General features: G+C 43.3%; 2 long non-coding RNA genes and 2 pseudogenes across 5 annotated transcripts; 2 read left to right on the plus strand and 2 right to left on the minus strand.

Moving 5' to 3' along the window:
* Positions 1–14,815: 14,815 nt before the first annotated feature.
* Positions 14,816–15,304, plus strand: Rps16-ps4 (ribosomal protein S16, pseudogene 4; annotated as a pseudogene).
* A 45,610-nt stretch (positions 15,305–60,914) lies between these two features.
* On the minus strand, positions 60,915–77,173 carry LOC108350928 (uncharacterized). The gene is made up of 3 exons (XR_001837887.3): positions 61,669–77,173; positions 61,455–61,508; positions 60,915–61,008 (listed from the first exon to the last, which is right to left on the minus strand). It is a non-coding gene; the product is annotated as an uncharacterized LOC108350928 (long non-coding RNA).
* A 4,925-nt stretch (positions 77,174–82,098) lies between these two features.
* LOC102551006 (uncharacterized) lies at positions 82,099–118,351 on the minus strand. Of its 4 annotated transcripts, none has more exons than XR_010066482.1 (4): positions 118,281–118,351; positions 116,112–116,334; positions 113,462–113,630; positions 82,099–83,105 (listed from the first exon to the last, which is right to left on the minus strand). It is a non-coding gene; the product is annotated as an uncharacterized LOC102551006 (long non-coding RNA). The 4 variants fall into 4 exon arrangements; XR_010066480.1 differs by having other exon boundaries at positions 118,008–118,336; XR_010066481.1 differs by lacking the exon at positions 118,281–118,351 and adding an exon at positions 118,037–118,268.
* LOC120103375 (U4 spliceosomal RNA) lies at positions 92,169–92,243 on the plus strand (annotated as a pseudogene).
* Positions 118,352–128,610: the final 10,259 nt, after the last annotated feature.

The raw sequence follows: 128,610 nt of genomic DNA on the forward strand, positions 1-128,610 counted from the left end.
TCCCTCCCTTCCTTCCTCCCTCACTCTGTCTCTCTTTCACTCTCTGTCTCTTTCCTGGCTGTCTGTGAATCAGTATGTAACATTCTCAGCTCCTGCTCCAGTACTGTGCCTGTCTGATTCTAGCCATAACGATTGGCTAACCTGAAACTGTAAGCAAGCCCCTAATTAAATGTTTTATTTCACACGAAGTTGCCTTAGTCCTGGTGTCTCTTCACAGCAATAGAACAGTAATTAAGACTATCACTTATTCCATGTCTGAACAAATAAAACTTTCAGAGAGGGCAGGCCACCGTTTTTTAATAGCTTTAAGTCTGATTTAACATACTCTAAGACATCATAGAGTATGATATGCCCAGACTTACACATCAGCATTCACTATATTCACAAATGCTTGCTATTTTAAAATCATACATACACCCAGTGTCTGATTTAGGAAATTCACTATAAATTCTATGTCTCTGGTCTCATAATAAAAAAAATTTATTAATTAGCTGTGATTTCTTTCCTCATATATGATTAGCTAATGACTATACTTGCCTTGAAATTGGGTTATTAAATACTTTTATGGCTAATACTTTTGTAAATTTTAGTGATAATAGAGCCAGATCATTATAAAACAAAGGATATAAGAACGTCATTGGGTACAGACCATGTCTTCTTAAGTTGCATAGTTTTGGTTTTGGTTTTATCACAAAGATGAAATGATCCGGAATTCTACCTCCTTCCTTCTGAAATTTGTTAGAACTGTCTTAGAAAGCCAATGTGGGGGAACATGACAGTATAGGAAATCATCCAATGAATAAGTGGGCTAAAGAATAGACAATTAGGGGTTGGGGATTTGGCTCAGTAGTAGAGCGCTTGGCCCTGGGTTCGGTCCCCAGCTCCGAAAAAAAAAATATAGACAATTAACAAAGTAGTACCAATAGCCAATAAACCCAATAGCCAATAAACATTTGAAGAGTGTTAGACATTCTTAGCCACCAGGAAAATACAAATGAAAACTGCATGCAGATTCCACATTACCCCAGGTAAAACACAAAGACAGTGATAATAAGTATGGCCTAAGAATACTATGTAGGTGTATGAAATTTTCCTAGTTAAGCCCATTATTTCATACAAATAGTATATGTTTATAAAAATGTTTGAATGAATAATATGAATCATATATATCAATCCTCTCCCAAAACAGTGAAGGTGTCACTCTGACAGGACAGACAGGATGTGTTTAAGGCAATGCTTAGTGAAGGTATACATTAAAACAGCGGCTAACCTGTCAGAGAACACAGCCCTGCGATCCCAGTCCTCTGACAGCAAGAGCACTGTGAGTCTGAAACAAGATTCATAGCAAGCTCAAGGCAGCTTGAGCGATGGTGTGACCCCCAATTTCATAAAAACGAGGGCTGGTGATACGGCTCCTGAAACGTTGCAAACAGACCCTGGTTTGAGCCTCAGAACAAGATAGGGATAAAGATCTCTTTTTTCTTTTTGTTTTTGTTTTCTTTTTAGAGCTTTATATACACCAGCACGCAGTTAGTTAGTTGGTTAGTTAGTTAGTTAGTCAGTCAGTCAGTTTGTTTTGAGATTATAATTTAATTACATTTCTCTCCTCCCTCTCCTTCCTCCAAAGTCTGCCATGTATACCTCCTCATTCTTTCTCAAATTCATGACCTCTTTTTTTTCACTAATTGTCATTACATACATGTAAGTGTGTGTGTGTGTGTGTGTGTGTTCCTAAATACAACCTGTTCCATCCATATAATGTTATCTGTACGTATGTTTCCGGAGTTGGCCATTTGGCACTGGACAACCAATTGGTGTGCTATTCCCTGGAGAGGGCCTCCTCTCCCATTCCCTGCTTTCCTTGGTTCTTTCTGTAGGATTGAAAACTCACGGGCTTTTTCAGGGAGAAAGAGCTTAACTCGATGATCTAACTTTCACATTAGCACATGAGAGTGGGTGCAATTAAAACACATAGCAGGAAAGTAAAGAAAGTGACAGAATATAAAACTAAGAATGTAAAAACACCAAAACAAAACAATAAGACCAAACACTGGTGGTTTGGGGAAAACATCAACCAAACTAGCAAACTTTGGACTGAACAAGAGAAAAGTCATGTTACTAAAAACAAAAGCAAAAGGTAGAAATTTTTGCCAATAGTCAAGAAATAAAATTAGCCACAAAAACTCTGAACGTGGTGTGGTGGCTTGAATAGACTCATAGACTCGTGTGTTTGAATGCTCGACCCACAGGGAATGGCATTATTAGGAGGTTCTGTATCACTGTGAGCGCAGGCTCTAAGGTTTTCTATGCTCAAGCTCTGCCTGGGATGGAACACAGTCTCCTCCCAGCTTCCTGCAGATGAAGAACTCTCTGCTCCTCCAGCACCATGTCTGCCTGGTCACTGCCATGCTTTCCACTGTGATGACAATAGACTGAACCTCTGAAACTGTAAGCCAATGACAGTTCAATGTTCTCCTTTGTAAGAGTTGCATGGGTCTGTGTACTTATGTGTAGCCAATGGGGAGTTCTTTGCCTGGCCAGCAGGAGTAAAAGGTCAGGCATGACCAGAATGACCTAAGTGTTACAGAAGACGAGGGGAAGCTACTGCAAGGCAGGCTGCTGGGCCCCTTCCTTAGCCACCGCTGCCCTGGAGTCTGCAGCAAGCATCAGGACATAGCAGACAGCTAGGGGCCAAGGTCAGGGCCACTGAGTATGAAGTGGCTGAGGTCAAGTTCACACACCTAGCTGGTTGAACCAGGTCAAGGTCCAGTGAGCAAAGCTTCAGGAGAGAAAACTCTTCACTGGAGTGTTATAGCTCAGAAAGATAGGTACTCACAGAAGGTCTTTGGTGAAATAACTCGTGCATTTCACTCCTTATGGACAGGGCCTTATAAACATTTGGGGGTGGGTTGGGATCTAGAGGCAGACGCTTTCTATTGGCTTGGTCTGAGATGTTAGGGATGCCTCATCTGCATGTAGAAGTACTTCAAGTGCTGTCCCTATGTGACTGATTGTCACAGTCCTTTCCATGAGGTGTCATAGGCCAGGAACCTGGTTGAGAGTACATTTAAATGCCTACCATTCTCAATTATTAGAATTGCCAGGGTTCCTGAATCTGCTCAAACTTACCATTGCCCCACAGTGTCTCTTGACAGCAGTGAAACCCTAAGATACATGCTATGTCCAGAAATCAGATGACTTAGACAGAATGGGCACACTGGAGGAAAGACAGCAAGTACAGACCCAAGAAATAAAAAGTCACAGTACATTTCCAGGATTGCATTAGTAATTAGAAATCATTCTCAGACTGAAATCCCAAGGCAGGCCGGCTATCCTATGAAAGTTCCAAAGGCTTAAAGGTTTATGACCCATTCTTCACAATCAAAAACATAAGGAGGGAACAAGAAGATACTTCCCAGCTCCTGCATCTATACCAGATACCTGACAAGGAACTTGTTTCCTGAATACATAAAAGCAAGTCTCATAACTCCAGAAATAAAAGACAACCCAGGGTCTGAAGAGCACATACCACTCTCTCAGAGGACCCGAATTCAGTCCCCAGCACCCACGTCAAGCAGCTTCTAACCATTTGCAATGCCAGCTGCAGGGCATCTAACACCCTCTTCTGACCTCCACAGGAACCTACAATCTTGTGTGCACACACGCGCATGTGTGCCACACACATAGATACATTAAAAACAATCCAGCACATGAAATTTAGTCATAAAATACACAACATTCACAACAACTGATAGAAACAGATGCAGAGACCCAAAGCCAAATATTAGGTAGCGCTCAGAGGATCCTTCAGAAGGGGGGGGGGAGGAAGAATTGTAGGAAACAGAGCGGTCAAGAGCATCACAAGCAAATTAACCTAGGCTCATAGATGTTCATAGAGACTGAACCACCAACCAGAGAGCCTGCATGGGACTGACCTGGGTCCCCTTGAACATATGTGACAGTTGTATAGCTTGGTCTTCTTTTGGGACTCCTAACAGTGGGAGCAGGGGCTGTCTCTGACTCTTTTGCCAGCTTCTAAAGTGAGAATTTTGGTTTCTTTGCAAAATATAGAATTATTATGGGAATGTTTTCATTTTAATCCCAGGTGTGGGATATGGGGATATTTCAGATTGTCCACAGCAGCTGGTTATGATTTATTTCTAGCCGATGTATAATTTTGCCAGCTACAGATAGTTTCCACAATTGTGTGACATTTGGAATTCTGAGGACTTTTCAGACAGTATATAAATGCTAGGTCCCCAAAGAGTAGGTTACTGTTTGATTATTGTTAGTCGCCGTCAGCTACAGTTTGTTAAGTAGTTGTGTGCAAAGAAGAAAGAATAAAATGAAGTTAGATATCCTAATGGCAAAGATCAAACTTTCCCCCAAGGAACTAGATATCCCTAATGATAACATCGCTCCCTTTCCTTTCTATCCTTTTTTCTCTCCTATCTAGGGTTAGGAGATTGAAGGGGTGGCAAAGGGGTGGAGAAGGGTGGAAGTAAAAATAAAACCGATCAAGTAGCAAACACTGGTTACAAACTTTTGGGACCCTTTTCCTCATTCTGGGTTGCCTTGCCCAGCCTTATCACAAGGGGAAGTGCCTAGTCTTACTGCAAATTGGTGTGCCATGTTTGATTGATACCCATGGGAGGCCTGCCCTTTTCTGGAAAGAAAACAGAGACAGGGTAGACAAGAAGAGGGGATAGAGATGAGTGGGGAGATTGACAGGAAAGGAGGGAGAAGAAACTATGGTTGGGATGTAAAAAGTGATGATGATGATGATGATGATGATGATGATGATGATGATGATGATGATAAAATAAATAAAAAGAACTTTCTACAGCACAGTTCTGAGGAGCAGTGAAAACTACTGTATTACCAAACTCCATACATTTCCTTCTACTATACCTTGCTGTTGTTTACACACATGTACACTCACTCTACAGAATGCACAGGCTGGCTGGGCTTCATGCCATGGGCTTGCAACTCGTGAGCTCAGAAGTCATGGAAAGGAGACAAGGGGAAAGGGGAGACAGTAAAAAGAGTGGAAAACAGAATTATGAAGCTAACGGGAACTCTGGGGCCAAACTGTATGTGAATAATACCTTTCTGTGTTTCAGTAAAGTGCTAACACAATGAGCCATAATCATGCTTTGCACACACACACACACACACACACACACACACACACACACACACACACAACCATATTGAAAGCTTAGTTGTTTCATTCACATATACCAGAGACTCCAGGAAGCTGATCGTTGTGGCTGGACTGAACATATGGCTACACAGACATTTTAGAGTACAGGTAATTCAACATATGTGAAATCTGCTTCTACACATTGAACTTCAATCGAGGGCATACCTATGACACTTGATGACTAACAAAATTTGATGACACAAACTGCCAGAATAATGCCAGGGTAATAGTTCTTATTCATCTTCATTCATGTGTTTATTTATTTATTTATTTATTTACTTACTTACTTATTTATTTTACTGTACCAAGGCCAAATTGGCTTAGGACCAGTGAGACAATATTTTCTTGTCTAATAATTTATTGAATTTTAATTTCATGTGCATTGGTGTTTTACCTGCATACATGTTTGTATGAGGGTGTTAGACCTGGAACTCACTGGAACTGGAGTTATAGGCAGTTGTGAACTGCTGCATGGTTGCTGGGAATTGAACCAAGCTCCGCTGGAAGAGCAGCCAGTACTCTAACCCGCTGAGTCATCTCTCCGGCCCCAACAATATTTTCAATGCAGAAAATAGAGCAGAAAAATAATAAGCAAAGCAACTTGCAGCCTGGCAGTGTGTTTGTGGCACGGTGGTTGGTGGTATGGGTGAGTCCCCCTAAAGAAAGTTAAGGCTGCTGGAAATGATGTCACATTCTGGGTGGAGCCATCGCTGAGCACAGCACAGGAGCTAATCATCCAACTTCCTCCAGAGCTGCTCCCCCTAGCATTCATCTCTGAACAAGCCATGTGACCCTTTTAAGAATGCCGGGGAACTTCTTAAAGGTCTAAGGAAGCAAAATAAAACAATGTAAAAACAGTTCTGAGGAAAGTAGCCGGCAAAGCACCTTCTTGGTGACCCCAGACATGGAAGAGGGTTTTGGGTTTCTTGTTTTGTTGATTGTTTAAATTTTTAATTTGTTCGTTTGTTTGTTTTTGTTTTAAGACAGGAATTGGAAGGCACGCTAGAGGTAGAGAGACAGATGTGGGAGGGGAGAATGTGGTAAAAGAAAGATTCTGCCAATCAATTCCATAAATGAGCACTCCACTTAGGAGTTCTCTTAAAGAAAGTATAACTTTCTATGCACTGAACTAGAAATAAATGTTTCATTTATTATAGAATCCATGCTGATCTTTCCATCTCTTATGACCATGTGCTGGACCATCTGTGAAAGGTCTTTTTCTGATTCCCCTACCACACACCTTAGCCCCAATCCTCACTTTTCGCACTCCTAAACCAGGCCTAGAAAGCCCACGCAGCACCTGTTACTGTTACCCAACCTCCTTTGTCATCCCAGTAGTCTATACAAGTTCCAAAATGACTTTAGTCACACTGAGGACACTAGACAACCACAGTGACTTTTCTTTATAAGTTTTCCTCATGGTTTGCTCAGTCTGTTTTCTTATACAACCAAGGACCACCTGACCAGAGATGGCCAGACCCTTCCACATCGATTTATCAATCAATAAAATGCACCGCAGGCTTGCCTACAAGCCAATCTGATGGAGATATTTTCCCAGCAGAAATTCCCCTAAAATAACCCTAACTTGTGTCAAGTTGACAAGAAAAAAAGATCAACCAGGACACTGTGTGTGTGTGTGTGTGTGTGTGTGTGTGTGTGTGTGTGTGTGTGTGTGTGTGTGTGTGTTTGCACATGCACTATGTAAGTGGAGGTCAGAGGAGAACTGACTAAGTCACTGTCTTCTTGCTTTGAAAAGACACCATGACCAAGGCAGCTCTCATAAAAGAAAGCATTTAACTTAGGCCTTGCTTACAGTTTCAACGGTTTAGTTCATTATCATCATGGTGTGTAGCATGGTGGCCTGAAGGTAATTGTTGGAGCAGTAGCTCAGAGCTACATCATGATCCATAGGTTAGAGAGAAAGACCCTGGTCTTGGCATTGGCTTTTTTGAAATCTCAAAGTCCATCCTCAATGATGCACTTCCTCCAAGGCAACACCTCCTAATTCTATTAATCCTTTCAATTTATGCTGCTCCCTGGTAACAACACATTCAAATACATAAGCCTATGGGGTCCATTCATATTCAAACCAAAACACTGTAAGAGATTCCGTTGTGACTTTCATGTTCCAATTTGGCAGCAGTGGCCTTTTCCTGCTATAATTCACCAGTTGAAATGTGAATACTTTTAAATCTCACATAATAATTACTATAGCTATAATGAATTTGTATTTTGCTAAACATTAAACGTATTTGTATTAATAACAACATTGTGACAGATGCCTATAAAGAAGATTCCTAGCAAATGACTATAAAATGTTTGCCAACTGTGTAGTTAAGAAATGAATTTCAAAGGCAGTATGTTACCAATTAACTTCCCATTGATGAACTTTGTCTTCAAATAAAGCTTGAACTTTATGTCACCTATATAATAATGGCGGACTATACACACTTCACTGTCAAAACCTAGAAGGCAGCGGAGTGCCCTGCAGGCAGGATGATACTTGAGTGGCCCAAACAGTAAGCTGATGCTTCCTCAGAACATGCTGATAATGAGATTCCAGGACTTTCCCCAGTGTCCTACAGAGCAGCTAGCACTCTCATTGATTGCATAAATTATCTAGTGGCCTCTTATGAAAGAAGTCTGGCTTCCTGCAGCTTCCAGCAATGTTGACAACAACCATCTTCAAATGTGGAAGCAGAGCATCCTAGTCTCTGACTGCTCTGAACTCCTTGTTGTAGTAATGATTGATAGCATAAGTCAAACTCACCAGAAATTATAAAAATAAAACCATTAATTAACAAAAATAAAACCATAAGCATCACTGCTATGAAACCCAAAGGTTCATGTATTGAAGGCTTGGTTCCCAAGGCAGCAGTGTTGAAGTGTTCAGTTTTGGTTCAGAGTAATCAGTCCAATCAGAAGGGCTCTGACTTCCCAGGCAGAGTCACTCACTTATGATTGATGGGTTCATAATTTGACCAAATCGTTGAGAGCTAATTAGAAGCATTAGAGTCTGGCTGAGTTGGGGCAAATAGATCACTGGAGGTGTCTTTTGAAATCTATACCCCTTCCTCTCCATGTCTCTGTTTCCTGGCTGCTAGGAAGGTGTATTCCACCACACCCTTCCACTACCCTGCTCACCATAATGAAAGACTAGGCAGGCAGGCATTTATAGTCTCAAGCTTTGAGCTAAACTATACCTTCTCTTCTCTTCAGTTGCTTCTCTCAGGACATTTGTTCCATCAGTAAACAACACACTAACACATGGTTGAGGCCTGAGTATTTATGTCTGTACCTCATATTCATAGGTTGAACTCCTAGCTTTTAAAGTGATGGAATTGTGGGAGAATCTGGGGACATAATTAAGTCATGAGGCTTAATCCGTGCAGATTAGAGCCCTTAAAAAGTAAGACAAATGAGCAGGTAGTTGTAGCCCATGCCTTTAATCCCAGCACTTGGGAGGCAGGGGCAGACAGATCTCTGTAGACTACGGACTGAGTTCTAGGTCAGCCAGGGCTAAGAATACAGTTTCTTCAGCCCGTCCACCACGTAAAGACACACTTAGAAGCCACTACTCTATGCACCAGAAACTAAGCCCAGCACCAAATCACCACCACTTTGAAGTTTCCACTTTTCCTTAATTGTTAAGAATAAATTTCTACATTTATAAGCGCCATGATTTATGATATCTTATTATATAAAGACCCAAACAGCCTAAGCCAAGCAATAAATGCTAATGTCCACTTAATTACTCTCTTTGCAATGGAAAAACTACATGAGACCATTAGAAAGCAAATGGGATGATAATTCGGGAAGAACTTTTATGATTTTTGGGGAAAGAAAAGAATATGTCGCAGATGCATTTACCTCGGCTGACTGTCCTCATTAATTAAAATGATAGTAATAGGCCAAAGCTCCTCACCTTTACAAGGGGTTACAAATAAACAGGTTCTTTTGCTAAAACCTGGACTTGTGACATTCCATGTAGAGCATCTCTACGACTCACTGACCCCTCTTTAACCACTTGCAGCTCAAATGTTACATTGGACATGAATTTGACATTATCAGTGTTTTCAAAGGAAAACCAAAAACAGTACTAACTGCATGCGTTTGTTAAGTTACTGTTGCTGCGTTAAAACACTATAACCTAGACGTCTTATAGAAGAAAAAGGCTATTTGGGTTTACACTTCTAGAAGGATAAAAGCCCATCATGCCAGGGTAGTACGCCAGCAAATAACAGGCATGGCTGGTAAATACTCAAATGCCCAAGACTATGGGGAGTGTCTCACTCAAACCACCACACATTAACAAGGAATTTGTACAGGACCACATGTAGACTTCATTCCCTTGTAGCCTGTGGAAGATACAGTTGCTGTGCTCTTGTTTGAGCTTCAACGGGTCCACAAAGATGGACTCTATACACAGCTAAGGCTTTGAGATGAAGCTGGCCTCCTTCCTAGGAGGACTGACTATTGTGGTCTTGGGATGGTATTTGAGAAAGAATCTGTGTGACACCAGTCCTGGGACAGGCTCCACGGAGTAGAATCTGAATCTGAGGACAAAGCTGGGAAGATAAAGGATAGAGTGCTTGTGTATCTCCATGAGCTGTGGGAGCCTGGGAAGACTCCTTCCGAGGTTCAGGGAAATGTGGAGCTAACAGTGAATTACATGGCCAAGCCAAGAAGGATGATGACCAAAGTTAAAAAATAAAAATAAAAAAATCAAGGGAACCCTGGAGGTTATGGGTGAGGAAGGTGTTGCCTTCTGTTCAATAGGTCCTGGAGTCTGAGGCTTGGGTTCCTAGGAAAGTGACTGATCACTGGGACACATTTGGGAAAAGTCATCCCTGCGGCCAGCGAAAACTCCAGCCTGTGAGCAGAACCTCTCAGAAGAGCTGTGACTGGTATTGATGGATGGCTCCCCCACTGAGAAAAGAAAGCATCCTTCTGCTGTGGCTGCAGCTACTTGTGGCTGCTGTGGCTTTGAGACCCAAAGGGAGTCATTGCCCCCTCTCTGCAAACAGGCCTTAGTCATGGTGTTTTGTCATAGCAACAGAAAGAATTAAAAGGAGGGAAGGGGTTTGCATATAGAGTTGAGGAGAAACCCTTGCCTGTAAATCAGGATGGGGCAACACTGGAGGTGATAGGGACTGAAGCTTCCTTTACCTGCCACAGAGCTTGTACAGCCCCCGTCCTGGGATTGTTGGGTTCGAGTTGGGAGATGTTGTCTCATTGTGCAGCTCCCTCGCCTGGATCTCACTACCCTCTAAGCCCCCTGAATGAGATTAGAGGTAGGGGCCTCCCAGGCTAGCGTATTTTTCTAATACAACAATAAAAATTCTGTCTTTTGATCATTTTTAATATATTATTCGTATGTGTGAGTGTGTGTGTATGTGTGTGTGTGTGTGTGTGTGTGTGTGTGTGCATACACCACATATGTGTGAGTACCTGCGGCAGCCAGAGAGACAATTGTGAGCTGCCCAATGTGAGTACTGGAAACTGAACTTCGGTTCTCTGGAAGAGCAGCAAGCTTGCTAGCAGCTGAGCCATCTCTCCTTCCCCAAAGCCCTGCCGTTGATGCTCATATTTCTCCCCTCCCCACAACCGCCACCACCTCCTCTGCCTCACTGGACTTTATGCCCCAAAGCAAAGAAGAGCCACATCCCCCTCTCTCTCTCTCTCTCTCTCTCTCTCTCTCTCTCTCTCTCTCTCTCTCTCTCACACACACACACACACACACACACACACACACGATTTCTAATGCAATTAATTCCGTGCCATTTATTTACCTTACCTACATCCAAAAGAATTTAGGTTGTTTTAAATGTAAAAATTGAAACAAGGAGAAACTGACTTTCTTGAAGGATAATGCTTAAAAAAACAAAACTTGAGGGGAAGTTGAAAGTGGAGCAGAGAACTCAGGCTGAGCGGCTGTGTGCAGCTTGCTGAGGCAGCCTGAATGGCCAGCAGCCACTACAACAAAGGAATTATGGGTAAAACCCATCCCCGCCTCATATAGGAAACCTGACAAGCACTTTTGCTTCACATGGATTATAAGGAAATTTGTCTTTTGTTCTTTTATTCCTCTTTTCTTACAGGAGAAACAAAATACACAGGGTATTTGGCATCTTCCATGGGAGAGAAATGTTAGCTGCTCATTTCTTTGTAAAAGTTTCTTTAGTTTAAAAAAGACTAGATAGATAGGTAGAGAGAGAGAGAGAGAGAGAGGATAGATAGATAGATAGATAGATAGATAGATAGATAGATAGATGATAGATAGATAGATAGATAGATAGATAGATAGATAGATAGATGATAGATAGGTAGACAGACAGACACATAGATAGATAGATAGATAGATAGATAGATAGATAGATAGATAGATAGATAGATAGATAGATGATAAAGAAAGAAAGTGAAAGAGAGAAAAGCAATTAGCCCACCCCTTCTCCAATTTCAACATATGGGTGAACCATAGAGACATGATGAGGATTCCACAGAGGCGGGCAGGGCTTTCGGCCTTCAATCTGTCCGTCTGCCAAATGATCCACAGACAAATTCTGTCAGCTTTCTACCACTTAGCCTCATTTCACCACTTGTCTGTCACTTCCCAGTCTATAGGAAGTCTGTTTATGTTTAAGATCTTTAACTCTGTACCTCAGAAGACATAGCTAGAAAAGGCAGAAAGTGATCCAATTGTGCTTCATACTTGTAGACCCATTCTTGTATCTGTTCTGGAGCCAAGTTCTCATTTACCTCAAATAGACCCACAGTTATACCAGTGACATTTATGATAGAACTAATGAGTCAGCCAGTCAGGATTATGAAACTATGCTCTTATAACAGATGACTTCAGCATCGTCTATGGCTTATGGCTTAGGAAAGGAAGTTGTGTCGTTTCATCCAAGCATGGAGATACGATCTCAATCTTTGTCCTACGTTGCTTTCGGTTGCTGGGATATAACACTGACAAAAACAACATGAAAGAAGGGGTTCTCTTCAGTGTATGCTTTGCAGTCCACCGTCATTGACGAACACCAAGAGAGCGGCTTGAAGCAGAGACTGTGGAAGAATGCTGCTTACTAGTTTGCTCCCGCTGGCTTGCTTACTTGGCTACCTTTCTTACACAGCTCAGACCCATTGCCCAAGAATAGTATTGCTCACATTAATCTGGGCCTTCTTACATCAATTAGCAATTAAGAAAATGTTCTCTGACCCTACCCACTCATAGAAGGGGAGGGGTGATGGGTGAAGGATTGTGGGAGGTGGTGAATGCGAGGGGGCTGTGAGCAGTATGTAAAATGAATAAGTTAGAAAATGATTGATTGATTGATTGATTGATTAAAGGAAAAAGAAAATATCCCCCATTGACATGCCACTGGCCACCCTGGGGAGGCAATTCATCTACTGAGATTTCCTCTTCCCTGATTTGTCTATGTTTCTGAAAAGCTGACAAAAACTATCATAGTCTTACTAGTAAAGACACTGAAGAGAGAGACATTGTTAAGCCTTTTCTCTACACCCCCAAACAAGAAAAACTAATCAACCTAAAACCACAAAACTCACTTCCAAAAACAGGGACGACATAATAACAAAGTGGGAAAGAGTGTATCATTCTTTAGAAAATCTAAACCCTGGAGCAGTGGACATCAACAGTTTAATGAGGCTCATCAACATTTACGTAACAAGAGGAAGTGATAACAAAGTATAGGCTGGATCTAGTAACATAATCCACACTTGATACTTTGTGGAGTCATTTAAAGACACTGGAGATTTACAACTTCCAATACACACTTTGTAGCCCAGAATCTCTGCCAGAAAGAGAGAGGCCCAAGTCAGCCATCACTGCAGCCCAGACTGGTGTGCAAATCCCCAGGCTTCCAGAGACTCCTCCTCTGGCATACCCCATGTTGAAGGGATAACTGTCGGGGGTTGGGAGGAAGCAGAGACCTTTCAACTCAGTTGAACACAGTGTTAGAATGAGATTTAAGGGAATTTGATTCAGACATGACCCCCATCAAATCCCAAACCTCATTTTGCTGATAGAGATCACAGAAAAATGCAAAAAGGTCAAATCTACGGTGTGCCAGGAAAAGTTCCATTGCAAGCTGTAGCGAGAGAAGAGCTGACATTTGGGGATGTATAGAGAACGTGACTAGAATGTCAAACAGGGATCTGTAAGGGTATGGTTACTTCTAGCAAGTATGAAGCAAAAAAAAAAAAAAAAAAAAACCCTCACTGTCGGAAAATCCTTTGTTTGGATCAACAACAGGTTCCCACTTGCCTTCCCCACTTGGTAAATGGGAAGGAGCATCAAAAAATCAGGGAGGTAAAGTCCTGCCCCAGAGGCTCAATGTTTCCATGAAGACCTGAGTTTAAGCCATTGTGCAAAGACAGTCTTCAAGCAGAGTTAATGTAGAGATAATGTCACAATGATCAGGAACCCCAAACATCCTTTTTAAAAATTAAATCAAATTCCTTTAAATAAGTTCTAAAGTCTGGTTTTTTAAATGTTACAAGAATGTTGAGGGCAGGAAGCTCCCGTTTTGCAGTACTCTGTACCTAAAGAAACATCAAATTTGATTTTATATAACCGCACACTAGATGTTTCTTTTGTTTGATTTGCAATGCTGGGTTTGAACCTGGGGTCTCATACATGCTAAGCAGCATGCATTCTACTGTAAAGCTGTACTCTCATCCCCCACAAGGACCTCCAGTTGTTCTGAGTCCTGAACACATGTAAGAGATGAGAACATAATACTGCAGGTAAAATCTATTGGGTTCAGTCATAATTAGCATCATTCCTAGGAATTAGCTAGAAATACTTGTTGTTCTCCCAACCTTCCTGTGCCATTGAACCAGGGCAAAACCCAGTGTTGAGCCCCAGCCCTCGATGCCTATGAGCTGCTTTGAAGACTGGTATTAATTGTGCTCAGTGACAATGACAAGACTGTGTCACCTGCTTTTCATACTCAACACAGTTCTGTCTCTTTGGAACAAGGGTCAGGGAATATAGGCAGCTAAATCAGGATGTCCCAGAAATGTAACACAAAAATAGACTTAACATGATTCCCATAAATAAAGCAGGACACTGAGAGCAAAATACTGTGTAGCATTTTTCCAGAAGAATGTGCTTAAGCCTTTCGGACGATCGATCGTGTTAAACTACTATCACACAAGATCCAACAACTGAGATAAAGAAGGGCAAGCATGTCAGGAGCCAAGAAGAAGTAAGGAGACTGAAAGAAAATGAAGGGTAAACCCATTTAAAATCCAATAACCAAGAAAGGCTTTACACAGAACCCCGATGCCTTCTTGGAACATAAAACAACTGAAGGTTCACTAATTGCTGTCCACATCTGATTCTCCAAAGAGGGAGCTTCCAAATACCCAGAATCGAGCCCCAGGGGAATGCGAGCTTATACTATCGACAAATAGTCCCTGTACTTGGGGATAGGAAGCCATCTGCTGCTTTCCATTTCTGTCAGGACAGAAAAACACAAAAACGCACATTCAGGCTCGCATGTTCCACCTTCTCTGAACACCGTGCTGGCCATGATGTTCACTTGTCCAGTATATAAGAAGCACCTCTGGGGCTTTCCTTTTGCGGTGGCAGCGCCTCGCGGTGAGGAGCTCGTGTTCATACTTGTAGCTATGCCATCCAAGGGTCCGCTGCAGTCCGTACAAGTCTTCGGACACAAGAAGACAGCCACAGCTGTGGCCCACTGCAAACGAGGAAATGGGCTTATCAAGGTGAATGGACGTTCCCTGGATATGATCGAGCCACACACGCTGCAGTACAAGTTACTTGAGCCTGTTTTGCTTCTGAGCAAGGAGATAGTTGCTGGTGTGGATATCCCGGTCCGTGTGAAGGGTGGTGATCATGTGGCCCAAATTTATGCTATTCGGCAGTCCATCTCAAAAGCCCTGGTGGCTTATTACCAAAAATATGTGGCTGAAGCCTCTAAGAAGGAGATCAAAGATATCCTCATCTAGTATGATCGGACCCTACTTGTAGCTGACCCCCGTCGCTGCGAATCCAAAAAGTTTGGTGGTCCTGGTGCCCATGCCCAGTACCAGAAATCCTACAGATAAGCCAGTCTCAAGGATCAAGGTTTACCTTTGTAATAAACATCCTAGGACTTAAAAGAAGAGGAGGAGGAGGAGGAGGGGGAGGAGGGGGAGGAGGAGGAGGAGGAGGAGGAGGAGGAGGAGGAGGAGGAGGAGGAGGAGGAGGAGGAGGAGGAGGAGGAGGAGGAGGAATAATCTCTGGGTATTCAGATCCCCTCCAAATACTTTGCTTAATCAAAATGATTTCGTTTTCTGTCTCTTTCTAGCAGTTTTACTGATGAAAAGCTGAATCTTCAACTCTAAGAATAAAGAACCAACTGACGCAGTTGATGATTTAAACCAGATCCTACTAACTGACCCCTAAGCCCACACTCTCCATCAATCACAAATTAAGAGAATACCTACAGTCAGATCTTATGGAGACATTTTCTTTCATTTGAGGCTCGCTCCTTAACTCTAGCTTGTGTCAAATTGGCATAAAACTAGTCAGGACAGTTTCCAATATACTTTTCTCTCTTGGCCTTCTTCCTAATTCAATGACCTCCTGTTTCCTCTCTCTTCTGCTCGGTTCATTTCCTCTAGCTGCTAACATTAGAGACTGTTCACATCTCAGCCTGCTTCCTCATTCCCTCTATAGCCTCACTCAGATAACTTGAGCCAGTCCCAGTATTGGCCACACCAAGCTGTTTTCCCCAGACCAAATGAACACATGGATTATTCAGTCATATACTAGACGTGTAGTTCTAGGATTCTGTATTAGATTTTCTGTTGCTAATGTAAAGACAATAACCAAAAGCAAGGTATAGAAGGAAGAGTTTATTTCACTTAACAGTTTCAGAGCGTTAAGAGCCGGTGATGGTGGGTAGGGATGGAAGCAAGGAGCAAGCATGGCAGCAGATGCAGGAAGTTAATAGCTTACATATTCAAAAGCAAACAGAGAGCAGGAACTGAGAATAGAGTAAGGCTATATAGTCTCAAATGCCATCCTTAGTGACTTTGCTCCTAAGCCTCCCTGGACATCACCAACAACTGAAGATCAAATGTCTAAATACCAGAGTCTATGGGGAATAAGGATTCAAACTACCACAGACCCCCAAGAATGCACAAAACCATAGATGCCATTGTGTGACACTGTTCCTAAGGAAGACATTAGCCCAGAGGGAGAAATGATGATAGACCAAGGGTACCACCAACGCCCAACTTGCTAAACTAATGAGTTTTTATTAGTATTATAGGAGTATGGGTAAAAGATTACTTACAGAAGCAGAAATAACTCAAAAATAGCTCATCATAAAAGCCTGTTGCACCATGGATGGTGGCTCACAAAAGTTGGAGCTCTAGAACACACTGCATAACTTGCCAGTAGCTCAGGAAGTTGTAAAATGTCTTTTTGGGATAGCTCACCTTATCTGAATGTCTTTCAGCAGTACTTACTATTTATATAAAGTAGGAGATGGAGGAAATTGTGAATTTGCTCAGTTTCAGGAACTTCCTGAAGCAATTGTTTGCTTTTTTGAGTTTTCTGTTTGTTTTCTGAGTTTTCAGGAGCTCCTTGCAGAATGAAATATTTTATTTCTGAGGAAATTGCTGCAAAATAAATCCCTAAGATCCCTTATACAAAAGATTATAGTATTTGTGTTCAACCTTTGAATCTCTTCTGTGGACTTTAAGTCATCTCCAGATTACTTGTGATACACATGACAATCTCAGTGCTGAATGCACAATAATTATTCTGAATGCTTAGGGAATAATGACAATGAGTAAGACTCTACCAATGAAATTGGTATCATCTAGCACCTCAGACATTTATCATTTAACTGAAGTAGGATCCTCTCTACTTACGGAAGTAGAAACTTAAGGGTCCTTTGGAAAGTCAGTTGTGTCAGATGGTGTTTTGTTGAGGCAAACACCTGAAGGAGTGTTTTTCTGAAGCAGACACAGGTAAAATTTTATCTTGCTAAAGAAAGTACGTAAAAGGATACATGATGAAGGGTTCTTCGCTAACTACGTGCATGTATTGGTTCACCTTACAATGCACAGCTGAGTTCTATTTATCAGGACCCCATAAAGAAAAACACACCAAAAAATTTCTGGTGGCTTCTTGCCACTTGTGCTGACTCAGACCTATTGGCAGAGTGATGTCAGCTGATCCAGACTCATGTGGAGTTTTGCTAAGACAGATTCACCGGCTGAGGCAAGACCCATGGTGAGGCAAGACCCATGGAGAACACATAATGTTTGAAAGGAGTATAAATAGAACCCAACAGACAAGTGACGAGGGCAGGGTTTGCCTGGCTTGCATAGCTAGCTTTGCATCCCTTCTTGGTCTCATGTCTTTACTGATCTTCACTTTGTTAAGAGAGCATGGCAAAAAAACTTCTCCTGTTGTCCCTGGTAGTCCTAGTCCCTCTTGCTTACTCATGCAGAGTCATCTGAGGCCTGGCTGTCTCTGCTAGATCATGCCACTGCTGGTGAATCCCGTTTGCTATCCCAGCACTACCAAAGTAGACTGCTGGTATATGTATGAAATGACTGTGATCTGATTGAGCTGCTGCTGCTGATTCTTGTGAACTGAGCTACTAATTTCTTGACAAAGCAGATGGGATTTGCTCCAAGGAACAATTTCTAAACAGATCTACTGTTCCTATATCCTCATAACCTTTCTTTTTTACTACAACTGCTAGGTGGTGGGCTGGATGGGTGGTAAAAGCATTTAAGAACTGGTATTGAAAGCAGGGTTGTTGACCCGCGGATCCCGGCCCACAGCAGCTCTCTGCTCCCAAACCCCGTGGGAGAGAGACCTCACCGCCTGATCAGGTGGGCACTCCTGAGGCTGCAGAGCGGAGGAGACCACCGGCGCTGCCCACCCCTGCCCACATCCCTGGCCCAAGAGGCAACTGTGTGGGGCTTCTGGGTTCCCGTGGGGGAGGGCCCAGGAGCGGCAGGACCCCTGCGCCTGAGACACCGCCAGAACCTGAAGGAAACAGACCGGATAAACAGTTTCTGCACCCAGATCCCGTGGGAGGGAGAGCTGAACCTTCAGAGAGGCAGACACGCCTGGGAGACCAGGGGAGGCTGCACTCTGTGCACGTCCAGACGCCAGAGGAGAACACCAGGCGTCATCTGGAGCCCTGGTGTGCGGAGGCTCCCGGAAAGACCGGCGCAGATCTTCCCGGTTGCTGCCACAGCGGAGAGGACTTAGGCAGTACCCCACGAGCAAACTTGAGCCTTGGAACCACAGGTGGGACCAACTTTTCCCCTGCAGGAAACCTGCCTGGTGAACTCAAGACACAGGCCCACAGGAACAGCTGAAGACCTGTAGAGAGGAAAAACTACACGCCCAAAAGCAGAACACTCTGTCCCCATAACTGGCTGAAAGAAAACAGGAAAACAGGTCTACAGCACTCCTGACACACAGGCTTATAGGACAGTCTAGCCACGGTCAGAAATAGCAGAACAAAGTAACACTAGAGATAATCTGATGGCGAGAGGCAAGCGCAGGAACCCAAGCAACAGAAACCAAGACTACTTGGCATCATCGGAGCCCAATTCTCCCACCAAAACAAACACAGAATATCCAAACACACCAGAAAAGCAAGATCTAGTTTCAAAATCATATTTGATCATGATGCTGGAGGACTTCAAGAAAGACATAAAGAGCTCCCTTAGAGAACAAGTAGAAGCCTACAGAGAGGAATCGCAAAAATCCCTGAAAGAATTCCAGGAAAACACAATCAAACAGTTGAAGGAATTAAAAATGGAAATAGAAGCAATCAAGAAAGAACACATGGAAACAACCCTGGACATAGAAAATCAGAAGAAAAGACAAGGAGCTGTAGATACAAGCTTCACCAACAGAATACAAGAGATGGAAGAGAGAATCTCGGGAGCAGAAGATTCCATAGAAATCATTGACTCAACTGTCAAAGATAATGTAAAGCAGAAAAAGCTACTGGTCCAAAACATACAGGAAATCCAGGACTCAATGAGAAGATCAAACCTAAGGATAATAGGTATAGAAGAGAGTGAAGACTCCCAGCTCAAAGGACCAGTAAATATCTTCAACAAAATCATAGAAGAAAACTTCCCTAACCTAAAAAAAGAGATACCCATAGGCATACAAGAAGCCTACAGAACTCCAAATAGATTGGACCAGAAAAGAAACACCTCCTGTCACATAATAGTCAAAACAGCAAACGCACAAAATAAAGAAAGAATATTAAAAGCAGTAAGGGAAAAGGGTCAAGTAACATATAAAGGCAGACCTATCAGAATCACACCAGACTTTTCGCCAGAAACTATGAAGGCCAGAAGATCCTGGACAGATGTCATACAGACCCTAAGAGAACACAAATGCCAGCCCAGGTTACTGTATCCTGCAAAACTCTCAATTAACATAGATGGAGAAACCAAGATATTCCATGACAAAACCAAATTTACACAATATCTTTCTACAAATCCAGCACTACAAAGGATAATAAAGGGTAAAGCCCAACATAAGGAGGCAAGCTATACCCTAGAAGAAGCAAGAAACTAATCATCTTGGCAACAAAACAAAGAGAAGAAAAGCACACAAACATAACCTCACATCCAAATATGAATATAACGGGAAGCAATAATCACTATTCCTTAATATCTCTCAACATCAATGGCCTCAACTCCCCAATAAAAAGACATAGATTAACAAACTGGATACGCAATGAGGACCCTGCATTCTGCTGCCTACAGGAAACACACCTCAGAGACAAAGACAGACACTACCTCAGAGTGAAAGGCTGGAAAACAACTTTCCAAGCAAATGGTCAGAAGAAGCAAGCTGGAGTAGCCATTCTAATATCAAATAAAATCAATTTTCAATTAAAAGTCATCAAAAAAGATAAGGAAGGACACTTCATATTCATCAAAGGAAAAATCCACCAAGATGAACTCTCAATCCTCATCTTTGGTTGGTTTATATACAAGTGTGCAATTTCTAGGCTTGAAAGTAAAATGATGCTATCTGGTGCTGGATAGAGGAGCCTTATTTTTTATTATGGCAGCTTGCTATTTTTGTAACATGGTGAGTTGGTTGAACACAATAAAGTACAGTAGTAACTGATCTCCCCTTCTTCCTGGATGAGTGAGGAGATGATTAAATGTTGATGTCAGCATCCTTGAGCATATTCAGATGAGCTTCTGCTTCTGTTGAAAAGGATGCTGTGTTTGATTGTGGTCCGAAGCTTTGAAGCACTACTTGGCATCTCCTTCCTTGGAGGTCTCACTGTTTAAACATAACAGATTTGATAGCTTGTTGGTAAGGTGAGGTCCAGCTTGTCTCCACTAGGTCATCTTCATGTGAATCCGGTGGTTATACGGTTTTGTTCTGGGGATATTTCATTTTTTTAATAACGGTTTTAGCTGACATTCATGGAGAGAATGAATCCTTAGAACTGTGCCACTAGTGAAAGGAAATCCTGTCTAGAGTATGTTTCTTTACAAAGCTGTGTCACACCATCCTTTGGGCCCTCTGCTGGAAAAGTAGAATCAAGTCTCAAATAATGCCTTTTAAATTGTATCCTCTAGTATTATAGATGTAGGACAGTACTGTATCATACCTCTGTGGATGTAAAATAACTTGTACCTGCTTTATGATACGTAGTAGTGACCGTGCTAGTAGTAGTGACAGAGCTGTTTTTAATGATGTTGCTCAGAATGTTTTCTTTCCAGATGATGTTTGAGAAGCTAATTTAAAAAAAATGGTGCCAGGTACCACAAGAGTAACAGAACTGTGCTGTTTTCTCGGGTTTTGTTTTTTTACTTTTTTTTTTTTTAATGGAGTGTGCTGGATGTCTCTACAGTTTTGTTCAGATGACTGCAGAACCTGGAAAAGCTGTTGCTGCTGTTGATGCATAACACACTGCTATTATTGGTCTTTTTATATAAATATAAATATATATATACAGATATATAATTTGAATTTTTTGAAACTTTAGCTGTGCTGTCAACTTTGGAAAAAAGTATCCCCGTTTACTGTGTTGAGTTGGCACTGTACAGAAATTAACAGCCATATTGGTCTAGAAATGTTGAACTTAAGTTTTTTCCATTTGTACAGGGGTAACACACTGTATTAAATATGTAAGGTCTTATCTACGTGGGTTTGATTACAAAAACTAATAAAGTATTCTCTAAATTTAAAAAAAGAAGCTATAAAAAAATAAAAAATAAAATAAAATAAAATAAAATAAAATAAAATAAAATAAAATAAAATAAAAAAACAATCCACAGTGGGGTTGGGGATTTAGCTCAGTGGTAGAGCGCTTGCCTAGCAAGCGCAAGGCCTTGGGTTCGGTCCCCAGCTCCGAAAAAAAAGAAAAAAGAAAACAAAACAAAAAAACAAAAAAAAAGAAAGAAAGCAGGGTTGAGAAAAAGTTAAGCCTACAACTTACCATTTTGAAATATTCAATTAATTTGTCATAAACCATATTTAATATTAGTGTTATAAAATTTAAAACTATTCTTACTGTCCAGTGCATCTCACTGTCGGTTAGTTCTCCTTTCTCTAGCCTCTCTCTCCTTACCCCATTTCTAGATTTTGGTAGCCATTACTATGCTCTCTGCCTTGGTTTAGTTTTTTTGCTTGTTTTTCAGGATTGAATTCAAAGCCTGTTTGTGCTAGGCAAGTACTCTGCCACTGAGCTATGACCCCGGGCTCTACTCTCTAGGTCTTTGAGATCCGTTTTTTAGCTTCTACAAATGAGAACATATGATTGTTATCTTTATGTGATTCGATTCTACTCCACAGAACACCCACTATACACAGGTTGTTACAAATAACGGAACTTTTTTTCTTTACTGTTAAGCAATATTCCATTGTGTATACACGCATTTTCTTTATCTGTAATCTGTTCACGGATATATAGCTTGATTCCATATCTTGGTTACCAGGAACACCGCTGCAATAAATGTGGGCATGCGGATGTCTCTTCGGTTTATCTTAAGATTTAAGTCCTTGGCTACTTCCCCCAGTGGGTTGCTGGGTTGTATGCTATTTCTTTCTCTAGATAAATTCTATTCCTATTTTCCATAACAGCTACAGTGATTTATAGTCTCATCAATAGTATATGAGAGTTCTTTCTCCAAACTCTCACTAGCATTTGTTAAACTGGCTGTTATTGTTTTATTGCCAATAGCCATTCAGACTGAGAAAACATGATGCTTTACCTCGATTCTGATTTGTATTTCCTCAATGATTAGTAATATTGACCATCTTTTCACATTCACTTGTTTAATTTTTTTAATTTTGATTGATTGATCATGGGGCAAGAGTTTATATATGCATGTATGTTCCGGCACCAGGGTGTGTGTGTGTGTGTGTATGTGTGTGTGTGTGTGTGTGTGTGTCTGTGTGTGTGTGCATTCAACCATGTGTATGTGTGCCTGTGTGTGCCCGAGTGCACTTACATGTGTGCATGTGTGTACCTGGAAGTCAGAGGACAACTTACAGGAGTTGGTCCTCTCCTTCCACTTTGTGAGGCATAGCCTCTTTTTTATGTTTCTGTCACACTGTGTATCCCAGGCTGGGTGGCCTATGAACCTTTGAGTCATTCTTCTGCCTCAACCTCCCACCTCATGGCAGGAGTGCTAGAATACCACTCCTAACTTTTCTACCTGGGTTCCCAGATTGCCTAGCAACCATGTTCACTCTGTATGTTACTAGACAGCAGCATCTCAGACTCTGGAGTCAGATAAAGCAAACAAGTTCAAGTCCATGGATCAGCCATATGACCTCAAGCAAGCAACTTGACCTTCTGAACCACTTGCCACTCCCCTCCTTTGCTTATCCTCTGGGTACCTGGAAAAGTTGGTTTAGAATGGAGGTTGCCAAAGTGAGTTTCTCAACAGTAATCTTCAATTCATTTTTGCAAATATTTTCCAAGTCATGTCAGCTATGACTGCTTTTCTACTTCAGTGCTAGCTGTCATTTTAAATAATTCCGTGATCTATAGCAAACCAGAGATATTTAGAGAAAAGCACTTTGTGTCTCTCGCAGTTACTGCTCTCAATCGTTCTGATCTGGTAAATACACATATCAAGGCTTCAAGACCTAGACAAGTAGTATCCCTGTAATAACCTCATGGTTTTCCCACAGTCATTACTCTCGGCAGAGCTCATCTAGTATTCCCTTAATGAAATTTTATTAAGTATCACTGTGTAGCTGCAATTTTTTTTTGGGCAGAGTAGACAAGACAGTGAGGAAAACAATGCTTTTCCCCAGACAGCATAGATAAGCATAAAAACACATTATCATAATGCCAGGGGGAGAGAAGATGATGTGAGTAAACAATAGGAGCTGCTTCTGGTACCAGGCAGGGCTCACTCTTATTGAGCCAGCCTGAAGTCCAATTAGAGAACTGTTTTTTTGTTTTTTTGTTTTGTTTTTGGGTTTTTTTTTTTTAAGGAAATCCCAACAGTTCAATTTTACCAATGAAGATGTGGGAGCGTAGGATGAATGCCTACAAGCTCAGAGAGGCAGAAAAGGTGCCCAGCTGACTTTCCTCCACAGCCGCCTTCTCACCATTAATCTCTCCTCTCACAAAACCTCCTTCCAATCGAATGTCCCTCCCTTCTACTTCCTGTGCGTCTCTCTATTCATCCTTCTGAGTTCCTCTTATTCTCTATGGTTTTTCCTTAATAATCCTACATTCACTTCCTGTCAACTGGTCGCATGTTCTGCCTCTTGGCCTTTGGTTGACATTATTTAATAAAGACACGCTTCTCCAGTGTGATCACATGTCCTACAACAGTTGCTGGTTGCCACCAAAGATTTGTGTCACCATCATACCTCATAGTTATCTTCCCATGCTGGTCTTTATTATGCTTCATCAACATCATAGCTGGGTAAGACTATTGCTTGCTTCCTGCCTTTCCAAAGCTTGAATGGCACCTTCAGGCACCATAAAAGCTAGTCCTCAGGAAGAAGATGTTCAGGTTAGATCCAGCTCTGGGTGCTCTGAGCTCTGAGTCTGAAGTGCATGGTGTCTTCAGCATAAGGATTTGCCTTCCACCTCTGGGAGGCAGCCAAGGGCAAGAATAGACTATAGTGTTTGCAGGACTCTTGGACAACCCTGATGAACACCTCAAAGGACAGTTTCTTGTGCCTGATGTTGGAGTTTTTGACACATAGCTAATGGCTTTTAGAGGAAGCATTGTCAGACCAGACAGGTGTATATTTATACACAGTTAAGTGCACCACAGATATTTTAGGTAGATAGTTAATAGTATGACCTTATGACCTTTTCTGACATTCCTACTGTTATCTTATTCTCCTCTCTCCTTCTGGTTTTATCTTCCACCCCTCCCTAATCAAAGCCACTTGTTTTTCTCATTTCTCCCCTCAGACCAGTTGGGGCTAGTGAAGTCATCAATATAGATAGAGTAGACCCACAACCATCACTTTACCAAACCAGCAGAGTCCTGAACTACATTTTAAATACTTGTCCTTATAACCATAGATCAGTGCAGTCCCCACTCTTTATCAAGAAAACGTCTTCAACAGATGAAGACAATTGCAGAAAAACACAACCAAATCAAGATGCAGAGTTGTGGAACTTGGTCCCAACTGCTACATCTACAGGGACCATTGTGGAAGACAGGTCAGGAAGATCGTAGGAGCCAGAGGAACGGAAAGTTTGCTCTGAGACTATAGTTCCTAGAAGTGTCAGAGAAACTACCTCCCATGAAGTCTTACCAACATGGCTGACTAGACAGGACCTGAACAATAATGACCCAATAGAAAGGCAAACATGAAAAAGGGGGAGTTCATGAGACCTCAAACATAGACAAAAAACTGCAGGCAACTAAGGAATGCTGAGAGTAGAAGAAATAGTCTTCCCAAGGAACAGGCACAAAAATATATACATACAAGCAACATAATAGAGATCTATAGGTAGGTAGATAGATATGCTGCTACATTCATATATTAATATATAGTAAATATATACATATGTAAACAAAGGAACATTAATCTGAAAAGAACGAGAAAGGGGAAGAAGAGAAATATTATAATTATATTGTAATTACAATTTTTTTTTAAAAAGTGGGATCAGGAAAGACTTTTAAATGAACAGCATTTTAGATATTACCTGGCAGACATGGGCACAATAACAAACAGCATGGAGGGCTAGATTCATGCATCCCCACTCTCTCTTCCAGATAGATAGATAGGAAGCAAGTAGCAGCTTCTGTACTCTCCGAACCCTGCTGCCTTCTCGAATAAGCTATGAGAATGCCACACTTTTGGAAGCTCTCTAAATGGCAGCTGAATATGAAGATATTTTCCAGTTTTTACCAAAGCAAAAGATTAGGTTAGGGTGCAGCTCAGTGGAAGCATTCACCTAGAATCAATGGCAGCCTGGGTTTGGTCCCAATGAAGTGCTGGTTCTACAAATGTCCTTATGTACTACATATTTTGGAAATCATAAATAAAGCATTGTAGGTGTGATTTATACCAAAAAGACTAAAGACATTTTTGCAATTGCAAAAGAAAAAAAAAGCTTTATTCCAGAACTAGCTGTTGGCCTTTCACTAAAGCACTGACAAAAGAGTAGAGTTGCCCTGGGTGGTTTGATCAACTTGACACAAACCTAGATGTATCTAAGAAGAGGGAAGTTTGTTTGGTTTGGTTTGGTTTTCTTTTTTTTTTTTAACGATTTTATTTAGTTTTATGTGTATATACAGAACACAAATATATAAGCCAAATATTATATCTAAAAGACAGACCTTAACAAAGATCAAACACTCCACTTTTCTTAAAGTAGAGATCATCCAGATGGGAAAATCAAGAAACACTTCAATTAACAACAAAATATTTATCAAACAGCAAGAGGACATTCTTTCCCTCAGAACATGGAATGTTTTCTAGGACTGATCATTTATCTCAAGAACATAAAAAAATAAAGAAAAATCCTATCACATATTCTCAGACCACAATATAATCAAATGGAAAATCAATATAAAATGGAAATGGATTAATATATGGGAACTTTAAAATATGTTTTTTTTTAAATTTAGAGAATACTTTATTAGTTTTTGTAATCAAACCCACGTAGATAAGACCTTACATATTTAATTACCTATTTAATTGTTACCCCTGTACAAATGGAAAAAACTTAAGTTCAACATTTCTAGACCAATATGGCTGTTAATTTCTGTACAGTGCCAACTCAACACAGTAAACAGGGATACTTTTTTCCAAAGTTGACAGCACAGCTAAAGTTTCAAAAAATTCAAATTATATATCTGTATATATGTCGCGCGCCCAATGTCCCGCCAGCAAGAACGACGCGCGGCAACAGGATTCTTCTGCGAGCAAGCCTTTACTGTGTTACAGCTCTTCTCAGTGTTACAGCTCTTCTCAGTGTTACAGCTCTTCTCAGTGTTACAGCTCTTCTCAGTGTTACAGCTCTTCTGAACAGGGACCCCGAGTAGCAAAATCGTTCGGCTTATATAGACAACAGTATGCTAATTATCTCTCAGGGATTGGTGGGGCTTGGATCACCCCACTACTTGTCCTCCAGGGATTGGCGGAGAATGAATCACCTCATTAGCATATTAACGGTCAACTAACACCTGGTGCATAAACCGCACATGTGCAGTACCGCTGTTCACCACTAGAGGGAGCCCTAGCAAGGGGACAAGCCTGCACATGCGCAGTAAGTCGTTTATATCCAGACAAGGCTGGATGTCAGCGCCATCTTTGTTTCGTCGCGCCGCTCTCTACATCTCCCCCTTTTTTGTTTAATAAAATGACTGGTCTAGATCTGGGTGTCACGTCAATCTTGTCATTGCTCCTGTCTTAGGTCGTTCTCATCCAAACTCGGCCTTACCCGTCATAGAGTTACCCTATCGCCACCGGGCCCCGTGTCTTAGGTTGGTCCGAGTTCGAGGAAAGTTGCCCGTCCCTGGATACAATGACTCCACATGACTGTGACAAAAATGATCTAGGGCGAACTCTTGATCTTTCAAAGAGGCCAGCCATATGTTGGGAGAAGTACCCTTTTTAATGGTGGTCATAGCCTGGTAAACAACCACTTTGTGTCTGGCATGTTCTCTTTTTTAAACAGCCAATAAGCCAGAGACCTACTCCGCATCCCAGGAGGACAACAGCTCCCCAGAACAAACATGCCCACCCACTCCTTAACAAGGGAGAAAGCATTGGTAATCCATGAGGTAAAGTCTTCAACTGTGATGGGGTCCAGCCTAGTGCTGTTGAGGACAACAATCTGCATCAGCAATTGTCTTGATAGTTGCTCTGCTTTCATGGACCAGTTTCCTTTCAGATAATTCGAGATTTCTTTGTTCTGTTGAAAATTCTGAGAAAAGTTAGCTCGCAAAAGAATAATGCATAAACCTCGAAGGGAGGAAACACAAGACAGCTGTGTCATATGATACAGTGCTTCAATTGTTCTTGAACTAAGTCTATCCTTTGATTGGCTAATAGAAGGCCAGATGCCAAATGGGTATTAAATTCTTCTTGTATCTCTAGCACCACTGCAGTTCTGATTGACAGTCTCAGCCGTCTGTATTTGATTGGTCATAGCGATTGCAGCTGTGGTAGCTGCGGCAGCAGACAGCACAATGGCTGAAATTATGGCTGCCATAATTCCAAAATCTCTTTTGGCTCTCAGCAAATTAAGAATAGGAAAGCTATCTGGGTTTGCCTCCACTGGGATTGGCACAAAGGAGGGAATCTTAACCATCACTGCGGTGTCATTGGTGCCATCCCAGCATTCAGCTAAATAGCAGACTACATCAGAGCTATTACAATTTAAAGCACCACTGCTTACATTAGTGCTTATCAGAAAAAAGGTGATCTAGCAAATACTGAAGTACTAGTGGCAGTATTATTTACCAAGAGGTTATTATATTGAATATTAATCAACCTGGTATCACCTTTTTCTGGTAGCTGAAACATTATACATCACGAAGTTCTCTCCCATCAACCTAGCAAAGGGGGTCAGGGATGTATATAACCCTTGCTCATTGGACAGCACCCATTGAAACCAAGGCCAGAGATTATGCTTGTCAGTCTTATTCTCAAAACAGTAAAATTGCTATGAACTGGCATGGGTACTGGCCAGGATCTGGCAATAGCCCACAGGGTGAGCAAATTAACCTGTATTACCATTCCCAGTAGTAATAGTAGGGTTCGTAGTCTCATCTTCAGGAAGAGCAGAAGACAATCTTCGAGTCAAACGCTCGGGTTCCCAAATTGGATTTTCTTGATTCTGCGGAAAAACACAAATCGCTCCCCTAAATCTCGAAATCACAGGATCTGGGCCACACCATTCATCAGTTAAGACATCCTTCCACTTTACTCCTGTCTTAGTTATAGGTGTAGTAGTAGCATGGCGATCTGCGGCAGAGCAGCCATGCACATCCAAAATTAAGAAATTTAGAGTAAAAAGAGCTAAAGAAAGTTGTTCTTTTGGTGTTCGGCCGCTGGCAATTCCCTCTTTTTGTTTTTTTTTTTTATAAGCTCTATTAAGGTACGAAGTACTCTTTCCACAATTCCTTGACCTTGGGGATTATATGGCAATCCTGTAGTATGTTTGACCTGCATTGTCTGGCAAAATGCCTGAAAGGTCTTTGCAGTGTAGGCAGGCCTGTTGTCTGTCTTGAGACTATCAGGCTTTCCCCAGGCTGCCCATGCCTCTAAGCAATGACTAATGGCATTACGAGCTTTTTCACCAGTCATCAGAGTATCGTGTATAATACCAGAACAGGTATCAACAGAAACATGAGCATATTTTAAATTTCCAAATTGAGATATGTGTGTGACATCCATCTGCCAAAGTTTTAGCGGGATCAGACCATGAGGGTTAATCCCCACATGAGGAGGGTGGTGAAATTGACCTTTTTTAAAACCATATCCAATAACTTAAAAGCCAATAGTCCATAACCAAGGCATGTAGAGAATATTTATACATTTAAAACCAATCAGAAAACAAAATTGAAGTGGCTACACATATCTTAGCTACAGGTGCAAGGCTCCAAGGGCCGATTGAAACTGCTTTTTTAAGAGAAGCACCTTGTCACTTGCTAAATCTCCTTGAGACCAGGAATCCAAGTAGGCACACTCAAGTTTATCTTTTTGTTTGATTCTCCTGAATAAATTTTCAGGCGGTCTACCTCTATCAAATCTGATCAGTATGACTCTGTGAGGTTTCCAGAGCCTAGTCACATACCTAGCAATAGCCTCAACTTGAGCCACAACAAAAGCTGCACTGACCCCATTTTTTATCTCTGCCTTCTCTCTGTTCATTTTATCTCCTTTTCTTTTCTTTTTTTCTTTCGAGACCTTTTCTCCCTCTGACATACTTTCTTGTTGCTCTGCAAGGACCCTCTGACCTGTCCTAACAGCTTCCTCACATCGTTTATCCTCTAAGCAGGCAGGGACCATTGGCCAAAGAGGTTTTGGTCCGGGCTTAAGCTTGCTGTCTGTGGCTTCTCTATCCCACACAAAGAAAAAAAGAAACAAAATTACCAGCCTTGCCCACAAAGGATCCATAACTTTAGGTTTCTTCACAGTGGCTCTCCACCTAGGCCCATATCTTTCTTCCTCATATATGGCTGCCTCTTCCTCTAATTCCTCCTCCTCGGACTCTGACAACTCTTGCTCAGAGTCACTGCCAGCCAGTTCTAAGGCTTCTAATTCTTTTAATGGATACAAAGTATCCTCTCCGGTTGACTTGTACTTCGTCCTCCAGGGCATACCTATTTTTTCCTCTGGCAGCGTTTCTTCCGCCTTTTGTATCTCTTTCACTTTTGTTTTAGTAACCTTTTTCTTTTTTGCGCGCTCCTAATTTCTCACTCCGCTCCGTTTCTGACATGCTCTGTAAATCCAAAAAGGGGCATGCCTCTCGGAAGCCTAATTTCTCACTCTGTTCCGTTTCTGACATGCTCTCTTCCAAAAAGGGGCATGCCTCTCGAAGCTTACCTTTTAATTTACCTTCTCGAAGTTCTGAATCCTCTTCAGCACACTGAAGGGTCCCCTCGGCACCGGCAATGTTGGTTCCCGGGTCTCGGCACCACTTGTCGCGCGCCCAATGTCCCGCCAGCAAGAACGACGCGCGGAAACAGGATTCTTCTGCAAGCAAGCCTTTACTGTGTTACAGCTCTTCTTAGTGTTACAGCTCTTCTTAGTGTTACAGCTCTTCTCAGTGTTACAGCTCTTCTCAGTGTTACAGCTCTTCTGAACAGGGACCCCCAGCAGCAAAATCGCTCGGCTTATATAGACAACAGTATGCTAATTATCTCTCAGGGATTGGTGGGGCTTGGATCACCCCACTACTTGTCCTCCAGGGATTGGCGGAGAATGAATCACCTCATTAGCATATTAACGGTCAACTAACACCTGGTGCATAAACCGCACATGTGCAGTACTGCTGTTCACCACTAGAGGGAGCCCTAGCAAGGGGACAAGCCTGCACATGCGCAGTAAGTCATTTATATCCAGACAAGGCTAGATGTCGGCGCCATCTTTGTTTCGCCGCGCCGCTCTATACATATATCTATATATATATATATATATATATATATATATATATATATATATATTTATATAAAAAGACCAATAATAGCAGTGTGTTATGCATCAACAGCAGCAACAGCTTTTCCAGGTTATGCAGTCATCTGAACAAAACTGTAGAGACATCCAGCACACTCCATTAAAAAAAAAAAAGTAAAAAAACAAAACCCGAGAAAACAGCACAGTTCTGTTACTCTTGTGGTACCTGGCACCATTTTTTTTTTAAATTAGCTTCTCAATCATCATCTGGAAAGAAAACATTCTGAGCAACATCATTAAAAACAGCTCTGATAAAGCACGGTCACTACTACGTGTCATAAAGCAGGTACAAGCTATTTTACATCCACAGAGGTATGATACAGTACTGTCCTACATCTATAATACTAGAGGATACAATTTAAAAGGCATTATTTGAGACTTGATTCTACTTTTCCAGCAGAGGGCCCAAAGGATGGTGTGACACAGCTTTGTAAAGAAACATACTCTAGACAGGATTTCCTTTCACTAGTGGCACAGTTCTAAGGATTCATTCTCTCCATGAATGTCAGCTAAAACCGTTATTAAAAAAATGAAATATCCCCAGAACAAAACCGTATAACCACCGGATTCACATGAAGATGACCTAGTGGAGACAAGCTGGACCTCACCTTACCAACAAGCTATCAAATCTGTTATGTTTAAACAGTGAGACCTCCAAGGAAGGAGATGCCAAGTAGTGCTTCAAAGCTTCGGACCACAATCAAACACAGCATCCTTTTCAACAGAAGCAGAAGCTCATCTGAATATGCTCAAGGATGCTGACATCAACATTTAATCATCTCCTCACTCATCCAGGAAGAAGGGGAGATCAGTTACTACTGTACTTTATTGTGTTCAACCAACTCACCATGTTACAAAAATAGCAAGCTGCCATAATAAAAAATAAGGCTCCTCTATCCAGCACCAGATAGCATCATTTTACTTTCAAGCCTAGAAATTGCACACTTGTATATAAACCAACCAAAGATGAGGATTGAGAGTTCATCTTGGTGGATTTTTCCTTTGATGAATATGAAGTGTCCTTCCTTATCTTTTTGATGACTTTTAATTGAAAATTGATTTTATTTGATATTAGAATGGCTACTCCAGCTTGCTTCTTCTGACCATTTGCTTGGAAAGTTGTTTTCCAGCCTTTCACTCTGAGGTAGTGTCTGTCTTTGTCTCTGAGGTGTGTTTCCTGTAGGCAGCAGAATGCAGGGTCCTCATTGCGTATCCAGTTTGTTAATCTATGTCTTTTTATTGGGGAGTTGAGGCCATTGATGTTGAGAGATATTAAGAAATAGTGATTATTGCTTCCCGTTATATTCATATTTGGATGTGAGGTTATGTTTGTGTGCTTTTCTTCTCTTTGTTTTGTTGCCAAGATGATTAGTTTCTTGCTTCTTCTAGGGTATAGCTTGCCTCCTTATGTTGGGCTTTACCCTTTATTATCCTTTGTAGTGCTGGATTTGTAGAAAGATATTGTGTAAATTTGGTTTTGTCATGGAATATCTTGGTTTCTCCATCTATGTTAATTGAGAGTTTTGCAGGATACAGTAACCTGGGCTGGCATTTGTGTTCTCTTAGGGTCTGTATGACATCTGTCCAGGATCTTCTGGCCTTCATAGTTTCTGGCGAAAAGTCTGGTGTGATTCTGATAGGTCTGCCTTTATATGTTACTTGACCCTTTTCCCTTACTGCTTTTAATATTCTTTCTTTATTTTGTGCGTTTGCTGTTTTGACTATTATGTGACAGGAGGTGTTTCTTTTCTGGTCCAATCTATTTGGAGTTCTGTAGGCTTCTTGTATGCCTATGGGTATCTCTTTTTTTAGGTTAGGGAAGTTTTCTTCTATGATTTTGTTGAAGATATTTACTGGTCCTTTGAGCTGGGAGTCTTCACTCTCTTCTATACCTATTATCCTTAGGTTTGATCTTCTCATTGAGTCCTGGATTTCCTGTATGTTTTGGACCAGTAGCTTTTTCTGCTTTACATTATCTTTGACAGTTGAGTCAATGATTTCTATGGAATCTTCTGCTCCCGAGATTCTCTCTTCCATCTCTTGTATTCTGTTGGTGAAGCTTGTATCTACAGCTCCTTGTCTTTTCTTTTGATTTTCTATATCCAGGGTTGTTTCCATGTGTTCTTTCTTGATTGCTTCTATTTCCATTTTTAATTCCTTCAACTGTTTGATTGTGTTTTCCTGGAATTCTTTCAGGGATTTTTGTGTCTCCTTTCTATGGGTTTCTGCTTGTTTATTTATGTTTTCCTGGAATTCTTTCAGGCATTTTTGCGATTCCTCTCTGTAGGCTTCTACTTGTTCTCTAAGGGAGTTCTCCACGTCTTTCTTGAAGTCCTCCAGCATCAGATTAAATACGATTTTGAAACTAGATCTTGCTTTTCTGGTGTGTTTGGATATTCCATGTATATTTTGGTGGGAGAATTGGGCTCCGATGATGCCATGTAGTCTTGGTTTCTGTTGCTTGGGTTCCTGCGCTTGCCTCTCGCCATCAGATTATCTCTAGTGTTACTTTGTTCTGCTATTTCTGACCGTGGCTAGACTGTCCTATAAGCCTGTGTGTCAGGAGTGCTGTAGACCTGTTTTCCTGTTTTCTTTCAGCCAGTTATGGGGACAGAGTGTTCTGCTTTCGGGCGTGTAGTTTTTCCTCTCTACAGGTCTTCAGCTGTTCCTGTGGGCCTGTGTCTTGAGTTCACCAGGCAGGTTTCTTGCAGGGGAAAAGTTGGTCCTACCTGTGGTTCCAAGGCTCAAGTTTGCTCGTGGGGTACTGCCTAAGTCCTCTCCGCTGTGGCAGCAACCGGGAAGATCTGCGCCGCTCTTTCCGGGAGCCTCTGTGCACCAGGGTTCCAGATGGCGTTTGGTGTTTTCCTCTGGCGTCTGGATGTGCACAGAGTGCAGTCTCTTCTGGTTTCCCAGGCGTGTCTGCCTCTCTGAAGGTTCAGCTCTCCCTCCTATGGGATTTGGGTGCAGAGAACTGTTTATCCGGTCTGCTTCCTTCAGGTTCCAGCGGTGTCTCAGGCGCAGGGGTCCTGCCGCTCCTGGGCCCTCCCCTACGGGAACCCAGAGGCCTTATACAGTTGCCTCTTGGGCCAGGGATGTGGGCAGGGGTGGGCAGTGTTGGTGGTCTCCTCCGCTCTGCAGCCTCAGGAGTGCCCACCTGATCAGGCGGTGAGGTCTCTCTCCCACAGGGTTTGGGAGCAGAGAGCTGCTGCGGGCCGGGATCCGCGGGTGTGGGACTTCCGGTAAACACAGGAAGTGCCCGGTCCTAGAGGAATTTTGCCTCTGTGTGTCCTGAGTTCACCAGGCAGGTTTCTTGCAGGGGAAAAGTTGGTCCTACCTGCGGTTCCAAGGCTCAAGTTTGCTCGTGGGGTACTGCCTAAGTCCTCTCCGCGGCGGCAGCAACCGGGAAGATCTGTGCCGCTCTTTCTGGGAGCCTCTGTGCACCAGGGTTCCAGATGGCGTTTGGTGTTTTCCTCTGGCGTCTGGATGTGCACAGAGTGCAGTCTCTTCTGGTTTCCCAGGCGTGTCCGCCTCTCTGAAGGTTTAGCTCTCCCTCCTACGGGATTTGGGTGCAGAGAACTGTTTATCCGGTCTGTTTCCTTCAGGTTCCGGCGGTGTCTCAGGCGCAGGGGTCCTGCCGCTCCTGGGCCCTCCCCTACGGGAACCCAGAGGCCTTATACAGTTGCCTCTTGGGCCAGGGATGTGGGCAGGGGTGGGCAGTGTTGGTGGTCTCCTCTGCTCTGCAGCCTCAGGAGTGCCCACCTGACCAGGTGGTGAGGTCTCTCTCCCACAGGGTTTGGGAGCAGAGAGCTGCTGCGGGCCAGGATCCGCGGGTGTGGGTGGTTTGTTTTTCTAGACAAGGTTTTTCTGCGTACCACTGGCTGTCCTCAAACTCTGTAGACCAGGATGGTTTCAAGTTCAGAGATCTACCTGCCTGTCTCCCAAGTGCTGGGATTAAAGATGTGCACCACTACTACTTGGCAGAAGAGGGACTCTTAACTGAGAAAATGCCTCCATAAGATTGGCCTGTATGCACACTTGTGGGGTATTGTATAGATTGGTTGAGGTGAAAGGGCCTGGCCCAAGGTTGGCAGTCCTAACCCTGGCCAGATCGTGGTTTAAGAAAGAAAGCCGAATAAACTATGAAGGGCAAGCTGGTAAGTAGTATGCCTCTGTAACTTCTGCTTCAGTTTCTGCCTCCAGATTCCTGCCTTCATCTCCTGCCCTGACTTTCCTCAGTGATGGACTATGATGTGGTCGGGTAAGACAAATCAACCCTTTCTTTCACAGCTGCTTTTAGTCACAGAGTTTTAGTCACAGTTTTAAATAGAACCCTTAGCTAATACAGAAATTGATACCAATTGACCCGTGTTTGCGGGAGGACTATAGTGGAATTTGAACTTTGAGCTGGGAAAGACATTGACTATTGAGAGATCAGTAGGTTGTTCTGCGGGAGTTCGGAATATAAGAGCATTAAGAAATACTGAAGGTCTGGTTTGTGAGCTTTCAAGGCTGTTTTACTGTCATTTTGAACTAAGAATCTGTGTTTCTGGCCAACTGGAGCTGAATAATTAAATATGATTAACAAGAAACCAGAAAAGGAAGGAAGGAGGGAGGGAGGGAGGGAGGGAGGGAGGGAGGGAAGGAGGGAAGGAAGGGAAGGAGGGAGGGAGGGAACAAGGGAATAAAAAAGAAGACACGTTAAGGCAAAATCTTCTGGAAATGGTTTCTTCATTTTCTCATGTTCAACACACATACATGAGCCATAGCCCAGAGGGGACCAAGGCTATACCTGATGCGTGTCACTGAACAAGGTAATATTTAAGAGTTTCTTAAGTGGTATTGGTTTTGAAGGCATGAAGAGATACAGAAAGCAGCTGAGGCTTGGCACTGGGAAAGACTGGGAAAGGCCATTGTTGAAGCCTCAATTTCAATTGAAGCCTAAGGATTGAAGAGGTCATGGAAGGAAGTTGAGACTTGGCACCATGTGGCAGTCGGTGCCTCCAGGAGAACCCAAGAGAGTCCAATGGTGAAGGTCAGCCCTGTTCAGTGGACAGCAGCATTTCGAAGATGCCAGTACCACGGGATGACCACCAAAGACAGCAATAGTTATGAGGTGGAACTGGCCTGAGCACATTAGATGAACGATGTGTGATGCAGATGGCAGAGTCAGAGGGGTGTAATCATAAAAACCCTTTGGATCCAAGGAAACTGCAAGTTAGATCCAGGTGTCTGACACTGAGATTTTTACACTACACATAGATATCTCTCTCTCCCTCCCTCTCCCTCCCTCTCCCTCCCTCTCCTTCCCTTTCCCTCCCTCTCCCTCCCTCTCTATCTCTATCTCTCCCCTGCCCATTCCCCTCATCCTGGAACTCATTATGTAGACAAGGCTAGCCTTGAACTCACAGGCTGCCTCTACTTTCTGATTGCTGAGATCAAACATGTGTGCCACCAAGCCCAGCTAATGGCTTTTTCTTCTTGGACTACGAAAGTATGTGATTTTCTCTCTTTCTTTTTTCTTTTTTTTTTCTGGATCCCACAAATAAATTTTAAGATAACTTTGGAGTTTAAGAGAGCCTTTGAATATTTTAAAGAGTCTAAATTTTTAAAGTGCTTAGTTTTTAAATAATGTGAGACTCTTAAAAGTTAGAATGTTCTAGATTGTGATATTAATATTAACATTATGTCTTGGAGAGAAATGAGAAAGGAAAGGTTGTAGTTTTTAGTGATGTGTTTGTGTGTCAAGTTGACAAGGCATCAATTGTCCAGTTGGCTTTTTTCACTTTGATACAAACCTAGATATATCTGAAAAAAAAAAAGAGGAAGGAATCTTAATTGAAAATCTGCCTTCATAAGATTGGCTGTGGTCATGTCTATGGATCATTTTCTTGATTAATGATTGATGTAGAAGGGCCCACTACCACCCCTGGGTGGTGATTGTATCAAAAAGGTTGAGCAAGTTATGGGGAGCAAAACAGAAAGCAAGACTCTTCTATGGCCTCTGCTTCAGTTCTTGCCTCTAGTTCCTGCCTTGAGCTCCTGGCATGACTTCCTTCGATGATGGATTATGATGTGAAGTCTATGACAAATAATAAATAAATATATTAATTTCTTCCACAGTTGCTTTTGTTCATGGTGTTTTATCACAGCAATAGGCCTGACGAAGACAATAGTGTTGCATGTTTTGGACTGAAATTGTAGAGCCACACAGTGGTTAATTGAAATCTGAAGATCCTGGCTAGCGTACCTGACACATAGCCATTATTGTGTTCTTTGAGGAGGCCTGCAATTGTATTCACTGTATTCACTAAGAGACAGCTCTGTGCTGCTCTCTGGATGGGCTGTGGTAAGCAAAGCAACCCTAGACAGGTGCCGTTATGTGTCCTCCAGTCCAGAGAAAGAGGCAGATATTGACCAAATTACCAGACATCATATCAAGCCAGGAGAGCAGAGTCTGAAAAGATCTATGATTGTGATGGAAAAATACGGAAATACAGCAGGCAGGAACAGCATACGGCAGGGGACTGACCCTTGCTGAGGGTCACTAGGGAGTAACCTTTGAACTGTGCTCTGCAACATGAGTCACAGCAAACTAGACAAGAAAGGTCAGAGTTGAAACAGCAAGACCCAACCTCCAGAGGAAGTTGGGCAAGGGATATCTGGAACTGCCTGGCCACCACACTTAGACACCCAAGTTTTGGTCTTGTCAAAATATCGGCCTCTTTTGTGTGTCCTTTATCCTTCTGACCAAAAATATGTGTTTGAGTCTTGACAACATTCTTCCAACTATGATTGCTAAATCCAAGAAGGCAAAGTAAGAGAGAATAAAGGACAAATTGGGTCTACCTCTGTTTTGGGTGCTCAGAGGTGGGAAGAAGAAGGTAGTCTTTAGTGTAGCCTGTGCGGCTCCCCAGAGTAAGAAGTTGAACTGAGTCTGTCTGTATGGGTTTCTGGATGTATGCAATTCCAGCCTCACAGGTAACCTTCCACAGTGGAATAATACTCAGGGTTCCATTTGTTGGTTTATTTTTTCTGTTAGTTGCAGCTGGTTTTCTTCTGTTATTTTTTCCAAGCAGTTAATATATTTATTTATTTTTGTCTTGGTAGTCTGAAGCAGCGGGACTTTGGGTACAAAGTCTTATATCAAACTGTACCAATGTTTAGAAAACAAACTGAACTAGATTTACTTTCTTAACAGTTCACCCTTGGTCAAATAAAAGCATTTGGGGGAGGGAGGTATACACTTCTTTTTTTAAAAAAAGTTTTTGTGCCAACAACAATTAGTGCGAGCCAGTTGCCCTTCACAGCTGTTTGCTCAGTTGCTGCCTTCTTCTCTCAGAACATGGCCAGCAAGATGAAAAGGTCCAGCTCAGATTCTGGCCAATTGAGAATGGCTGCAGGGATGCGACCTCCAAAAGCACATCCCCACAGTCCTGTCAGAAGACAAGAGAAGGTGAATTTTTCCAAGTCCCTTTGGCCTTTGCTGGGACTAAGTTCCTAAGCAAGGAGGACTCCAGGATTCAGACACTCTCATGTGAACCACAAACCCTAAACCCACACTAGCTCTGAGGACTGAAGAGCTAAATTGTGTATTTAAAGACCTTTTTTTAAAAAATAAAAATAAAAACACTCGCCCTATGTGGTGCTGCCAACAAGATCTTTCTCAGTGTGCCGCTCTCTCTTTTACAACTCTGCCCAAGTAAGCCTGCCAGCCAGACCTCTGTAGTCCATTCCAAAATGAGAGCAGCAGCACAAAGCCGCAGGAAGTTGCAGTTGTACGATTTGTAAAAAGCTCGTCCTTGGTTGTCAGCAGGAATTTACAGAAATACTAATAGTTGTCTATGGGTGGCCACTCAGGGTTGGGGAGCGGGGGAGGGGGGGAACAGGACACATTTTTTAACACTTTTTTTTCTAATGGTTAAGACTAAATCCAGGGATACATATAACTGGGTAGGTAAAGCGTGATTCTGCTGATTGGCTCTAATATAACTTTAAAGTTTTCTCTCTTAACCGGGCTAACCATCTCCATACTGGAAGCTCTGAATCATAGGTTCTCTAATAACTTCATTGTAAATAGGACAAAAGTAAATAGCAGCCCAGTTTTTGTCTTCCGTTTCAATTTAGTTGACTGTGACTTGGTAAAACGTGACTATGTGTTGGGTTAGATTTAAGGCTAACACCGTTTAGTTGTGCATGTCCTATCCTGAGTCATTGCCTGCATAGCATCTGCATGAGAAAATATAAATTGCCCAAGCTCACACAGAGAGCCATGTCTTCCAAAAGTCTTATTCCAAACAACTTCACCCCTGAAGTTTCAAACTGATATTTATTAACAATAATTGAAAGCTATCGGTGCCTCTTGGGAATCTAGGATTGAACAGTCCTTTTAACATCATGGCCCCTGCCTTATGACGCTCCTGCAAAAGAAATGTTATCTGGGTCAGACTGCCTCTTTTATTTTGGATCTTGTCTCCGTATTGATGAGGAGATTAGAAGTCCGAAAATGTGTGATCCTCTATCACTGAGAGGTCATGTCTTTCAGCTAGGACAAAAGAAAGCCATTACCAAGCACAGACATTCCACAGAAAGCTACTTTTAGCGTACCCTGTTATGTATGAATGCCCACAAACTCAAGGAGAGTGTTGTCTCTGTGCAGATGACGGGATGTTTGAGATTAGCATGAGCCTAGCCTAAGAGCCTCAGGTCCCAATGACATCTCCATAAGCATGTGCCATGCGGTGCTTAAACTTCTCATTAGCTTTATCCATCGCTCCTGATGAAACCTCTCGCCTGGACTCTCATGGCCATCTCCTATTGGCCTCCCCTCGTCCACCCCTAAGTCACTGTCATAGCAACCCTCAAAAGCTTTTAAATCTGAGTTGGATCATCTCACACTTCCCTTCCATGGCTCCATGAAGACCGACTCTGTGTCCCTCAGAAGACCATGGTCATTGAAAACAATTCCTGGTACAGTCTCTCCTGATTCCTCCCCAGCCTCACTTGTCACCTATGTGTCCCTAGGTAACTGCTCACTCCTAACCTTAACATTTGGCTCGTACCTCCAGCTAGACTAGGCAGACATTTGTGAGCCTCATCACCTAGGCTCTCTGCAAATATCACCTTTACAGAGCTGTATATGCTACACCACTGTGCAGACCATGACCTTTCATCTTCCTCGGCCTCACACATAGCTGTCTTCTTCACCATCATTGGACTGATTTTTTTTCTCTTCAGAATATTACTATATTCTAACATGCAGATTATAATTCAACGTATGGGTAAAACTATGCATTCCTGCAAAAAGATGTAGGAGCTTTAATGTTTAGTACCTATGAAAAGGTCTTTATTTGGGGAAAGTATCTTTGATGTGATAAAAATTTAAGACTGTGTTCTTAAAAGTAAGTTTTAATCCAATATCACCAGAAGGAAAACATGAATGGTGACAGACACAGACACACACAGACACACACACACACACACACACACACACACATACACACACATACCACACACACACACACTCACACACACACACCACACACACATACACACACACATACACACACACTCACACACACACCACACACACACACACACATACACACATACACACACACATACACACACATGCACACACACACACACACAATGTGTGAATACCATATAACAATAAAGACAAAACACAAGGAGACACTTCTACGAGCAAAGGAACCCAATAGTTACTAGCAAAGTGCCAGAAGTTGGAAAAAAGGCACAAGTAAGGCCCACCCTCACTGCCTTTGTAAAGAGCCAACACTCCCCACCCCCAGCCTTGACCTTGGACTTCCAGCCTCCAGAAGCATAGGAAAATAAATTATGTTATCTGCTGACAGGAGCCGGATATAGCTGTCTCCTGAGAGGCACAGCCAGAGCAAGTCTAATACAGAGGCGAATGCTAGCAGCAAACCGTTGAATTGAGACCGGGATCCCTGTTGGAGGAGTTAGAGAAAGGACTGAAGGAGCTAAAGGAACTTGTGACCCCCATAAGAACAACAATGCCAACCACCCAGAGCTCCCAGGAACTAAACCACTACCCAAAGACATGAACTGACCCATGGCTCTGCCTGCATGTGTAGCAGAGGATGGCCTTGTTGGGCACTAATAGAAGAAGCCGCCCTTGGTCCTGCCCAGTGTAGAGGAATGTGGGGTGGAGGGGGGGCGGGAAGGGTGTGGATGGGGAGGGGAACACCCTTATAGAAGAAGGAGAGGGGAATGGGATAGGGGCTTCTGTCCAGGAAACTGGGAAAGGGAATAACATTTGAAATATAAATAAAAAATCCAATAAAAGAAAAAAAATAAATTGTCATCTCCTCCACCTAGTTGTGTTACTTCATCATGGCAGTCTCAGCAAAACAAAATACATTGATTCGATTCGATTCGATTCTATCTATTGCTTGGTCTGGGTTTTGTTTTTGTTTTTGTTTTTGTTTGGGGGGATGGGACGTATCTGTTAACTCAATCTCCTTCCCTAAGATGGGTAGGAATTTGCTCATCTGTTGTTACTACTCTATTTCCAGCATTTAACATTTGTTGAACGAATCAATAACTGTACCTTTTTCTCCCATCTCTTCCCCAAGACAATGTCCTTCCAACTTTCTTCAGTACATTGGATGCCTTCTTGCTAGCATCCTTTCCTCTGCCTGGGATACCCACTCCCCTTCTCTCTGTGTTAGCATCCTCTTGTAACTTAAGTCATCCCTGTCTCCTGTCCCCACCCTCTTCTGCTTCATTATGTGGCATGCTTTTGCTGCCTCTACATGGGAACTTCCTTGATCACTGGAATCATATCTGTGCCCCCCAGATCCTGCCCAGTGTCCAGCACGCCAGAGGGGCTTGATTAGTGTTTGCTAGATTGAATTAAATCTGTCTCCTGCAGTGTTTGCTCCTGCTGCCCTTCCCTAGGCTGCTACTCACAGCAGGGTACAAAAGGATTAGAAGGGACTTTGCCAGGCCCAACTCAGATTAGAGTCTTGAAGTGTTATGGCACTCTGCCTCTCTGCAAATGTTTGCAATCTCTGGAGTTTCTTAAATTGAATCCCAGCACATCAGTGTTGTACTATCCAAACCGCTCAACAAAAGCCTACAAAAAATTAGTCAGAATTCACACCCACTTTTTCATATAAAATCCAAGTCACTGGCTTGAATTCCAGTGGAGGGCAGCATTTCTGCCCTGGTTCTTCCCAGTGAGCCAGCTCCAGAAGTGAAGAGTGTATTTACAGCCAAAGACTGTCACTCAGCTTTTTGGGATAGCCACACGGGTGTGGTGTGAGAAGAAACACACACACACAGACACACACACACACACAGACACACACACACAGACACACACACACACACACACACACACACACACACACACACACACACACCTCTAACTGAATTGAGCTAAAAAAGTTAACCAGGCCTTTTAAAGGGTCGCACCCTGTTGCACCTCAGATTTCCTGCTCACTGAAGTCTGCCTCCTCAGACTCATTAAACCCATCTTGAGAACTTTCCTACAGAACAAAGTAGGTCCTACAAAGATACCAAGTGCCACCTCTCTTTCTGTGTCCATCCTCACCAAGCTAGCAACAAATTTATTTTTTCAAAAAATCACTTATTTACTAGGCTGTAATGAAGTATCCACCAAGCTGAATTCCAAAGGATCAGTAAGTCACTGGCACAGACGTTTTAGAATCCCATTCAGTGCTAAGGACTGAGCCTGCAGAAGGACCCTCTTGTTTTGGTGTCGTGGTATAAAGTGGAAAACATCTGCCTAGATCCCCTGTGTTAGTGCCACACCATACACTCCATGGTAACGACCCCAGGCCTTTCCTCAGACTTTCACTTCAACCCTGCCGTTGGCTCCTGGCAGCTCGGGAATGATGCTTTCCTCACTGGTAGAATGCTGACCCCCAATTCCTTCAGATGCTACTAAGAATACAAGTTCGGTACAAGGCACAGACCCTTATCCACGCGGTTCCTAATGCTTTGCGGTCACTGTTACCTTTCGGGTGAGATCAGAATTGCTCAAAGTGGCATGGCCTTAGATCATCAACCTACAAATCAAAGCAAAATGGCCCACATTCCATGCAGTATTTCATGTGGGGTTTCAGGAAAGTGCAAAAATCTAATATTCCTCTGTAGCTGAGCCATTGGACTTTCTGTGAAGGCCAGATGGCAATATTTTAGACTTTGTGGGCCAACGGGTCAAATAAAATAGACTGTGTAGGTGCTTACGTAATAAAGCAAAAGTTAATTCCCACAATTCTAATTGGCAAAACAACAACAAAAATGCTACTCATTTAGTATGATTTGGAAGGGGGAGACAGATCTATCACTGAATGAAATTTTGGGGAAGGGGTAAATTATTTCACTTTATTATCATCCAAAATTAGTATTTCCCATGATTGTGGACAGCAGGTATGTGTTTATGGGAACTCCTTAGCCTGGAAGCCCTAGCAGCTGCAAACAGAACTCCACCCCACAGCTGTAATCGCCACCCTCTGTTCTCCAACTCTGGAGACCAGGTCTGGACTATCCTTTTTTTTTTTTTTTTTTTTTTTTTTTTTTTTTTTTTTTTTTTATTATTAACTTGAGTATTTCTTATATACATTTCGAGTGTTATTCCCTTTCCCGGTTTCCGGGCAAACATCCCCCTCCCCCCTCCCCTTCCTTATGGGTGTTCCCCTCCCAACCCTCCCACCATTGCCGCCCTCCCCCCATAGACTAGTTCACTGGGGGTTCAGTCTTAGCAGGACCCAGGGCTTCCCCTTCCACTGGTGCTCTTACTAGGATATTCATTGCTACCTATGGGGTCAGAGTCCAGGGTCAGTCCATGTATAGTCTTTAGGTAGTGGCTTAGTCCCTGGAAGCTCTGGTTGCTTGGCATTGTTGTACTTTTGGGGTCTCGAGCCCCTTCAAGCTCTTCCAGTTCTTTCTCTGATTCCTTCAATAGGGGACCTATTCTCAGTTCAGTGGTTTGCTGCTGGCATTCGCCTCTGTATTTGCTGTATTCTGGCTGTGTCTCTCAGGAGCGATCTACATCCGGCTCCTGTCGGTCTGCACTTCTTTGCTTCATCCATCTAGTCCAATTGGGTGGCTGTATATGTATGGGCCAAATGTGGGACAGGCTCTGAATGGGTGTTCCTTCAGTCTCTGTTTTAATCTTTGCCTCTCCCTTCCCTGCCAAGGGTATTCTTTTTCCTCATTTAAAGAAGGAGTGAAGCATTCACATTTTGATCATCCGTCTTGAGTTTCGTTTGTTCTAGGGATCTAGGGTAATTCAAGCATTTGGGCTAATAGCCACTTATCAATGAGTGCATACCATGTATGTCTTTCTGTGATTGGGTTAGTTCACTCAGGATGATATTTTCCAGTTCCAACCATTTGCCTACGAATTTCATAAACTCGTTGTTTTTGATAGCTGAGTAGTATTCCATTGTGTAGATGTACCACATTTTCTGTATCCATTCCTCTGTTGAAGGGCATCTGGGTTCTTTCCATTTTCTGGCTATTATAAATAAGGCTGCGATGAACATAGTGGAGCACGTGTCTCTTTTATATGTTGAGGCATCTTTTGGGTATATGCCCAAGAGAGGTATAGCTGGATCCTCAGGCAGTTCAATGTCCAATTTTCTGAGGAACCTCCAGACTGATTTCCAGAAGGGTTTTACCAGTCTGCAATCCCACCAACAATGGAGGAGTGTTCCTCTTTCTCCACAACCTCGCCAGCATCTGCTGTCACCTGAGTTTTTGATCTTAGCCAATCGCACTGGTGTGAGGTGAAATCTCAGGGTTGTTTTGATTTGCATTTCCCTTATGACTAAAGATGTTGAACATTTCTTTAGGTGTTTCTCAGCCATTCGGCATTCCTCAGCTGTGAATTCTTTGTTTAGCTCTGAACCCCATTTTTTAATAGGGTTATTTGTTTCCCTGCGGTCTAACTTCTTGAGTTCTTTGTATATTTTGGATATAAGGCCTCTATCTGTTGTAGGGTTGGTAAAGATCTTTTCCCAATCTGTTGGTTGCCGTTTTGTCCTAACCACAGTGTCCTTTGCCTTACAGAAGCTTTGCAGTTTTATGAGATCCCATTTGTCGATTCTTGATCTTAGAGCATAAGCCATTGGTGTTTTGTTCAGGAAATTTTTTCCAGTGCCCATGTGTTCCAGATGCTTCCCTAGTTTTTCTTCTATTAGTTTGAGTGTGTCTGGTTTGATGTGGAGGTCCTTGATCCACTTCGACTTAAGCTTTGTACAGGGTGATAAGCATGGATCGATCTGCATTCTTCTACATGTTCCTAAAGAGCTCCCATTCGGACTGAGCATTGGGCTTTGCAGAACAGGCTGCCCATGCTCTGCACACCAGGGCAAGAAATGAGGACAGAGACTGGGGACCCACAAGGCAGCAGGTCTGCCTGGCAGCTGAATTGGGGCCACATTCCTGCTGCAACGGAGAACACTCCATATAGTAAATTCTATTAACCTACATTCTCTGACCTATATAAAGCCCTCTCAATAATCAGTGAGATTAGCTATGCATGTGAAAAAGAAACCCTTTACCTGGTGTTTAAAAAAATGAATGTGTGAAGGAATAAATACACCAGTGAGTAAAGCATTTAAGAGATCAAAGTATTTCCCTAGTCTGTAGTTACCTTGAAATCAGTACTTCCAGAAATTAGACACACACACACACACACACACACACACACACACACACACAATCTTGAGAATTGAAGAGAGCCAACAATTAATCATAGTAAATTGGTCAAAAGGCAGTGTTTGGCAGACACAGTCATGTGGAAGTTACTGTTGTCTCCACATTTTCCTCTTTTGTCAGTAACAGCCTCAGAAGAATGCAGTTCTATAGAACATTCTTAGGTCTGTGGTATGAGGAAAGCTTAGGCCACTAAGAAGCACCATAAATGCATTTCATTGTTGGCTCAAAACCATCATTTCATTTTAGAAATGGCTAAATAAAAAAATGAATGAATGAATCAACCAACTCCCTTGTCTAAATGGGACTCGCAAATTGCACAGCAAACTTGAGACAAGTTCGCCACCTGGTGGACATTCCTCGGCATTAACACGATTAAAATGAGAAGGCAGGTGTGGCTAGAGTGCTGGAGATTGAGCACTGGGAGGAGCTTTGTGCTTTTCTAATTTTTCTTCTCCTCATCATGCCTCCTTTCGCCTGTCTTAGGTCAGGTTTTCCAGGTGACGCTGCCAAGCATGTGTGTACACGGGAAGTTAGTGATTCCAGGAAGGGCACCTATAAGGAGGAGTATGGAGCATCTAGTAAAATGTATTGAACAATGGCATGGTTTCAGTATGGCCCACCTGCTTCAAGTAGCTCCCTGAAGCCACGGAACTGTGTCAGCGCTGGTCTTGAGTGCACACCCACAGCACCTTATCCTAGATGAGTGTCCCGTACATCCTTTCAATGGCACACGTGGCCGTCCCATCTGTAGAAGTAGCATCCAGCTCTGGAGTGGAGTGATGACGCTGCCTGGCTCCTCAGGATGACACAGACTCTCTTCTCACGTGTTTCTTCCACCATGAATGGCAGAGGCTCCCAGTTTCTAATGCGACAAGCAAAGACCTTCGTGGCCAGTAGCATTTCACTGTTCCTGCTTGTCCCTGGTGAGCCCAGCTTGCAGCCAGCCAGCCAAGCCATCTGCTCTTGTTTGTGAATCTACGTACCAGCCACCTCAGAGGCCAAGGGCACGAGTAGATACATCCATCACTCAGCTTTATTGCTAAAATTCCCTTACCTGTTGAGGGGCTGGAGTACAGCAACACTCTTGCTTGCATCTCACTCCAGGCTACCTCATCCATAAACTAAGTTAAGCATCCCTCCCCTGCTCTCTGTTCACAGGACCTCCTCCCAGAGGAAGCATCCCACCCGGCCCCGCCGTGTGAGCAAGCAGAGAGGCCAGTGCCCTTGAAGCGGATGAACGGCTCCCCCATCGAGATCCAACTGTTAGTGCCACAAACTGAGTCTAATACTAAGACTCCAATTAGAGATAATGAAACGGAGGAGAAGGAAAACGGGAAACTGATAGGAAAATCTGGATAGGAGGAAACACCACACAGGGAGTGGCTTCGGGTGCCGATGGCGATAAAGGGAACTGAGGAAGAAACAGACAGCCACGGCATCTTCCTCGCACCTTCTGTTCATCTTGCTTCCTGCCTCTCCACTGCTCACACCCCCACCAACGGAGCATCAACCAATGGAATGCCATAAAGCCCAGCTCTCCCTTCATGACGTCACTGGGTCATGTGGCTTTCAGCGACGTCACTGGGTCACGTGGCTTTCAGCATCTTCTCTGTGCTAGTAAGTCTCAGATTTACATGCCTGGCTCATGTCTCCCAGTCCTCCAGACTTACATACCCAGCAGCCCGTTTAGTGCTTAAATCCAGATGACCTATGGGTGCCACACAGTTAAGCTGTCCACAGCTGAGCTGCAACTACCTTATCTCCATACAGGACAACTCTAATTTTCCCCTATTGCTCAAACTTAAATGTGGAGTCAGAGTTGACTCTTTCTCTCCCAACCCACCTCTGACCCATAAGCAAATTCTCCAGGCCTTATCTTTAAGACATGTCCATAACCACTTCTCGTCACTGCTGTGACAGCCACTGCAGTCAAAGCTACCATCCACACCCACCCCTGTCTAGACAGGTTCCCTTGTCCCTGCCATTGACCAATCTGTCTTTTATACTTTGGCTGGCTGCTGCTAAGTGAAAGTCAGGTGGACTCACTTTTCAACTTGTAGTGGCTTCTCTACAGGTTTATAGTAGAAATCTATCACTTCCTGGGTTGACAATGCGATCCCCAACCTGACCCCCGTTCTTAAGAAATGCAGCAAGTCCATCACACTGGTCTTTCCTGCTTCCTGGGACTCTGCTCCAGAAGCCTGAAGATGCCATGTTCACCTCTTACAGGTCTGCCACCCTTTCAGAGAGATCATCTAATTCCAGATTGAGGAGGACAAAAAACGACCCTTTTGTTCTCCTGATGGTAGGCTGAATGGTGATCCCAAAAATATATATCCATATTCTAACCCTGAAAGAAATTGAAGCTGTCAGCATTGAAATGTTGGCTCCATTGTAGTCTCCATCTGGAGTGGTCCACAGCAGGTTGCTGTTGGGGAAGGTGGAATCTTTTATAAGATGGGACCTCATGAGGGTCTTTAGTTTACTGGGAAAGACCTTGAGATGACATCATGGACTCTCGTTCTCTTCTTTTCCTTATCTGTCACTTCATGGTCATAAAGTTTCACTCTTGCATGTGCTCCCTTTGTGATACCTCATTCATATCTTCAGGATCATCCAAACACGGATGGACCAAACAACCCTCTTCTCTTCATAAGTTGATTGTCTCTGATATTCATCATAGCTACAAAAAGCCAATTAACACCTTTGATTTCCCACTTGGGCTCTAAACTCTACAGCAATATATGTAGAAGAGATACAGAGGCCTGGTAGTGCGGTCCTACAATGACCGGTGTCACCTTTCCAGTCTCTGCATTCTGAGAAAGAATTGCAACTTGGAGGGTCACCTGAGCTACACGTTGAATTCAAAGCCAACATGGGCAACCTATGTCATAAACAAGAAATAACAAAAGGCTTGGCTCCTAGCATTCACAAGGCCCTAATATCTATCAATGCCCCCATCCAGAGGGGGTTAGGGGTGAGGAGGAGGAGAAGAAAGAATGTGTTCTCGAGGGTAAGAAAATCTTCAGACAAGCAAGTCCCTTATATAAATGTGATAATATCCATATACAACTCAGACGACACTCCTGTGTGTCCAGTAGTCTGTTCTCACTCCACCACAGGGCACAGCATCTTGGGGAGGCGAATGTGGGGAGTCTGATTGTACTAACTCCCACCAGGTTGGGTGCTGAGCTTTGGGGAAAGCACTGAGGTACCCCCCCTGGGGTGGGAAAGTGCAGTCTGAGAACTGGGAAATCCAGAGATGTTTGGGGATCCCTGGACCAGCGAAGAAGCCAGAATCATGGAGTTCTCTGACTCTTGGACATCCCTGTGCCTCCGGGAGTCACACGGAACAGAGAACGGAGTTGGGGCCTGCAGACTGCAAACAGTGTCTAGCCCAGGACCGGGGTCAAAGGATAAAAGGGGGCAGGGCAGCTCCAGCCTGTTTCATGAGTGTTTGTCCTTGGTTTGGTGGAGGCAGGCTTGATGGGTTGGGACTGGGGGCACAGAGAGGCCTTCTACAGGAGATTAAGCTGCGGCCCTGTAGGCGAAGACCTTCTTCATGGTTCCCCATAGCAAATCTTGATGAAAAGAGACAGTCCATGGTTCTAAACACTTTATTGTCGTGGTGGAAAATGGATGCGTAAAACCATACCCTTCTCAGGGTAGGCCTGAGATTAAATACCTTTTGCAGGGAGGAATGTCTGGGAAGGGAAGCTTATTGGCTAAGGCCTCTGGTCCTCTAGTTACCTATTAGCATGGAGAACTCTGGTTTGAGCCTTTGTGACCATAAGACATGTTTCTTTTATGTGAGAAGCATGGCACATGTTCCAAGTCAGGAGTCTGGCAGGGAGCTGGGAGTCACCTAAGTCTCAGGTGTGTCCCCACTGAGTCTCGGGTCTCAGCCTGTTCTACCTTACCAAACTTCCTGGCATGGTTTTATATCCCACACCTGTGTACTTTAAGTTGCCTCTAGATGATTCAAAACCTGCTGTTAATACAATGTAAGTCTAAGTCTTACATAAATAGCTGTCACACTCTACTACTCAAGGAATAATAATAAGAGAGCCACTATCTTGTTATCACCAGTTTTATTCTTTAGAATGCTTTGGTCTGTGGTTGGTTAGAGCCACAGATGCAGAGGGTGCACACGGGAGGCTGATGCTATGCACTTTCAGCTCTGAATTGTCCTCTTTTCCTCTATCTCTTTCTACACCCCCACCTAAAACACTGCCACTCCCAAGGACATAGCCACAGTGACGCATGGCATGTTAGAAATACTTCACTTGCCCGTTGAAAAAAATGCGTCACCATACTTCATAGTGAGTTAGAAGTGAGATGGATTGTACCTTTCTGCACATCTATTTGAAGTTTTGGTGACATCTTTCAAATGATAGAGGATCCGTAGGAGAGACACACTAGATTTGGCATGTTCTGTTTATTTTTGCATGGCTGGTGAGGCCTTGGTGATATCCTTGCAGAACTCAAAGAGCACTCCCTCATGGAGAAGGCTTGTGTTAGCATTGCTAGAAGCAATGGATGACAGTCCTTAGCTGAGTTCACATACCCTTGTGTCATTGATGAACAGCGGGGGGCAGTGTCACCTGGAAGCTTCCAAATAAACTCCAAAATACGTTTTAACACAATAAAACTTCAAGTCTTCAATAGAATGAATGAATGAGCAAGCAAATATTAGCTTTGGGGATGAAATCTGCATTTAGTATTTATTTTTGTTATGGACATCAAGGGGTTAAATAAAACATACTTCCCTACAATATCTGGTATAACACATCTCAGCACTCTAGTATAATAAAGCCAGTTTCTACTCTCTTAACATTAGAGCCCATTTTAATTCTGAAGTGAAAACAAACTGAAATACATGAATTACTTTTGCTGCGGTTTTCGGTGTGAAAGTCAGATGGCTCGTACACACTTCACATGGCTTCCTTCCTTTGGTCATTGCTAAAGTCTCCTTTCTGACAAGCATGTTTTATTTTATTTAAATAAAATGTCTAAGACATATCTGAAAACTACAATGACTTCTGAGGTCTCAAAGCACTTACGGCTAGAATTACTCAAAGGAGCATGCAGCCTCAGCCAGCCAAGGGAAGCCAGCAAACATGTGTGCCTTTATAACACACGCAAGCATGGCCAGATGAGGAATAATACCCCCTTGAGATCAAACTCTGTGAGCAGCTTTACACACACACACACACACACACACACACACACACACACACACACAAAGGAAATATATATTAATATTTACTTTCTTGGGAGTAAATATATATTACCTACCTATCACATATTTACATTAAACTTCACCTGTCAGATCACATTGTAAAAATAGATTATTATTATTATCATCATCATGATCATCATCATCATCATTATAACTGTTCTCATACAGGAATTTAAGTATTCTAATTAACATTGTGCTTTGACTCACTAGAAAGAAAGAAGGTTTCCTCTGGCCTTGTTGGACATGAGTGGGAGAAGAGGCCCTTGGTCCTGTGAAGGCTTTGAGCCCTAGTATAGGGGAATGTTGGGGCAGGGAGGTAGGAGTGGGTAGGTGGATGGGGAAGCTCCCTCAAAGAAGCAGTGGGAGGGGGATGAGATAGGGGTTTCCAGAGGGGAAGCTGGGAAAGGGGATAACATTTAAAATGTAAATAAATAAAATATTCAATAAAAATAAATTTAAAAAAGAAAGGTTTCTCAGATGTCCACAATACAGGTTCACCCTCCTACCCTCATCAGGCAAATCAGGACCCAAGAAGCTGGGCTCTACTCCTTCTGGGCATTTGCCAAACCGAGCTAATTCACACAGTCAGCTAGAGGGTGACAATTCCTGCATTCTCTCCTCAAAGACGTTTGCATTGCTTATGGCTGGATATCTAGGGGCAGGATGCCACTAACCCCTGGTCTGTTGGTAAGCAGAGAGCAGATATCCATGGCAAATATCTCAGGTAGTGGTCAGATGCTTTGTTGACAAAAGAGGGCTCACCATCTGGAAGGCTGGAAATCGGAGACTAATTTGAAAAAGGGGGGGTGGCCTCGAGGTGTCTAAATTTCACTCTGGTTCAAATGTGGGTTTCTAACTCAGGCTTAATATGATCTAAGAGTCAGTCTCCGGGGAACCCTCGGCTGAATTTGAAATTTGTGCCACAGGACAAGTTTCAAATTTCTCTAAACCCCAACTTGCTTATTTGTCAACAGGAGTAATGCACTGGTAGAGCTGTGATTAGTACTTGGAAGAACGCCGCTCGGATCGCAGCACATGGCATGCAAGACAGAAAGGGTCCCATACACGGGAGTCCTTGTCACTTCACTTCATGAGTTAAGACTGATTAGCTCTGCAGTCATAACATCTTTAACTAGAAGGGACTCTCGGGGTCTCCCAGCCAACTACGCCTTTCTAGCATCCAGCCAAGCAGAGGTAACTATGCAGGACCCAGGACTTCTTCCAAGATACTCAGTGTTGGACAGAAACCCTCCATTAGGGCCATTGCCAACAAAAGTGAGGATGGAGGTGGTATAAAGTCACGTTTGCCAAAACAGGCCGTGTGTATCAAAATACAAACTAATTTTTTTCGTGCATGATTGAGTTGCCAAGTGCTGGTTGTCCTCCTGGAAACCCCCACTGAAGGTGACACCTTCCTAAAGACGCTTTGAAAACACGCTTCCTCCAAAATCTCTCACCGGGCACAGCTGTTAAAATCCAGTCGCCAGGTAGATATGAGCAATTTCTTTCCAACAAAGCTAATAGAAGAGAGGCTGCTCTGGAAGCCTCAGTTTGCCTCACTTATGCCTGGAAAGTACACGGTGACACTCAGCTGGTGCCTGGCACCGGTGGAGGTATCATTGACGCACTGAAGACCATGCCAGGAGTCACAACTGTGCCACCTGCATTCTGGCTAGGAATCACAAGCCTGCCAGGAAAATTCAAACAAGCCTGGTTTGTCCTTTCCTGATCCTGGGGGCTAGAGGACACCGTTAACTATCGGCTCCACCTCCCATCTGCAGCTCAACCTTGCTCGCAGAGTCATTGTCTCCCCCCTAAGACCCATGGGGTCCCCTTGCCAAGTGGTACCAATAAGGAGCAGCTGCCTTCCCAACTCGATTATTAAGGACTTTGATGGATTCTGTTTTCCCAGATTGCTTCTCTTCCATATCCTTGAGAGAACATCGATGCCCCATGGAAGGAAACAAACATTATCGTCACTGACCTTGGAGTCAAGAGAGATACTTTTTCAGGCTTAGGGACTAATAAAATGGTGCCGTCTAACCTCCACATTATGCTTGTCCTGGAGCATGTACAAAACACACACACAAGCGCACACAGCTTCCTAGCGAGCGCTTCTGATCACAGTTACTTTCTCAGACCTCTGATTAGCTGGTTTCAGGAAGGAGCTGCTCTCCGGTCTATGTATGGATAGACAGCGCTAGCCTCAGTCCTCCAACCAACAAGCCTCTCATTGTAAGGCACGGTGGGTCCCAGTGGATGTCAAAAGCCCCATTCTATGCTCGGTGGATCGTTCACATAAAGGATACCCACACACACTCTGCTGCAGACAGGGACAGACCTAGCTCTGCAGATGTCCCTGCCGCCACCCTGTCCCTTTCGCCCATCACAAAAACTTGGGTCTCTTTCCAGAGACTTGCACAAAGCTCGATTCAGACTCTGCCTGTAACTGGTGCATACTTGGCCTGCAGATGGACAGAGATGGAGAAGAAGGGGTCCCAGTGTTTCTCCACACTTGCCTGGGAAAGCTTGGGAATTCCTGGCTTCTTTACCAACTTTAGTTCTGGCTTGGAGAGAGAAAAAAAAAAAAAAGCAGCAAGCCAGAAAGTTGCCAATGGTTTCATTCAGTCCGTGAGACTGGGTTATTGCAAGTCTGCTCGTGAGACCACCAATACACAAAAGTCAGGAAATCCAGGAAAGCCATTCCCACACCCACTGATGCTTCCCACACATAGATGACCCTTGTCCCTGCCTGGGCTCTAGACTCTGGGCACATTGGTGGAAGCAATGCTGGGGTATGTCAGTCAGGGATTGGGCTAACGGGGGGAGGGGTGACCTCTGGGTTACATTAAAATGTAACTCTTATTAATCAGTTATTTTAAATTTGATCATAAGCACTGAAGAGTACCCAAACGGTTAGTGAAAGGCCTGATAAAATGTTTACCACACAAACAAACATCTGTCATCAGTGTTTGGTCAGGAAGTTTGGCAATGCCAGCACTCAGAAGCCATGCACATACTCTTCCCCATCTCCACTGTGATAATGAAGGCTGGCGATAGAGGCTGGAAAGGGAATATAAGGTAAGGAGAAGCTAACATGAGAGGAGATGTGATAACACATTAAAATGTCCCTGGAGGTGTGTGTGTTGTGACAAGTATATGTCATTTTGTCACTGGAGAGGCTGGGGTGGGAGGACTGCAAGGATGAGACCAGCTTGGGCTCCATAGAGCAGTCCTGTCTCTGAAAAGCAAAGAGGGTTGGGGGGGAGGAAGAGGAAGAAGAAAAGGTGAGAAGAGGAAGAAGAGGAGGAGGAAGAAGAAAAGGGAGAAGAGGAGGAAGAGGAGGAGGAAGAGGAGAAGGGTGAGAAGAGGAGAGGAGGAGGAAAGGAAGAAGGAAAAAGAGAAGGGGAGAAGAGGAGGAAGAAGAGGAGGAGGAAGAAGAGAAGGGGAGAAGAGGAGGAAGAAAAGGAGGAGGAAGAGGAGGAGGATGAAGAGAAGGGGAAAGAGAAGAGGAGGAAGAGGAAGAAGGAAAAGAGGAGAGAAGGAAGGAAGGAAGGAAGGAAGGAAGGAAGGAAGGAGAGAAAGGAAGGACAGAGGGAAGACAAAAGGGGGTGCAGGAAGGACAGAGATGGGCCAAGGAGAAGGTAAAGAGGGAGAGAGGGAAAGAGAAGGGAGGGGGAGTCTCACACTATGGCGCTTCCTTGACAGGCCTTGTTCAGTTGCTGTCCCTGGATCTGAAGAGCAGAGCACAGGACAAGGACTTCGGGTCCTCTGGAAAGTGCACAGATGCTATTTCCAGAAACAGATAGGCTGTTCTGGCAAACTTTCTTCCAGGCAGAGACTCCTGGAAGAGGAAACACACATAGACATTCTGCCCTGCCCTGCCACGTTGGCTAGGGTGGAACCACACCAAGCCTCTGGGGCAGGTCTGGAATTCCTGGTGTTATATAGTGACGGCCTCAGGTTTGAAACCTTCCGTCTTGGAGGGACGCTAGTTAGGACTCAGGAAGTTCGAAGTGGAAGTGAAACACTCCATCCTGCAGAGAAACTGCTTAAACAAGTAACTCAGTAGCTTCGGGAAGTCCTTGAAACAGGTTCCTCCCTCCCCAAACTTATGTAAGCAGTGTGGATGTCCTAGGGCACTGAGCTTCCTGGGAAAGGCGGAGATGTGTGTAGAACTCGTCAGAATCCATCCAGGGCACTGCTGCTCCAGGCCTGCACAGATCTCTTCTTTCTGAGCGTCAGTCTGGGCCCGCTGTGGGTCAGAGGCCTTCCCGCCTTTTCACACAGAAAGTTTGGCACATTCTGCAAGGTTAGTGTTTCTGGCCCATGAGTGCCTAGCCCTCATCACTGCTTCCTCACGTAGTTCCAACTGTACCACACTGCATTCTAACTCTCCCTTGTGACACTTGCCCCACTGAGTGGGCCGATTCCCTTCTATCAGCATCAGCTTTCTCTAGGTCTACAATGGATGATGGATGATGGACGGACGGATGGATGTGTCGCGTGTAGTTTTAAAATCGCTACCGCCTTTGCCCGGGTTGCTGCGCTACCAGCCCAGGTGACCGCGTTACCAGCCCATTCCCTCGGATAAAACACACACACACACACACACACACACACACACACACAAGTTATTACTTTACAACTTGCCTGCAGGCACAATTGCTGGGCGCAGATATCTCCCGCCTGGAAAAGCGTGCCCTTACCCACGTATTATCTCCTTCTCTCCACCTGCCCGAAACTTAATGGCTAGTCCTACCTAGCCCCTGCCAAACATCTTTAGCCACCCACCTGTAGTGGAGGCCACAGGCCCAAGCTCTCCCCAGACCTCACGTGATTGCTGCATTCTTCTAACTCCAAAGCATGGCAGAAAGAGCCCTCTCCTTCCTTGTGTATCCTTTTCCTCCTGGGACCGGGAAGTCCCACCTGTACTTTCCTCCCAGTAATTGGCCCCCAGACTTCTTTACTGACAAATCAAGAACCAATTGGGGAACAAGACCTTTTCATCAGAATCTCCCCTTTCATGGATGGATGGATGGATGGATGGATGGATGGATGGATGGATGGATGGATGGGTGGATGGATGGGTGGATGGATGGGTGGATGGATGGATAGCGGATGAATATGGATACTGGAAATTGTTTCATAAAACCTAAAATGGTTCATTTCTATTCATTTTTTAATCTTCATGCACTCCTTGTTGTCTGGATCTCAAGCTGTTCCTTTTGCCCCAGACCCCATCCTTACCCTGTAAGAGGATACCTAGGTCTTTGCCACTTCAGCGGCACCTAGAACCATTCCACATTTGCCATGTGACTGGTGAGGAATTTGTCTTCCTTTCAAGTATCATTGTTCTTTCTGACTAACTTTCAGGGTTGACGGTTTGGGTAGATGGGTGCTTCTTTCTTTTACTTCAAACAGCAAATATGGGGCAAATAGTCTTATGGGGGGGTAGGGAGGAATTATCAAATGTGCCAGAGAATTGCTACCCAAAGAGCAAAGGCATAGGGGTTAGCCACTCACCCACACTGCTCCTCAACAGACGGTTGAACTATAGGGATTCTGGGAAACATACAGTGCATTCATTCGATGAAACACGTATCCAGAGCTGCTTCATGGCCAGCTGACAGCATTCTCCATGGAGGAAGAGTTTGGAACCACACTCCTAGGATACAAGGCATTCCGAATATACGTGGAGAAAGTTCACAATAAGACACAGGGACTGAGTAAAGTGTAAACGGTAGGAGGAATAGAGAGGGAAGCAAGTGGAGATATAAGATGAATTAAGGAGCTCCTTAACATGGAAAGGCAGTGTGGGGAAGTTTGATCAAGGAAAGTGCACCAATAATGTCACTGACTCATTGGTAGTACACTAGGATTGCATAGCAGAAGAGCCCCAAAGCCGGCACAAAATGCTGGCACCACAGAACTCAAACACATGATTAAAGGCACCTCACTTGGCAAGACACTTCACAGAAATGTCAGCCATGATGCCCACCAATATAGCTGGATTTAAATGTTCCTCAGATCAACTTACCCCAGGATGCTCCCATGTGGTGTCTGTTATGGTCTCAATTTTTAAGGGAAAAAAAAAAACCTTAGGGTAGCGCTCTAGAAGTACAAATTAAGAACAATTCTGGGCTGGAGAGATGGCTCAGTGGTTAAGAGCACTGACTGCCCTTCCAGAGGTCCTGAGTTCAAATCCCAGCAACCACATGGTGACTCACAACCATCTGTAATATACATTAAATAAACAAATATTAAAAAAAAACAACAATTCTATTTTCGAATTTGAGGCACAGTCCACAAAGTACATAGTCTAGACTCAGAAAGTTAGCAGAACATGAAAGGGGAAACTAAGGGGCTTGTTCAAGATTAAACCTCAGGTGGCAGATTCCCAGAGTCCAGACACTCAGGAAACTGGGGCAGGAAGATAGATAGGGCATTCCACACCACACCAGCCTAGTGTATAGTGAGACTCTGGGAAAATGAGAGACCGGGGAAGGAGAGATGGGGGAGAAAGGAGGGAGAGAGGAAAGAAGGGAGGGGGAACTGAAGACAGATGCCAGCTAAATGAACTGTGGGACACTGGATTGTACCCTGGACATGTGTTCTGTTCCTTTTCTATACAGGAAATAGATTACAATGAAAACAGTTGTAAAAAGTGACTAAGGACTAAGATTCAATGTACAATATCAGTGTTCTTTTTTCAGTTTTGTAGTGCCTCTGAGATCAAGTATCTTTGATTTTAAAAGCCCACATTGAAGGGGAATTTGGGCTTGATATGATACAGGTACAATGAACATGAATGAAATATGTGTGTGTATGTGTGTGTGTATGTATGTATGTATGTATGTGGTATGTATACACACACACACATACCACATTGAGATATCTGGGATACAGAAAGGAAAGTGTCATACTTGTTACAACCAGCATCGTGGAAGCTTCAGCAGGACTAAAGCTGCAAAACACCCTGCAAAGACCGCCAAACAGCACAGCACCTGAGGTATTGCTAAGACCTGCTCTCCACTGCAGTATGTGAAGCCTCAAACTATAGCTGCTCGCCTCGGCTGCCCTTCATCGGAGGACACAAGATCCTGCCAGCCAGATACTTACTGCCACTCTGGTGCACCAAGTACCTCACAGGCACTGTGCACATGACCACACATGTGTTCACACATGAGAAGCCCAAGCTGGCTAAAGGTCACGCAGCTGAATGGGATAGAAAAACTGAACCACTGTTCTATCCCAGTGTCCTCCATTATTTCTGTGAAGAGTGAGATGTGTCCATGTCATGGGTGCTCAGTGGAGTTCGGCTTAATTACCTGATCCTCTGCCAAGAACGGTCCCTGCAGATACATAGAGGAATTGGGTCCTTAGGCTGCAGGGCTAAGGTCCCTTTGTTTACTAAATGTTTTGCAGAGTTCTGTCACATCGTGTATTCTATGAGCTCAACATCGGGTGTTTTGGAAGAGGAAAAGCAGGGTAACATAGTGAAATTTTTTTAATGTAGCAATTGATGAAGTCGTGGCCTTATGCCATTTAAACTTGGCTGTAAGATTCAGTCAGGAAGCGGATCTCAATCTTCCTAGTGCTGTGACCCTTTAATATGGTTCCTCACGTCACGGTGCTACCCAGTCATAAAATTATTTTCATCGTTATTTCATAGCTGTAATTTTGCCACCATTATGAATTGCAAATATCCGTGTTTTCCAGTGGTCTTAGGCGACCCCTGTGAAAGGGTCGTCCAACCCCACAAAGGGGTCACAATCCATAGGTTGCCACAGGTTGAATACTGCTGAGTTAGAGACCTTGTATGTACCCTAGTACTGTGCTGGCCTTGCATGCACATGGCCCTGGCCTTAACCCCCAGCGAAGCCACAAAAGAAAGACCCATTTTGACGGTGGACATTTTTTCCCCAGACTATTTGGATTCCTTCCACAGGACACCATAGAATGTGAGAGAAAGATATTTGTCCAGTCCAGGTGTACACATCTGAGGCATGTACTTGGCCTTCTTTCCAGAAATCACCCTCACATATCTTGTCTAGTTAAAAATACTGGATGCCATTCAAACAAGTCACTCTTGCGTCTTCTAAGATGTTTGACTATTTGCAGAGTGGCCTTTCATGATGTGAGCGTGCTCAGAGTTAATTCTGAGTGAGAAGTCATCTTGCCATGCTCCCTAACCCCCGCTAAATTCAAAGGGAGACTGGGTTCATTTTCTGGGTGTAAGTGCCACAGACCCATGGCTTAAGCAACAGAATATGGCGTTTTATTCCAAATCCTGAAGGCTGGAAGTCTGAAATCCGGATGTCTGCAGCATGAGGTTTTGTAAGCCTCTCTCCTTGGTGTGCAGGTGTCTTCACCCATCTCTCCCATTTCTTCGTCCCAATTTCTTCTCCTTCCAAGGACATCTGTCACACTGGTTTAGGACCTGTAATAGTCTCACTTAATTACCAGGTTAAAGACCTTCTTTCTAAATAGAGCCAAGTTCAGACCACTCGGGGCTAGAACCGCAATCTATGAACTGGGGATGGAGGATGGATAGTTCAGCCCATAAACAGAAATGAAGAGAGAAAATAAAGAAGCCATACAAACGTGTCTTCCATTCCAGGAGTGAGCATTCCATGGAAACCTGCTGCTCGCAGGCACCCGATGACTAATTCCCCGTGCAGCCGGTCCCTCTTCATCAGCCTTCCTGGGAACTCGTCCACCGGTGTCACCATCTGGACAACGTTTCCATAAACTCCTTCCTGGACTTGGCATCCCCACCCAGACGGCTCAGCACATTGTGACGCTTGAGCATCTAGCATGGCCGTCTCCAAGACGCACCCAGCACGACCACCTTCCCGGTAACGCTCAGACTCAGCCACACAAGATGTGTGTGCATAATGTGCTGGCATCGCTGCTGCGTCCAACACTCAGCCAACGTGTCTGAGCAACTTGGAAAAATCCACCCTCTTCACAGCTGATGCGATTCTCATAGTTTACTCCAAACACGGACTCTTGCCTTCGGGCCTCATAGACAGCAGCATGCCAAGAACATATTTAAAAATGTCTGACATAAGTGTACCCAGCAGACAAAATATTCCGGTGTCACGACAAAGGGTTGGGGGAGCCGTAACTTACACATAAAGCTCTGTGGCCTCTCTCAGACCAACCGGCCTCATGTGACACTTCTGACTTGAAAGCCAGAGGCCTCGGACCTAAACCTTAGATTGACCTGAATAGACATCAGGCTTCTGTTTTGGTTTTCATACAAGGAAATACAAATTTAAAATATATCAGTGCTGAGGGGGTGGCTCAGGGGACAAGAGTCCACGTGCATGAAGAGTTCAGCCTGGGGGCTGGAGAGATGGCTCAGCGGTTAAGAGCACCCGACTGCTCTTCCAGAGGTCATGAGTTCAATTCCCAGCAACCACATGGTGGCTCACAACCATCTATAAAGAGATCTGATGCCCTCTTCTGGTGTATCTGAAGACAGCTACAGTGTACTTATATATAATAAATGAATAAATCTTTAAAAAAAAAAAAAGAGTTCAGCCTGGATCTCCCAGCACCCACATAAAAAGCCTGAGCGTTTTCATACATCCGTAAGTCAGGGTCCACCTGGGAGAAGTGCTTTATGGCTTGCTCGAAACCAGCAAGCTCTGGGTTCCATGAGAGACTCAGTCTTAAGAGACTAAAGAAGAAAATAGAAGATATTAATGTCATCCTCTGGCCTCCACGGGTTCATGCATGGGTGCACTTATCTGTTCACACACACACACACACACAAATATATATATGTGTGTGTGTGTGTGTGTGCCTGCAAATGTTGCATTCTTAACCCCTTTGACCTGTATAAAAAGTAAATTTTAATGGAAGATAAAATAAATCTTGATTAAAAATCAAAACGTAGTAAACAGAAACACTTATTTATTGTCAAAAACTACTTAAAGCCATCGGATATATTACTTGTATTCTCATGTCACATATTTATGCTAGTTTCCAAATAAAATAGGTGTGTCTCGTGGTAAAAAAAGAAACAAACATTTGTCTTAGGTCTCAAGAGACTAGAGATCTGTGATTTTATTGCACTGCATCTTTCCGTCCTGGTTCTTGTAGGTTTAGATATGTGGTCACCATGTAAGACTGTAATCATAAAATAAATTAGATGTAGTAAAACACATGAGCACCAGGGGGCAGCATAGACCTGATCCTGCTTGTACAGGTCCAAAGTGACTCTACTGAAGATGTACCAGAATCCGTACAGAAGAGTCCCTACCCAGAAGCTCCTGGTAGCAAATTCTTGCTCACCGCCTTTCTATACCATGCTAGGTGGGAGTTCCAAGTTTCTGGTCTAATCCTATCTGAGTTTCAATTGGTGTGGGGAGTTCACCCTAGAAAACATTGTAGAGAGAAGTACCATTCGTGACCAGATCTGCGGGGGAAGGGCTCTGGGCGGGGGGAGGGGGCGGGTGAGGCAGAGAGACGTGACTGCACAATTTGGGGCCAGGGAGCCATCAGAACTGCAACCTTGGTCAGGAGACAGCAAAAGGCAAATAAACCTTAGGACGCGCAAAAGAATGGGAACGTACACTGTGTTGTGCCGTTCAGTGTTAGAACTTCTCTCTCCAAAGCTTCATGATGAGCTGAGAAGAAAATGGGAGAGATCAGCAAATGAGACAAAGAGGTGGAGGGCTCGCTGGCTTCCCCTTTGTATCATCCACCCGAGTCATAACTGGAATCCAGAAGAAATATGGTTTCACAAGAAAACTTAGCCAACAGGTGGCCTCCCAGTTTATCTAGTACCCTTGTGATTTGTTCTGTCCGGCTGCAGGGTGGATGGAGCGAAGGAGTGTGGCTTGGGACTAAGGCTGGGGCGACAGTGCTCAGCTCCTGGATGCCCCGACCGTTCCCACACACCAGCTTGCATTCATTCCTGTGATTGATGCTCCTGGAGCCGCCTGCAAACTCTGCCTGTGAGCTAATAATTATGGGGAGTGACCTGCGTCCGCTGGTCAGGAGTGAGTAAGGCGAGGGGTAGGTGAGAGCCTGCTACTCACAAGAGGGCAGCCTTTGATGCGAACCAAGCGGAAAGTTTGGCCGAAACTCAACACCTCTCAGAAGTACAGATTAGTCAAAAGGAAGAAAGGAGAAGGCATTGTGGAAGTCTTCAAGGAGGAGACAAAGATGCCTGTGTTTTGTATCGCTCAGCTGCCTCAAGAAAATGTCCATTTGTTTTCTTTACACTCCTTTTTACATTTTAAGTGGAATCTAGTGAATGTGTCTTTTCAGAGTCCCCGATTCTGACGTTTTCACTACACCTCATGTTGCCGTTTTAATGAAGCATCATCTTTCCAGGGAGTGTGGGAACAAAACCTATGTGATGACCCCCTCAGAGCAAACACTGAGTCCTCCAAATATTTCCCTGAATTAAACCCTCTACCCTGCAGTCCATTTCCTTTTTAAAACGCCAGTTTGCCAACTACTTCAAGCCAACAAACAGGGCTTTCCTTCACCCTCGAGTCAGAGGGTCCCTGTGGAGCCTCACGCTCTATGGGGATTCCTGGGCAACAGGCATTCAAGGAGCGACCCTCGCTGGTTAGCGGCAGTCTGGATGCCCCGGATGCGGGACATCAGCAAGACACCTTGTATCCTGCAGTCACAGGATGTGTGTGTGCAAGGACACGGAATGTGACCTTGCATATCTCCTAGTCCAGCCCCTCAGGGCACAGATGAAAACACAGAGCCGGGCAAACATGTACCGCATTCGGAGCTGCAGGCAGAACGGGGAGACTACGGGGAGACCTCATCATCAAAGACAACTGGGCAAAAGCCGTGTTCCCCTGCCCCATCCTAAACGAACCAAGTGGCCATTTCTAGAGGCAGGACCTGGGAACATGAATTAAAACAGCACCGTACATCATGGTTCCAAACTCGCTAACTTCACAGAAGAGCTAGTCCGGGAGGAGAAGAGGCTCCGGGCTGAGTTTGAATTCCAGATCTGCCGTTTGACAAATCGATGCCTCGACTCTATTTCCTTGGCTGGCCCTGAGTACCGCACTGTGTGTAGACACTTTTGGACCCTGGGACCTAGCATAATGCACTGACTCCGGGTCACACTGCCTGTCACCTGTAGGTGGGAGGACCGCAAGACTGCTAGATTGGAGTCCCGGAACTGTGACTGGATGTGCTTGGATAAATCATTGGTGCTCCCGAAAGTCTTCACACAAAAGTGCAAGTGATGGTCCCTTCTGCCAGGAGTGGTTATAAAAATAATATCACACACACACACACCCACGCACGCACGCACGCACGCACGCAAGCACGCACACACTCAAGCACAGAGGAAGTAGTTTGTCTGTGCCTTTCATTCTGTTAGCAAGCTATAGCAGTCCCAGTGGGATCTTTATAAGAAAGGGAAGCTGGCTTCATTATTAAAGGCATGCGTATTGCATTTCTCTGGGGAATGGCCACCGCACAAATCAGTCTGAGGTGATGAGTAACAGATTACTTCACAAGGAACTATGGTACAGGGAGGGCAAAGACCAGAAGGTACTCTGTGCTAAGCGAGTGCAGGGTGTTTTTCTATGATCAAATAGGACAATTACACAAAAGTAACTGACTGTCTCACTACCATTGCTCTGGTTAGGTTGTTTTGTTTCGTTTTGCTTTTTTGTTTGTTTATCAAACTGATGCAAACTAGGGTCATCCAGGAGGAGAGCACCTCAATTAACGAAATGCCTTCCTCGGATTGCCTATAGGCAGGTAATCAATTAATGGTTTATGAGAAAAGCCCAGACCACTGAGGTCAGTGCAGACCATGGCCAGGTAGTCCTGGATTGTATAAGAAAGAAGGCTGGGCAAGCCAGGAAGAGCAAGCCAATAAGCACTCCTCCATGGTCTCTGCCTAAGCATCTGCCTACAGGTTCCTGTCTTGAGCTCCTGCTCTGACCTCCATCCGTGATGGATTGTCGACTGTAAGATAAATAAACGTTTTCCTCCTCAACTCGCTTTCAGTCAGTGTTTTATCACAGGACTAGAAAGCAAATGAATACAATCGTGTACATTACATACAACCATTCTGTGTATGTGCGTGGTGAGAACATGTGCTTGCCCGTGTGCCACCCATGCAAGTACTTGTGGTGGATACAGGTTGATATTAAGTCCCTTTATCACTCTCCACCTTGTTTCCTGAGAAAGGGTAGCCGGACTGTCTCAGACCCACCACCTCTGGAGTAACGACACGGAGACATATTACTTATGAAAGCATAGACACTATAGCCAAGAACCTCCCAACTAGATCCTCTAACTCAAATTGACCCATTTGTTTTACCCTGTGTCTGCCACATGGCTCGTTACCTCTTACTCAGTCTGGGCACCCGTTCCTTCTACCTCTGAGTCTTCCTGGCAAATCTTCCCTTGCATGACTCATTCCACAGAGCCTATCTCTGCCTGCAAGTCCTGCCTTTCCTCTCTTGCCTAAGCTATTGGCCATCAGATCTTTATTAAACCAATCGGAGGGTGAAAGGGGTGTATGCTTACAAAATACTAAGGCAGGTGCTGATCCATAGAAATAACAGTACCAAAGTCTGGACAGTACTCAGCTCTCTGCTGGTACAGAAATCAATGTTTTAATTATGCAAAGACAACCTATACACAGTGCATAAAAACTGCACAAGAGAGTCTCACTCTCACTGAACCTGGAGTTGCCATTTTGGCTGCTGTCTTAGTTTGGGTTTTACTCCAACAGGGCCACACCTACTCCAACAGGGCCACACCTTCCAATAGTCCCAGTCCCCAGGCCCAGCATATGCAAACCATCACATTCTACTCCCTGGCCCCAATAGGCCTGTTTAAAATGCTCATCAAGAGACTTAACCAGAGAATAAAGTCTATGGTGGGCATCTCCAAGACTTCCTTTGTCAATGCAATTAATGTAAGGTTCTTCACCTTAGCCTCAAGCAGACTCTTCCAACAAAGGCAAAAAGTAGCCATGTTCTTCACCAAAATATCACAAAAGCAGTCTCTAGGCCACATATTGAAATTCTCCACTGAAACCTCTTGGACCAGGTCCACACAATTCAAATCACTCTCAGTAACAAAGTCTTCCATATTCCTACTAGGATAGCCCACTAAGCCCCATTTAAAGCATCCCATTGCTTTCCAAATCCATACTCCAAAAATCCACCCTTCCAAACAAAAGCATGGTCAGGCCTATCACAGCAATTCCCCAGCCCTTGCTACCAATTAGTTAGGGTTTTACTGCTGTGAACAGACACCATGACCAAGGCAACTCTTATAAGGAACAGCATTTAGTTGGATTTGGGTTACAGGTTCAGAGATTCAGTCCAGTATCATCAAGGCAGGAACATGGCAGCATCGAAGCAGGCATGGTGCAGACTGAGCTGAGAGTTCTACATCTTCATCTGAAGGCTGCTAGCAGAATACTGACTTCCAAGCAGGTAGAGTGAGGGTCTTATAGCCCACACCACAGTGACACACTTACTCCAACAGGGCCACACCTTCTAATAGTGCCACTCCCTGGGCCCAGCATATACAAACTGTAACAGCTAGACTGGCTGGCCAGGAACTACCTAAGATCCACCTGCCCCCCCACACATATGGTAAGGGCTAGAGTTACAAGCACACATTCATCCAGCTTTTACGTGCTGCTAGGGATCTGAATCCAGTCCCCATCTTATACAGCAAGCCCTTTGCCCACTTTTATTTTTCTACCTAACTTTTCGATTTTACCATTTGCTTTTCAGGAGCTCAGACTGAGCCCAATTTGAGTAAATGTTACCTTTTCGAGCTCGGTGCTGCTAATAGGATGTTCTAGCCAACGCATGTGGAAACCATGATGACAATGCTTTCCTAAATTAAGCTTATGTATTTTCCCAAGCTTTGTCCTTTTTTTTCTATCTCCATCCACGAGGGTGACTAAACTACTCCCTTCATAATAATATAACATGTATACACGGGCAATAATACATATTCTTAAAAGTCTACTATTCCACTCTTCCCTGGGGCACTTCATGTGCCTCATTGTCATTTAATTTATTGTATAAGAAGGTCTTTTTTCCCAGCCACAGCATTTGATAAGTTTCACAAGTTCTTGATAATATAACAAAGTTCCAATGACACAACTGGCATTTTTGGGGTTGGGGGAGTAAAATTTACGCACGATTAGCTGCATTTGTTACCATTGTGCTGAAAAGAGACTTCCATAATTTTTAACTTTTCCTATTTCTTCACTTTGTGTATTGTCCTAGATAACTATGATAAGCATCGTGACATAGTCTGAACAGGGTTCTTTTGAGGTAAATGTCTTAAAGTATTTAACTTTTCCCTCTAAGAGCTGCATTATATCCTCAGGCATGTTTTATTTCATGATTTAGTCAAGAGTGTCCTGGACATGACCAAACGGCTCATGTGCTCTGAAGCATCATCAATCATACGGCAGCTGGTAGAGCTGACGAGCCAGGCATGGAGCCAGTGCCAGGCCCAGGCAAGGGGACAACCAGGGTGGCCCGAGAGGCAGAAGCACTGCGTCTGGAGCAGTAACGGACACTCTGCTGAGCTGGAGCAGCAGGAGCTGGCAGAGCACACAGATGGGCCCCAGCCCTTTGCTTCTGCCTCATGGGGGGCTCTCTCAAAGGAAGAAATGCACCTCAGGTTTGCAAAGCAACACTGGCCAAGAAAAAAAAAATGCAGGCCATGTCTGAATCAGGAAATCCCCAAACGGAGAGCTGATGGGAATCAAAAGGTTTGGGAGGTGCTCAGGGAAACCCACACCACTCTTATTGGCTTCTTTTATCATTGCTGTGGTCAAACGCCCAACAAAAAAGGAGTTTAAAAGGGGAGGGGCTTACTGGGGCTTATAGTCCCCAGCATGGTCAGAAAGCATGGCAACAGAGGCAGCAGCTGGGCTCGTCATGTTGCATGAGAAGGTTGTCTGACACCAGAGGACAAACAGGAAATGGGACTGGGCTATAAGTCCTTAAGGCCTCCTCTAGTGACCCACTTCCTCCTAATGGTTCTACAACCTTCCCAAACAGCACCATCAACTGGGGAGAAAGCACTCAAACACACAAGCCTATGGTGTCAGTCTGCATTCAAAGCACACCTAGTTTTCTCTGGACTGCGTACACTTCGAGCTGACATAAAGGGACAACCCACGCATACCCAAGACCTTGAAGAGTTAAACCCTTGAGTCTGCACCTGGGCCAGGAGCCTAATTGTCTGGTTCCTCCAAGTAGCTGTTGTAATGGTTTCAGAAACACCTGAGATGCCAGTCAAGGGACCTGAGAGCTGCTTCAGGAAGGCCATGAAGAGAAGACGGCTGCAGTAAGGAAGCAGGTAGTCTGATCCGCACTGTTGGATCCAGTCAGAGCAAAGATGGTTGAATACAACGTTCCTGACGACCTCAGACAGAGTAAACTTAAAGACCTCAAAAAGTGTGGTGTCTCTCCACAGTCTGACGAGGGAGGAGGCAGCAGAGCTCACAGACCCAGGACAGACACACACGGAGACTCTCTCTACTAGACCACTCACTCCGTTTGCTCTGAGTCAGAGTCACTGAGGAGACACCGGACTACAACGTTCAGACCCTTGGGGAAGCTTTTGGGAGGAAGTGTGTGCTTTAATGACCAGAATCTCAGTCAAAAGGATTTTTAGGACTTCATTGTTGATTTCATCTCAATGCCTTGGCTGATGGGTGGCTGCTCCAACTGGATTTTCACTGTGTATAATCAAGTGTTTTTAAATGTTTAAAACTCCAAGGCAGAGCACCTGATTCTCCTGAGGGTAAATGCCATCCTCTGTGTTATGTGAGCATTGGTAGAGCCAACCTTCTCCTCTGTGTTATGTGATCATTGGTAGAGCCAACCTTCTCCTCTGTGTTATGTGAGCATTGGTAGAGCCAACCTTCTCCTCTGTGTTATGTGAGCATTGGTAGAGCCAACCTTCCTCGGTAAGACTTCACTGTGGACACAGGCCATCTCTAAAATAACGATATTGAGTGCCATGTGCCAACTCACTTCAAATGCCCACATTGTAAAACAGTATGCAACCGAGAAAGCTGAAACAAACAGTTGACTCAAGCCAGTTCTGTGCTATAGGAAAGGATTTGGGGTGTTTCTGCTGCTACAAATACAATCTACATTGGGCAGCAGACTGTGCTACACTCGCAAAGTTCAGGAATGGGAGCCTTGCAACAAGTTCAGTTTTCTATGCAGCCCTGACAACAGTCACTTCTGGGTCCCTCTACGATACTTCTGAAATGTCACCATTTCTTAACAACTTAAAACTCTGTGCACTAAAATTCAGATGGCATTCTGGTCACCATCAAAGACCCTACAGCAGATGATGACATTTGAAGAATCAAGAAATGTAACATATTATAGATGAAGGTCCAAACTAGACTGTAGGAAAGACTCTGGTTTCTCTGAAATAACTTTCAAAGTTAGGATGTAATCACAATTGGAAAGATACTTGAAGGAAGTGTTTTATTAGAAAGTACTCAGAGGTGGAGCTGGAGAGCTGTTCTTCCAGAGGACAGGAGTTCGATTTCCAGCACCCACGAGTCAGTTCACAACTATCTGCAATCCAGATCCAAGGGATCTGACACCCTCACGCAGACATACATGAAGGCAAAACAGCGTGCACGTAGAAGAAAAGTAAGTAAATCATTGAGAAAAGAAAGAAGAAAAACATACTCATGGTCTGCGGAGATGGCTCAGTAAGCAGAGCGTTTCCTGTGCAAGCACAAGGACCTGATTCTGATCCTTAGCAGAACAAGCCAGATGTGGTGACACATGCTTGGAATGGAGGCACTGGTAGAAACCTAAAGATCCCTGATGGGCAAGGGTCGGGGAGCAACCCTCTCTTCAAAAACAAGGTGAACAGCACCTGAAGGATGACATTTGAGTTTGACCTCTGACCTGTACACCTGTATCGCAAACACACACACACACACACATACACACACACACAAACACACACACACATTTACACTGTGACCATTTCCCATAGTTAATGACACATAATTGGCATTTCTGCACTTGATTTGGACCAAAAGGCTGAGAAGTGAATAGGATCTTACGTCATAATGCTAGGCAGCCATCACTAACCAGTAAGGCAGAGGGGAGTCACTGACACCACAGTGCTGAGCGTTACTAAGCTGTAGTGCTTGGTAGGTTGGATATAGTAAATGCCCTCTTGGCTTAGCATAGTCATAAGTGATGATGGTTTATCTGAACATAACGCACCATAAATAAAGAAGCACCTGTGTTACTGATGGTCGTTAGATTATTACTATTGTAGTATAACCTTAGTCAACATAATGAAAAAATTAAAAATCCCACCCTTGACGTTTCTACATTTTTTTGCCAAGATATAATGTGTTTAAATAAACAGCATGTTCTCAAGGATAAATGAGTTCAGGGAACACAAATTATGCACCTTTGTGTAGCAAGCAGCAAGTAGCCTTCCTTGATGGAGCTTATGAGGTAGTCGCAGCAGAGAGAATCACACAGCTATGCCATGCACAGACCTGCAGAAACGATCTCTACTAGGCAACCCATAGCTACTACACGTCCCTGCGATCCAGAAAGGTCAAAAGAAACTAAGGAACAGAACACACCCAAAAATCTTGTCCAGATATCAACAATTAGAATCAGAGATCAGATCTATGAATAATGGGAATAGAGAAAGGAGAAGTAACCTTCAATGCAGGGGTCGGGGGAGACAAGTGACATACAAAGGCAGACCCAGACCCAAGCATCATAAATTTACATGCCTAGACGCTGGCACAAAAACACAATAATTAATAGGCAAGATGATATGCTCCCATCTTAATTCAGGAACCCTACCACAGTAGGCCCTGAGAAATGCACCATAGCTGCAGCATGAAGCAAGAGCTTCATAATAGCAATTATGAATATGTTCGAAGCTCTTCAAAAGGTATGAATAAATATCTTAATGAAGCCTGTGAGAAACAAACAATGGAATTAAGTAATAAAAACAGTTCAGGGAATGAAAGTAGAATAAAACCACTAAAAATAACCAAAGTTGAAAGAAAACTGGAAATGAGAAATTTACAAGCTCAAGCAGGCAAGCACCACCAACAGAACACAAGAGATGAAAGAGGGAATCTCAGGTGTCAAAGGCAAGATTCATGAAATGTGTAGCTCACTCAAAGAAAATGTTAAAAATGGGGTTGGGGATTTAGCTCAGTGGTAGAGCGCTTGCCTAGAAAGCGCAAGGCCCTGGGTTCAGTCCCCAGCTCCGAAAAAAAGAAAAGAAAATGTTAAAAATAATCCTGACACAAGGCATCCAGGAAACCTAAGACACTATGAAAAGATCAAATCGATGAATAGATTAAGAATAAAATATAGGGATATAATTAGGAATATAATAGGAATAGAGGAAGGAGAAGTATCCTTCAACATGGGCGGAGGGGGGGACAGACCCAGACCCATTTGAATAATACCTTACTTCGCAATGGAGACTCAGAGTTCTACAAATTCTGAGAAACCACAGATGCCAACCCAGACTACTATACCCAGCAAAACTATCATTCATGGTAGACGAAGAAAGAAAAAGATACCACAATAAAATCAAACTTAAGCAGTATCTATACCAATCACACACTACACAAGGCACTAGAATTAAAATTTCAGTCTAAAGAGGTTACCTACACCCAAGAAACCAAGGAATAAATAATCCTAGACCTGCAAATCAAGAGGAAGAAAAACCTCATACTGTAATACAAAATAACAGAAATCAATAAACATTGTTCCATGAGCACTTTCAATAGTAATGATCTCAATTCCCATCCCCAAAAGACACAAACTAATGGATTGGATTAGAAAGCAGGATCCATCCTTGTGATGTATCTAAGAAATACACCTTACATCAAGGATAGACATCACCTCAGGCTAAAAGAATGGGAAAAGGGATCCCAACAAAATAGACCTAAAAAAGAAAGCCAGTGTAGCCACTTTAATACCTGACAAAACAGAATTCATACCAAATATAAACAGAAGAGATAAGGAAGGACACTACATACTCATCAAAGAAAAAAAAATCCTCCAAGAGGAACATTGAGATTCTTAATGTCTATTCACCAAACAAAAAGACAACCAGGTTCATAAAAGAAATACTACTAGAGCTTAAATTACAAAGTGACCCTTGCGCACTAAGAGTGGGGGAATTCATTACTCCACTCTCACCAGACAAAGCTAAACAGAAATGCTGGAGCTAACTGACGTTATGAACCAAATGGACCTAAGAGTTATTTATAGAACATTTCACCCAAACACAAAGGAGTATACTGTTTTCTCAGCAGTTCAACTTTCTCCAAAATTTACCACATATTTGGACACAAAGCAAGTGACAACACATACAATGAAATTGAAATAACACCTGCATCCTACCTGACTATCATGGATTAAAACTGGATATCAACAACAGAAAGGATGCAAACTCAGGGAAACTGAACAAGTCATGTCAGGACAGAAGTGAAGAATAAAATTTTAAAAAATTAGAACTGAACAAAAATCAAAACACAGCATACTGAAACTTATAGGACACAATGAAAATGGTTCTAAGAAGCAAGTTCATAACACTACATGCCTATATTTAAAACACGGAGAGATTTCATATTAGTAACTCATTGGCACACCTGAAGGCCCTAATGAAAAGAAGAAATAATACCCCAAAATAGTAGAGAGCTAATCGAACTCAGAGCTGAAGTTGATAAAATAGGAACAAACAACAGAACAAACAAAACAAAAACAAAACTACAAAGAATCAATGAAACAAAGAGTTGGTTCTTTGAGAAAATCAGTAAGATTGATAAACCCTTAACCAAATTAACTAAAAGATGGAGAGAGACGATACAGACTAATGAAATTAGAGATGAAACAGGGATCATTCCAACACATTGAGGAAATTAAAATAACAGTAAGAACATACTTTTAAAAGCCTGTATTTACGCCAGTAAACTGGAAAGAAAAGGATGAAGTCCTTGATATATATCACCTATCATAGCTAAATTAAGATCAGTTAAATTAAAAGCCAACCTCCTCAACCAAAATAGCCTAGGGCAAGGTAGATTCAGAAAAGAATTCTGCCAGAGTTTCGAAGAATTAACGCCAATACTTCTAAAATGATTCTGCAAAACGGAAACTGAAGGAATATTGCCTAATTCTTTTTTACAAGGCCACAATTTCCATGATAACTAAACCATACAAAGACTCAATGGAGAGAGAGAGAGAGAGAGAGAGAGAGAGAGAGAGAGAGGATTTCAGACCAACATCCCTTATGAACAAGGCTACAAAAATTCTCAACAAAATGCTCACAAACAAATCCAAGAACACATCAAAAAGGACATCCACCATGACCAAGTAGGCCCAGAGGTGGTTCAAAATACAAAACTCAATAAATGTAATTCACTGTATAAACAAAGTGAAAGACAAAAAAACACATGATCATCTCATTAGATGCAGAAAGGACCTTTGACAAAATCCAACATCCCTTCATGATAAAAGTTCCAGAGAGATTAGGGAACATAAGGACATAATTCAATAAAATAAAGGCAGTTTATATCAAACTATGGCCAACATCAGCCTAAGTGGAGAAAAATTCAAAGCATTTTCATTAAAATCAGGACTAAGACAAGGCTTTCCACTCCCTCCTTAGCTTTTCAATATAATACCCAAAGTCTTAACTAAAGCAATAAGACACCCGAAGGAAATCAAGGGAACACAAATTTGGAAAGAAAGAGATCGGAGCATCTTAATTTGTAGATAATATGATTGTATATGTAAATGACCCTAAAGCCTCCACCAAGAAACTTCTACAGCTGATAAACACTTCCAGAAAAGTAGGTGGACACAAAAACCCGTAGCCTTCGTATACGCCAACAGCAAACAGACTGTGGAAGAAATTAATACTTGTCACAATCACCTCAAAGGAAAGGTATCTTGGAATGACTCTAATGAACAAGTGAAAGACTTGTATAATAAAAGGTGCAAGGCATTGAAAAAACAAACTGAAGAAGAAGACACCAAAAGATGGGAAGATTTTCCAGGCTCATGGATCAGTAGGATCAGCATAGTGAAAACAGCCAAACTACCAAAAGCAATCTACAGATTCAATACAACGACCATCAAAATCCTAATACAGTTCTTCACAGAAACTGAAAGGACAATTCTTGTTTCATGTGGAAACACACACACACACACACACACACACACACACACACGCACGGGCACACACATACACATACACACATACACATATACACACATGCACATACACACACATACACACGCACACACACATACACACATGCACACACACACACACACACACACACACACACACACGATAGCTAAAGCAATCCTGAATAATAATAATGCCGGAAGTATGACTACCCTTAAACCTCAAATTATACTGTAGAGCTACAGTGATAAAAACAGCATGGCATTGGCATAAAAACAGGCACGTTAATCAATGAAATTAAATTTATGCCTCAGACATGGCTCCACACACCTACTGATTCCTGCTTTTTGACAAAGAAAACAGAAGTAAATAACCACTGTGAGTGGAGGAGCACCTTTAAGAAATGGTGCTGATCAAAGTGGATGGATGCATGTAGAAGAATCCAAATATATCAATATGTATCACCCTGCACAAAACCCAACTCCAAAGGGACCTCAACAAAAACCCAGATAGCCTGAGCCTGATATAAGAGAAAGCAGAGAATGGCATAGGAAAAGACTTTCTGAACAGGACACCAATAGCACAGACACTAAGATCAATAATTAAATACCAAACAGGACCTCATGAAACTGAAAGGTTTCTGTATAGCAGAAGGCATCACCATTGAAACAAAGTGCCAGGCCACAGATTTTTAGTAATTACACTTCTAATATATTTAAAATATATAATAAAATACTGAACATCAATGTAAATTAAAACTACTTTGGTATTTCATCTTACAACAGTCAGCATGGTCAAGATCAATAAAACAAATGACAGCTCATGATGGCCAGGATTGGTAAGGGAGCACTCATCCATTGCTAGTTGGAATGAAAACTTGTACAGTCACTATGGAAATCAGTGTGTTAGTCCCTCCTGAAGCTGGGAATAGGTTCTACCTCAGGATCCAGCTACATCACTCTTGCGGATAAACCCAAGGGACTCCACATCCTACCACAGATGACACTTAACTCACCTATGTTCTTTGCTACTCTACTTTTACTAGCCAGAAACCAGAAACAGCCTAAATGTCCATCAGTGTGGTACATTTATACAATAGACTAGCACATGGCTATTTTTAAAAAAAATGAAATTTGCAGGAAAATGGATAGATCTAGAAAAAAAGATCATCCTGAGTGAAGGAACCCAGACCCTAGAGTCAAACATGGTATGTATTCTCTTCTATGTGGACGTCAGCTTTTAAGCCTTTGCTAAGCATGCTATCTGAATAACCACAGAGTAGGGATAGCGTAAAAGGGTAGGGAGAGAGGAGGATATCCCAGGGAAAATGAAATATAATGTATAATTATGGAGAGACAGTGGAGGAAGCCTGGAACAAGAGGATTAAATAGGAAGGGAAGGAAAGAGGGGGAAATGGAGGGAGTTTGGGGAGGGACAGCTAACACTAAGGGCTATTTGAGTGGTCATATGGAAACCTACTACAGTAAAAACTTCTTAAAATATATACACATATTTTAAATATAAATGATATCACCAAATAATGGGGGTAACTATGCCCCAGCTAGAAATCTAGCTACCAAGCGAAACCTTGAGCACCAGGAATAGGTTACATCCAATTGAGTTGTTGGCCAAAGAGGCCCCATGGAAACCCTCAATACCCTGTTGCCAGGGGTATTGGTTGCTTTGCACAAGTTAGTGGTAAGGCCATTATGATGCGTATTCTTGGTTGTCAACTTGACTACATCTGGAATGAACTAAAAATCAAGTGGCTGGGTACCTCTGTGAGGGATTTTTTCTTAGTTAAATCCTTCAAACTGGGAAGACCAGATCTTTTGAAGTGGAAAATCCACCTTTAATCTGGGCCACATCATCTGGTGGCAACCTATATAAATGACATAGAAAAAAGGAAGACTGCTCTCTTTGCCCTTCCCCGCCTCTCTGGCAAGTCTATTTCTTCACTGGGATGAGAGCCTACTTCTTTGGAATTCTGGTGTGTACTGAACACCAGATGAGACATCCAGCCTTATGGACTGAATGACTACTGGATATCCGGACCTTCTGTTGTTATACAGCTACTGTTAGACTAGTCAGACCACAGCCTGTAAGCCATTCTAATAAACCTCCTCCAAGTTCTGTTCTTGCTCCATCCATTTTCCTACAACCCCTGACTAAAACGCCCCCATTACTGAAGACAACACATTGAACATTGAGCAGTTGAACTGGCGCCTAACTAGTGCTCTCTTCCTTCCTGACTAGTGCTTTCTTCCCTCCTGACTAGTGCTTTCTTCCCTCCTGACTAGTTCGTGGTTTTGGAAGGTACACCGCACACTACCAGAGGAGAAAGACAAATACCAACATGACTACAAACCCTTAGAACTGCAGCGATGACCTGCTTGCAAGATACGCTGACCCAGCAGTAACACAAACATTGGGGCAGTAACTAACAACTATCTGATTGGGTTTAAGGCCCACTCCATTACATGGAGCCCATGCCTGACACAGTTCATGTGGCCAAGAATATGAATAAATAGGCCATGGACTTAGGGGAAAACCAAACACTATTGTTGTGGTAAAGGCACATAATAAAATTATTCCTAAGGGCATTTTTCCACAGTCATAGATCAGTGCCTCCCTCTACCTTCATCAGAGAAGCTTTCTCCTGCAGAAGATAAGAAAAAATACAGAGACCCACAAGACGACAGTGTGTAGAGGGTGAGAGACCTTAGAACACTCAGCTCTAAACAGGATGTCTTCATCGAACCCCTCCCTTCAGGGCTCAGGGAACTATGCAGGGAGGAGAGATGACACAAGAAAACAGTGTCTAGCAGACACAGCCGGACTGACGTACATGTGAACTCACAGCGACTGTGTCAGCATGCACGGGGCCTGAGTAGATCCATTCCAGACAGGCTCTTGTGCTGAGATGGGGAAGACATGAGCTCGCATCCCCAACCGGGAAGCTATCCCCAATTAACAGCTACTCACAAAGGGAAGCTTTGTTTCTTGGAGGAAGTCTCACTTGGGTGTACCAACCACACTTAGGGCCAGGTTCCATGCCCAGTAGAAGATGGCCAACACAAAAGGAACTCAAAGGAGATTGTCTCATACTACTTTGGTCAATTTTTACCTTATCAGTCTTTAATTTGTATGTCATGGTTTCTTTTTGGTATGTTTTTATGGTGTGTGTGTGTGTGTGTGTGTGTGTGTGTGTGTGTGTGTGTGTGTGTGTGTGTGTGTGCCTGTCTGTCTGTCTGTCTGTCTGTCTGTCTCAAATTCTTTGTTTCTCTCAGTCAGTTTGTTCATTTTTATTCTTGTCTTTTCAAAGGCATGGAGTTGGATGGGTGGGGAGGTAGGGAGCTGCAGAGAAGACAAAGAAGGGGAAACCGATTAGAGCATATTGTGTGAAAAATTATTTCAATAAAAAAAAAAGTAGTGTATTAGAAGTGCCTCCATGAGAGTCCATGAAGAAGAGAGTCAGAATAAAAAGAGAGGAAGAAAAGAAAGAAGAAAATGTTTGCGAAAGAGGAAACTGAGAAAAGTTTCAGAAATTCATGAAAGAAGTAAAACAAAGCCAGGAGAACAAACAGCAACACAGAGAAGCAGCCAAACCCAGCCCCCACCCACCATGCATTCCCTGGTAGTGGGAGTGAGGGACTCAAAACCTGTTCCCAAAATGTAAGCCAGATAGTCGCTAAGCAATGCTGCTTTCTGGACAAGCACGCGGCCCTCATTGGCCTGAAATTCAGTTGTAAGTTGCAGCTAAAGAGGGATTCCCTCAGAAGATGGAGCACACAGGAGACAAATCTCATTTTGCCACACAGCATAACTTACTTGAAGGGTCGCAACTGGGCGCCTTCCAGAAACAGAATCTATTGCGAACCACTAAACTACCCTAGGGGCCTGAGGGTTCACCCTCAGGAAGGGAGCATCCAGAGTGGCAATTTAGTGAACAGGAGGAACAGACACTGTGGGCCAGAGGTGCAGGTAAGTAGGAGTTTGGCTCAGGCTGGACGATAGTAAGATAGCCTCAGTGGCCTGTGGCTGGAATAGATCTAATTGATTGAGAATCAGCCTGGCATTGGATAGCGCTGAGCCTGAAGTCACTGGGGGGTTGAGATTCTGGAGAAAACTGTAGGATGATGTCATTATGCAGCAAGGCGGGTCCAGGATAAGGCGAAGCCTATCACTGGATGAGAAGGAAGGGTAGGCGGGGAAAAGGTCTAGGAAGGAGGAGGAGCGAGGGAAGGAAGATGGAGACAGAGGAGGAAGATTCTGATCCAGGTGGTCTAGGTCAATTTTATCTTGTCTAGGTGGGCGGTTTCCGTCTTTATTAATTGGCAGTGAATTTATTCTGTGGATGAAGTTGAGAATTTAACATATACATCTGATTGTTAAACTACAACTTTCTACAGTTTTGATCTTACCAGGCTGCAGAGGATGTGAACAAAGCCAAGCACGAGGCCCCGGAGGAGCCATGCGGGAGTGGGAACGCACAGGAACCGCTTCCGCTGCTTTTTAAATCTTACCTCAACAGGAAACTATTTGTCACTCACACTATGTGGCCTTGAAGTTTTAGGGGTATACAGGAGAGTAAGGTACCACAGTGGCCTCTCTCAGGCCGGGGCGGGGATGGGGGATTGTTAAACAGGAAGCCCCCAAAGCACAAAGGCAGCCTATACATCTGTACTGATCTCACTACTGTGCTCGCTTCCTCTTCTACACTGCCAGAGCACTTGAGAGGCAGTCTCTAGCTGAAACAATGCCCCAGAAGCTACAACTGGGGGGAGTCCTGGAAGTGTGAGAGACTCAGCCCATACCTCAGAATGCAAAGCTAAGAGCGGGGAGCAAAGGCCCCAGATACAGAGAGAGAGAGAGACAGAGAGAGACAGAGAGACAGACACACACACAGAGACATTCTTTTAATTGTTATCCCCCTCCAACATTAGCTAATCCCACCCACCCCAACCCCAAACACACAACCAATTTGGAGGCTATGGATTTTTTTTTCTTCTTTTCCTTGGTTTCTTTTTTAATCTTTACCCACAGAGTTACTTCATTCTTATGACCTCCCTACGTCAAGTATTTTGAGTATGTCCTACCATCTTCTTTAAAGTATTTGTATGTTTTATACCCTACTCCTTCTGTGGTGCAGTATTCAATAGAGAAGACTGCCCTGACATGGGCTTACCCTATAGGAAGCCAGCCAGCAACTACCCTGAGTGCTCAGAGTCCCAGTGTAGCACTGAGCCTTTCTCTGGGCGAGCATTTAAGCACAAACACCATGTTCTGGGTCGACATACTTCAGTTAATAACAACAGTTAGCCAGAAGCAGAACTACAGAAACCAAAAAAGCAAGGTTATTACATTTAGAGACTTTCCCAAAACTGTGCACTTGGATGGATTGGGTCTTTGTTTCTGTTTTGACAAGTGGCATTGTCTATGTGCTGAGTTTTGCAGCCTGAATGGTACTTCCGAAGTCAGTTGTGCTCAGGTCTGGGGCCCTCCATTTTGAGACTTTCACCTCTGTGCAAGGTTGATGTTGGCTGTAACCTCAGAGGACCTAAAGAGACTAAAGAAGCAAGGCAAGGAGGTGGATCATTAGACAACCAGCTCATTGTGACTATGTTTTATAACATTCTATTTCCATCGGGAAGTTAGAATTTCCTCATAGTGGAATAGAATTCCGTCTAAAAGTAGAGCCTCGTTTTTGTCCCATGCTAACTTGAGAATGGGATGGGTGTGGGTGTGTGGAACCCTTGTCTGTGGCTAAAAGAAAATGGTGGGGCTTGGACCAGATGACCAAAGTGGACATCTTTGGTCCTGCATAGCACAGGACTTAATCCAACTCTTAAGTGACCTCCGAGTGACTACCAGCCTTCAGACCTAGAGTACAGTAGACTGGATGTTCCTCAGGAAGTTGGGCCTAGAGGAAGCCATCCATCCAGAATGTTCATTGGTGAGATAAATATGTGACAGTATGGTTCACAGAGATCCACAGCCTCTACCAGCTACATGAGGAGAAGGAAACAGCAGATGCCTCCAAAAAAAACACGCAGGGCAGACAGAAGCCCTCATTTCTTGCATTGGAAGGGGTTCAGTTGTTCGAGGCTGTGAAGCAAAAGAAGACATTTGAACGGGAAGATCACCTAATCAAAACCCCTCTCTGGTTCAACAATATGAAGCACATGAGATCTTTACATGCATCCAACACTGAGAGTTTAGCAGGAAATGTTTTTACATACAGTGTTTATACTTTACTTATAGAAATTGTGCAAGTTTCCTGCCACCCTGAAGAGCGAAAAGAACAAGTTAGCAGGAAACGCAGATTTATACACACAGCATTTATAATTTTGCTTATAGAGATCACGCGTGTTTTCTGCCATACTTGGGAGCAAATTGATGCTGAGCTCATCTGGGCAGTGACCAGGAATGCCTCACTTAATTACTCCCGCTTTGGTCGGTTTCCCCACTGGGTATGTGTGTGAGTGAAGCCCCTCTCACAATGGTCTTTTCCTTGAGATAAATTTCTGGGCGATCCATTCCTTCTAAAGAGGGGTGGAGGGGGGTTTGAAAATGTTGTCATGAAATTGGGGAAATACTACAGACACTGTAGTACACTACGGACACTACCCTTTCCTGAGTTCAAAGTTCTGAGATGGCTGCAGCAGTAGAATGCATGCAGGGTCTTAGGCTGGGGTGCGGTTTAGAGGTAGAGCATTTCTCTGGGACACTCCAAGGCCTTGAGTGTGTTCCCTCACTTTTTCCCTGACTAGAAAAGAAAAAGTCAAAATGAACTGAATAAGTATTTGTAAAACTACAATACAAAATTAAAATTTGCGCTGTTTTAAAACATTGCCTAGCTGGGTTTGCGGTGCACCCCTTTAATCCTAGCACTTGGGAGGCAGAGGTAGGTGGATCTCTGTGCATTTGAGGCAGGCCTGGTCTACAGAGCAAGTTTCAGGCTTGCTAGGGCTAAACACGAAGACCCTATCTCAAAAATAAATGCATGAAAACAATCATATATACATTGCTTATAAGTCTTCTATAATTACGTATAGTATAGAATTTTGAAACTTAACTACAGGAATGTATGAACCTTCAAAGTTACGTTTATCTTCTTCCTCTTACAAGTCAATGATGCCGCTGAATCTGATCAGTTATGTTGAGGTCAACAGTCAGTTTGGTCGTGTTGGTGGGCTTTGACTTGTTAAGTCCTTACACCATACTACTCTCCCCATGCACTATGAGCATTTGGTGCAATGTGTGATTTGCTAGAGAACTGCTTGCAAATGAGGTCTATAGAATTCAGATCGCTCAGACATCTGTGAGCCTTCTGCTATTGCTACAGTTAACATATATTTTGTACATTTGAAGTAATGTCAGAGAACCAGGTCTGCAAGATTTCAGCGTCTGTCACTGTGCTGCTCAGTATGTCATATAGATATGTTTTCTGTTGCTCCTTTCAGAAAACATTTTAATGTCCCCTGTGTTATCAATGGAATGACACCCTGCCCATCTGTTCTTGTTTCTCTTGACTGTAAGTCTCCCGCCATGTTGCCAGGACAACACTACAACACTATGACATCATCAAGAGTGGTTACTCCTTCACTCTATGTCCAATATCAAATGCAATGCTGTAATTGGATTTCAGATTCTGGCTGTTCATCCTTCAGTTTAGGGTATATTCTTCAGAGATACCTGCCTCCTCCACATCCTCAGGCAGCACGCTTTTCTAGGTGGGATCATCCCACTCTCTTCTCAGCAAAAGCTTATTCCCGCATGAAGGAAGCAAGAGATATGGACCGCCACCATCATCGCATCTGGCATGCTAACCTACTAAGTCTATTACGGAGCATCAGGAAGTGCTGGTCCCAGGAAAATACCAGCGTATGTATTTCCAGGACTTAAAAGGGAGAAGGAACCAAGCATGGTCGCACGTACGTGTAATCCTAGCACTCTGGAGACAGGGGCACGAAGAGTATATTAAACCCATGGCCAACGTGGACTTCGAAGAAAACCTTGTCTCAAAAGTAAAATAATTAAAAGATGAAATTGGCGGGGAAGATAAGATGGATCGGTGGGTAAGGGCGCATCCCACCGGGCCTAAAAACACGAGTTAAACCCCAAAACCCACACGATGGGAGGAGAGAATCAGCTCCCTCTAGTCATCCTCGGATGTCTCTGTATGCCCTGTGACATGTGCTTACACACACTCGGACACACGTGTGCAAGTAAATAGTCAAACAGAAAAGTTTAGACTTCTCACCGCCGGACTAGTTTCCTAAGACCAGTCAAGCTAAGCATCTCTCTCCTGGACGCAGGTTTGGAAGAATAAGGGGACCATTGAGAATGCACGAGAGAGAGTAATGGTAAATATGATCAAGATAGTTACAGGCATGTGTGAAAATATCATGATGAGACCCAAAATTGTGCACAATGTTGTGAAATTTCTCAAAAGACCTTCCTACTTTTCAAGTGTGATCTCAGTGCTATATCCATAATTGAGAGGATAATTATGTGCCGGCAGTCTGCACTGGTGAGCTTACAGACACCAAGCCGCAAAGTCCATGGCGTGCTCTAGCGCCTCCCATGTGAGGAGAAGAGTAAAATGGGACAGTTTGACCTCTTTGCTCCAATTTCAAGACAGTGGAGGCCTGCTGAGTTGAAGGATGTTCTCCCCTATCTAAACAGCCTTCTGAAGCATTAGAGAAGAGGAGCAGTGTGCCAACAAGATTGCCAGAGGCAGAGAACAAGGGTGTTTGCTTTGACATGCTTCTCTCTATGACAGGGAAGCTGCCCTTGTGAAATCTTAACAACATGGCTGCCTATCTAAGACTCGAACAGCGTTGATCCAAATCAATAGGCATTCCAATGTGAAAGGGTGAATGTCACCGGGCACCACACCTAGATGAAGAGCTTCAAACAGCTGTAGTCTTCTCTAAGGGCAAGCTTCCTAACTGGTTATTCAGCCCTAAAAACGTATGCATACAACAACAGTAAAGGGAGTCAGCATTCATGTGTTCATTTATTCATGTGCATATATAATCTATGTATGAAACAATAATAATTAAAGAAACGGGGGACCATGAATTTTAGGTGGGGGCAGGGGGAGCATGAAAGAAGAGGGTAGGGGAAATGGTGTTTTGTATTTTAATTAAGAACCAAACAAATTAAGTTATAATCATTAAAAACTAAATGGCCCTCTGAAAATAAACTCGGAAAAAAGACCCTCGGAAAGTGACAATGGTGACTTTCAACACTCCTTGACCCTTCCCGATGACCCAGCCCTTGACTGGAGATGTGTGAAGAGTGCAGACTCTTGGGCAACACTACAGAGAACAATTAAATAATTGGAAAACAAAACCTTCAGGGAAGGGTTAAAGGAAAGGAGCTATTTTGCCTGGAGAAGAGAAGGCTGAGCGATGACCTAATTATAGGCTTCAAGTACATGAAGAGTTAATCTACAGCAGATGGTGACCAGCTGTTTCCAATTCCCACTGAATACAGTACACGAGAAAATTGGCTTAGAGAGTAATAGAAAGGATTTGAGATAGATAAAAGAAGGAATTTACTGGGTTTTGAGGGTCACAGGGGTTAAGAGGAGATAGGCTAGGCTGCTTAGGGAAGTGAAAGCCACTCCTTCCCTGAGGTTTCCTCACTTGGATTGGTTTGTTCAACTGCACTGAGGGAGAAAGAGCTCCATTCTATTATGGAGAAGGCCAGTCTGGGTGTGTGGCTGGCTGTTCACCACACCTGAGTCTTTCTTTTCCTCACTTGGACTCTTATGGTGTATTTTCCACGAGTCATTATCAACACACCAAGCGGCCTTCACCAGGTGCCAGATGTATGCTGAACAGAACGGAAGAAGACGACAGAGGCTCCATTTCTCACCTTCCCAGTCGGCTATGGCAGGTGTAAGGATCTGCTGAGGACCCTCTCAGTTCCAGACACCATTTCAGTTGTAGATGGACCTAGGAGCTGAAACGTAGCTGTCCTCACCAGCAGGGGAGTGTCTGTCAGAGAGAGGTATAGAGAGAGCTGATTATCGTCAGTCAAGAAGTTTGAAAACTTGCACACCTAGCCCTTCCGTCCAGTGATTTGTTAGTAGAGCATCTTTCGAATGCAGTCTGTCGCATTATAATCATCACCTGAGAGCTGAGAGCGCCTCTCTATTGGACTCCAAAACTCAACAGTAAACAAGTCTCAGATTGCTCACCAAATGGTTGCACAAATTCGTTCATATGCACGGAACCAAAAGCATTTCACCAGTGAGCACTATTGCTTTGCGTTTGGTTTTATTTTATTTTATTTTATTTTATTTTTATCACTTTTGGACCATTCAATGAGTTCGAGGGTCTTTGCAGTTTAATAGGCTGCTGTGGAAGGACAGCAATCCTGCTTCTGGCCTAACAGACAAGGACTCTTATTTCCACGCCTCAGTTACACAGCAGTGGTAGGGTGTAGGTCGATAAAAAGACTAAGAAGCCCCAGGTCCCACTGCCTGTCTTACCAGGCACAGGGAGGGTGAGCGACCTGCAGGCCTCTCTGCACCCACATAAGACAGAAGTGATGGGCATGAAGCCCTTAGGTAGTACATATTTATTCTGAGCATGGCGCCATTTGGGGAGGTGAAGCAAACCTAGGACACACAGCAAAACCCCATCTCGAAAGCAAACAGAAGATGGGTGGGGTGGAGTTGTCTTCTGGGTGACGTGAATCCATCAAATGGCCAGGGGTGAGAACCACTGACTGACAAAGGTCGCAGGTAGCAAATAAGATGTGCACCAAAGTCAGAAAGACACCAAGCACAAAGGGAGCTTCGTGGTAAAGAGTTCTAGGGCCAAAGATGTCATTCATTAGGGTGGTGAATGAGTGGGCTGCATAAGGTCTCACTAGACAAAGCAGCAAAATTGGTGGCAAGTGACAGCAGGTGCTGACAGTTCGGCGATTGCTGTAAATCAAAAGTCTTCTCACTCGGTGTGGAACAAGTGGAGAGCCACAGGTCTGTCCGTCACCTCCAACGAACAATGACATTTCTGGCCAGCCCTTTCACTACCTGGAAAGCCTTTTCATTAAAGTCACGACTTAGAACTGAGCACTGGGCTTTATTTGTAACAGGAACCGGCAAAGACTTGGTGACAAGGGCCACTTAATTATCCCACGGTAAGCTGCAGAAGAACATGAATGATATTGCCCCCACCCCCACCCCCACCCCCACCCCCACCCCCCCTGTAAAATGGAGATGGTAGAGATAATCAGATCCTGAGTGGCCGGTGTCGCTTGGACTCAAGGCTGGCCTAGGCAAGTACAGATGCCCAGGTACCTAGAAATGGAAAGTTCCTACATTTTACTGCCGCTGCTAAGGACGTACGATGGTTAGAGGTGAAGAACTTCACATCTGTGAGGGCTTAGCAGACTCACAGAGGTAAAAAGTGGGCGTATATATTCTCTAAATGGGATCAAACCCTCAGACAAACCACGGCCTCTTCTCTCAAGGAGGCTGAGACGGTTGGTTTTAACATCAAGTGGCCACAATTAGAACTAGCTGAGTAGCAACACTCAGGTGAGAAAATGCCGTTTCTGGAAGACGTAGCTCCATTGTCTGCAGTCCACTTTGGTAGCAGTCCAGATAAAAAAGGAGCAATGGCAGAGGGAAGACTGTTCACCTTTCGTAGGTCTGGCTATGTTTCTTCCCTTGGGGTATTCAGGCACCATTGTGAGGTAGGCCAGAAAGAAAAGAATGAAGCTTGCCCAGACTGGTGAACTCACTGGTGAGTGTTGGAACAAGGAGGCCTTTTCCAAGAGGTTTTTTTTTTTTCAGTGATATATCATAAAACAGCAGCTCTCTTTATTTGGGGATAGATAAAGGCTATATAAACCTTAGGGAGCAGGTACACATTTTCAGGAAAAGTGTGCATTATTGGCTGGGGCTGTGGGCATGCTTTATTCCTATGAAGAAGGATCCCAGGTGTTTAAACCAGTAATTTGGCTCCAGTGACTTCCCCAAGAAGGATGAAGGTGGGGATTGTGAATTATGTGCCCCGGGGACATGCAGGTCAAAAATGGGGAGGGAGCAAAGACAGTATGCTGTTACTCCTGACAGCATCAAGGTGAGATTGTGATCCCAAGATTTTCGGGGTTTGGATAGTTCTCCACTTCACTTTTGTTCCAAGCCCATTCTTCTTGGTCACATTTGCCCCACAACATTTTGCCTACCCAGCCTTCCCTCCTGTTGCTGAGTTGATGTGCCCTGTTGCTGCAGTTCCTGACTTCTTCCCTCAACGCAGAGTCAGTGTTTTCCAACTCTCATTGTTGGCTGAGAACCAGTGGCTCTCTGAGAACCTCCTAACTTTACACACACACACACACACACACACACACATACACACTCACAGACAGAGACACACAGATACACACACACACACATACACACACACACAGACACATACACACACATACAAGCACAGACAGAGACACACAGATACACACACACATACACACACAGACAGACATACACACATAGACACAGACATATGCACATGTACATACACACACGCTCACACACACGCACATATACACACATACAGACACATGCACACACACAGACACACACACATACACACACAGAGACACACAGATACAGATACACACACACAGACACACACACATACACACACACAGAGACACACAGATACACACACACTCACACACACACAGAGACACACAGATACACACTCACATACACACACACACAGAGACACACAGATACACACACACACACACACACACACACACACACACACACACGCATATTGTGTTCCCCTGCTCAATACATAGGCCTTCAGTATCTGATGACAAAGATTTGAACAGGCTAACATGGAAATATATAGCTACATCTCCCTGTGCTTCCTGGGTCTCAGGGTCTGCAGGGTACTTTCCCTTCAAGGGAGAGTAGAAAGTTCTTACATGGCTCTCTCAGCCAGATGACCAAGGTGCTGCTGGTACCCCCCCTTGGCCACGTGGAGCTTAGCTGCTCTTTTAAGGATAGAAAAGAAGCCACTATACAACTAATTCAACTGTGGAATCTCAGACAGGAGGAAGTACTTGAACAGCTATGAAGGAAGACATGGAGAATGACCTGGGCCTTGACTATTTAGCACAGGATACCTCAGAAAGCTGCTCCATGAGTAACATTTGAATAATGTTCTGATAGGTGAGACACTGTGGGGAGGCTGGTCGGAAGGGGCAGCATGCAGAGTCTGGGTCATAAGTGTGTTAGGCAAACTGTAAGGACCTAGGAGCTAGAGCCTGGTGAACAAGAGCAGAATGACAGTCAGTAAGGAGTGGGGACACTTAGCAAGGAGTTGACTGTGTAGGATCTGATGGGCCACAGTAGATACTAAGTTTGACATTTCATGTGACAGAAATCCACCAGAAATTTTTGAACCGGAAGTGGCCGTGTGTGTGTGTGTGTGTGTGTGTGTGTGTGTGTGTGTGTGTGTGTGTGTGCACATTGCGTAAAAGTAAACCTAGGACTTCATACATGCTAGATGAGTCCTACTTGGTTTATATCCTCAGGCCTGTCTGACTGCTACCCCAACACCAATTGTAAAACAGTGTCTTATTAGGTTGCCCAGTCAGGATGTGAGTTTAATAGACAGCACAGGCAAACCTTGCACTTAGCATCCTCCTGCCTCAGCCTCCCAAGTAGCTCGGATTATAGGCCTGAGCCACCAACCATAGCTGCCAATGACAGAGAAAGTAAACACCTAGTTACGAAAGTGGAGGGCCAGGCTGCTGCATGTAGTGGCAGAATACCTCCCCACAAATAGGAAGGGGAACCAGCAAGTGAAAAGTGGTTTGGGAATCACAACGACCAAACATGCTGGAGAAGGGGAGATAGGATAAACAGGGAGCCGTGTAGCCGTCCAGCTTGTGAGTCTGAGTGGAGGGCGACATGATTTATTCATCAAGGTGAGAAACCCAAGGGCAGAGCTGCTTTGGAGGGAGAGGCATGCTGTTCCCTTGAGTCATATTAAATACACCCAGAAGGGAACTGGTGACTCAAGCTTGTAGTTCAGGAAAACTGTCTCTGTGGAAGACACAGATGTGAGAACATCAGTGCAGAACTGCAGCTGCAAGAGCAAAGATTTACCAGAGAGGGCATAGTGACAGGGAAGGAAACGCTGAGAAACAGAAGGTTCTAGAAGTGAGCATGGGAAAGGAGAGGAACTAGACGCCGTGTCCATGTCTGGAACCACAGGTGCGGGGAGCCAGGGTGATTGTCATGAGTTTATTGCTACCGTAAGTGACACTGAGACCCCGCACAGAAGAACAAGAGTAGAGAACAGGGAAGAGATAACGAATCAGAAGAACTGCACAGTGGCAGCGAATGCTGTCATGATCAAGGCTCCTGTAAGTCGGCCATGGCTCCCTGGATTTGCCATGCCATGCCACATGCTTGTCTGAACTTACTTCTGGACTGTGATATGGCACCTTTTGGTCATCACTGACTACCTAGGACCCAACATTTTGCCTGACTTTCAATGGCAATAAGTAAACACGTGGGTGAGTTACAAAATAGACATTTTTGCCATGGGACCATGCCCAGAAGAACTCAAGTACCGACCTTCAGCTGTCCTCTCATAAAAGACCATGCTCTCCTCCTGGCTACAGCGTGCGACAGCGTGCAGAATATTTACCCGCAGGGAAGCTCATCAGAGCCACTGCTGCTGGTGTGTATAGGGACTCATTCTGCCCATGTGGCTGACCAGTGCTCAGGCTACCAACTCTCTCTGGGGACAGAGATGCTAGGCCAGGCACAAAAGTTGTCGTTGTGAATGTTAAGCCCAAAGTCAAATTTTCCAGCTCATACAGGATATTCAGAGGGCCCATGGATTTTATCCAAGTAGAGGCAGACAAAGGTCAGGCATTTCTCGGATACATCCACCACATTCAAAACATTATGTTGCGGAAGTGTGGAATAAGATAAGAAGGTTGGGGATTTAGCTCAGTGGTAGAGCACTTGCCTAGCAAGCGCAAGGCCCTGGGTTCGGTCCCCAGCTCCGGGAAAAAAGAAAGAGAAAGGAAGAAAGAAAGAGAGAGAGGGGGGAGGGAGGGAGGGAGGGAGGGAGGGAAGGAGAGAGAGAGAGAGAGAGAGAGAGAGAGAGAGAGAAAGAAAGAAAGAAAGAAAGAAAGAAAGAAAGAAAGATGAATAAGATAAGAAATAAGAAGCTTGGAAAAGGTGATGTTTATCATGCTTAGCAAGGTTAGTATGATTACAGAAAATAGTGTAGTTAGTATAGGGAACCAAAAGATCAAAAATAAAATGCATGGAACATTCATGGAAAACAACTAGCTGACACGATTGGCAGTGGACAGAAAGATTGCTCAAGACTATATGCCCAATGCTACTTGAATTGTCATAAGTAAACTATGACCCAGTGGCATTCCACTGCAGTGCTGGTACGACATGACGTGGCTTGCACAGCAAGATACCTCCTGGCACACAAGCACATGAATGCCATAGGTATACCTAATCGTAAGACGTGGTGTACTCTTGGAGATGTCTGGTTTGCTAGCATACATGACCCTCCCATATCATAGCAACAGACTGAGTAAGATCAACAAACACTCCTACCTGTCCAAGAGTAATCAATCATTCTAGGCTTCAATTACACAAATGAAAATTATAGGACAGCTACTGTCAAAAGACAAAATTGCAGCGAGATTTTTTTTTTACCATACAGATCTTAATTGGTGTTATTTGGCATTCTAGAAGCAGGCAGTACTGGTCCCATAAAATGAATGTTCTAATGAGCTGAGAGGAGGAGGACGTTGGCTTCATAGATAGACACAAGCTGAGGAGAGCAGAAACATGACAAAAGAGAATTTGGCCCTTCCACTTCCTTTCCTTGTAAGGTGGGAGTGCAGATGTTGACAATGGCCCTGGTTAGCATCCAGCCCCTCCCCCATCCCCTAGCTTTTTGTGTATGAACATGAAAGCAGAGGCTTGTGGGCATTTAGCATGGTCTCTCAGAAAGATCGGTCGGGTGACAGCTTAGTTTCAGTTTGGTGACTTGGCACTTCATCTGGACTGATTTTGGTTTTAGGTCTGGTCTGTTGGAGTGCAGGGGTGTCCATTTTATAAATCTCTACCTCTAAGTCGCTCCCAGTCAGGCTATGAAGGTAACACATTAAGGTGAAAGTTGGGATTTATAATGAAAGCACAAGGTTTAATTTTTTAAAAATGATACTATGGAATCAGGTGTATACAGTAAGATTAGGAAAAGAGTCCACCCTGGTTTTCATTTAGCTCCAGACACCCAGCCCACTTTCTGAAGCAAGGGGCAGGTGTCGGGCATGCAGCATGAGCTCATTTGGTGCTTACGTGAGTGGGTAAAAGCAAATCATTTGAGCTAGTATCATTATAGACCTGAGGCTGGCCTAGAAGTTGTAATTCTCCTGCCTCAGCCTCCTGAATCCCAGAATTAGAAGCATGTGATGAAGATATGAATGGAATATTTGAAAGCAACTTGAATATGTACATAGACCCAAAACACAAGTAGCAAAAACACGTAATTAAAATGTGGTAACATGGTCTGAGTCAGACTCTGGCTCATCCGTCCCCACTGGAGATGTCAAGGCTCTTGGGCAGGTATGGCCTATGCTGATGTGTGCAGGTTACACAGAAGCTGAGGCTGATGTGTGTAGGATGATGTCATTATGCAGGTGAAGGCCGGTACAAGATAGAATGAGGCCTGTCGTTGGACGAGAAGGAAGGATGGGCGGGAGAAAAGTTTGAGGGAAGGGGAGGAGACTGTAATGGGAAGAAGCAGCCGAGAGAACGTGGAGGCAGATGTTAAGATTCCTCTCTGCACATTTACAGGTCGTTACGATTATTCTTAAGAGATGGATGTGCACAGGATTTTGTGGGTCTAGTGAGCAAACTGTATGCCCATAAATTTTCATATGTGTGTGCAGATATAAAACAGCAGCCCAGCACCTGTCTGCTAACCTTACATTTTGCCTCAGTTCAAGATTAGAAATGAGGATGGGAAAAGACACCACTCCCACTACAACCAGAAAACGGCAATAACAGAATTGTAGGGTCGGATGGCCATTCCTCCATGAGCAAAGACCACAGGCCTTCGTTCTAGAGGACCAAGCTTCTATCCAAGCCTTATATGCATGTAGGAGGCAACCAGCAGAGGGCGCTGCTGAGAGGAGAATGCCTCAGAAGTGTGATGCCCTGAATCTGGAAAAGTCAATTTCGAACAATCTTTCTCACTTCTGGATCCCTTTGCACTGTACTCTGAGTAAGTAATGGTTTTGCCAAAACAAAGCAGAAATAAATTCTATATCCTAAAGGACCTATAGTCCAATCTCTCCGTGTAAATCGGCATACACTCTTCAAGATATCAGAAGCCAGAGGTAAACAAAACCTGGCCAACGAGGCGGTATGAGTTAATCTTGCATTACTGAGATCAAACTCTTGACAAGGAAGAGAAGATTTGTTCTGTTTACAGTTTCAAAGATGTCGGTCCCGGCAAAGGGGAGGGGATGTCAGAATACAACAGGTCGTGGTGTGGCAGCCAGCAAACAGATCAAATGACAAGATGCCACCAAACACCTGTCTCAGTGGCACACTCCCCCCGTTTGGGGCTCACTTCCTCTAAGGCCCATGGGCCGCCACAATAGCACAAACAGCAGGGGGTCAAACACTCATGGACTGGTCTTTGGCGGACATTTCATACTCAGACCATGACAGTAGCTCATATCCTCACTAAATTCCTAATTCCCTGAGAGATCACACTGAGTCTAAATGGGAGAAGAAGCTTTATGGAGCACCTGTGTCAACCCTTACTGTCATTGTGTGCGCGATACCTGCTACACAGGGGTTATGAGGCATGCCAAAAACCCAAGCCAGCACCAGGGGCAAAGCAGTAGGCAAAAGCGGGCCTACAGTGATAAGTTTTGAGGTTAACGGACACAACTTTAAAATAACTGTTTTAAATGTATTGAAGAATCAAAAGTAAATCACAGACAATATAAGGCAAGGTTTAATTATGTTTTTAAGAGGCAAGGGCACATGCGTGCACACATGGAAGTCAGAGAAAAGTTTGCGAGAGTCACTTCTTTCCCTCTCTCCTGTGGGTCTGGAAGCTCAATGTCCAGTCGCCAATCTTGGAGCAAGCCTCTTCACTTGCTAGGCCATTTCACTAGGCCAAAATAGCATGCATTTTTTAATGTGTTTATTTGTTTTACAAACATTTTATTATTACATATTATACATAATAGTAGTAATATATACATAACGATACGGTTTTGTGTGTGTACATAGGAATTTTGATCATAGTCATCATAGTTTATTATTCTCTCTTGTTAGCCTCCCTTCCTGCTAATTGATTCCTTTTCTCTTCCTAACAATGCTCTATATTCAGTGCTATCTCTATCTCTATCTCTATCTCTATCTCTATCTCTATCTCTATCTCTCTCAAGCAGGGAAACATGAGGGAGGGAGGGAGAGAGAGAGAGAGAGAGAGAGAGAGAGAGAGAGAGAGAGAGATCCCAAACGGTTCCCAAATGGGTTCTTCATTAGGGTTGCTTACAGGAGCTTGGGGAGAGAGTTTGCTTATAGGAGTATAGAGTATGTGTGTCTTATTAGTAGCTAAATAAAATGTCTCTGGATCCTCCATCAACCATCAGCTATGTAGAACTCCTGAGAGGGAGGCAGAGCACCATGAGCCCTTCCCTCTCTGTGACAGGGTGCTGACGGCCTAACCTTATACAGATCTTGTACAGGTAATCTGAATTCAAGAATGCAGCAGCCATGCCACGGCCAGATGTCAGCATTCTGCACTCTAATTCAAGAGTTTTAAGTGATAAATGTTAAATATGAAAAAGAACTGAATGAGAGAGAGTACAAGTACAAAATGCAAAGTCTGAAAGGAAGAATTCACTGTACATTCAAAACCAGAAGACAAGATGGAGCTGTGAGACATCATCAGAAAAAAGCCCAACCTGAAACACAACTAATCCAATGTAAAAGAACAGAACAGTAAAGGTGTGCAGGGAGCTTTGCACGGTGGCAGTATCGTAGCCAATGAGGTTTATCCGAGGAGTGATTATTGCTAATTGAAAACTTAAAGGTGTGTGGGGACTACACCAAACCCTGTAATAACACAACTAAGTGGCAACATATTGTGAAAGGAATGGAAAATAAAATAAATCCAAAGATATAATGTCTCCATAGTGAGTCTCAGGACAGCCAGGGTTACATGAAGAAAGAGAGAGAAAGAGGGGGAAGTGGAAGAAAGAGGAAGAGAAAGAGAGAAAGAGAAAAAAAGAAAGGAAAGAAAGAAAGAAAGAAGGGAGGGAGGGAAGGAAGGAATAAAAGAAAGAAAGAAAGAAAGAAAGAAAGAGAGAGAGAGAGAGAGAAAGAAAGAAAGAAAGAAAGAAAGAAAGAAAGAAAGAAAGAAAGAGAGAGAGAGAGAGAAAGAGAGAAAGAAGGAAGGAAGAAAGGAAAGAGAGAGAAAAGCAAGCCTTATAGTCCTGCCCCAGTAAGCCACTTCCTCCAGGAACTACCCTGTCTCCTAAAGAGTCTGTCGTCTTTCCAAACAGTGCCACGAGCTGGGGACCAAGTGTTCAAACATGAACATCTGTGGAGAACATTTCATATTCAAACCTCAACAAGATTTCAATAAAATTCCATAGTTATCATCAAAGGATACAAATAAGACAGTGAAGGGAAAGCCCAGGGGATTCCCTTCCTCAATTCTACACTAAAACCCAAACTCTAATGCCATGGTAACTCAAGGGAAGTGCTTTGGGAAGCAATTTTGTCTAGATAAATTCGTGAGAGCTGTATACTTAGAAAGTCCTCCTACAAAGAGAGAACTTATTCTCTATCATCTGTCTATCATCTATGTGTCTATCTCTCTATCTGTGTGCCTGTTATCTATCTATCTATCTATGTATCTATCTATCTAACTGTGTGTGCCTGTCTTTCTGCGTGCTTATAAGCTAAGAAAAAGACCCTCTGTAGAAACTGAATCTGCTGGCATCAGTAACTTGTACCTCCTAACCTCTAGCAAGGTCAGTAACTCAGGCTGAGGCAATATGGTGTTTCTCTTGAGACTGTCAGCTAGTCAAGACTTAGAATCTCCTAGGAGGTAATTCTCTGCGCATGTCTGTGAGGGTTCTTTCAGAGAGGCTTGATTAAGGTAGAAGCTACACCCTGGATGTGAGCTGGAATCTCAGGCTAAGAAAACAAGGAGAAAGTGAATGTAAGACCAGCATCCATTCCTCTGTGCTTCCTCCTACTTTCCTTGCTATGAAGACTCTGAAACTATGAGCTGAAATCCTTCCTCCCCTTTGATTTTGTGGGATCTTCAGTCATAATAACAAGAAAAGTAATATAGACAGACATTTATAACATGTATGTCTGAAAATAACTCCATGCTAAAGACACGGAAATAATCTCCCCTCCCCTAAATGAAGGAAAACAGAATAGCCAACCACTAAAACAACACGCAAATGTTGAGAGCACATACTGCCCACACTGCCCTGTGCCCAGGTCCTGTGTTCACTGCTCTTGCTTTTGTTGTCTTATTTGAAGTCCTGTGTAGATAGCCAGACTCACCTGTATTGCTACAAAGCCCCAGAGGTTGAAAAACTCATGAACTCACCAAGTATTCCCAAGGTTTCTGTGAATGATACGCACACCTTGTCTCTGAAGTTGTAGAGGTCACCAGCCACCTAGTGATTCAGTCTTAAGGCCTCTCCCAAAGGTTCCAGCCACGCAATGTGGCTAAAACTCCTTAGGAACTCTGGGGAAGTGGTTGCACATCTTCAGGGACATCTGTCTGCAGAGGGATTCCCCAGCTTCCATTTGACTCCGATAAACTCTGACACTCAAATTAAACAGATTGTTCGAGTTGAACTCTAGTCAAAGTGAACAGGACTTCTCAGTCCTTACCTTAACCGAGAACTGTGGCTAGCATCAGTAGCCAAAAAAAAAAAAAAAAAAAAGATGTGGCATTAAGTAGTAATAAAAAACTGCATGGTGTTGGTACAGAGACAGACAGATAGACCAATGGAACAGAATTGAAGACCCAGAAATGAACCCACACACCTATGGGCACTTGATTTTTGACAAAGGAGCCAAAACCATCCAATGGAAAAAAGATAGCATTTTCAGCAAATGGTGCTGGTTCAACTGGAGGTCAACATGTAGAAGAATGCAGATCGATCCATGCTTATCACCCTGTACAAAGCTTAAGTCCAAGTGGATCAAGGACCTCCACATCAAACCAGACACACTCAAACTAATAGAAGAAAAACTAGGGAAGCATCTGGAACACATAGGCACTGGAAAAAATTTCCTGAACAAAACACCAATGGCTTATGCTCTAAGATCAAGAATCGACAAATGGGATCTCATAAAACTGCAAAGCTTCTGTAAGGCAAAGGACACTGTGGTTAGGACAAAACGGCAACCAACAGATTGGGAAAAGATCTTTACCAATCCTACAACAGATAGAGGCCTTATATCCAAAATATACAAAGAACTCATGAAGTTAGACCGCAGGGAGACAAATAACCCTATTAAAAATGGGGTTCAGAGCTAAACAAAGAATTCACAACTGAGGAATGTGGAATGGCTGAGAAGCACCTAAAGAAATGTTCAACATCTTTAGTCATAAGGGAAATGCAAATCAAAACAACCCTGAGATTTCACCTCACACCAGTCAGAATGGCTAAGATCAAAAACTCCGGTGACAGCAGATGCTGGCGAGGATGTGGAGAAAGAGGAACACTCCTCCATTGTTGGTGGGATTGCAGACTGGTAAAACCATTCTGGAAATCAGTCTGGAGGTTCCTCAGAAAATTGGACATTGAACTACCTGAGGACCCAGCTATACCTCTCTTGGGCATATACCCAAAAGATGCCCCAACATATAAAAGAGACACGTGCTCCACTATGTTCATAGCAGCCTTATTTATAATAGCCAGAAGCTGGAAAGAACCCAGATGCCCTTCAACAGAGGAATGGATACAGAAAATGTGGTACATCTACACAATGGAATATTACTCAGCTATCAAAAACAATGACTTTATGAAATTCATAGACAAATGGTTGGAACTGGAAAATATCATCCTGAGTGAGGTAACCCAATCACAGAAAAACACACATGGTATGTACTCATTGATAAGTGGCTATTAGCTCAAATGCTTGAATTACCCTAGATGCCTAGAACACATGAAACTCAAGACGGATGATCAAAATGTGAATGCTTCACTCCTTCTTTAAAAGGGGAAAAAGAATACCCTTTGCAGGGAATAGAGAGGCAAAGATTAAAACAGAGACAGAAGGAACACCCATTCAGAGCCTGCCCCACATGTGGCCCATACATATACAGCCATCCAATTAGACAAGATGGATGAAGCAAAGAAGTGCAGGCAGACAGGAGCCGGATGTAGATCGCTCCTGAGAGACACAGCCAGAATACAGCAAATACAGAGGCGAATGCCAGCAGCAAACCACTGAACTGAGAATAGGACCCCCGTTGAAGGGATCAGAGAAAGGACTGAAAGAGCTTGAAGGGGTTTGAAACCCCATATGAACAACAATGCCAAGCAACCAGAGCTTCCAGGGACTAAGCCACTACCCAAAGACTATACATGGACTGATCCTGGGCTCCAACTGCATAGGTAGCAATGAATAGCCTAGTAAGGGCACCAGTGGAAGGGGAAGCCCTTGGTCCTGCTAAGACTGAACCCCCAGTGAACTAGATTGTTGGGGGGAGGGCGGCAATGGGGGGAGGATGGGGAGGGGAACACCCATATAGAAGGGGAGGGGGAGGGGCTAGGGGGATGTTGACCTGGAAACCGGGAAAGGGAATAACAATTGAAATGTAAATAAGAAATACCCAAGTTAATAAAGATGGAGGGAAAAAAATGAAAACTGATACAAACATAAAAGAAAAAAAAAATGTGGCATTAACCAGGATTTAGTACCGTTCCTTTCAGACTTGGGATCTGGGATGTTTTGACATTTCCGAATATCTCCACATAATTCTGGTCATTCAGCCTTAATTGACTTTACTCCTAATTAAGCTTCTTAGGTCGGTTGGTTGGTATTTTAAGGCAGAGTTTTACTGTATAGCCTAAGCTAGCTTCTCACTCAAAATCCTGCAGCCTCAGCCTCCCAAATGCTGAGAGCATGGGCATGCACCACCACATCGGCCTCTAACTAAGAGTTAAACAGTGTGATTCGATTGTGTAAGCGACCTAAGCCTCTGGTTACTCCGTGCCCTGAGCTCTGTACTTGAACTCTGCACCTCAGTTTCTTCATTTATAAAATGGGAACTTATCAAAACTCACCACGGAGTTGTTATAGGATTAGATTACTCACATTTACAAGCCACTTAGATTAGTGGCTGGCATGAAGTAAGTGCTTCAGTGGTGGCAGGAAGACAGCTGAGCTCTGCCAAAAGTATCCCTCAGAATCTGCCCACTAGGGCCTTGGGACTCCTACACTCTGGTGAAAACTGGTTGCTTAACCATACCGCAGAAAGTAATCTGGGGGTGAGTCATCGTAGGGAAAGAAAGCAAGTCTTTTAAGTGACAACAAGAGACATTACACATTGGATTTACACAGGGGTCTTAGAGAAGACCTGATTGAGAAAAAGATAGTCCGTGACCACCATGAAAAGGATGTAGGCTTCTTCAAAGACAGTCAGACTCAGGTGACTTTACATTGGAGGTAGAGGTATGAGTGGGTGTGTTCGTGTGCCTGGGTGCGTGCCTGCGTGCGTGTGTGTTGATAAATCACGTGCTTCAAAATATATAACTTAGAACAAACTTTAAAGATTAGACATACCTTTAGAATTAGCTCAAGCTTAAAAACTAAGTGGTGGTTTATTTACTCCCCTTATCTTAATCTCCTTAATTAAATGAACCGATAGTGATTTCCTTTGAGGGACATTGTTAGGGTTTAGGGAAGGGAGATGTGTCCTAACAAAGTTAAACTCAGGTCCACGAACATTCTGATTCCCACTTAAACACTTCGTCCTTTTGAACATCCTAGTCTGAGACATCTTCAGGGAAAGAAGGATTGGGCATTGACTCTGCAAGCAACTTTTTTTTTTATTGGATATTTTATATATTTACATTTCAAATGTTATACCTTTTCCTGATCCCCTCTGAGTCCCCCATCCTAATCCCCCTCCCCACTGCTTCTGTGAGGGTGCTCCCCCTCCCACCTACCCACTCTCACCTCACTGCCCTGGCATTCCCCTACACTGGGGAATTGAGCCTTCACAGGACCAAGGGCCTCTCCCCCTGTTGCTGCTAGACAATGCCATCCTCTGCTACATTTGCATCTGGAGCCATGGGTCCCTCCAGGTGTACTCTTTGGTTGGTGGTTTAGTCCCTGGGAGCTCAAGGGCATCTGGGATATTTTTGTTCTTCCTGTGGGGTTGTAAACTCCTTCAGCTCCTTCAGTCCTTTCTCTAACTCCTCCCCTCAGTTCCTGGTGCTCAGTCCAGTGGTTGGCTGTACCAGTGGGGTATGGCAGAATACATCTGCCTCTGTATTTGCCAGGATCTGGTAGAGTCTCTCAGGAGACAGCATGCACCCCTTGGCATCAGCAATAATGACTTGGTTTGGTGTCTGTATATGGAATGGATCCCCAGGTGGGCAGTCTCTGGATGCCCTTTCCTTCAGTCTCTGCTCCACACTTTGTCCCTGCATCTCCTTTAGACAGGAGCCATTCTGGGTCAAAATTTTGGAGATGAATAGGTGGCCTCATCCTCCAACCAGAGGCCTTGCCTACCCTCTGGATATGGTCTCTACAGGTTCTCCCTCCCCTTTGTTGGGAATTTCAGCTACTCTCCTTCCTGTTGGGTCTTAGGAGCCTCTTGCTTTCCTGGGACTTGCTGGTGGCTACCCCCAGTTCCCCATCTCCCATTGCTACACACTCTGTTCAAATTCCTGACCCTCTGTATATCATCCCTGTCTCCTCCCATACCTAATCCTGCCTCCCCTTTCCCACTTCCCCTCCTCTCTTTCACCCAAATCCCTCCCACCCTTTACCTCCCATGAATATTAAGCACCCACATTTCGGTCTTCCTTCTTCTTGAGCTTCATATGGTCTGTGAATTGTATCTTGGGTATTCTGAGCTTTGGGGCTAATATCCACTTATCAATGAGTGCATACAAGGGTGTTCTCTTAGGACTGGGTTACCTCACTCAGGATGATGTTTTCTAGTTGCATCCATTTGCCTAAGAATTTCATGAAGTCGTTTTTTGTTTGTTTGTTTGTTTGTTTGTTTTTTATAGTTGAGTAGTACTTCATTGTATATTTACCACATTTTCTGTATCCATTCCTCTGTTGAAGGGCATCTGGGTTCTTTCCAGCTTCTGGCTATTATAAATAAGGCTGCGATGAACATAGTGGAGCACGTGTCTTTGCTGTATATTGGAGCATCTTTTGGGTATATGCCCAAGAGAGGTATAGCTGGGTCCTCAGGTAGTGCAGTGTCCAATTTGCTGAAGACACACCAGGCTGATTTCCAGAGTGGTTGCACCAGTTTGCAATCCCACTAACAATGGAGGAGTTTTCCTATTTCTCCACATCCTTGCAATCACCTGTTGTCACCTGAGTTCTTGATTTTAGCCATTCTGACTGGTGTGAGGTAGAACCTCAGGGTTATTTGATTTGCATTTTCCTGATAACTAAGGATGTTGAACATTAGGTGTTTCCTGGCTGTTCTACATTCTTTGAGAATTCTTTGTTTAGCTCTGTACTCCATTTTTAATAGGGTTATTTGATTCTCTGGAATCTAACTTCTTGAGTTCTTTGTATATATTTGATATTAGCCCTCTATTGGATGTAGGATTAGTAAAGATCTTTTCACAATCTGATGGTTGCCGTTTTGTGCTAATGACAGTGTCCTTTGCCTTACAGAAGCTTTGCAATTTTATGAGGTCCCATTTGTCAATTCTTGATCTTAGAGCATAAGGCATTGATATTCTGTTCCAGAAATTTTCCCTCTGCCTCTGTGTTCAAAGCTCTTCCCCCACTTTCTCTTCTATTAGTTATAGTGTATCTGGTTTTATGTGGAGGTCAAAGATCCACTCAGACTTGAGCTTTGTACAAGGAGATAAGAATGAATTGGTTTGCATTCTACATGGTGACCTCAAGTTGAATCAGCACCATTTGTTGAAAATGTTCTTTTTTCCACTGGATGGTTTTAGCTTCTTTGTCAAAGATCAAGTGACCATAGTTGTGTGGATTCATTTCTGGGTCTTCAACTCTATTCCATTGATCTACCTGCCTGTCTTTGTACCAATAACTTTGTACAGTTTGTGTCAAGATTGCTCTGTAATCTGTAGTCAGGGATGATGATTCCCCCAGAGGGTCTTTTATTGTTGAGAAACGTTTTTTCTATCCTGAGTTTTTTATTATTCCAAATGAATTTGCAAATTGCTCTTTCTAGCACTATGAAGAATTGGATTGGAATTCTAATGGGGATTGCATTGAATCTGTAGATTGCTTTTGGCAAGGTGGCCATTTTTAAAATATTAATTCTGCCAATCCATGAGCATGGGAGGTGTTTTTATTTTCTGAGATCTTCTTCAATTTCTTTCTTCAGAGACTTGAAGTTCTTGTCATAAACAGATCTTTCACTGCTTGGTTAGAGTCACACTGAGGTATTTTATATTATTTGTGGCAACTGTAAAGGGTGTCATTTCCCTAACTTCTTTCTCAACCAGAGTTCTCTGGTGGAATTTTTGGGGTCACTTAGGTATACTATCATATCATCTAACAATAGTGATATTTTAAATTTTCCTTTCCAATTTGTATCCCTCTGACCTCATTTGTTGTTTAATTGCTCTGACTAGAACTTCAAGTACTATATTGAATTGGTAGGAAGAGAGTGGACAACTTTGTCAAGTCCCTGATTTTAGTGGGATTGCTTCAAGTTAACTTCATTTAGTTTGATGTTGGCTACTGGTTTGCTGCATACTGCATTTACTATGTTTAAGTATGGGCCTTGAATTCCTGATCTTTCCAAGACTTCTATCATGAAGGGTTGTTGAATTTTGTCAAATGCTTTCTCAGCATCCAATGAGATGATCATATGATTTTGTTTTTAGTCTGTTTATATAGGGGATTACGTTGATGGATTTCCATATATTGAACCATCCCTGCATCATTTTGATGAGGTCTTGGATTCAGTTTGCAAAAATTTTATTGTGCATTTGTGCATGGATACTCATAAGGGAAATTGGTCTGGAGTTCTCTTTCTTTGTAGGGCCTTTGTGTGGATTAGGTATAAGTGTAATTGTGGCTTCAAGGAACAAATTGGGTAGTGTTCCTTCTGTTTCTACTTTGTAGGATACTTTGAAGAGTGTTGGTATTAGGTCTTCTTTGAAGGTCTGATAGAATTCTGCACTACACCCATCTGATCCTGGGCTTTTTTGGACGGGAGACTTTTAATGACTGCTTCTATTTCTTTAGGAGTTATGGGACTGTTTAGATGTTTTATCTGATCCTGATTTAACTTTGGTACCTGGTATCTGTATAGAAAATTGTCCATTTCCTCCAAATTTTCCAGTTTTATTTAGTATAGGCTTTTGTAGTAGGCTCTGATGATTTTTTTTAATTTCCTCAGTTTCTGTTATGTCTCCCTTTTCATTTCTGATTTTGTTAATTTGGATCCTCTGTGTCCTCTGGTTAGTCTGGCTAAGGGTTTATCTATCTTATTGATTTTTCTCAAAGAACTGTTGTTGTATAATTATAAAAAATAAAAGACTGTCTTTTATTCCCCACTAGGTCCGTCACTGCAGTGCCCCAAGATAGCTGGTAGATATCTTGTCAGAAGCACACATCCCAATTCCCCGGCGGCCCAGTGTCTCTAGCCACTGCACACTTTCTTACACTTAAATCGCTACATGAAAGAACATACAACACAATAACCTTTGATTCAATTGATAAGATATAACTGCCCTTCTATATAAGTCCCGGTACACATCCATCCCTTAAGAACATTCATAACAACCTGTGAAGGTGCAGCGTGGAATCTTAATCTCCGCCTCCGTCCCACAACTACTCCGCAGTCTCCTCCTCTTCCTTCAAACTTCTCTCCCACCCACCCTTCCTTCTCGTCCAATGACAGGCCTCGTTCTATCTTGTACCTGCCTCACCTGTGACATCATCCCACATTTCACCCTTTTTGTCTAATTTAAAATTTTTTTCCTCTCAAATATAACCTGAGTACAGCCATTATCATTTTGTAATTAAAAGCATAAAATATATCTGACACCCAGTCCAACACTTTATCAGTTAAACAGAACATTTAGTTCTCCATTCCAGCTTAAGAAGGGCTTAAAATCTATGTTATATCCTGGCTAGCTTGTATACTATCTGATAACTAGCTAATAAAATATGTATTTTTGGAGTTAAACAGCCTGATAGACTATGAGACTATAATCAGTCTTCAACCCCGTCAGAAATCTGAGAATGACCAAATATCTATACACATCGGAAGCCTAACACGGCTTCCAGAACTGAGAGCTTGTAGAGACAAATCTCCACTAGCGCAGTCCCCGGTTAGCAGCTTTAACCTTCTGGCCCAAAATCAACCGACAGACTCTTACAACGCAGATTTTGAAGGGCTGATCACCCTGACTTGGCAGGGATTATCAGTCAACTATTCTGCATAATTTGTCCTTTTCTGGACAGTTTTAGTCTGCAGATGAAACAGACAGTTTTGTCCAGCGGCTGCCTAGTCCCAAAGTATTGTCTCACCTGGAGATAGAGATGTTCAAATTCTTCATTAAATCCACCAAAGGGGAACTGTTAGGAGAGATATGTCTCAACAAAAGACAAATAACTTTAAATCTCAAATTTTGTGGATTTCTGACATTTTTGAAAACCTATCTATATAAGGTAATCTGCACTGTTGTATTTATATTTTAAATATTATCTTGAAAGTATTCCCGCAAACTCAGAGCCATGAATTTGCTATTTGGCCCTTAACTCACAGGCGTAATCAACTCAGAAGTTTGTAATGACATCAATAGAAGGACTGGCTCTAAGCCTTGTACTTTTAAACTTTTTTGACAAATAAGTTCTATACCAAAGCAAAGATATGATTTTAGCTTAGTTACCAAATGAGATTATGGCTGTACAACTCAATCTAGCTAATTCCTCCCTGTTATATTACAACCATTTCTAAATTCCTCATAAAAACAACTTTAGAATAATCACTTTCAGTCCCCCAGAAGTCCAGGAAATTGGGGCTATGACTCCTCCATAACTTCTTCAAGCTGTACATGGGTGGTGAGATATCCTTGGGGGTAGGGGGTAGGAAGAATGAAACAAATGCTGTAGCCGGATGTGCTCCGACTGGACCCAGCTGAGAGCCCTTGAGACCAGGAATCCACATAGGCACACTCTGCAAAATACAACTCTCAGGACAAAAGTTTAGAATAGATATATCCTTTTGTTCTATTCTCCTGAATCTAGTTTTTCAGGCCGTCTATCTCTCTCAAATCTGATCAGTATGACTCTGTGAGAGCCTAATCACACTTTTTAAAAACACAAAGACAAAATCTTCCTCCCAAAATAGTGTTCCTTAGTCTGTAACCAGAAAAGCTTGTATCTTGCACTCTCTCCCAGAGTAATAATACTCAAATTCACACCCATTATGAAGATTAAACAATTTTTTAAAAAGGAAGTAAGCTAAACAATAGTGTTAAACAATGAGCCTGATAGGCTTTTGTACTCTGTGATAACAGGAAATGAACCCAGAATTCCCATGGAGACATTAAGAGAATCCGAGCTTCCTGTTGTGGTAAATATCAAAAATAACCACAAACCCTCACTAGTGGCATCAACAAGCCATATGGCCTTTAGCGGGGTAATTCATAACACAAACTAAATACCTTCTATCAATTCCAATATCAATAAGCAACATATCAAACCAGGACTTTAGCCCAAAATATATCCGTCTTTGGACAGTTATTGGAGCGAAAGTTATGGGGTCTTACCTGTGGGCTTAGGAGTGAGAGCACTCCTGGGAGAGCAGCTCTCTCTGGGAGGGATTTGGGTACAGAGGGCTGTGGGACATTCTTAGCTCCAGGCACAGATGGAGACTGTTGATGTATTTATTCTTAAGTAAATCAGTTGTACTTTAAGATACCTCTTTGAGGGAACTTATTTTCTTTGGTCCCAGGACAGTTTAACAACTAACTGCCATATGTCTGTAATTTCATTAGGACTTGAATGAGATAGCAAACTTAAATAATCAATTAAGGGGCTGGGGATTTAGCTCAGTGGTAGAGCGCTTACCTAGGAAGCGCAAGGCCCTGGGTTCGGTCCCCAGCTCCGAAAAAAAGAACCAAAAAAAAAATAATAATAATCAATTAAATCAAATAAATACAATTAAATTAATAATCAATTTTCAGAGGGGGAAAAAGGGAAGAAATCCATATAGTTACAGAGAGGCAAACACCTCCATATTAAGTCTCACATACAAGTACAAATGTGAAACAAAAGTGTCAAGTCATAGACACAGATGAACAGCTAGACACACAATCACATGAAATCAATAATTATCATAAATACAGGCAAAAACTAAAAGAACACAAAACATGATTATGTTAAATCCAACTGTACTCTTAGATATTTAAGATAAATTGAGTTGTTTTGTTTTGTTTTTAATTTATACAGAGATCTCTGTGCTTGTAGTGCCTAAAAGAGTAAAAGGAGAAAAAAGAAAAATTTGGAATATTCAATGTACTGGGACTGGCAAACTCACCTTGTTCTCATTCCCCTTGAAAAAGAATTCTATGATACTCATGGGGTTCCCCGTTCTGGCCTAGATTCATCTGTCCAGAGTTGTCATTTATTTAGTATTGGGCCTTCCTGTGACTTGGGTTGCTAAAATTTTCTAAGAATCCCTGGAAACTTTCTGCATGGACTTACAGTGCCTCTTTATCACAATTCTAAAAATACAGTCAAGTAGGAAGAACAGCTATGCAAATAAGAACCCAAGGATTTGAAATCCCCCTATTTGGGGTTCTTTGGATTGTTTTGTTTTGTTTTTGAAACTAGGTTTCACTAGGTAGCTTTGGTGGCTTGAATAAGAATGGACCCCATACACCCATATTTTGAATGATTAGTCACCAGGAAGTGACATTATTTGAAAGAATTAGGCCTCGTTGGAAGAAGTATGTCATTGAGGTTGAGGTTGGGGCTTCTAAAAACCCATTCTAAGTCTCTCACTTCCTGCTGCTGTGGATTCAGATGTAGAACTCTCAACTACTTCTCTAGCAGCATGTCTGCCTGTGTTGCCATGTTCCCCACCATGATGAGAATGGACTGAACCTCTGAAACTGCAAGCCAGCCCCAGTTAAATGCTGCCCTTTATATGAGCTCTGCAGTCATGGTGTCTCTTCACAACAATAGAACACTAAGACAGTAGCATTGCTTGGAACCTTCCTTTGTAGACCAAGCTGGCTTCAAACTCACAGAGATCCATCTGCCTTTGCCTCCAAGTGCTAAGATTGAAGACCGAGTTAAGATGAGCAGTTGACGTGAGAAAGAATAGACTCAGAGCTAGGAAGGTAACAGAATGCTTGGTTTGTATGAACAAGGCCCTGGGTTTGGTCCTCAGCACTACAAAAATAAACCCGAAGAAGAAAGGGACTGGAGAGATGGCTCAGTTATTAAGAGCACCAGCTGCTCTTCTGGTGGACCTGGCTTCAAATCACAGCACCCACATGGCAGCTAAGAATTGTCTGTAATTCCAGTTCCAGGGGATTTGACACCATTGGACACCAGTCAAGCATTTGGTGCACATATATGCAGTGGGGTAGGCCAAACTCTGTGTGTGTTTGTGTGTGTGTGTGTGTGTGTGTGTGTGTGTGTGTGTGTGTGTGTGTGTGTGTGTGTGTTTGTGTGTGTGTGTGTCCAAGACTGTTCCAAACAAAACAGAGCTTTGGAAATCCATAAAGATGCTGATAGAACCATTAAAGTGTCCAGAAACACACAGAAAAGCTGAGCCAACTGGAGCTCAGCCACTTGGCCATTGGTGGGGGTTGGGGGCATGTGGAATGGAAGTGGGACAGAAGCCCCACTCAAAAAGAAAGCCAAGTGACCCTGGTGAGAACCTCCCTTCAAGGGAGCCCACAGCATTCACAAGCCTCAGCTCCGGATGTGGATTTTGTGGGTCCTTACTAGAAAGGTCAAAAGTGTAGAGGACTCTGAATTGTCATTCTATGTATGACTCTGAGGGCAGCACCCAGACATTCTCTTTTAAAAAACTCATGTTATTTAAAAGTGAGTTACTCTGGGGCCTGAAAACAGGAAATAACAAGACAGAAAGCCTAAACTCAAACTGCCACAGCCCCACCATGAGAGACAGTACTAGAAACTGCCACAGCCCCATGAGAGACAGTACTAGAAACTGCCACAGCCCCATGAGAGACAGTACTAGAAGACAAACAGGAGGAACTAGAGGGATAAACCCTCTAGGCTGAGAAGTGCAGGTCACAAGAAGCTCTGCTCTTTAGTGACCAGGAGTCTACCTAGTCAACTGAGAGGAACTCAGAAGTTGCATAGCCCTAAGCCTGAGGTCAGCCAGTGGACCAACATCTGGCAAGGCACCACCTACCTGCCACTCACTGAAGAGTCTGAGAACTCTGAAGTGTCTCCTTCTAGCAAAGTGATTAATGCTTAAGACATCTTTAAAGAACAAGACAGTTCTCCTATATAGATCTTAGTGTTCCCACATTCTCAACACAGCTGCCAACTAGTACGGTAGCCACCTCACAGAGTATGATCTGAGGAGACCCACAACCCACCCACTCACAAACTGCAAAGCTAAGTAAGGTCAGCCGAGGCCTCTGGCTCTAAAGTGAAGATATCTGTAGTATACAAGGACAGTTGTCCAATGCTCAATCAAGAGCAGGATAAAGTCCAGCTCACACCCACTCCTATGCAATTAGCTGTCCCCAAGTTTTGAGGACCCAGAAAGAGAACACACTGATACTTTTTTAACAAGCCGGTATGTATGGCCATTCTGATTCTTGATAAGGTAGATTTCAAACCAAACTTAGTTAAGAGAAACAAAGAAGCAATACACAGTATTAAAGGGAATAGCTCATCAGGATGGTATAACAGCAGTGGGACCAAGAAGATGACTTAGCAGGTAAAATCGCAGGAAACTCATAAAAACCTGAGTTTGGATCATTTATACATGTGATATATATATATAGATATATATATATATATATATATATATATATATATATATATATCTCCTAGCATGGCCGTGTGTGTGTGTGTGTGTGTGTGTGTGTGTGTGTGTGTGTGCGCCCTTTTACCATTGCTGTGTGGAAATAGACAAGGGATTAGAGGGTTGCTGGGGCTTGCTGTCCACTTGCTTGGCTCCTAGTTCAGTGAGAGACCATGTCCCTCAGGGAATAAAGTAGAGAGTAAAAAGAAGACACCTGACATCCACTGTGGATTACACATATACAACAGGTAAGTGCATTTGTACACATATGTACATATACTATAACACACACATATGTGCATGCGCACACACATGCACATGATCACATGCACAAACACACATGCAAACACACACACACACAAACATACACACACAAGGCCGAGGGGACCCAAAAGAAATTCAACAATTGTAAGTATATATGTACAAAATGGTGGGGCTCCCAATCTGATAAAATTAACACAAATATCTATAAAAAAGAAATCAGATAGATCATGACACAATACCCAACTCTTATGTTTAGATATGACATCCAAACCAAAAAGAAGAAACTTTAAAGTTAAAAACTATAGCAGGTATCAAATAGATGTTAACAGACAACCACAGAATATCCGTTCAAATGATGTGGAAGACTCTTTGATCAGGACATGGGACAGCCTCTAAAGTAAATGGTGTGCTGGACTACAGAGCAAATATCAGCAAGTACAAAAGAGTCAAAATAACATGTTGGTTTTAAAAAAAAAATCTGGTCATAGTGGAATAAACCAGAAGTTGATAGCAAGGAAAAGGATTGAAATTGTACAAATAACTAGAGACTGAAATATATACTTTGGAATGACCCAGTGGATCACTGAAGAAATCAGGAAGGAAAAAAATTTAGAATTGAATTAAAATAGAGATTTATAAGAACTTGGGGATATAACTAAGGCTCTGCTAAGAGGCAAGTTCATGGGTATACGTACATATGTTTAAAATTCACATTTAAATAAATAACCTAATGATGAACCTCAAAGTCCTAAACTAAATAAATAAATAAATAAAAACAAAAATTAAAAAAAAGGGAGAAGAACATATCAAGTCCAAAACCAGGAAACAGCAAGAAAAAATAAAGATTAAAATTAAAATTGAATGTATAAAATGGAGACTACAAGAATAATACAAATGACCAATAAAACAAAGACTTGAATCTTTGAAAAAATAAACAAATCCCTAGACTAACAAAAAGTGAGAAAATTATCAAATTTGCAAATTTGACATGAAAGTTACAACTGATTCCAGTGAAACCCAAATGATTTTTAGGAAATACCTTTGGAAACACATTTTGAAACAGCAGGAAAGAAGGCAGCAATGGATGAGTTCCTTGACTATATGAACTTCTGAAATTAATTCAGGAATATAGAAACAGAAATGAAATTAACAATTAAAAACTCCCCCAACCAAAAAAAAAAAAAAAAGACTCAGAACTGAACAGATTTGATGCAAGATTCTGTCAAGCCTTCAGGAAAAACAAATGTCAATCCTCCTCCAACCAACCCTCAGAGTAAAAGGAAAAGCTCACTATCAAATTCACTGGATGAAGCCAGTATGCTCTGGTACCAAAACTAGATGATACAATCACCGGATGATACAAGCCCTAAGGAAATTAGAGAGCAGAGGAACATACCTCACTCTAAAAAGGATGAACTTATATCCAGCATAGTATTAAATGGAGAGAAATTGAAAAGCATCTGCTCTAAACATAGGAAGGAAGGAAGCATTTTCTCATGCAATACAAAGTTCAAAGTCACAGCTAAAGCACTGAAACCAGAACCTGTTCTTTGAAAAGAAACAGGATAGACAAACACTTAAACCAGTTAACTCAGAGAGAAAGGCTATCTAAAGTAATAAAATTAGAAATGAAGCGGGAGACGGTAACCAGAAACTCAGGAAATCATAAGTATGATAATGGTTTGTATATGCTCGGGCCAGAGAATGGCACTGTTAGAAGGTGTGGCCTTGTTGGGGTAGGTGTGTCACTGTGAGTGTTGGCTTTAAGACCCTCATCCTAGCTGTCTGGAAGTCAGCATTCTGCTAGCAGCCTTCACATGGAGATGTAGAACTCTCAGCTCCTCCTGCACCGTGCCTGCCTGGATGCTCCTGACTTGATGATAATGGACTGAATCTCTGAACCTGTAAGCCAGCCCCAATTAAATGTTGTTCTTAGAAGAGTTATCTTGGTCATGGTGTCTGTTCACAGCAGTAAAACCCTAACTAAGACAAGTACATACTTTAAAAACCTACATTCCATGAAATTGGAAAATATTTTTAAATGGATGACTTCCTGGGTGCATGTAGCATAGATGAAGGTTATTGACTCTTGACCAGCAGGAAATGCAACCTAGATATCAAGGTAAAGAGGTTTCTCCCCCTCCCGTGCCCCCTTAAATATTCTTTCTATTCTAATTCAAGTGCACAATACAAGGGGTTGGTAGCACTTCGGGCCTGTAATCTTGGCACTGGGTGGGGGGGGAGGGGTATCGTAGGAAGACCACTGTATGTTCAAGGCCAGTCTGAGCTACTATGAAGATCAAGCTATGTCCTGCTCTAAGTTTCTCTCGACTGCACAGACAGTAGCTTTCTACCCGTGCCTTGCCCTGAGTAAGTCCATTTTAAAAGCAGCAGTTGGCTTCACTTTGAAGGCAAGCATAGAGCCATGGTGACCTTCAATCTTCCTTGTGCATGTAGATACCTGTCCAGCATGAACCATGATACACACTTTGGAAAACAATGTGTTCATCGTGCAAGTAAAAGGGTGCAACCTGGGAACCTATGCCGAAGGTTGGGAATACATGGGCTCATGGTCATATTAAAACCATGCCAGAGAGACCAGTTCATGAGAACTTATGGGCGCAAACAGCTCAAGAGCTTCACATGGACCCCCATAACCAAGAACCTAACACCACCATGGTGACAACAATGGCAGTCCCATCAACCTGTTCTTAACTATCCAGTCCAAGGGCCAACAGGCAGGGTCCTCTCGGCGTGGTCCAAATGCTTAATGCAGCACGCTTGAGTTACCGTACTGCCATCTGTCTGTCATTTTCATAGACCAATTCACACCTCTCTCAATGATCCAGCATCTCTCAACCCAACCTGACCCTATGGGTGACCAAGCCATCTCAGTCAATGGGTTCTCCAGGCAGGGAGGGAGGATTAAAAAGAAAAAGACAATTTGAAAAGACCATAGCATGACCGCAGCCAGTGCTGAGGCTGAAGCGGGTTTGTTCCCAGTCTACTTCTATACCATTTTAAATACATGCAAATAATAAGGTCAATCCTAGGTCAAGGAACAAACAGGGCAATAATCAAAGTCCCGTGATCACTGTTTCTAGGGGCTTATCAGGATGACCAAGATAAAAGGAATGCCACACATTCCTTTCTGAGTTTAAGTTGAGCTTTTTATTAGCCCAAATGTAAATATTCTTCCTAGCCTCTTTCCTGTCCTAGCCCAAAGTCAAATTCCTGCTGAACCTAATGATGTGTTCTAGCCCAATGTCAACTTTGCCAAGTTTCTAGTCCCAAAAGCTTTCCACATATGAGCCTCTCGCAAGTCTCCAAACTAGGTTCCTAGATACCTTCCCTGGCTACTGCAATGACTGCTGACTCCAGTAGGGCGTCTTTGAACTCTGGTCTTTAAAAAACAAATTGCAACTATTTCGTGACACAAAGACCCATTTACATCTTCACACGGTGATTTGAAAGTTAACATTAGTAAGGAGACATTCTATTTGTTGGGTATTTTTCATATGTATTTAATGTTCCTTAGGACTGGCGTTACAGACTATCATGAGCCACCATGTTGGTGCTGGAAATGGAACCTGTGTCCTCTATAAGAGCAGTTATGACTGCTTTTAACCAGTCTTCCCAGCCCTATCTGGTGACAGTGTTAGCTTTTAGGTTGAGAGAGGTTAGCCATCTACTAAGTTAGTATGTTTGAAAAGGTTTTGCCCCACAGCCATAAGGATGTTAGATCAGACATAGATAGGCAATGAATTAAGGGAGCCAAAGATAGGTAGCTCGAGATAATTTTGTTTTGGAACTGCAGCATCACAATTCTCCATACCACAAGGCTCTAGTCTTTTAGAATATTTAACAGACGTGTGGTGGAAGGTCCCTTCTAAGAAGAAGGGAACCTTTAATTCACAGTCACAAAAAAAATTTAAAGGAAAGAAGTAAAAGAGATCAATAAATAAATGTGGCTTCATTGTCCACAACTGTAACTTTACACTGTCTGTGTTGTGTCACAAGTGTGTCTGAAGTTCTAGACAAACTCCAGCAGCTGACTTTTATGAAAACGTTGGACATAACATTTGGTGTTGATGGTTACTTGTCCTAAGAGCAAGCCACTGTTCCCTTCTTGGATGTTCTGAATTCCGTCTCTGGGTTAGATTAGGATTCATACTTTGCCATCATCTTGGCACTTCACAGATTTTCTTTTCGCTCCAATGTACTCGTCTGACCTGCGCCTTGCCTGAGATACCCTTTAGAAAGCAGTTTGCTGTGGAGGGGCCTGCCTGTGATAAGAGCAACCAGGAGGCTGAGGCAGGAGGATCTAGTCTGTGATTAGTCTGAGCTACATAGCCAGGTCCTGTCTCAAAAGCAACCAAACACAGAGAAGCAGCCGCCCACACCTCCACCATGTGCTTGTCAGGAACACAGCTTTCGTGTTCCCTTCGTATGTATGTAAGTGCACATCTGTACGCCTGTGTGACAGCCAGAGGACAACCTCGGCAGCCATTTCCCGTGTTCCAGTACCTTGTTTTTGAGATAAGTTCTCTCATTAGCCTGGAACTTGGCAACGAGGCTAGGCTGTCTGGCCATGAAGACCAGAATTCCACCCTCTCTGCTCCTCAGTCCTGAGGTTACACGTGTGTCACCACTTTGGGCTTGAGAGACAAGATCTTGGGTTGAGATTCCATTTTACGAAACTTAACCTGAAGTTGAACTCGAGTTAACCAACAAGCCAGCATCTCCAGGTTACTCTCTCTAACGCACTTCACTTCCCGACAACCACCAATCAGGAGGAAAGCAGAAGTTACGTTCATGATTTGGCTCCCAAAACAGCCAACTATTTTAAAGCGCAACAAAATTCCACAGTAACCCCCCACCCCAAATCAGGTGTGTGTGTGTGTGTGCAGCTGAGACCCGGAGTCTTCACCCTCCAGTGCTACTGTGTCAAAGATGGTGGTGTGGCCCAAACTTGAGCTTGAATAATGAGACCCTAGTGCAATCACACTGGAGTGGGCTCCTTGGTGGGCTTTGGGGGCTCTCAAACGAGGCACAGTAGACTCTGTTAATGAGAGTTCTGGAGCTATTTCCTGGATTGTAGATGTTGTTCTCCTTAAAGGATATTGTTGAGACCCTCTCCTCAGCTCTTCAGACTACTGACCCCATCTTTCTGCCCGTATGCCTATGTCTGCTCTGCCTGTCAATGCATAATTGCTCAAAGCTGTGAAATTAGAACATCGCTCTGGACTGGCCTGGCTGTTATCATCTGAAGATGCCTGGGAAACATGCTACACACCATGCTGGTATACAAAGATACTGAAGGCCAGACTCCTCCTCTCTCACCTCAAGGCAGAACAATCACTGTACCTCCAACTCTAGGACCTATAGAACCACACTGAGTAGAGAACATCTCTGCTAAGATTCTTCCTCTAGCCTGCCCGGCTCCTTCCTTAAGCCCTTCTAAAAAGTCACCCTCACTCAATCGTCTGTGCAGGAAATCCCATCTATGACTCCATTTTAGGAACCAAACCCAAGGCACTCCATGTTCAGCATTATCATAGGCTGGAATGAGGGAGTGGGTTTTTTTTTCCCCCCTCTCAAGATTCAGTGCTAGAATATATTCTCCAAGCAACTCAACTGTTTGTATCGAATTAATTCTCTCTGTCTCTCTGTCTCTCTCTCTCCCAATCCCTCTCTCCCTCCACTCCTCCCCCATTCAAGCTGGCTCCAAACTCTCAATGAATATGAAAATAACCTTGAACTTTTGATCTACCTCCCATGTGCCAGTACTGCAGGTGTAAGTGTCATTACATGCAGGAAATCGAGCCTTGGTGTTCAGGCTCATAACCAACTGAATTACATCCCTTCGAGGACTCTGTCAGCAGAAGGCATCTTTCTTTTCTTTTCCTCAGTTCCCATGAGTATCAGAAGGAAGTTCTCAACTCAGCTCTTTTGGATTTCTGCGTGACTTTATGCTCAACTTTTTTTTTTCCTTTTTTCTTTTTTTCGGAGCTGGGGACCGAACCCAGGGCCTTGCACTGGCTAGGCAAGCGCTCTACCACTGAGCTAAATCCCCAACCCTATGCTTAACTTTTTCCCTGTGCTTTTATTCTCAGCACCTTTGCAAACAAATTAGGCAGCCACCATGTTTTGAACTGCATGAAATGTCAACGAACTTTGGCAGAAGACATGGTTGGAGTGCTAACTCTTGCCCTGAGGACTGTATCAAGCATTGGTGTTTGAGGCCTGCCAGGCTGTAAATCTGTCTTTTGCAGTGACAGCATTTCCAATCACCCTTCTGGGTTCCAGTGTCTGGGTGTAGGTCACTTGGCTCAGATGCACTGACTTCATTCTCCTAGTGAGGGATGGAGCCTGGCCTAGTCAACACAAAATCAAAGCATCATAGTCCCCAAGTTGCCAATGGATGGGATAACAGGAATACAATGAAACCATAAGGTTAGATTTGGGAGTTCCTATAAATTAGGCAGAAAATAACACCTCCACCCCCTCACTCATATTTTGAATGCTTAATTCCCCAGATAGCTAGTGTTGCTATTTCAAAGGGTTATGGAACCTTTAGTTAGGGCCTAACTGAAAGAAATAGGTCACTAGAAGGGCCAGGGAAGGGGTTAAAGGTTATAGTGTGCTCCCTGTTTCCAGCTAGCGCTCTGCTTCTACTGTGCTTGAGGACTTCTGTCTTGTGTTCCCGATGCCACAACAGAGGGGCTCTGCCACACGTTTCTGCTACAAAGAGCCCTTGAAACTGTGAGGCAAACCAGTCTTCCTACCTGAGGTGGCTCCTGCCATCTACTCTAGTCAGAGTGGAGCACGGGTGACTAAGGAGACTGTTTTTATGCAGCTTCTTCCAACATCTGGGAAGATGTTCACAGTGCCACGCTGAAAGCTACACGTGCACTCTTCTGTCTTGTAACACAGTAGACAGGCTGAAGGCTGCTCCTTGGGAAAATAGAAATACCGTTTTTACTGGTCAGGTCTGCGTCAACTTGACACGGGTAGAGTCACAGTAGGAAACCTCAGGGGAGGAAACACCTCTACCAGACTGGCTTGCAAGTAAACCCATGGGGCATTCTTAATTAATGATGAGGCAGACCCCGGCCCACTATGGGCAGTGTCACCCCTGGGCAGGGGGTCCAGGAGTGTATAAGAAAGCAGTCTGGGTGTTTTCAAACGAGATAGAAAGGGGATGAATCTGGGTAGGAGGTGAGGTGGGGAGAAACTAAGAGGGAACTGTGTGGGTGGCACAGGGGACATATACTATATGAAATATAATGACTATAATGTGAGTATGTCAGGATGCATTATACGGAAAGTCTATTTTAAATAAAGAAAAATGCTACCACCATGGAGGATTTTAGTAGTTATTGAATTCTCATTTGCTTTTGTTCCTTTTTAAATTTCAAATAAATTACTCGCTTTAAAAAAGAGAAGAAGAAGAAGAAGAAGAAGAAGAAGAAGAAGAAGAAGAAGAAGAAGAAGAAGAAGAAGAAGAAGAAGAAGAAGAAGAAGAAGAAGAAGCAAGCAAGCAAGCAAATAAGCAGGCAGAGCAAGCCTCTGGGGAGAAAGCCAAAAAGCCACATTCTTCCATAGTTCATGCTGTGCTTCCTGCCTCTAGGTTCCTGCCTTGAGTTCCTACCCTGACTTCACTTGATGGTATGTTGTGACCGGCCAAATTAACCTTTTCCTCCTCCAGTTGATCTTTATCGGTGTTTAATTACAGCATTACAAAGCAGAATGGAACCCAGTTATAATTAATTTATATCATCCAAACTCTAGCAGTAGTCTTCAGGGAGAAGACTCACCACAGACAATGGGTTAGGAGTGAGAACCTAGGACAAATGACACAGTGCACATCTCAGAGAAGAGGAGACTAAGTCACCATCTGTGGAGGACCAGCCTCCGCTTGGAGAGGGATTCTGAGGAAGGGGTGTTTGGGAGCAGCAAGAAGAGTGACTCAAAGTTAATCGTGGGTACAAGCTGGCAGTCTGCAGTCTGCTCGAGATTGCTCCCTAGACTGATGTCTGTAGATAGCTCTTGGCTCTTCATTCTGCTCGAGATAGCTCCTTGCTAGAGATAGCTTTCTGCTCAAGACAGTTCTTCACGCTAAATAAACATCCCAAACTCATGAGCTTTCCATCCAAAGACAGAAACGCTGCTAGAAAAAAAATTCTTGAATTTTCTAGAAAAAAATTTTTTTCTAAAAGAGTTCTGTTCACTCCCTATGGTTCTTCCAACCCAAATCAGAAATCCTGTTAGAAAATATTCTAAAAGAGTTGTTTTTACTCCCCAGAGATCTCCTGGACTCTGAATATCGTGGAGTCGTTAACCTTGGCAGAGAGAACATTCCTTGAAAGGAGGAACACGTAAATGCATGCATTATTATACAAGCAAGCCTTACATCCACAGCAACTGTCAACACTTGTGGAAGCCCACTCCCTGCTGGCTCTATTCCAGGGGTGGGAACCATGTCACTCTGTTCCTTGCTGGGCCATGCAGGACTTGGCAACCATCAACTGTAAGTAGAAGGGTTAACTAAGGGTATGGGGAAGGCAGCACGAATGCACGTGCAAGGCTCTGTTTTGATTCCTGATATCACAGGGAGGAGGGGGAATGACTGCTGCATAGAGTTTCAGTGTGTGACACAATTTCCAACTAACATCCTGAGAAGCCTACGAACTGTGATTTGTGTCTTGTGGTTGTTTTGTTTTATTATCTGTTCACAAGTCTTTGCTTTCTGGTTTTTTTTCCCCCTCTCCTCTGGTTTTGCTTATTTATTTGAGACAGAGTCTCAGGGGCCCCAGGCTGACTCTGAATGTCTCTGAGCCTCCTGCCTTCACCTCCCATGAGCTAGGACTATAGTGAGTGTCACTTTGCTGACTCCCTCAGGCTCTAACAGCCTAAGAAATAGAATTGAACACTTTAGAATTTTTACCAGGTTATTTTTAAAAAGGTCTCATAGGTTTATTGTTTAAGTGTTTGTTCCTAAAGTACAGTGGCTTGGATTTGGATTTCAGAATTAGTACTAACTAATCCCACGCCCTCATGAAAGTTGCACAGCCTTAGGATTCCGTGACTGATGAGGTGGAACAAGGCTCAGTCAGTGGTTAAGAGTACTAGGTATTCTTCTGAGAGTTTAATCCCCAACACACACATGGCAGCTCACAATATAACAGGACTGGGTGCCGTCTTCTCTACGCACATGGATATGTAGCCAAAACCCCCACACACATTAAATAAATAAACCTTTTAAGCAAAACAAAGATTTTATGATTGAAAAGTAAAGGTTACTACGGTTCCTCTTTCACAGCATTAAATGAATGAGTGTACCCAGAGCACAAAGAACAACGTTCAGCACATAGTAACTGATCAACAAATGATAACTTAACATCCATTGATTAACCTGAGGGTAGCAGTACATACCTACAATCGCAGCACTCACGAGGCTGAGATGGGAGGATTAGGTATTCTAGACAAGCTTGAGAGATATGACCACAGTCTGTGTCAAAAATAAAATTTCATGGATACGGAGAGATGGCTCAATGGTTAGAAACCCCGCCCTTCCAGACGTCCCAAGTTCAATTCCCAGCAAGCACATGGTAGTTCAGAATCTGATAATGGAATCCGATGCCCTGCTATGGTGATCCTGAAGATGGAGCACATGAACACGTAAAATGACTAAACCTTTAAATAAGTAAACAAATATTCATTTAAAAACAAGCGTTAGCAAACTCCACGTTGGCTTAAGGAAATGATAACAATTCCATCCATGTGAGGAACTGGCAACTCAACTAGCTTCAGGGGCTATAACCATGCCTGTGGCACTGGGTGTCTCCCTTCGCCTTAGCTTAAGTCCTCAGTCTTGGGCACGCTTTTCTCCATTGTCTCGGCACCTGCAAGCTCACTTTCTATAGCTGAGTGAGAGCATTCACGGTTTGTCTTCCTTGCAGCTCAAAGCAAAACCTCGGGTATCATTCCTAGAACAGTATCATTCCTGTCTGCTTACCACCACAGAGATCATGGACTAATCCTCCAAACCAGCAGTTTTCAGCCCGTGGGTTGCAACCCTTAGTGGGGCAGACGTCAAACAACCGTTTCACGGGGATTGCCTAAGACTATTAGAAAACACATCAGGCCTCCTCGGCTTACGTGCGCATCCCCCAAGTCCATCAGTGTGGTCCGTGTGGTGGTGTGAATGAGGCTGGCCACCCCCCATAGGCTCATACATTGAATGCTTGCTCCCTAGTTAGTGGAACTGCTTGGAAAGGATTGGAAGGTGTGGCATTTTGGAGTGGGTGTGGCCTTGATGGAGCACATGTGTCACCGAGGATGAGCTTTGAGGTTTCGAAACCCACACCAGGCTCAGTCTCTGTCGTCTCCCTCCATCTCTGCCTGCTGGTGCAAATCAGGATGTAAAGCCCTCAGCTGTGGCTCCAGTATCATTCCTGTCTGCTTACCACCACAGAGATCATGGACTAATCCTCCAAACCAGCAGTTTTCAGCCCGTGGGTTGCAACCCTTAGTGGGGCAGACATCAAACAACCGTTTCACAGGGATTGCCTAAGACTATTAGAAAACACAGATAGCTATATTACGACCTATTCATAAGAGCAGGAAATTACAGTTCTGAAGTAGCAATGAGAATAATGGTATGCTTGGAAGTCACCACCACATGAGGAACTGTATTAAAGGAAGGTGGAGAAACCGCTGTACTAAACTGTGAGCAAGCTCTCAATTAAATGCTTTCTTTTATAAGAGTCGCCTTGATCGTGTTGTCCCTTCGCAGCCAAAGGGCAGTAGCTAAGATAGCCAGAGAAAATGAATCCAATGCTTAGGTTAGCTAGCCCTAAGCCTCTCATAAAATCCTGGAATAGATATATTCCATCCAGATACATGCGCAGTAAGGGCAGTTTCAGTGAAGAAGGCATGAGTTCTGTCACCAGAAGGGAATAGATTTTAGATAAAGCTACACATGTTAATCTATCGTTGACTATGATGCCATGTGTGGGACAGTGAAAGACCCTGGTTCCCAGCTGAGGATGTTTGAAATTCCGGAGACCCCGAGGGATGGTAGGCGTTTAACCTGACTCCTAGGAAACCAGGCTAGTCACTATCCGCAGCCCTCCATAGATTTGTGACCACCAGTCACGTAAGGGCAATGCCCCAAGCCCCTTAACAGGTAGAGGACCTGACCACAAGTCACATAGACTCAAGACAGATCGCCATTATATTGAGGTATCTAAAGGCCTGGAGGCTTAGCCAATGAATTTCCCTTCCCAGACACTCCTCCCTGTAAACAGTACTTAATCTCAGGCCCACTCTGAGAAGTAGGTAGGGTACGGCTTTACTCATCCATTTTCCGCCATGACAATAAACGCCTGGAAACCATGGACTGCCTCTTTTCATCAGGATCCGCCTTGGGCAGCCACAGAGAAGGCCTTGGCCTACAGAGCCGGCCGCAGTCTAATCTCCCGAAGAAAGCCTCCCTGAGCTTCCAGCAGCTACCGCCAAGCTCAGGCCCACTGCGGACTAGCCAACCCCCCCCACCCCACCCCCGCCTCCGAGGGACCAGCCGGAGCACCCCCTCTTTACCCCCTCAGCCCGGAACTAGATCCAACCCCACAGCCCCCACTCCATTTTCAGCTCTTCCTCGGCATTCCAACGGCGCCTGGATGCCCAAGAACCTGAGAACCCATCTCCCACTACCCACAGCCGGACACCAGACCAGGGGCATAGACAAGCGATCAGTCAACTTCCCGCTGCCTCTCCGAGCAGCCCGAGCCCTGTGACAGAGCAGACGTGGGACCCCACAGTTAATCCTACAGCCATGGTTCTTTCTTTAAAACATTTTATTTTAAATTTTGTTTATGTGTCAACGGGCGAGATACGTGTATGTGAATACAAATAATGTCTATGGAGTCCAGAAAAAGGTGTTAAATACCTTCGAGCTGGAGTTACAGGCTGATTTAAGTGCTGGGAACTAAACTCAGGTCCTCTTCAGAACATGCTCTTGACTGTTGAGCCCTTTCTCCAGCCCCATAACTTGGTTCTTAAATGGCCCCCAAGAGCTTGTTGAAGGCTTGGTCTCAAGTTTAACAGTCTTCACAGGTGGAGCTTGGGGAAAATATTAGGGTCTTGGGGCTCTGACCCTGGATTTATCACTTATAGGCCTAATGGGAGGTGGTTGGAAACTTTAGGATGCGGAGTCTGAAGAAGTTGGTGCTTATGCATGTGCCCCTGAAGAATGTTCTTTGCCCCCCCCCCACTTCCATTATCTGCCCTCCCCTCTTCTGCATCCTGGCTGTCATGATGTACACAACTTTACACTTCTGTATCTTTGTCCTATAGTCCTCTGGGTCAGGGCTCAAAAAAAAAAAAAAAAAGCTCGTAGCTCCGTGACTATGGATGGCAATATTGCAATATTGATCCAAGATCAATCTTTCCTTCTGTAGGCTGATTTGCCCAAGAATGTTGTCACAGCCGTGGAAAGCTTACAAATGCGGTGGGTGCCTCTTTCTTGAGAAATATTAGGAGATCAAGGATTTACTTGTCTCCACTCGATGGTGCTTCCTTGTGTATGAAGTGTACAGCTTGGTGCTGAGGCCGATGTGGGTTAGGTCATCTGGGTCCTTATCACTATGAGAAGGGTGTCATACCACACCGTGAGAAGGAATCAGGATGAGACTAGAGAATGCAGGGGGCTGACACCTACCACTCCGAGATAGAAGTGTGATCTTGGCAGAGATGAGCATCCTTCACTGAAACCATCTAAAGAGACTGACAGTATCCAAAATGGGGTTGGAATAGACATCTCTCATTACTTTTGAGGATTTGGACTGCACACGGGTATTGTTGGAGAATCAAGCCTTTCTCCCAAGTTTCCCAAATGTAGAGGGTACATCTTTTAAACAATAAATGTGAAGTATTTTCCTCACAGTGAAATGATTCATTGAAATTACAAGAGTTTGGAGGAGGGAGGTATGATTTTGTTTTGAGGCACCTTCTCACATTGTATCCCCAGCTGGCCTGGAATGCACTATATAGCCCGAGATGGCCTAGAACTCACTATCCTGCCTCAGCACCTCCACTGTAGGGGTGATGGGCATGAGCCACCAAATCCCAGATACAATTACAGTGATAATTAAGGTCTTTTTCTTTCTGCTAGCGCCCAGACTGCTGGCTGGGGCTCTACCTGAAGGCAGGCTCTGCAGCTGTCTCCCATGGGGATTCTGAGTCAGTCATAGATGGCATCTGTCAGGAACCAGGGCAAATTTCAAGGATATTAAAAACGAGCTGACAGTGCCTACAATCTGAAGGTATTTATGGTTGCTGAGGCTGAAGTAATAGCAGACCCTAAGGGATTATGGGTAGAGCCTTGTCATGCTGGCAGCTTGTCTCTGCTGATTAATAGGATGCTTTGACAGAGCAGGAGCTTAATCTTTTCCACACTGACCTGGTACCCATAACTCACCTTCTGGTTTTAATAGGAAAGTCAGGCACCTTGGTAGGACAGGGTGAAGGTGAGACAGTGCTTCCCCCAGCTCAGTATTGGAACAGACAGACCAGGATAAAACTAAGAATGTTCGCTCTCGCCTCCAAGGCTGGTCATGACTCATGATTTCCACAGGCTTGCAAGGAAAGATCACTGAGCATAAGAAAATAGCAAAAGTAAGCGGACCTTAAAGGAAATAAACTGTAGGAGGACAGGGCAAAGGACAGCACCACAAACTGAATATATTTGGGGCTGTGCTTGGTTGGTGATGAGCCCTGCAGACCCAGACTGAATAATCCAAAGACCCATGATCTAGGCATTAATCTGTGGATGGGACACTGTTGGGGCATAGGCTGAACATCAGAGGTGACATGTGATTCATAGGCCTGTGAATATACAGCTCCACCAATGTCTAGAGTATACTATTGCTTTTTCAAACTAAGTAAGTTTTCTTTACTGATTGCCCAGGACTGTTGGATTTCAGGCCTGGGATTGAATCTAAAGTTGTTTTGTGCTATGTGCATGTTCTGCTACAAATGTGCGCTCCTTCTGAGTCCTACATTTTTCTTCACTTTTGTGCGTGACAGCATACATGTTTGAGTGAAGAACCATGTGTGCTGCTGGTAGGTGAGTATGTGTGTGCACATATGCTTACGGAGGTGAGAGGTGAGAGGTTGGGTGTCCTCTTCAGTCACACTCTACCACTCTCACTGAGTTTACCAGTTACTGTTAAGAAGCCCTGGGGGACCATCCTGTCTCCAGACTCCCAGCAGCTGGGTTTACTGAGAGGAAAGGGGGGAAAAGGAAGGTGAAGGGGAAAGAATGGGAAGGGAAGGGAGGAGAGAGGAGGGGATAGAAGGGATATTGGTCAGTGATATATATATATATATATATATATATATATATATATATATATATATATATATATATACACACACACATACATACATATGATTTGCTAGAATGTCTTACAGGCTGTGGTTCAGCACGTAAAATGATGGCTGTCTACCAACAGAAAATCCAAGAATCAAGTAGTTGCTCAGTCCAAGAGAGTTGACTGTCTCAGCTGGTCTTCAGTATATGCCAGAATCCCAAAGTAGGCACTAACACCAGTGAAGGAATGAACATACTAGCAAGAGAGACAGCAATGAGGCAAAGAGAGCAAGCTTCCTTACTTCATCGCCTTTATACTGGCTGTCAGTAGAAGGTTAGACTTAGGTCATTGTGGTGGTTTGCATATGCTTGGCACATGGGAAGTGGCATTATTAGCAGTTATGACCTTGTCGAAGGAAGTAAGGCAGCCGCAATGAAATGTTTGTCTTTATAAAAGTTGCCTTGGTTACTTCCAGTTTCTGCCTGTGTCCGGAACTGAACCTGTACCAGAGTTCTCTGTACCCAGATCCCACAGGGAAAAAGCTGGTCTCCCAGAAGTGTAGACACACCCAAGAACACAGGCGAGACCGCCATTTCTGCTCACATTCCTGGCCCAAGCGGAACCCTGAGGGAGCCCTCTGGACAGAAGAACCGAGGAGCACTCTGGGGCAGGATTCTTCCAGGTTCTGCCTGCACCCAGAGCTGACCCTGTGCCACAGCTCTCTGTAGCCTGATCTAGTGGAAAGAGAGCTGGTCTCCCAGTAGTGCTGACACACAGGCTTACAGGAGGGTTAAGCTACTGTCAGAGACAGCAAGACCAGCTAAGACCAGAGATAACCAGAGAGCAAGAGGCAAGGGCCAGAGCCTAAGCAACAGAAACCAAGGACAATAGTCATCATCAGAACCCAGTTCCCCAAAAGCAGCAAGCCCTGGATACCACAACACACCAGAAAAGCAAGATTTTGATTTAAAATCACAACTCATGATTAGAGAACTTTAAGAAAGACTCCCTTAAAAAATATATAGGACAACATGGGTAAACAGATAGAAGCCCTTAAAAAGGAAACAAAAAAAATTCAACAAAACAGGTAAAGGAATTACACAAAACCATCCAGGATTTAAACATGGAAAGAAAAACAATAAAGAAATCACAAAGAGAGAGAACCCTGGAGATAGAAAACCTAGGAGAGAGATCAGAGTTAATGGACGCAAATATTACCAACAGACTACAAGAGATAGAAGAGAGAATCTCAGGGGCAGAAGATATCATAGAAAACATTGTCACAACCATCAAAGAAAATGCAAAACACAAAAGCTCCTAACCAAAAACATCCAGGAAATCCAAGACACATGAGAAGATCAAACCTAAGGATAATAGGTATAGAAGAGAGCAAAGATTCCCAACTTAAAGGGCCAGTCAATATCTTCAAGAAAAATATGGAAGAAAACTTCCCTAACATAAAAAACATGCCCATAAACATACAAGAAGCCTACAGAATTCCAAATAGATTGAACCAGAAAAGAAATTACTTCCATCACATAATAGTCAAAAGGCTAAATGCACAAAAATAGAGAAAGAATATTAAAAGCAGTAAGGGAAAAAGATCAAGTAATATATAAAGGCAGACCTATCAAAATCACACCAAACTTCTCAACAGAGACTTTAAAAGCCAGAAAATCTTGGGCAGATGCTATATAGACCCTAGAGAACACAAATGCCACCCTAGGTTACTATATCCAGCAAAAGTCTCAATTAACATAGATGAAGAAAACAGGATATTCCATGATACAACCAAAATTATGCAATATCTTTCCACAAATCAAGCCCTACAAAGGATAACAGAGGGAAAACCCCAACACAAGGAAGGAAACTACACCCTAGAAAAAGCAAGAAAGTAATCTCCTTCCTCCTCTAAAAACAAAAATAACAGGAAACAACTGTCATTGGTCCTTAATATCTCTCAACACCAATGAACTCAATTACCCAATAAAAAAGCATAGGCTAACAGATTGGATACGTAAACAGAACCCAGTATTTACCTTCATAGAAGAAAAATATCTCAGTGATAAAGATAGACACTACCTCAGAGTAAAAGGCTGGAAAACAATTTTCCAAGCAAATGGTCCCAAGAAAAAGCTGGAGTCGCCATTCTAATATCGAATAAAATCAACTTCCAATCAAAAGATACCAGAAAAGATAAGAAAGGACACTTCATATTCATCAAAGAAAAAAATCCACCAAGATAAACTCTCAGTTCTGAATATCTATGCTCCAAATGCAAGGAAGGGCACCTACATTTATAAAAGAAAACTTACTAAATCTCAAAGCACACACTGCACCTCACACAATAATAGTGAGTGACTTCAATACCCCACTCTCATCAATGGACAGATCATGGAAACAGAAACTAAACAGAGACACATAGAAACCAACAGAATTTATGAACCAAATGGATACAACAGATAACTGTAGAACATTTCAACCTAAAACAAAAGAATGTACCTTCTCCTCAGCACCTTACGGAACTTTCTCCAAAACTGACCATATGAATGGTCACAAAAGAGGCCTCAACAGATACAAGAAGATAGAAATAACCCCATGCATACTATCAAATCACCTTGGACTAAGGCTGGTCTTCAATAACAACAAAAAGGACAGAAAGCCCACACACACACGGAAGCTGAACAACGCTCTACTCAATGATAACTTGGTCAAGGAAGAAATAAAGAAAGAAATTAAAGATTTTTTAGAATTTAATGAAAACGAAGGCACAACATATCCAAGCTTATGGGACACAATGAAAGCAGTGCTAAGAGGAAAACTCATAGCTTTGAGTGCCTCCAAAAAAATAACTGGAGAGAGCATACACTAGCAGCTTGACAGCACACCTAAAAGTTCTAGAACAAAGAGAAACAAATATACCCAAAAGGAGTATATGGCAGGAAATAATCAAACTCGGGGCTGAAATCAATCAAGTAGAAACAAAAAGAACTACACAAAGAATCAACAAAACCAGGAGTTGGGTTCTTTGAGAAAATCAACAAGATAGATAAACCCTTAGCCAGACTAACCAGGGAGTACAGAGAGAGTTTGCAAATTAACAAAATCAGAAATGAAAAGGAAGACATAACAACAGAAACTGAAAGAATTCAAAAAATCATCAGACTCTACTACAAAAGCCTATACTCAACAAAAGTGGAAAATCTGGATGAAATAAACAATTTTCTAGAAAGATACCAGATACCAAACTTAAATCAGGATCAGACAGACCATTTAAATAGTCCCATAACTCCTAAAGTAATAGAAGCAGTCATTAAATTCTCCCAACCAAAAAAAGTCCAGGAACAGATTGGTTTAGTGCAGAATTCTATCAGACCTTTATAGAAGATCTAATACCATTACTCTTCAAACTATTCCACAAAATAGAAAGAGAAGGAACACTACACAATTCCTTCTATGAAGCTACAATTATGCTTATACCTAAACCACACAATGACCTTACAAAGAAAGAAAACTTCAGACCAATTTCCATTATGAATATTGAGGCAAAAATCACTCAATAAAATTCTTGCAAACTGAATCTAAGAGCACATCAATATGATCATCTATCATGATCAAGAAGGCTTCATCCCAAGGATGCAAGGATGGCTCCACTATATAACAAACTCAAAGAAAAAACCCACTTGATCATCTCATTAGATACTGAGAAAGCATTTGACAAAATTCAACACCCCTTCAAGTTAAAAGTCTTGGAAAGATCAGGAATTCAAGGTCCATACCTAAACATGGTAAAAGCAATATACACAAAACTAGTGGTCAACATCAAACTAAATGGAGAGAAACTTGAAGCAATCCCACTAAAATCAGGGACTAGACAAGGCTGCCGACACTATTACTACCTATTCAATATGGTACTTGAAGTTCTAGCCAGAGAAATCAGACAACAAAAAGAGGTCAAATGGATACAAACTGGAAAGGAAGAAGACAAAATATTACTATTTGCAAATGATATGATAATATAATTAAGTGACCCCAAAAGTTCCACTAGAGAGCTACTAAGCCTGAAAAACAACTTCAGCTAAGTGACTTGATATAAAATTAACTCAAACAAATCAATAGCCTTCCTCTACTCAAAGGATAAACAGACTGAGAAAGAAATTAGGGAAATGACACCCTTCACAATAGTCCCAAATAGCATAAAATACCTCGGTGTGACTCTAACCAAGAAAGTGAAAGATCTGTATGACAAGAATTTCAACTCTCTGAAGAAAGAAACTGAAGAAGATCTCAGAAGATGGAAAGAACTCCCATGCTCATTGATTGGCAAGATTAATATAGTAAAAATGGCCATTTTGCCAAAAGTAGTCAACAGATTCAATGCAATCCCCATCAAAATTCCAACTCAATTTTTCAGAGAGGTAGAAGAGCAATTTGCAAATTCATTTGGAATAACAAAAAACCCAGGAAAGGTGAAAGTATTCTCCACAATAAAAGAACTTCTGAGGGAAATCACCATCCCTGACCTCAGGCTGTATTACAGAGCAATCATGGTAAAAACTGTGTGGTATTGGTAAGAGACAGGCAGGTAGACCAGTGGAATAGAATTGAAGACCCAGAAATGAACCCACACACCTATGGTCAGTTGATCTTTGACAAAGGAGCTAAAACCATCCAATGGGGAAAAGGACAGCACTTTCAACAAATGGTGATGGTTCAATTCAAGGTCAGCATATAGAAGAATACAAATCGATCCAGGCTTACTGCCCTTTACAAAGTTTAGGTTCAAGTGGACTAAATTAAGTTAACCAATTCCACCAGAGGGGCTCAGGGCTCAGGGCTCAGGGCTCAGAGTCAGGCTAGCAGGCTTCCTGGCAGGGATTCCCACTGCTCCAACTTGACAAGCTGATAAGAAATACTACACTTTAAGGCCTTCATTAGGCTCATGACTTCTCTGTGAACACACATGATGCATGTAATAGTGCTGCAGCCATCTCGTCTGCTTCTCTTCTTTTTTTCCTGTCCTGGTTTATGTAGCAGAGGCTGTCCTTGAACTCAAAACAAAGCAATCCTTCTACCTCAGCCTTTTATTTTAATTTATTTTTTATTTAACTTAGGGTCCAATCACTGATTGTTCCGTTTGTAGGACAAAGCACTGTGAGAATCAAGTCCCTAAAGACCGTGTCTGTGGGAAACAATTAACATCAAGGTACATTAAAATTCAAATTCCTGAAGCTCCATCCCAGAGAATCTATAAGGTCGGTCTTAAAGCTTGACGTTTCATCTACTTAGTCCTCAAGAGATTTGGGGCAAGAAACACTTTGCAAGAAAACTCTGATTCCTAAGAAATCAATGGGTCGTTTTAGAATTTCTGGTAATTTCAAGAGTCTTAAAAATTGGTGATGATCCTATTTTTCCCAAGCCAAACAATTTACATTCAAAACATGACAGGGGGAAAAGTCACCGGTCTGGAAAGCGCCAGGGCTACTGCTAACTAGTACAGAACAGCATGGAATACTGCTAACTAGTACAGAACAGCATGGTATACTGCTAACTAGTACAGAACAGCATGGAATACTGCTAACTAGTACAGAACAGTGTTGTACAATGGTCCTACAGGGGAAGAGGAAGAGGGGGAAGGGGTAGGGTAGGGGTGGGAAACAGAACTCCAGTAAATGAACAGTCTAGGTTTAAGTTTGCTTAATTTTGGTTTTCTAAGACGGTGTCTTGCTATGTCCTTGAACTTACACCTCCATATAAAACCAGATACACTCAAACTAGTAGAAGAAAAAGTGGGGCAGAGTCTCGAACACATGGGCTCTGGGGAAAATTTCCTGAACAAAACACCAATGGTTTATGCTCTAGGATCAAGGATCAACAAATAGGATCTCATAAAACTACAAAGCTTCTGTAAGGCAAAGGAAACTGTTGTTAGGACAAAATGCAACCAACAGATTGGGAAAAGATCTTTACCAATCCTACATCTGAGAGGGTTAATATAAAAAATGAAGTTAGACTCCACAGAGCCAAATAACCTTATTTTTAAAAAGTGGGTTACAGAGCTAAACAAAGAATTCACAGCTGAGGAATATCGAATGGCTAGTAAGCACCTAAAGAAATGTTCAACATCTTTAGTCATAAGGGAAATGCAAATCAAAACAACCCTGAGATTCCACCTCACACCAGTGAGAATGGCTAAGATCAAAAACTCAGGTGACAGCAGATGCTGGCGACGATGTGGAGAAAGAGGAACACTCCTCCATTGTTGGTGGGATTGCAGACTGTACAACCACTCTAGATATCAGTCTGGAGGTTCCTCAGAAAATTGGACATTGCACTACCTGAGGACCCATCTATACCTCTCCTGGGCATATACCCAAAGAATGCTTCAACATACAACAAAGACACATGCTCCACTATGTTCATAGCAACCTTATTTATAATAGTCAGAAGCTGGAAAGGACCCCAGTGTCCCTCAACAGAGGAATGGCTACATAAAATGTGGTACATTTACACAATGAAGTATTATTCTGCTGTTAAAAACATTGACTTTATGAAATTCATAGGCAAATGGATAGAACTAAAAAAATCATCCTGAGTGAGGTAACCCAATCACCAAAAAAAAAAAAAAAAAAAAAAAAACCACAATGGTGTGCAATCACTGATAAGTTGATATTAGCCCAAAAGCTCAGATTATCCAATCTGATACAATCCACAGACCACATGAAGAACAAGAAGAAGGACGACCAAAGTGTAGATGCCTTACTCCTTCTTAGAAGGGGGAACAAAAATATTCACAGGAGGAAATACAGAGACAAAGTTTGGAGCAGACTGAAGGAAAGGCCATCCAGAGATTGTCTCACCTGGGGATCCAGCCCATATACAGCCACCAAACCCAGACAATATTTCTGATGCCAAGAAGCACATGCTAACAGGCGCCCGATATAGCTGTCTCCTCAGACGCTCTCCCAGAGCATGACAAATACAGAGGCAGATGCTCACAGCCAACCACTGAATTGAGAATGGGACCCCCATTGGAGGAATTAGAGCAATGACTGAAGGAGCTGAAAGGGCCTGCAACCCCATAAGAACAGCAATGACAACCAACCAGAGCTCCCAGGGATTAAATCACTACCCAGAGACTATACATGGACAGACCTATGGCTCCAGCTGCATATGTAGCAAAGGATGGCCTTGTTGGGCATCAATGGGAGGAGAAGCCCTTGGTCCTGCCAAGGCTTGGTGCCCCAGTGTAGGGGAATGTCAGGGTTGGGAGGTGGGAAGGGCAGGGTGGGTGGGGGAACACCCTCATAGAACCAGGGGAAGGGGTATGGGATAGGGGGTTATGGACGGGAAACAAGGAAATGTGATAACATTTGAAATGTAAATTTAATAAATCCAATAAAAAATTAAAAGTAAAAAACAAAAAGGAGTTGCCTTGGTCAACCCTAACTGAGATGGTCTTCAAAAGATCCAGGTTAAAAGTTAGCCTTTTTATTTCAAATAATATAATTAAGAAAATTACTTTCACAGATATACCCAGCCACTTGGTTTTTGGT

Source organism: Rattus norvegicus, chromosome 5, assembly GCF_036323735.1.
Source record: "Rattus norvegicus strain BN/NHsdMcwi chromosome 5, GRCr8, whole genome shotgun sequence".
Classification (NCBI taxonomy): domain Eukaryota; kingdom Metazoa; phylum Chordata; class Mammalia; order Rodentia; family Muridae; genus Rattus; species Rattus norvegicus.